The sequence below is a fragment of the Liolophura sinensis genome, chromosome 6, assembly GCF_032854445.1.
Source record: "Liolophura sinensis isolate JHLJ2023 chromosome 6, CUHK_Ljap_v2, whole genome shotgun sequence".
NCBI classification, from domain to species: domain Eukaryota; kingdom Metazoa; phylum Mollusca; class Polyplacophora; order Chitonida; family Chitonidae; genus Liolophura; species Liolophura sinensis.
Window position 1 is genome coordinate 44,873,417 of NC_088300.1, and position 105,568 is coordinate 44,978,984.

Genomic DNA, 105,568 nt, shown 5'->3' on the forward strand with positions numbered 1-105,568 from the left:
GTGTGTCACGTCGTTTGAGACAAAAATTATCTACGAAATACGTTTTCACGACCTTAAGTTTGCAAACACTTATGTTCCTTATCTTTTCATCTGCCGATTTACATTAAGCACAGCGTCGATCAGTTTTTTTCTACGCCGCATGGGTCCGAGATTCCTTGGTAATGCTGTACTGACAGCCTCGATGTATTTGAAAAGGACAGGTAACTGCATCTGGGTTTTAAATGAAGCGTTGGTTTTTAAATCTGACGTTGGTTTGGAGCCATCCTTGATCGAACAAAATTTTGTCAGACCTAACGTCATATAGCAATCTCGGACTGTTTATCATAAGGAAACTCTATATGGTTCACTAAGGTATATTTCACCTCTATATTTACCCTGCAGAAGATTATAGATAATGCACAGGCCAAGTGTTAGCATATAGCCATGTTGTAACAGTTTGGTGTGCCACGTGGCCATTCTTTTAGCATAAAGAAAACAAATGGTTTAAGCATACTTTCTTGTCAGACGCTCAGCAAGTAAGGAAGCAAGCACCGATAAACCTGGCGTCAGTATCACTACATGTTCATGACTGGATTGAAGGTCACGTCTGGTGTCATTGGCATGGCGTTCCCGTGTACTAATAGTATATACTGTATGCTGACATTCAGAACTGACAAGGTCAGTTCATTCACCGACATGGGTTAAACGTCTTATTTGTGAATATTTCACTTATACAACGACAGTTGGTTTCATGGGTGAAGAGAACCAGATTCTCCAAAGCAAACAAACTGTAACTTTGCCAGATGTTGCACATCACAGATTGCCAATATGCAGTATGTACAAAACGAGCTCAATGTTTATAGACCACTTCTGTGACCTAATGGTTAGAGCGTCCGCCTCGAAGTCGGCAAACCCCGAATCAAACTTGGATCGGGTCATACCAAAGACTTTAAGAATGATACTTGTTGTTGCCTCGCTTGGCGCTCAGCACAGAGGGGTAAGAGCAAGAAACATGACCCGGTGGGGCTTCATGTCTGATGTTTTCGACATGATACTTCAGTGACGGCATGGACTCGCCCTGCCACAAGAAGACATAGTATATATATACACACCTAATCATTCCTCGACGTCAGATGAATGAAAAATTGTTAAGTAAGACGTTAAACCCCAAGCATTCATTCTTTCATTCAAAGTTTATGCAATGTTGCCGGCCAGCAAATGACTCCAACGCACTCCATGTAAGATCACTTGGAAGATCCAACGAGTGCTGTAAACTGATTACTGCCACCACTTTGCATAACACTGAAGGAATAGGAATCTCGCCAATTTCCGACAGAAGCCGGTTCCATAGGTTCTGCCAAAACACGTTATCACGCCAGCATTCCTTATGGACACTGTGTCGCCTAGAGAAACATTAACGTTTTATAGAAAAGATCACAACAGTATACAGCTTGAGCCGACCTGTTTTAGATAAGAAATGTTTCCCATTCAACCAACACTTCCGGCTCGTGTTTTAATTTAAGCTCGATAAAAGAACTCATTGTCTTGGTCTAATTTTATATAGTAATTCTGAAAATCATGATAATGCTCAAGCAAATAAACGAACTCTGCTGGTTCTTCTTGCCTTACAATGCGACGTAATCATTTAGAGTAATGGAGTTGTCAATGCCCAGGATCACACCTAATTCATAGGGTGTCTTCAGCATATTACTTTAGTGGCTGAAGCACTTCGGCGGCATAACCCTGCCACAACAAGACACAGTATATGTATAAATCCTAATGAATCCTCATCTCTATACGACTGAAAAAGTATTCAGTACGACGTAAAACTCCAAGCATACACACACACATACTTTATGTTACGTTAAGACTGGCAATAAGACTTAAACCTGGCTTAGGTTTTAAGACACTTTGGAACAACTGTCCCCCGTTCTTTTTAGGATGAGTTGACCTAATTTGTAACAGTAAGAACAGTATATGCTCACGTCTGAGGGCTCCTTCAAAATAACAAGGGTTTTCTTTGGCACCGATGCTGTAGGGCACGTGACTGCAGTGCAGATAGTTCGATCTAATTACGGCATAGTCTTTAGCTGGGTCATCCACTGATATCTCTCTGCACGTATGCAGTCAATTATTCCTAGAAATTCATGCTGTGTTATGTGGTCTCAAGTCTGTGGTACACTTAAAACGAACACACTGATTGGTTACAACACCTCCCCCTTTCGCTTTGACACTTCACTGGTCGAAACGTGATATATACGTACATTCGAAATGAACCAGGATTATCCGCCAAACGTGCCGGTCGTTTCTGAAGAGATGAAGTGTTATAGCCTGAACGGTCTATGCCATGTCGATATGGCAAGCTTCTGAAGAAGCATTAAGTGTTTCAGCTGCGTAGTGTGCGTATTTTCCAAACAATATAGGTAAGCGTATGAGCTATTCATTGAGAATAAGCGCTCAGTGTTTTCTTACTGAAAAATATAGATATGCCAATTAGTAGATATCGATATTTTTGTAATAGTAGAGTTAATGTACGGTGTACATGAGTAAGTGAGTGCTTGGGGTTTAACGTCGTTCTTCACAATATTTCAGCCACATGACGACGAAAGATGTCCATGAGAGAGTGTCATTAGACATGCATGTCCTCAAAATTTACAGTCATTTAATAAAGCCATATTTTTATTTGCTACACATATACAAGCACTCGGTTTGCGTGTATTCAAGGATAGTCTTTATGCGGAAAGCCATAAATACATCTCACCAAATTCGTGTAGCAAACACCTTTACATGTGCAGCCTCATTGCTCTTAATGTGGTGCGAGACCAGGCTTATATCATCGGCAAATAAGATAAATTTCAGCTGGTCGGAAGATGCTGTGATAGCATTTGCAAAAATCCAGAAAAGAGCTGGTTCAAGTACAGAACCTTGTGGTATACCACATGCGAGCGACCTGCTGCGTACAAGACTTAACACCTTCATAGTTTACAACCTGGATGCGGTCCAGATGTTAACTTTTGAACCACTTGATAGTGGTACCACATATTCCATAATGGAATTTTCCATAATGGTCAATTTTCTCCAAATAATACAATGATTACGCATATTGAGGGCTTTTGTACAAAGGTGATAACACAGACTTTTAAAAAAATTTAAAATAATTTTAAAAAGCTGGTTTCTTCTGGATGTTGGATGGCATCAGGCAGTGAACTTTTTTTTTCCAAAGTACTGCTTTCTTTACTCGTGTATCAAATCATTTGATTTATTTGAAGCATATATAATTATGTTGTAACTCTTCAGCCGGTCAGTCACATTATATCTGGACATCCCTCCACTAAAATAAGAGTGTCACTAGATAAAAGAAAAGTAAATCAATTAGTTATATACGAATTGTTCCGAAAATTTCCCCACATAAAGCAATGTTAATATGTACAATCCAATACAAACTAATATTACACAAAGATAAACATGACCAAAATTCAAAGTTATAAAACCAGTCATTGAGGATGCGAAATCCTGTGTCTCAACATGAAATGTGTTCAAACGATAGGAGTGCATGACATGTGGCACGCTCTTGGGCGTGATTTCATCTTATATAAATTGGCCATTTAAAAGAAAAGACAACATTATATCCCAATTCCAGATTAACGGTTGATTTATAGAGTCACGAAGCACGTCAAAACAAACTGGCAGTGGTAGTTTACGTCTGCTTTCTCCCATCTTCAGAAATAGCTCTGGTTGTGTTACTTATTGTCTTTTCTTTTAATCTTCAGTCCTCATGGGGATTGAATCTTGGCCACTCAAAAGCAATACAAACACTTAAATTTGCAGAATTTACGGCTAGAAGAATCAAAACTTGAAGACTTTTTTGATTTTTATATACTTGTACATTTTCTATCAACAAATCTCAACAACATGACCTAAAAGAAAGTGTTGTAAACTGAAGAAGTGAGGTAACATCACACAGCTCCTGTATTGCATATGAACACAGAATACAAAGCTAAGGTGCTGATAATCACCACAGCATCTTCTGAACTTTAAACAACATTCACTTATGAAGACACTGGTCTTTACCCAGTGCATATTTACAAATGCTGTCACATTACAGATGTGTCATATTGTAGCCTATAACATTATTTCCTCTATGGTGACAATGGTCTTTACCCAGTGCATATTTACAAATGCTGTCACATTATAGATGTGTCATATTGTAGCCTATAACATTATTTCTTCTATGGTGACAATGTTCTTTACCCAGTGCATATTTACAAATGCTGTCACATTATAGATGCGTCATATTGTAGCCTATAACATTATTTCCTCTATGGTGACAATGTTCTTTACCCAGTGCATATTTACAAAGGCTGTCACATGATAGACATGTCATGATGTATTACATTACATGTACATGTATTTCCAGTATGGTCAACATGCAACGCTGCGATTCACACATTCTTCAGCTGCCTTGTTTTTTTTTTAGGGTTCAACAGAATGGCTATCTACAAGTATACCTATACAACCTGTTAAACATGGCACACGCATGAGTGACAGTATGCTTGCAGTACGAAGGACATAAATACAGAGCACATACCTGTGCACATACCTCTCCTTGACACAGGTACAAATCTGTGCACAAAGCCCAGTCTGGTTGCTGGGAAACATACTTAAGCTGGTCCCACCAGACACACCAGGCCAGCCTGTGCTTGTAATGCTATATAGGTAAGAGAATCATCAAGGATCAAATACAGAACCTGTACATTGTAGATGTAAGACAGGGACACCTGGACACATGTACTGCCCCTGTACACATACTGCTATAGGTGTGTCATCAAGGATCAAATACAGAACCTTATGCCCTGTGCATTGTACATGTGAGACAGGGACGCCTGGACGCACCTACTGCCCCTGTACACATACTGCTATAGGTGTGTCATCAAGGATCAAATACAGAACCTTATGCCCTGTGCATTGTACATGTGAGACAGGGACGCCTGGACGCACCTACTGCCCCTGTACACATACTGCTATAGGTGTGTCATCAAGGATCAAATACAGAACCTTATGCCCTGTACATTGTACATGTGAGACAGGGACGCCTGAACACATTTACTGTCCCTGTCCACATACTGCTATAGGTGTGTCATCAAGGATCAAATACAGAACCTTATGCCCTGTACATTGTACATGCCAGACAGTGACGCCTGGACACATGTACTGCCCCTGTCCACATACTGCTATAGGTGTGTCATCAAGGATCAAATACAGAACCTTATGCCCTGTACATTGTACATATGAGACAAGGACGCCTGGACGCACGTACTGCCCCTGTACATATACTGCTATAGGTGTGTCATCAAGGATCAAATACAGAACCTTATGCCCTGTACATTATAGATGTAAGACAGGGATTCCTGGACACACATACTGCCCCTGTACACATACTGCTTTAGGTGTGTCATCAAGGATCAAATACAGAACCTTATGCCCTGTACATTATAGATGTAAGACAGGGATTCCTGGACACACATACTGCCCCTATACACATACTGCTATAGGTGTATCATTAAGGATCAAATGCAGACCTGTGCATACAGAGCCAGTTTTAACATGGAACAATTATAGCATGTAAGTGCAGACATAATACAAAAGTTTGCTATTTTTGTACTAAACATATATGCTTAATATACACATAATATTGACTCTTGCACATCATGAATCACAAGTAATGCTAACAATAGGCATAATTACAGAACACAAACATCATGAGCAGCACACATCACATGCACACAATGTATATACATGTGTGTGTGTGTGTTAAAAGCACAAATACACCCATCCATGCATAAAAAGCCTTTGTGATTTTACACAAATGCACACTAGCAGACATGCCATATGAACCTGAAAAGAATGTATGAACATGACAGAGAAATAATGCGTGAACCCCACCAAGTTAAATAATGCATGACAAAAAAATGCATGAACCTGACAAATGATGCAAGAAAGCATGCATAAAGGATGTGTTTTATTATCAACAGAATGATGCTTCTCAGATGTGCCCAAACTATACGTGCATATACCAGTGTTTCCCTTTACACAACAGAATGCAATACTTTGTGGAATGCCCTAGTTTTCACTTCAATACAGCATCTTACCTCAGTTTTTATACTCATGCTTACTTCACTGCCAGTCTGTTGGTTTCAGGCACAATCATCTAAATTAAGAGACACGTGGACTTTTCACAAACTAATCCCCATGTTTTGTGCACTATAGCATAAAAAGGTCACTGGTTATTGCAAAAAATGTAAATCATGTACAATTTTACATGGTTTTTTTCACCAATGCAACAGTGTGATTGTTTAGAAATTATAGGTAACTAACTATACTCAGGAAATTTAAATGATTTCAAAATGTAAACGATGTGTAACTACAAAACAAACTAACAATCTGTATAAAATTGTTGGTCTGCTATTTTGGAATAGGCTACAATATCACAGTGATGATGCATGATCTAAGATGCATTGCCATCGTTATCACCAAGGTTTGGATGAACAGACCAGTACTTGATCAGATTGTGATTTCCAACACTGAACCCTTACTAGAGCCAACACTAATGATGTGCTCAATCATCTCTATTTGATTTATTCCCTGAAAATGGCATAATAAAATGTATTTATATAGTTTAGTCTTATTTCACAGAATATTGCCATACCAACGAGTCTCCAGACCTGATAACCCACATATATCAGATCTGACTAACAGATAAATTCTCCCAGAGACACTTTTTCCTTGGAGTTTTACCTCCCATATCTAGACAGGAACATCAATTAATGTATGGTAGACATTCAAAGTTGTCTTCTCCTCTGGGAAGACTGCCTCTTGCAACTTTTGCACATTTTGATGACCAGACACACATTCTCCTCAGTGGAACTGTCAGCGACATGTGAGATATGTTCTGACAGCCAGAGTGTTTCAATCCTCCTCAGGACATTGTCTATGATATCTGAGAGACAAAAGATTTTTCCATTTAAGTTGCAGATTCTGCTTTATACATTGTCTAACTCCTCATGTCACGTCTCCAGGAAACACTGTCTATGATATCTGAGAGACACCAGACTTGGGTAACAGATGATACAGATTCCGATTTACAGACTGTGTCACTGCTCTGTCGAACATTGTCTGTGGTATCTGAAAGACACAAGACCTAGGCAACTTTGTGATCCAGATTCCGATTTACAGACTATGTTGCTTCTCCGTCGAGCATTGTCTATGGTATCTGAAAGCACCTAAACTAGGCAACTTTAAGGCCCAGATTTTGATTTACGGACTGTGTCACTTCTGCATGGAACACTGTCTATGATATCTGAGAGACACCAAACGTAGGCAGCTTTAAGGCCCAGATTCTGATTTACGGACTGTGTCGCTTTTCCATGGAACATTGTCTATGATATCTGAAAGTCTGCGGAGCTTGTAGCGTTGAGCTAAGTTAGACAGCATCACCACAGAGTCTGTTTCATCCTCACTGTCCGGATCTGTAGCTTCCTCTAATGCGGTAATTAAACACTTAACTCTCTCTCTTGAGCACATTTTGTTCAGATACATCAAAACTGGAGGAACAGTTATCTCCCCTTCGTCTGCTACCTACAAAGATCACAAATGAACACTTTGAATCAAATCATAAGAGAAGCAATCATATTCTCGTAATTGTAAGCTTGAAAAACAAAAAGCAGGTTATTTTTATTCAGGAGTGGGGGCTAGTCTGTCTCTTGACTCTAATGTCTTTTGTATTTTATATCTCCATGAACCAGGATTCTGTTGATAGATTATTATTCTACAAAGCTCGGTCCCTTGCACTGTTTTTATGTAAATGTTTATTAAATGCGATGATGGCTATTATTTTGACTAATTCAACACCAGTGACACCTAACAAATTGCACTTTATTTACCAAGTAATGCTTTCGCTGTGGTGCTAAGGGGCTTGATTCAATTCAGTACGATGAATCTTTTTCAAAAAAAAGTCTGGAAAACTTTTGTGACCGACCAAACAGATGGACTCACATGTGGGGTGCAAACCTATAATTGTTGTACATAGCAGTGCCCAGCATAACTTCTTACCTGCTCTGGCATAATGGAATGGAGGTAGCACACAATATCCTGAAGGAGTCCCTGAATGATCTCAAACAACAACAAGAAATATTTGTTGTCTGTGTCCGTATTGTCTGATGTTGTCTTATCTTCTTTCTCCTGGGGTGAATGTTTTTCCGTCCCTTCCTTGTCATGATCAGCTGGTTCCCCACTCCCTGGGTTACCATTTGTCTCAGAAGTGGTCTCCTTTGGGGCAAGGGTGGGCTCATCGTTTTCTGACGATGAACTCTTCTGCTCTTTGACACAGTTATCATCAGCTGAATGGGGTACTTTTATCTGCTGTATTCTTGATGACAGTGGTTCTAATATTTTTAGGAGGTATCTCATATTTTGTTTATCTAAAAAAAAAAATATATATATATACAGGTACGTGAAAATTTGAACATTAGACATCCCATCAGTTAATTCGTGAAATAATGATGTCCAAAGTATATTTTTGTACTGATTTTAAATAGCCTATCATAAATGGTGACACTATTTATGCCAGAAAATAAATTTTGAGTCTGTTTCAGGCCGAGGGTTGGTGGTAGGGGGTGGGGAGAGTGCCAGAGGGTGGTATTCCCAATTCAGTTTTGAGTCTTTTGATAAGGTGTAATTCACAATCTCCATAGTAAAAATTCCCGTGTTGTATCAGAGCTTTCCAACGAACAAGTTGACTGAACGAATATACGAGCCAAAACTTACGAGTTGTAGGTATTACGCAGGCACACAATGGCCCTGAGTGCCGCATGCACTCTCCCCGTATGCATTAGCTCATAGGTCTGGGACACAGATACTAAAAGTTTGACGATATGCGCGAGCAGGACTCATCGGTGATGTAGCGGATACACAAGAGTTGGCGAGTGTGCAGACTGGTTTGTTTGGTGCATTAACTACTTATTACCATCAACATATCTGTAAAGGAATTCAATGTTTTTACTCGCGACTGAAGAGGCTTTTCGTTATTTCACCTTCTTGTATGTCTAAGGGGGAATTTTTAGTAGATCTTCAGGGGGAATGGGTCTGTTTTGCAAGCGGGAACCCTTGGTAATATGAATATGAATACATACAAAAATATTTTATCATTAACAAACCTTACTCTGCGCATCTCTGAACTAAAACAAAAAAATCTTACCAGTCAATTCCTTTAGCATGTTATTTAAATAAATCATAAACCTTCATGATTATATAAAAGTACTAAGCTATGTGCAAAAAGCCCTTTCGTGAAGCACAGTTCTGATTTACCTTGTATAATACTGTTAGCGATATCTGTTGAGGCAGAGAAGATGACATTGAGCACAGCGAGTGAGGAGCATAAGGAGCGTTCTTGACCCTCCAATCCCACAATCTCATACTCACAAACCCCTGCCAGATACTTCTTCAGGGGTACCTCTGCCTTCTCGTACTCGGACACTACAGAGAAAACATCACATGCCATTACCAGGTACATGTACCGGTAGGCAAAAGGAAAGTCTTGAAACCAGGACACGTGCATGTCATTTCTTACCAACGAGGATAGAGAAAAATTTGAAAAATCTTTCAAGAATACAAAATATTCAGAAAAAATATGGCATGCATGCCAAATAGAAAGTTCAATCAGTTGTTAAGTATGGAGAGTAGAAGAGATAAAGGGATGTGGAAGACTTAACAATACTATGAAAAAGAAGAAAAACTAGTATATACAGATATCAATAGTACATAAAAGCTGAAAGCTGTCAACACTTCAAGTATATAACACTTAGACACTTTTGGCATCATTACGCAACAGTACACTTTAGATGTCTTACATTATCCACTTTGGACACCTTACACTGATGCACTTCGGAAATCTTACACTGATACACTTCTGACATCTTACACTGATACACTTCTGACATCTTATAAAGTCAAAACTTCTGAGATCTTACACTGATACACTTCTGAAGACTAACATGAGGGTTGTTGACACCATATATTTCTGTATCCTGTCAATGAGTAACCATGCATCAAATTTATCATGCAAAGACCCATCACTTCTGCACAAAAGACCAAATCGTTTCAGTGATGTAACCACTGTTTTCACAACAGAAGAAAACAAGATAACCTAGTCAGAAGACACGTATGACCTCCGCTGATACTGGAATATACATCTTGCCCAAGTAACCCGTGGTCCACTGAGAAGCAGGGTATTTTGTCTGATGTGGGATACAACCTATACATGTACCTTTATGTATAAAAGCATGGATTGCATAATACACTGAAGTTGTTGACTTACCCAAGGCCTCTACACCAGTCTCTGTAGTGGATATGAGTTCAAACACATGAAGAAAGACTTCCAGTTCTTCACTCTGACTATACCTGCGATAATGTCAAACACAAATAATTAGAAAACTCCACATGCCATTTATATACGGTAATAAATATAACAAATCAAGGATTAAACATGCCCCACATGCTATTATATTCCACATACATGACATGTGCTAAAACCTGAGCTCAATACATGCAGTAGTTCTTAAGACAACAAATCTTACCCTAAAATGAGCATAAATTTCATCCCTGACTAACTTAAGTTTTTCCTGATTCCCAGAATTTTATTGATTTAGGAAAGGTGTTTAGAGGTTTGCTTTGAACGTGATGATATTCCACTGGAAAATTGGAAGCTTCTTCACCAAAAATAATATTTTGTGACATTTATTTGTCTCTAAAAATACACTTTTGTGGGCGAAATTTTAGGTCATTTAGGGTAAACATTTTGTTTACCATTACTTTGCCTGTTATTCGATGCCAAAGCTCGGGTATGACTGTGCTTTGTACAGGCAAGCTAAAAATGAACATATAAACTCAGCATTTTAGAAACTATCACCAGCCCAACTGTTGCACCCTCAATTTAATGTACTATGTAGTACAACATCAGTTTGTTGCACAGATGAGACTTGCGTACATAGAGATTATCATTACACTGTGCTGATCTGTATCGTCGTATCTGCTCGAGTTCTCTGCGGTTGCGTCGCCGTATCGACCAAGCCCGCAGAGAACGAGGGCAGAGAGTGTAATGATAATCTCTTTATCATATACCTTCTACTGACACTAATTTGGTGTCCAGATATTAAAATCCAGATATTTCTTCAGACTACTTTGCACAGCGTATAGTGTCTGGCAGTGCACAGGCCGTCATCACGCTCATAAACTATTACGCGCACATGGATTTCGTTTTAAATATAGCATATTTCAAAATAGTTGACCACCGCAGAAGACACAAATTGGGTAAAAAAAAAAAAAAAATAGAAAATAAACAAAGAAAATAAAATAAAACAAAGACTCGAAAAACCGTGGAAATATTATTTATACAACATCAAGTAAGTATAGCTGGCTTTTCAAAACACAGATACTATCTGAATGCAAGAACTGTAATGTTTATATAAACATCATCTCAAACCTGACAAGTGGCATTTTGAAAATGAGTACAGCAGCTGTAAAGTGCGCTAAAAAAAATCAGATCAACCACCAATTTTAGAAGTAAAAAAGTGATTTAATTACATGTTCTTTAAATTTGCTGAAGTCTCTGTGAGTTCTTGAAAAAGTTTGTCAACAAAGTTAATGGGCAGCTGATCTGTGGCAGAAATTGAGGTGGAACATGCAATTTGAGAAGGATGCACCCTGGAAAATACCGGCAGTTGTACATGTTCTAGTGGCATGGTTTACATTGTGTGTGAAATTCCGTGAAAAAAAACAGATCATTCTGTACTGTAGAAGATGATGGGACAGCTGCATCAATTTCTGTGGATGTACTGGGTTGGGGAGAAAGAGTTACGCTCGTAGCGGAAGGCTGTGTGACTGGTGCATTTGAAATGATGTGGCTCATCTTTTCCTGCATACCATGAGAAGCAACAACGTAATTATTTATACTTGCAACATTTTTGTGGCCAGTCAGTTGCATAATAGTCGTGGGAGCTACGCCAGCATGAAGGAGACGGTTCCATGTTGTTTTGCAGGCACTGTGGTTTGTAAAATGGCCAGGGAAGTTCGATCGTTTTGCCATGGTTTTCATAATTGATTTTAGGGTGTGCTCTCCCATTGGTTGGCATTTGTACCATACATTACTGCAAGCTTTTCTTCTATAATTGATGCCGAGGTAAAATGGACTGTCGGCTGTTCACATTTTTGGTGGCCTGTGGTCCTTGTAGACTTTGTACGCCTCTATCGCGCAGTCATGTAGTTTGACATCGACAGCTATCAGTGTTGCGGAATGTAATTTGATGCCAAAAATCACGAAGCAGATGACACAAAAAAAAGATGAAAATATTTGATTATAACCTTTTTGCCCATAATGTTGGCATGTAAGACAGTGTAGAAACAATTTTATTATTTTTTTGCATGTTCGTGTAAGTCGGTCAGCACAGCATGGAAATCCCCGTCAAGGACCTCAGGGCTTTCCCACAGAAAGGTCACTCGGTGCGAAAATAGTTCTGCGCATGCAAAATGTTCAGAGGATGGTGATACGAAAAAATATCAGAGGGCTTTGTATCAAGCGGGTAACACGCACAGGTATATGATAAATTCATATCTCAATCCTCTGTCTAAACCTCACCTGTACATACTGTACCTCATCTGTCTGCAGATCATGTCCACATCTGTTAACACCCCACTGTCCATCTGCCCATAAATCTCATCTGTCTATGCTTATTCTCCCCGTACTCCATCTATCCATATCCCACCTGTCCTTATGTACCTCATCGGTCTGTAGATCATGTCCACATCTGTTAACACCCCACTGTCCATCTGCCCATAAACCTCATCTGTCTATGCTTATTCTCCCTGTACTCCATCTATCCATATCCCACCTGTCCTTATGTACCTCATCTGTCTGTAGCCCATGTTCACATCTGTTAACACCCCACTGTCCATCTGCCCATAAACCTCATCTGTCTATGCTTATTCTCCCCATACTCTATCTATCCATATCCCACCTGTCCTTATGTACCTCATCTGTCTGTAGCCCATGTCCACATCTGTTAACACCCCACTGTCCATCTGCCCATAAACCTCATCTGTCCTTGCTTATTCTCCCCGTGCTCCATCTATCCATATCCCACCTGTCCTTATGTACCTCATCTGTCTGTAGCCCATGTCCACATCTGTTAACACCCCACTGTCCATCTGCCCATAAACCTCATCTGTCTATGCTTATTCTCCCCGTACTCCATCTATCCATATCCCACCTGTCCTTATGTACCTCATCTGTCTGTAGCCCATGTCCACATCTGTTAACACCCCACTGTCCATCTGCCCATAAACCCCATCTGTCCTTGCTTATTCTCCACATACTCCATCTATCCATACCCCACCTGTCCTTATGTAACTCATCTGTCTGTAGCCCATGTCCAGCCTTAGCCTGCACCATCCCTTGTGTGGCCCACTCTTGAGACAGGTCATCATCCAGCTCTACCAGTTTGTCCAGATCTGCCTCAGCCCATCCAGCCATACCATATCTGATGTCCCACCGCCCAGAAGAGCCTGTACCATCTCCTGTGTGGCCCAGTCCCGACACAGATCATCATCCAGCGCTAACAGTTTGTCCTGAATGTCAACTATACCATATCCAGCCTTACCCTATCTGATGTACCCCCTCCAGGAGAGCCTGTACCATCTCCTGTGTGGCCCAGTCCCTACTAGATCATCATCCAGCTCTAACAGTTTGTCCTGAATGTCAGCTTTACCTTATCTAGCCTTACCCTATCTGATGTACCCCCTCCAGGAGAGCCTGCACCATCTCCTGTGTGGCCCATTCACAACACAGATCATCATCCAGCTCTAACAGTTTGTCCAGAAAGTAAGCCGTCTTCTTCAGCAAATCCCCTGCAGCAGGCCAATAGAGTACACCTGAATAATGACCACTTACAGTACTTTTTGGCGGTTGTGGAATTATAGCCAAATTAACTATGAACAAGTCACCAGAACATTATGTAGTAACCTTTTCAACCTCTTCCAACTGGTTGGTAACCACGTCATTATTTGTCACATGACGGGCCAATCATCATGTTATGTATGTAACTCTCTTGCTGGTGAAGCAATGACCAATGATCAGATTCTTGTTACAATATCTTAAATCTTTACCATGCTTTCATGGGATTTCACCTCTTCAAGACACCAGACTAAAAGTCATTTCCTTGAGAATAACTGATAGTTTATGTGTTAAAGTAAAGAAAATTTAAAACATTTTACCGTTTGTGGAACTTTGGAGGAGGAACTTGATGTTTGTCTGTGAGTCTAGACGATCTTTGACAGCCTTCAGCCAAATGTCAGACACACTGCTATTACACAAGCATACATAACACAATCTGAAACAGAATTTGTTACACGGCTGACTAACGTCTGAACACAGCTTACAGGCACATAATACAGTCTGTAACAGAATTTGTTACACAGCTGACTAATGTCTGAACACGGCTTACATGTACATAACACAGTTGAAACAGAATTTGTTATACAGCTGACTTATGCCTGAACACGGCTTACACATACATAACACAGTCTGAAAGAGAATTTGTTACACAGCTGATTAATGTCTGAATACAGCTTACATGTACATAGCACAGTCATACATAACAGAAGTAGCATCTGTAATTTGAGAAAGGCTAAGGTTAAAACAATACTGTACATTCTTTGTGCAGTTAGAAAAGATGAAGTTTAATACTGAGCATATAGAACAAGGAGGAGTTGTAAAGACAAGGTTGATGCATTTGATGCAAGAGATTTACTCATGAATGATTTACATGTATGAAATATAAAAAACTGTACAGAAAAAATCAAATATGCTCTGACTAACGTCATTAATCACAATGGATTAAAATGTTAAATTGTAAAGATAAGTATTTTCCCTATCTAAATACTGACTTGTTTATGTAATATGTAAAAGTCTGCAGTAGAGGTGTAAAAAGATTCAAATATTCAGGCTTACTGGATTTATTTACATAGCATTTCATTTCTAATACTTTCTCTATTGTCAGAGTGTTGCTCAAAAAACAGTGCACCACAAAGTCAATGACAATATCATATCCTCAAGACAAGTCTGACTGGTTTTAGACGTTCACCCCTAGCATCACACACACATCATATTCATGCAGGTGACAGCTTGTCTACTTGTGTCCCTACCCCCTACCATCGTATTCCTTTCATAATGCAGAGGCTGGGCTGGGATGCCCTGTCAAACTAGAACTGCTCTCTGTGTGTACACAGTGACAGGTGCTGACAGGTGACATGCCCAAGTCAGGAAGTTTGTCAGGTACCTACCAAAGGCCAGTAGTTTACTCCAAGCACTCCGGATTCTTTGATCCATAAACTTGTCCACAGCGCTAAGCACCAAAAAATAAATATATAGAGGCCCAAGGATGACAATATGCCTCATCAGGAGCTTATGTCTCCGGCTAAGATTTAGCAAGAGGTCGGCCAGAGCATCAGTCCATTGTTTCAACATAATTCTTAACATAGAACACATGTTGAAACAACAGATCTAGATGGAAAACAACAGACTAATCCCCAGGCCCCAGTATCACAAAGCGATCTTAGTCTTATTAATAAGTCAAAATTTCAATCATAAAACTTGGTAAGTTCCTTCCTCTTATTTTAACTGAAATTTGTTTTACAATAACTTACCCAGAATTTACTTTGTCAAACAATATTTTGACATTGTTATGTAAGAAATAACGAGTTTTAAAATGATTTTAAATTTTGACTGAAGTCAAAGGTCACTTCATGACCCTGGGGCCTGGCTAAGACAAAGCAAGAGGTAAACTGACCTACAATGAATCCTAATTCTACTCACAATAAATTTGTATCTAAAAATGAAACTCCTTCAACCGCTGCCATCTTATCAGCCCCTATTTCTACACAGATCTACATAAAATGTATGTATGTATGTACATTTGGGGTTTAATGTTGTACTTAACAACTTTTCAGTCATATGACGACAAGGGATCATTAGGTGTGCGTACATATATTGTTTTCTTTTGGCAAAGTACATGCCGCCACAGTGCTACCACTACTGAAGTATCACGCCGAAGGCATGATGCCTGCCACAGTCACACTATACTGACACCAGGCCAACCAGTCCTGTTCCCTTACTTTACCTTCTCAGAGCTGACGATAAGTGATGCTGCACCAAGTGTCATTATTAAAATCTTTAGTATGACCCAACCTAGGTTTGATCCCGGGGTCCCCTGACTTAGGTGGACACTTGGACCATCATGCCACCAAAGGGATTCAGCACTCTACAGGCTAGAATGGTGTTATACCTGAATGTCTCCACCAGCGTCTGTGGATCCCGGCTGTCCATTAGTGCTAGCAACACCTCTCTGAAATACAAAGCACACAAAGGAATATAAATGATGTTATAAAGCAGATAAACACACATTACAAGTATATTTACACAAGTGTTCCCTGCATAACGTAATTAATGTGCCTGATTAAATGCATACTGTGTCGACTTTAATCTCCGTTCCCAGAAGTCGTGCACCATCCTGATTTTCATATTTTTTCTGTGTTTCAGATTTAATACTGATTTTAAATTTTTTTCTCTCTTTCAGAGTTAATTACGGCTAATACATTAACAGTACAAGAAATATACTTCATTCACTTTGCGTTTGGAAGAGATCGGGCGACACAATGCTCTGTAGCTCAAGCATTCAACCTCAACCTGGTTGGTGAGCGACTTCTGGGACACCCTGTACATTGTCTGCATTTTTTCCCAGGCTGTTTTGGGAGATGCAGAACGTACTGTCAAGTACAATAAATGTACAGTGTAAATCATCAAAATCATTTATTTATTTGATGTTACTTAACACAATTCTCAATAATTTCTCACATGAAAGATGGCTGTCAGTTTTATGTGTGGAGGAAGCTACAGTGTCCGAGTATAAACTAAGTAAACGACACACTTTCCCACATTCACACAGAATACAGATAAGCGGCGGAAGACAAATAGGCTTCAACAAATGCTACACTGTCACCAAGGCTTCATAAGCAGTGAGAGCAGGGGAATGAAAAAATTCTCTGTCAACGCCCAGTTTTGAAATGGCACCTCATGTGTCCTAGCAACTGAAAGAACCTTTAACCACTAGTCCATGGCTCGCATGTTTAAAAGAAAATACGTTTTGAAAGTATACTTAAAGGATACACGAAAAGGCACTTCAATATGAAGAGTATGGTTTGAAGGAGCATGAAGAGTGAGTGAGTGAGTGAGTGATTGGGGTTTAGCGTCATACGTAACAATTTTTCAGTCATATGACGATGAAGAAATCCTTAGAATGTATGTAATGTGCCTCCTTGTTGCAGGACAGAAGCTGCAATTTCCTCTTTTAAAGTCTTAGGTATGACTCGACCCAGGATTGAACCTGGATCTACTGCTCTCGAAGCGGATGCTCTACCAACTGTGCTAGCAGGGCCGGTAGGAACATGAAGAAAGATGCGCCAAAAAAAATTCTTTCAGGAATATTTTACATTCTAAAATAACCCCTCCCTTTTATGCACTATACTCCATTTTACACATTAGGCCACATCATATACTACGCAGTAAGAAACAAAAAACAAGTGTTTCCTGTATCCTTTTATATCCATTGATTAATAGTAGTCTAACTAGGCCATAATTAAACACTCACACAAGAACAGAATTGTTTGATATAGCAATACAGACTTTGTCGCAGCACACCATGTTCCCCAGAATACCAACACAGATTTCCTGAAACAATGAGAAAAGCAGAAAAGAATCTGAAAGACTGTTCTTGGTTTCTTCTATTAAGTTATCACATACATGTACTTGCTCGTCACACTGGCGCCACAGAAAATGCTGATTCACTCATGTTTATTGCCATTACTTCGACAAATGCTGCCCACGACTGCGATGGCAAATACAAAGCCAATCCACCATTTCGCTTTTCCAGAAAGTTTCCTAAGCTCAATTTAATCCATCATTTAATACCACATACTGCACAAACCCTCTAGGTAAAAAAAATTTCAAAAGAATGTCATACAGTCCAAAGGACACTTTTACATGACAAGGGAGAAATAAATAAAATGACTTGCCACAACTCTAGGAGCCTTAGATTTTCTGATTACACCACCCAGTATGTCCATGGCTTTAAACTCATGCAGAAACTCTGCAACATCCTGTACAAAAATAAAGTATTTGTTTTTAGACATGATAAAATACATACTACATGTATATGACAGTTCAACTTCAACTAAACAATACATGTAGATCTACTTCATGGACAGAAACAGCAATCAGAGTGCATGGCTGAAGCAAATAACTATGGTACATTAAATGGTCTACTGTCTTGTTGTTAATGAAGTAAAGTATGGAGACAACATGATAAATGTTTCAGTACTTTATTCACCAAAACGTCACAATAACACACAAAAAGAGGAACAACTTAGACATTCTCCACTGATATGTCCCAACCATAGAGTCGCATGTAATTATTAGCATCCTATAATAGTGGGTAGTAGTGGGATGTTGGGTGTTCCAACACCTTGGGCATGTTCTAGACACAACAAATAAAGACAACCTTACAAACTAAACAATGTTTCTATACCTTGTTCATGGACAGTCCCAGACAGAAAAAACAAAAGCAATCCTACAACTGGACATTTATTGTTTCTATATTTTGTTCATGGACAGGCCCAAAACACAACAAATAAAAGCAACCTTATAAACTGGACAAATCAGAAGTTTCCCTACTTTGTTCATGGACATGTCCCAGAGTTCACAGAGCTCATTCTGCAGATCTTCACTCACATCAATACCCAGTTCACATAGATCTGCTTCTAACTTCTCACTTTCACTGTCCACTTCCTAACCAAGACACAAACAAGACAATACTGTTCAGTGGTGATGTGAGAGGTCAGATAGTACAGTAACATGTGATTTTTATTTAACAATTTATTATATAAAAACATGATGACTGCACAACATACCACAAGAGTTAAAATATCTGATTGTTATTTTCATTGCACTAAAAGCAATATTTATTTATTTATTTATTTATTTGGTGTTTTATGCCGTACTCAAGAATATTTCACTTATACAACCACAGCCAGCATTATGGTGGATGGAAATCAGGCACAGCCCAGGGGAAACCCACAACCATCCGCAGCTTGCTGACAGATACTGGGGACAATGTATTTCATCTAGGTATGATTTCAGTCACCGTAATGATACGAGAACTGGGGAGAGCTCAGAGGAAAGTGATAGCACTGTGCCAGATGTTTGACAAATCTCCTGGGCAGCTATAAATGGATGGAACTGGATTTGAACATGCAACCTCATTGCTTAAGGGCTTGTTTTCTTCTAGAAACACTCATTAGACAGCTTAGACAGGAACATAAACAAAAAAATAAGCAACTTAACCAATTTAGACACCAGAAACACAATGTAAACACAAGCAACTTGCAGGTACCTATAGGTCCATAATTTCAACTGACCATCTCCCTTATTCTAGTTCATTTAAATGCATAGAAAACCTGTACTTCTCAAATAAAACATTTACAGTCAATGAAACTATAACAGACTGCTTCCGTTTTTGATGATGACCCTATGTTGCTGATCCCCTGTTGCCTTCATACTGTTTATGCACAATACTTCACATTTTTCGTTTTCCAGTGACTACTACAGCTTTCAGTGTACTGTATTTTCATAGAGTTTAACCTGCTGTTCTCAAACAGAACATTTAAAGTCAATGAAACTATATGACAGATTGTTTCCCTTTTTGATGAGAATCCTACTTGCACTGCCTTCGCTTTGTTTTTGCACAGAACTCTTTGCCTCAATTCACATTTTCCATTTTTCAGTTCTTACAGCTTCCAGACCACTGTATTTCACCTAGAGTTTACCGGTTTTCAAGTGACAGATTTTACTTATTTCTCATTGATTCATCAACCTAATACGGTCATTTAAGATTTTTTGTGAAACTTGATTACTTTCTTATCAAAAAATGCAGTGTTGACATCAAAAGTGCTATCTTCATTCACTTCTGAAAGTGCACTTTTACATATCAATCACTGAAACAAAATTATTTATTGCAACTGTACAGATACAAAGTACATGCACCTCAGTAACCCAGTACCTGAATCAACTTCATCAGAGTGGAAAAGATCCAGTGTTTGCTGAAAGCAGACTGCCCGACATTGTCGGCCAAGTCTAACTCTTTGTTCTGCCTGAGCTCTGGGGGTGGGGAGGGATTCCGGTCATGCGCAGGGGAATCAGACGAGTTTTCTGCCAAATATATACAGACACTGTACAATATATATGTACAAGGAAATAAACATTTCACATGACAAATGCATCACACCAATACATCATACATTCAAAGCCTATTACCCATTGATTTATTTATTTATCTGACTGGTCTTTTATACCATACTCAAAAATATTTCACTTGTACAACGGTGGCCAGCATTATGGTGAGAGGCTCCTGGGTCATTGCACTCACGCTGGCACGTCAACCACCCCAGCCACAGAGGTCCCACCTATTACTGATGATATACAGTAGATATATTTAAGGGATATAAAATTGAGTGTGACTGGCTGACAGTGGAGATCATGCTTGAATAAATCCCTTTAAATACAGATTTCGTTCATTCATTCATTTACATGTAGTTTCAAGAAAACGTTATAAAATCTGATTTTCAAAACAAATTTATTACACATTTATAAAACTCCCATATCAACTTGTCACTCTTTTTCCAAGAATTTATTCTGTGCCTGCAAAGCCTAATTCTCACATTTCTCTGCAAATGCTTAAAATATCAGTTACCGTTTATCTATATTTATGAAGGGTGCACTCAACAAGCATTTGAAGTCTGATGGCATATTTCACAATGTGCATATTATGCAAGTATGTCCATTATTCTGGGGTTAAGTTATTCAGGTTTGAATCCCTACTGTATCTGTTTAGATTAGTATTATTCCCACTAAAATTGTGGAGCATTTTTATGGTGAACAGCTCATCATACATATATGAAACTGCAGTATGTCTTAGTTAAAGGTCTGAAATTGTGCACCTTAACTTTAAAAGCTTTCGATCATTTGACTTGGTGGCCTTGTTGGATTTTCTGCAAAATGAAAAAAGTCTTCAGTCTCTAGAATGCCTGATGTGACTGAGCTATAACTGAAATTGTAGTTGTACAAAGTCTAGGCATGTTTAATTTGATCACGAAAAACAATTATCTAACGCTCACCTCCCAATCCTGAATATAAAATTTAAATGACTGATGTCCATTAGTTGACTTCCTTATATATAGCGCTTTACACATAGAAATATTGTATAAGTCTAGAAAAGTCTGGAATCTTTTTTTTTTTTTTTTTCATTTAGTACAGGACATGGTGGTAAATCCTCCAGCTATAAACAGTCGGCATTTCAGGAGTTCCCCCGAGTGCAACGTGGTTTAGGCGAGAGAGGGTGGGGGCTCTCGCAAACTAATGCGACCAAAAGGTGCGATTTTATAGTATTTGCTGGACTGAATATACATCTCGCATTGTTGACTTTGTCTGCTCAACCGTGCAAATGACAGGTACAGTAAAACCATGCCCTTTAGCCCAGTTAGTTTGCCAGAGCCCCCACCCAGTCTAACCTAAAACTTTGGGGTCACGCTAAGCTCCTGACATGTCGACTCGGCTTATTCACATGATTAGTCACACAATGTTACTAGTATGTCAGTTTTATCCTTTGCAAAACTGATGGCTTCTGTTAAAATACTATTGGCTGTAGGACACTGTCCTTGGCCTGCAGCTTATTTCCAGGCTTGTTCTATGACTTTAATACCACTTGACTCATTTGACTGACCTAACCGGCCACGGTACTTCTAGTATAACCAGTACAGGAAGTAGGCCTATTTACTAATTTAGCTCAACTGAGTCTGGGGCGGCTGTTTCAACGCCAATGGAAAGTGCATCGTATTAACTGGAAATACAATTGCAAGTTTAAACATCTGTTTACTTTATTTTCACACCCAAGAACCTTAAATAAATGCAAGCACCAAATCGATGTTTCAACAATAAATGACAAACCCATGCTTGTTTCAAACTTCTCCAACTGTCTCAGTCAAAGAGGATAAACAACGTGTTCCATGTTTAACCGAATTTCATAAAGTCACCTCCTTCGCACGAGAGTTCCTTGCAGCGGAGATAACTCCATCACTAAGGTCTTGCGTGTTTTTATCGTTTTCTGTAGAAAAACATACGTATTTTACCCAGACAGACTGGCTCTGTTGAGCAGTTTGATATATATCAGGATTCTACAATTGCTATCACTGGCGATAGTCACTGGCGACTGACTCATCAGTCGCTGTTATACAAGCCGCTCGGTTCACTAAGTTGTGTTTACAGCTGACGTCAGAGGTCGCGGCGAGGGAAGAGGGGAAGTGGGTGAGCTCTTCAGATTTGACCGATGTCAACCCGCGCGTACAGTCGTACCACGACACCCCTCTCCAAAACTGCTACCTCTCCTGTCACTATGTGACGGTTTTCCTTATCAAGCTACCAACCGATTTACCGTACAGACATTGGAGACAGTGTTTTTAAGACAGTAATGCGGAAGCTGGCGAATAACGGCAGTTCTAGAGGCCCGAATCTGCCATGAATCTGTCGTTGTCCGGCTGTGGGTTCTTAGGCATTTATCATATCGGAGTGGCCAGTTGTTTTAAAGAATACGCACCTCATCTGGTGACTGGCAAGATCGGGGGAGCCAGTGCGGGAGCCATCTGTGCCTGTTGTTTTATATCTGGATGCTGTCTGGGTGAGATTGTTAGATCATTAATAATCATTTCAAGTTTAGCTGACATTAAATATTAATATTATTACAGTGCGGCGAAGTATCAAAAAGGCCTATAACGTTATTTTGTACATGGCAGCACCAATTAATTAAGCTAGAATATGTCTGAATTCCAAGTACATTAATTCTCTATCTGTCTTTATGTGTAGTATAGTGTCCAGTATTAATGTGGTATCTTTTCTATTGCTGTCAGTCATGTCAGCCTGTCAGCAGTTGATAGGTGTGCCCAGACTGTTCACTGACTTGTCATGTCTTGAATTTCTCCCTGGGACAGATGATGTCTTAATAATGACAATAAGTCAGACCTCCTATAGCTGGGTTCACAAAGACAAGCTATGCAATGTCTGTAGTCTTCTACTCTGTGGGGGTTCAGTGAGATTGAGAGCATGCAAGTCTGTTGTTTGATTATTACTGTTTGAAGCCATTAACAGTCTATTCAACTCTGCTGTCGATTGTTCACAGCATTTTTAGCTCAGAACCAATGTTAGGTTCTTAAATTTAAATCCTGAAAACAGTGAATGAGTTGAATAAAAAGTATTTTCAAGAGGAGCAAGCTGTTAATGAGAAACAAAAATTGAGTTGGACACATTGGTACATATCACTGAGAGTCACAATGTGTTTGGCTATATGGCCCTATTATGACTTGTCATGCGTTGACCACAGATATTGGTCACGGGTGACTAGTTTTATTCAGGTGGTAAGCCGTGGTCACTGCTCACAGGCACGCCATGGGACGACCGGCTATGTGTGCTGCGGCCTGAACCATCGGTCATTGACTGCAGCCTGGTCACCTGCCCATCACAGTGCAGATACCTGTCCACGGCTTAGCTGTGCAGATGGAGCCGAGCTGTGGCATTGATCTGGTCAATCACCGTGACTATTTTAAGCATGTGTTACTAGGCCGCTAGTAACTCACGTCCCTGCTCATGTACGCTATAATCACTTCAGCAGGGATGACATAACAACCTTCTGTTGTGTTTCTAGAGTACCTGGTTATTAATGGGATTGTCTCATGATGCAATTCATATAACTTACGTAATTGCCTGTGACCTTATGTGTACGTACCAGTATTATTGAAGCTGTTACTGTATCATAAATGTGTTATTTGTAACGCTTTGCACAGCCATTCAAATGAACATCACCATGTTACTAATTGGTTACATAAAGCCCTGTATCATTAATAATGGATTATCACTACAGACTTGCACTAATCTTTCACTAGTCTGTATTTACATGTATATCATTGTTATACAATCAGATGTACTACAATACATACACTTCCGTTCACCATGTGTCATAGGACATGTTGGAAGAGAAATTAGGTATAAATTCCATGTTAATCTTGTGATAAATTTAAAAATATGTATATAAATGGTAGATGTGCATGTGTCAATGATATTTGCAACTTCAAAGGGTCTTACTAATTACCTGCAGGACCAGTGTAAGATTAAATCTGCCTCAGGTTGCCACAAAATGACCACTGATCCAATGCAGATTATCTGTTCATCTGATTAAAGTGAACGTTGAATGGGTCCTGTTTAAATGAGCTTAGTGTCCATTGACTGGCTCACAATACAGACTATCAGATCTCCCTGTCTGTTACAACATGGCACGGAGTTAGCTTGCTGCTGGGCTTGATTTCAGCGTAGGTTTGACACTTCACAAAGGAGAGATCCTAAACTATTAACTATTTTTCTGTACAGACACATTGTGCTCATCTTCATTCAGTTTGTCACAGGCTATAATTGTAGTTACTGAATTCTTTAATGAATGAACTTAATGTAGATGCACTGGATGTGCGGACAGTGCACGTGTACCTCTAGCTCAATGACAGATTGATCACTTTAAATAAATTTGCATTTAATTTGAGATTCTGTTGACTTTTGAAAAGTTCATGTACAGAGTGACCTGATTGTGTTACAGCTTGGACTGATGAAGTCTAATATTATGGTGTTAACCTTTAACCCAGTGTGACCATGATTGTGTTGCTGTAGTAGTGTTAGTGGGGTTCTGGTCAAACTGTAGGCGCATCAGACTGTAAGCCGGTGTTTGTGGTGGACAGATGCATAGAGACTGGTGGTTGTGGTGGACAGATGGATAGAGACTGGTTTTTGTGGTGGTCAGATGGATAGGGACTGGTGTTTGTGGTGGACAGATGGATAGAGACTGGTGGTGAAGACTATACATGTGTAGAGGGGTATTTGTGGTGGACAGATGGAAAGAGACTGGTGGATAGACTATACATGTGTAGAGAGGTATTTGGGGATGGACAGATGGATAGAGACTGTACATGTGTAGAGGGGTATTTGTGGTGATGGTGGTACATGATTGTAGATTACTTTTTCTTTTTGTGGTGGAGACTGTTGACTGGTGTTTGTGGTGGGGAGTGTAGACCGGTCTTGTAGACAGGTGGAGACTACACATGTCCATGTGTAGAGTGGTGTTTGTGGTGATCACTCTAGACTGGTGGTGGTGGTGGCGGAGACGATAGACTGGTGGTGGTGGAAACTGTTGTGGTGGAGACTGTAGACTGGTGGTGGTGGAGACTGTTGTGGTGGAGACTGTAGATTGGTGGTGATGAAGACTGTTGTGGTGATGGAGACTGTTGTGGTGATGGAGACTATAGTCTGGTGGTGGTTGCGGACACTGCAGACTGGTGGTGGTGTAGACAGTAGACTGGAGGTGGTGCTAGAGACAGTAGACTGGAGGTGGTGGAGACAGATTCTTCTACTCTGACAGCCTGTATAACTGTGTGGTCAGCTGACCTCAGAGATCAGGTGTACTCACCCAGTTAACATGGAATTCAGTCAGTAAACCAGGTTGATCACATGGCCTTTATCTCCCTGCTGGCTAAGTACATGTCAGGGTCACTTTAGTCGCTGTCTGACTTTCTTCTGCCCAACTTCTTGACATGTACAGTTACATGACTGTATATAATGATATGATTTGTGGATTACCTTTGAATATGTTCCATCAAGTTGGTGATAGTTTTCTCTACACATACCCTAATCCTTCAGCCTTTTGGCATATACGAAAGAGCAACTTTCGGTTCAGTTTATGCACATTTTTAATTTGCTTTTAGAGACAAAACTACATTGGCTGAATTGGCCAGTTTCAGGGCTTCACAAAAAGTATAATTGTATCACTCAATACAGAATAATGCCTTCTGGATATGATTGAATAAACACCTTGCAAATATGCGAAAAGGTTGAAGAATTACAGCATGTATGTGTTACATCAGCCAACATGTTCCAGGGAATCCTAAGTGATCATGGTGGTGGTCAGAGGATGCTAAATGCAAGCATATACAAGTATGTGGGGCCTTGCAACATAAATGTACAGCTCCTCAGTTTGCCGAATAAAAATCATTTTACTGCTCAAATCTTAAAACTTGTGGCCTTTCCATGATCATAGTTAAGAGCGAAGTTAAATGGTATCTTCAGCTGGCATGTACTTAGTGACCAGAGATTACTTGTGGTACAGTTGGAATCAATTCTGTATATGACCTACTGCATTATGCTTGCAAAGGTGCATTTTAGAGGTAAATGCATATAGCATACAATTCAGTATTACTTCTGGTGCTGAAAAAAACTTAACCTCAAAAACTTTTCTAAGATTCATACATATACAGAACTGTCAGAATCTGACAAAATGAGTAAATCAGTAAAGGAAGAATTACAGTTGATGGCCAATAGACAGCATATGTAAAACAAATGAATATTTCCAGTACTTCAGCAGAACTTTATACTGTACCTGTAAGCCCTCAGAGGGCCAAGTGCAGCTTTCTATTAAATTGGGCACCATTTTTGTAGGCTAATTTAGGCTAAAATATTTTCATTATTTGCAGAATTAAAGTCAAATTTGAGGCATGCAGTCAGAGTCCCATCCCTAACAAAGTTTAGGTGTGCTGCTGGTAGTACGACACACATGGCAAAAGTCTGGGAAAATGAATTTAGACTTGCAAGTCACAATTCTGTTTTTTGTTTGTTTTTTTTTTTTTTGGAAGGGGTGCAATAATCCCACACCTGCTCAAAACCCAAGAGGATAGCCTGTAAAATATTGCGCTGCATAATAACATCCTTTGACTATGGAAGACAACATATGGAGTTTTATAGCAACAATTTTTTTCCTTTACTTTCAGGCCAGTGTACAAGTTTTATTTTGCGGCTGGCCTCCAAGGCGAGGTCCAATTCTCTGGGACCTCTCCACCCCACGTTCTATGTTCTGAAGTTGGTGCGTGAGGGCCTCAGAGAGATCCTTCCTCCTAATGCCCACGAGATCGCCTCCGGGCGCCTCCATGTCTCCCTCACTCGAGTCTCTGACAGGAAAAATGTTGTGGTGTCTCAGTTTGACTCGGTTGAAGAGCTGTTAGATGTAAGTTAATACATACATCTATCCTCCTAGTAGTTATTTAGTTGTCTAAAGTACATGTTAATGTTAAACCAGTGAGTAAATTTGGTACATCAAGGTTATATCCAGAATTATAGGTTTGATGTTTTGGAGAACAAATATATTTAATCAAATTGCAACAGATAAAACATGCCTGAGCTGTATGTGCATGTGTATCTGTTCTTAAAATTTAAATGTACTTGTGTATGGTTTTGTGAATTTGGTATTGCTATTATAAATTTGAAAAAGATGCAACTGTTTCTATAATATTGTTTAAAAAACCTGTTATAATGTTATTGCACAGTTCAGTCAAAATTCAGAAAGTTATTCAATGCAACATGGGGTTTTCAGGTATATGAAATGTAACTCCATCATTCCATTCTCATTTCAGGCATTAATATGTAGTGCTTGGGTTCCATTCTACTGTGGATTAGTTCCACCAACTTTTAAAGGAGTGGTATGTATTCTTTGGTTTCACATATCCATTATTGCAGGGATTCATACACGTCAATTTTAGACAATTTTAGATAAAAACTGAATTGCATTTGAAAACATATGCATAGTGACGAGCAGTCGACTTCAATTGCCAATGGCTGCATCCGTAACAAGCCGAAGTGGTCATGTGCGTGTTGGCTGTAATTAAATTAAAATTAGGATTTAAATATAGTCCTAATAACTACGCTGGTAAGGTTTAGTGGGTATAAAACAAAGTGGGAGTCCACTCGTATTTAGTTTGATTATCCTTCAGTGTGCCAGGAAAGTGAAAGGAAAGTAGATACAACATGTGCTGACTACCAATGAATGCCTGCTTTGATATACGATGTACCATTGGCTGTGTGTCTCAGGTGGACCAATGAGTGAGCTTCTAACAAACTATGAACTGTATCCAACAATGGAATGTCCATTTGATAACTATGCATTGTTAGCATTTTCTGACTGCTAACAATGCAGTTAGATTAAAAAAATACTACCCAAAACCATTGGTGTTGCTTGACTGCGTGAATGACTGGCTCCGATAATGGTGAATTTGTATGGTTTACTTTGAACTGCTCAAAAGGTGAGAGATCACTTTGCCAGTTGATCAAAAGTACTAACTCGCCAGTGAAAGGCCAATGCGAAGACAGGTGACACCTTGTAGGTTCTTTGCTCATAGTAGGTGCAAATGTCATCTTCTTGCATACCACTTGTGATAATCTTTCCCCTGTTGTTTTAATCTCTGATCCAGATTACGAGAATTAACACACCGCAGGGAACAAAGGAGGATTATTGCCACTCTTGACAACACCTGTTTGACGTGCTTAAGTAATTTCGGCCATATCATAACTCAGAAACTTAAACAGTTTTAAGATTTTTTTTCAGTATTTCCTTTAATTATGCTACAATTAATTCCTGCGAACCCATCTTTGAAGTAAATCCGCGAAAATAAATTCCAGCGAAAGATAAATACTTTACAGTATATACCTCTGATCAGAATAAGCCTTGTATATATATATATATATATATATATATATATATATATATATACACTGTATATATGTCTAACCATGACAGTAAGGGAGTTTCGAGTTCAAACTTTTTTACTGCTGAAGGGAAAAGAAATTTTGATTATACATTTGCAGTTACATGGATGTCTGAAAACAGCTTCCCAAAAAAGTTATTTAGAGTAGACTAATGATGGAGAAAATCAAGGAGCTGAATGTTAGTGAACTTAAAAAGTTCAAAGGGGTGTCATTTGCATTTCGGGAACATGGCAAGACGGGCAATTAATAAATTAATGTCAACATTAATAGTTGCCCAACATGTTTGCCAAGTCACATGATATTTTACCTTTAGAGACAAAAGAGTTTGAATTCAAAACTCCCCTGTTCTTATGTTATAGGACTATTTTTACCTTTAATGAAAGAAGAGCTTGAATTCAGAACTCCCTATTCTTGTGTCGTGGGACTATTTTTACCTTTAATGAAAGAAGAATTTGAATTAAAAACTCCCTTATTCTTGTGTCTTTATAACTGGTGGTTGTTGTTGTTTCTTTTCCTCAGCGCTATGTGGATGGAGGACTTAGTGATAACCTCTTGGTTATGGATGAGAACACAGTCACTGTGTCTCCGTTTGCAGGGGAGAGTGACATCTGCCCGACAGACACATCCAGTAACTTCCTGCACATCACATTGGCCAACACTAGCCTGCAGTTCACCACCAGTAACCTCTACCGTCTCTCTCGAGCTTTGTTCCCGCCCCACCCCGAGATCCTCAGTGACATGTGTAAACAAGGCTTTGATGATGCGTTGAAGTTTCTGCAGAGAAACAGTGAGTGCACTATGTATTGTACACATTAGTATTCTCTATATGGGTATATCGCGAAAATATTGGGTCAAGTAAGACGCAGAACTGAGCCAGTTGTGAGTTCGAGTCTCATAAACATACAAATTTGATGTGTTCCCTGGTGAAAATTACGACTTAGCTGTATAAAACTATTCTGATGTTATGTACCAAAATACCAAATTAAGCCAACCTATTGTTCTTCAGTTTTTATGCAGCAGGGGATATATTTCTAAAATTTATACAGTTTTGACTTGGAAGTCAGTATAATGACTGATTTTTCTCCTGTCGTACGTGGGAAGGTCTTCCAATAACCGGCGGATAGTCTTGGGTTTCCCCAGTTTTGCATAGTTTCTTCCTGCCATAATGCTGGCTATTATCATATAAGTGAAATGTTCTTGAGTACGGCATATAATGCTAGCTGCTATCGTGAAGTATTTTGGGGTAAGATGCCAATGAAGTAAATAAATTGAAAGTGTACATAAATAACATAAAATCATAAATGTGATCAGAAAGGCCACCATATCTTTTTTCAGCTTTAAATGCTTTTTTATGGTGCAGCAAAACTTCTAAAAAAAAATGAATGAAAATAGTTTTTGGGACAGTTTTGCCCTGCGTATTGAAATAGCGCTGATTTTGTCGAAACCAGAATGCTTATAATTACCTGTAAAGGGTTAGTGTCCAGATTTAGCTAATGGTCTTAATTATAAATAGTATAACCTTTTTAAACAGTATGTTACTGTGAGTTCTTCTGAGAGTCGTAATAATGACTTCAAATCCACCAAAACAATCAATCTACAGTCCTAGCCTAATTGTAGCTGGCCGCCCAGTATGGCTCAGTGGGCGATGTCAGAGTCGCCCAACCCAAGTTTAGCTGACCTTTATAATCTGGGAATTCGTATCAGAATGATGTTGTTTTCAAGATGGATTCTCGCTACACAGAAGCAAGTATACTGCCCTATTAATCTGAACCCATAGTGGACAGCCTTGAAGTCCGATTTATGGCACTGACATCTCTGGCCATACCTCAGATTCAGAGTTTTCAGATGTTGAATTTGATCTTTGTAAAGGCATTTCAAACTGCACTGGCATTATTATTATATAAGCTATATATAGCTTTACCCTGTCTTACACTGTATGTGTCATGTGTTTACCTAAAGATTTAGTATTTATTTACTATTCTTTCCCTCTGTCCGCTCCACACTAAATACCATTCTGTTCCCGGAGGGCTTCTAACTTCATATCCACATGCGATGACAACTATTGGTTCAGGTTATTGTTGTCATTCCTAACAACCTGTGCATACAGGGGCTTATAGTTGATTACAGTAGAAGTACATGTATGATGTGGACGTAGGCGTTAGTGTACAGAGATTTGCTATCTATCAGTTTTTAGTTCAATCAGTATTTTATAACCACTGTTTGCAGGGGCCGTTGTCTAAATCTTTCGAGTTCAGTTGTATTCCTCTCATAGCTTTCAGGCTGTGAAAGGGAGAGAGCAGATACATCTGTTTTTGGTGGGTGTAAAATCCTCCAGTCTTGTGCTATAAATCCATGCCTTTCTGAGAACCAAATACATGTAGGCAGTGAACTAAACGCCGAAGCTCTAACAGCTTCTAAAGGTTGGACTTGTATGATGTAATTCCGCGGAGACTACCGAGTATTGGTGGAAAAAATGAATAAAACCAGTCTCATTATTTAGTCATTTTAAGTGCAATATTACTCACATTATTGTATCTTTTTCAATATTTTTTGCACTCAGTTTAACAAATTATATAGAGGTAGCTAATTATGAGTAGATGCTAAGTCTGGACTCTAATCCTTTAAGGCTGTGGGCATTAATAGTGTCTTGTCATTGCAATACTATACACCTAGGCCTCCTAAAGATTAAAAGTGTAATTTTACCAACACAGGTATGTGGCTACCATGAGTGACTAAAATAGCCAGTTTGTAATCAGATGGGCAGCTGTTACCAGAAAGATGTAAGCTGCACAGTTTGTACTTTGTACCTTAAGTGTGAAATGTTAAGTACAAAGCTTGCGGGGGGGGGGGGGGAGTGTTAATTGCTACACAGCAGGTGGCTGCATGTAAAAACCCACTCACAGGAGGGATAAGTAAAGACAGTAACATAAAGGAAATGCATGTCCAGGTATGCCTGTTATGAAATTCCCTGTCACATATGTGCTACATGATAAAGTCAGCCTGTAGAAAGAGGGAAAAGGTCACACTTTTCTCAGTTAATGACCATACATGCAGAGAAATCGACATTTAGGAACAAGGAGTTTCACCAAAAGTATGTTTATACTCACAGTGGGAGTAAATTAAATGAAGAGATTGCCTATTAGATAACACACACAAGTATCAGATTATTTTGTTCATCCTGCATGCACTTGAATGTGTACTTGAATTGGCATCTATATCACTGTATTTACACCCACGTACATAGTTGTAGACTGGGGCTTACATATGCGCAGTAAGAATTCATACATATGTTTTCATCCTTCAACTGAGTATAGTTTTAACAGATGAAATTGATCTGGTGAAAGTCAGTACAGTGCACATATGAGATACATGTAACAGGATAGATGTAATTGTAAATTTCTGACAAAACCTGGCTCCTTTCATCTCCTCTTCTTTTGTGACCTATTTTGATCCCCTGACACACAGGTCATTGAACCCAGGCCAGTGAGTCAGTGCCACATGTGTAGACATGTGGGATTCCAACATGTGATGGAGACCTACTGTGTCTCACCTAAAGTTTGGTATTGAAAAATGCACTTTCAAAAGCACATAAAGGGCTTAAAATACCTTTACTTTTCATGCCAACACAGTCTTTCTCATGAGAAATTAATCAAACTTTACAAAAACATTTAAGGTGTCCTCTTAAGATGTGTGGATCCATCATAATCAAACCAGATCTGTCACTTGAAAAATGCTAAACTTTAGATGAATCACAGTACATGTACATAGTACATTCTCTTCCCCTGCAGGGATAACATTTCATACATCCAGTGGTTGACTCAGTCACTAACAGCACTTCTTTATTTGATATTGTTTGTTATCCAATGCAAACAATATTCATTTGTCAGGCTTTGTAGGGGAGTTTCCATATAATGTAGCTAAATGTCTGATTGGGTCGGGTCGATCTATTTATTGCCATTTGTCTGTGTTAGCCTATTGATTGAATTCCAAGGTCCAAAGTCCAGGCTGGGCTCAACATTATGTTGTCTGTATACTTGAGCCTTGGTTACTTTATAGGCCAGTATGCCAGACAGGTGCTAATATAGTTCACATGTAGCTTCAGTTTCTAAGGTCCAATCAAGAAGATGTGCTAAATATAATTACATGAGAATGTAAGCTGACAAAATAAACAGCATGACATCATATGGCAATTCTTTTTCACATGTACATAAATTTATACATGTACATACTGCATGTTATTTTTTTTTTCAGACATGTTTTATTAAATAGATGTTGTTAAATTACTGTGTGTTGACTGATAAAACTATACTTTTTGTGCAGACCTGAAACTGGACAATCCAATCAGTGTTGTTCTGTTTCCCAAAATCATATTAAAAATTGCTTTGAAAGTTAATCTTTCATATGCGTCTCCGGCCGTACGTGGGAAGGTCTGCCAGCAACCTGCGGATGGTCGTGGGTTTCCCCCGGGCTGTGCCCGGTTTCCACCCACCATAATGCTGGCCGCCATGGTATAAGTGAAATATTCTTGAGTACGGCGTAAAACACCAATCAAATAAATAAATAAATCAAATAAATTCATATGCGAAAAGGTTGAGGAATTAGGGCACAGGAACACTAGGCCTGACTTACGCATGTGTATACCTAGCATATTCGAATGTCAAATTGCCAGTGAAATTATTCCATTGAAAATAAAACTGTAGGGGGTTAAAAATCAAATCTCATCAAAACATATGTTAGAGAAACATTATTCTCAAGCAGACACCAACAGGAAGGGGTTTCATTTTCTTTGATGAATGAGATTAGGCTAGGAACTGATGTTCATATTAAGTGTGATAAAGCACATACTACATGTGCTTGTAGCTGTCATTTGAAAAAAAAGTTGCATTAAATTTGAATGAATTTGTAGGTTTCATAGTATTACAAGATATCAGTATGAACACACAATCAGTAGAAAATAATCAATATTGGGTTTGCAAATAATGGTGTGAATATAGTAAAGTGCCTCCACTTTTTAGTGTGACATTAGGGAAAAACTAGGATGGACTGGTGAAATTAAGTTAATGATCTGAAAAAAACAACTGCATTTATTTTGATCATCTGAAGCAAGTTTTTTTATTGGCTGCTTGTGACCCATTCAGTGCAATTAAATATAGCTTTTGTCTTAAATATATAAACAGCCATAATAGCCCTATCATGCTAAAAAACTGCAACTCTTGAACACAAAGGGACATCACCATGTCATTGTAACACTTAAACTCGAAACCCACATGTTAACTTAATATATAAATAATGAAATTTCTGTAAGTGACAATAAATTTATGTCCCTCCGTGGCTAACTTGCTCATTTTGCCTGATTCTGAAAGCTCTGTTGATCTGAGAAAGGTATTTTGAGATTTGGTTGGAAGGTAAAATGATATCCTACCAGAAAAATGGGTTTCAGCACATAAAGTAGTATTTTATGACATTTATTTGCATCTCCTTGCGGCTAAGTTTTTGTTTATTTACCTGTAAAGGTATAATTTTACCTTCTTGTAAACAAAACCTCAAAATATCTGGATATACAAATCAATAGAAAATAGCAAAGTACTTGATTTATGTGAACTGACAGTAGCCATGATTCGACATGTACCACTATCATTCTGTTGTTATGTATTGGCAGACTTGATCAGCTGCACACGGCACCTCAGCATCCGCACTTCCATCACCCCTGTGACTAGCGGCCGTTACGCTGACGATGAGGTGGACGCATGCGGGGATTGTGAGGATATCCACTGCCATGACTGTAATAAGAAGAAGCAGGTGGCTCTCATTGACTCCTTGCCTCCTGCTGTCGTAGCTGGTAAGTTAAATTTCTGTACTATATTATAATCAACTTATGGGGTGCAGGTATCTTTTCCATTGGAATGGTTAGTCCAAGGTGAATTGACCATTGTTGTCTTGCTTTGTAATACTTAGGTACTACATTAATTGGGTGGTGATTAAATATGTTCCTTGGGGATAACCCAACTGACCGTCCAAGTATGTCCATACTCTAAAGTTTTTATTAGGCTTTGATGGAATTTTTTATAATATGGATTTCTCTCACCATGAAATCCCTGTCTTATTTGTAATAGTGAGAGTAATAAAAAAAAAGTTGTTTTTTTTTCTGATAGAATTTGATTTCACCTGATAAAGAGTGTTTTTAAGGATGACCCAACTTGTTCGGTTCTGTCAAATTAAATTTACACAGTTTAGGTCCAAATTCAACATTATATAGTGTACCACTTTGTAAGTAAAGCGGGTACATGTAGCTGAAATATATGGAATGCCACTGATAGTTATGGTAGCTTGGCAGGATCTCAAATTTTTTTGTCAGTGCAAATTTTCAGCATTTTCCTGCTAATTTGTTTAGTGTACCGTGGAGCCCATTCAGTTTGTGAATATCGCAGCAGAGTTTGCTTTGAGTGCTTGTTTTTCTGGAGTCTGTACAACAGCTACATGTATATTTATTATCATTCCATTGGATTTAAGACACATGACATCTAAAGAATGTTGTAGGACTGGGCGGATTTCTCTCTGTTTATCCTATATATTGACTCATTTGTGAAAATGGGTATTGGACACTTAGCTGTACATGTATCAGAGTTGTTTGAAAAGATGTGAATATACCGGTCCGAAGTCCAACTTCAAGTCATTTATTAATATCGTACCATATCATCATCACCATAACCTGAATACCGTGCCTTTGTGGACTATATTTGGGTTCTGAGGTCTCACATAATACTGGTCCAAAGTCCAACCTCAAGTCATTTATTAATATCGTACCATATCATCATCACCATAACCTGAATACCGTGCCTTTGTGGACTATATTTAGGTTTCTGAGATCTCACATAATACCGGTCCAAAGTCCAATCTCTGCTGTCCCAATCTTCTCTCCTGACAGAAAATGTAGCATGTTATCAGACGCTAGAGACTTCTTAAGAAATTCCTGATTTTATTAATACAAGACTGGTTTCATTCAGAAAAAATGTTTGGAACTTAGGCTCAGTTTCAAAATACAGGTTTTGTTTTGCCTGGAAGCCTTAATTGGTCATGATCTGAATTGCCTGAAACAATGACCATGATCTGAATATGATGACTTGAAGCAGTGGTCATAATCTGCATCCATATGATGGCCTGAAGCAATGGTCATGATCTGAATATAATGATGAAGCAATGGTCATGATCTGCATGCATATGATGGCCTGAAGCAATGGTCATGATCTGAATATGATGACTTGAATCAGTGGTCATAATCTGCATGCATATGATGGCCTGAAACAATAGCCACGATCTGAATATGACAGTGAAGCAATGGTCATGATCTGAATATGATGGTGAAGCAATGGTCATGATCTGCATGCATATGATGGCCTGAAGCAATGGCCATGATCTGAATATGATGGTGAAGCAATGGTCATGATCTGCATGCATATGATGGCCTGAAACATTAGCCATGATCTGAATATTATCGTGAAGCAATGGTCATGATCTGCATGCATATGATGGCCTGAAACAATAGCCACGATCTGAATATTGTCATGAAGCAATGGTCATGATCTGCATGCATATGATGGCCTGAAGCAATTGCCATGATATGAATATGATAGCCTGAAGCAATGACCATTGTCTGCATTTGATGGCCTGAAGCTACAGCAATGATCTGTATATGACTGTCTGAAGTTACGGCTGTGATCTGAATATGATGGCCTGAAACAATGGCGGTGATTTGGATCTGATGGCCTGAGGTGCCGCCCAACCTGGATTCAGTTGTCTGGGTCATTGCTTAAGAAACCCATCTATCAGCCAGTGTGTGGAGGCGTTTGTGGTGAACATGTCTCTTACAATACATCCACCATATTTCTCTCTCAGAAGTTGTCACAGACTAACCTATAACTGTGTTGCTTCGGGTTTTTTTTTCACAGCTCTAAAGGCTGCTTGTGAGTCGATGGAGCACGGAATTCTGGGATACTTATGGAGCACACGCCCTGTGCAGATTGCTTCCCTGCTGGCTACTCCCTGGGTCCTGCCACTAGACATCCTCTACAACTTTTCAGTAAGGTCAGTCTTGCCTTTCTGCTTGCACATGTAGGCCATAATGAGCATAAGGGCTTGTGGGTCTCTTTTTTTACAGATTAAATCATCGCTGAATTTATCAGATTAAACATACACTTGGTTCATAATCCAACCTACAAGTTTCTAGCATATTTAGAGTTTGAAATAAGGCCAGAAATGGAGGGCTAGTAACAGCGTGGGATGTTTTTGAAACATGACTGAAAATGATGGTCTGAATTGGGAGGCAAGTAATGTGGCAGTGTTTAACATGTTAGCAGGGGCCAAGATGTTTAATATTTCCAACTCTTCAGAGTGATGACTCAACAAAAATGGATGTCATCTAATAAGATTCAAGGGGGCGAAATGTATTAGATTCCATTTATATCACTGCAAAACAATTATTTTTGTGTCCGAAATTTTGAAATATTTGCATGGTACAAAGTCATCTATTTGATGACTTGGGAGCAGTTTGAGATCCTCATTTTTAAGAGGAGCACAAGTTAATAACCAAATATTTTGCCCCCTGGTAAGTGTTATAAACAATAAATCAAACACATAAGCTCTGTCTGACCACCCCAAAATTCAGTGGCATTGCTCATGATGTGTGTGTCTTTATGATGTTCTCTTCAGATTTCTACAGTGGGTTCCCTACATGCCACAGGATGTGCAGCTGGCCTCCAAACATCTGAAAGAGGCTGTTAAACTCCTGGTGCATCAGATCAACCATCATGGGAAGAAGTACAGTGCAAAGTGAGTGTTTTAGAAAGTCTCCTTACAAGTAGGGCCGTGGAATTACATGTGAACCATGCCATGTTACTGTAATTCTTTAACCTTTTCACATGTTTGCAAGGCATTTGTTGAAGTATATTCTAAAGGCATCATTTTGTGTAGACAGATAAAATTATACTTTTTTTTTTTTTTGGAAAGCCCTGAAATTGACCAATCCAACCAATGTAGTTTTGTCTCCAAAATCAGATTATAATTGGCACTGAAAGGGCTCTTTTATATACCAAAAAGTTTAAGGAATTAGGGTTGTAAAAGGGAAGCAGAATGTGGATGAGTGGTATTATGCACCATTCCAACCTTGAAGCACAAAAGGTGTTGTTCATTGTCACCCTTGAACAGACAATTTGTGGGTTCCCATGCTCTCCATGTTCATGGGGCCTTCATGACATTAAGCTGTCAACAACACTTATGATGTTTGCCTAGTCTAACACCTGTTGAAGACCACTCTTCTTCCACCAGCATGGTGAGCATATCTACGCATCACATGTAGGAAAGTTTGTCGGTGACTTGACAACAGTCAGTGATTTAAGCCAGGCTCTCCGGTTTCATCCACCGATGAAACGGACAGCCGTAGAATAAATGAAATTTTTTTTAGGAGCGACAGTGAAAGAAAGAAAGAAATGAATATTTTCTGAGTCTGTGGCCCTTAATAATGATTCACTTTGATTGATGGCCAATTGCGTCTGGCTTACACCCTTCAGACTCGTGATTAGTTGTTGGGTTAGTTAGCTAACTAAGACTTCAAAATTGTCAATCCAAGTGTTGCCTTATTCAGCTCAGAGGATTAAGCATTGGTTAGCTTATATCTGTTGTTTTTGGCAGGTTACTCAAATAAAGTGGCACTATAGATATGTAAAGTAGCATTTACACTCCTATTATTCTTAAACATCACAGTACATCATGCTGCATCCAGATTTACTTTAAAACAACACTATAAACACTATTAAAACCCCAAGCAAATACACCACCCAAAATGTACATATTCACATTTTTGCTGATGTCCAGTGTAGAGAATATGGAGAATCTGATCAGTGATTTCTTGTCTCCAGGTTTTCCTGTCAGGTGGCTATATCAGAGGTGAACTATAACCAGTGTGAGCCATTGATGGATCTGGACGACCCGGACATCAGCAGCTATCAGCCATACCCCGTCGTACGTAACCTCAACATCGGATTTGCCGTGAACTTTGAGACAGACACCATGAGCTTCCCTCCTTCCACTTCCTCGGCCCTTCGTCAGCTGGAGGGGAAGATCGATCACCTGGATATCGACAAGGTGGACATTAACAGCGAGGGGCCAGGCTGTAGTCTGACACTTCACGCCGAAGGCCAGGACCTGGGCAACAGTCGCGACAATTTCCTCACCTGCCAGCAAATCTTTGACACCTTCGACCACTGCCTTGAGGTTTCCCACCAGATGGAGTCTATTGTGGCCTTCCATTACCACAATGGTAAGAAGAAGGAGGGCAGTGTCAATGTGCGAGAGGTGTTTAATCTGAATGACATGGACATCAATGTTCCTGCACTTAGCGGGCCAGGAGAGAGCGAACCGTCCGATCTCACCTGGGATAACTTTCTGGAGATGGAGAGAGAGCAGGAGCTGGACATCGAAGACTGTTTAGACTCGGGCCCTATCGACTTTGACTCGCCCATTGTGGACGCTGACAAGTAGAGCTGGTCATAATGACATGTACAGATTTTCTATGAAGTATCTACAAGATGCAAGTGGATTTATCAGCCCGTTTTACGTGATTAAACTTGCAGGAAAATGATGCCACTGAGTATACATACACATGCCTGCACATTGCTTAATCTGTAATTTTAGGAGGCAATGCTTCTCAGGGAAATTGGTGTAAATATTTTTATGTTTTTAGAGTTTTACACTGCATTGTTGTTGGCTGGTGGTGTGCTAAAACACTGGAGACAGATGTTTCTTTATTGGTTTTTTTGTTGATTTTGTGAAGTTGGTATTTTAACTTATTTCCAGTTCAGTTTTAACCTTTAAACTCCCAGGCACAGTGCTACCAGTATGTTTATGGTTGTTTAAGGATAGCACCTAAGTACATGCACATGTAAATATGAAGAGCATTATTTACACGTCTTTGACCAGTTTGCATATTTTAAAAGACTTGTACTGATGTTAAAGGTGACATGGTTGATTTGTGTGAATGCTTTGTATACTTTCTTACAAACTGAAGGCACATAACCTTCGAAGAATAATGTAAATTTTTAAAGTATGTACAGTATTCCTTGGACATCATATCCAATCTTAATCTGTTTGAAAGATTTTAGGTCATCTCGCGTATTTATTCATATTTATCCTCCACATGCTATTTATTCTAACAGTGATGCTTTTTGTGTACATAACTTTTTCCTCTCTTCAGCTGCCATGTATATCTGATGTATGATCAAAATTGTACACACGAATTAAGCTATGCACAAATATGTAAATATAGGTCAAGAAATAAATTCAAAAATTGTCAGCAAAACCAAAATAACTCCTGTTACTAAATGAAGGTGAAGTAGCATGTAAAAACAGGCTAGTCAGGCCCGGTCCTCAGCAAAGGGAAGCAAATCTTGTAATCCATGAAGCAGCAGTACTCTCTGCCTACTTCAAATGAACAATGCAACCTACATGTATGGTTCTTCATGATGACTTGTATTATAATTTATTTATGTCTTTGATGGGTGTTGTATGCCGTGCTCAGAATTTTTCACTTCTACTCCAAGGACCAGCATGTTGGTAGGAGGAAACCGAGCAGAGCCCCGGGGAACCCATGACCATGCACAGCTTACTGGCAGACATTACCATGTACAGCCAGAGAGGAAGCCAACAAGGGCTGCACTTGAACTTACAGCGACGGCATCAGTGAGAGGCTTCTGGGTCATTGCACCACACTGGCACGCTAACAACCTCCGGCACCCAGTTTTATTATTTAAATCACAGATTATTGAAGTCAATGGAGGGCAATGCGGAAGTTTGGTATTGGTGCAGTCCATAGACACAGAGTTTGACATTATGGTTGGTTTGACAAATGTAATACACCCTGTAACTGTTGTTTCTTACATTTCAGTGGTTTATTTTTGTGATTGTTTTCAGAACGCCAAGAAATTCACATGAAGACAAAGGAAGGCAGTATATTTATACGAGTAGAGGAAACCAAGCAGAGCAGCAAACTTTTCAGGTCATACTGATTGAATGGTCTCCACTGAACTTCATGTAGGTCTACACCAACTAGCTCCATCCACAGCCTTCCCTAATTATCAACAAATTCCACCACATGGTGGCAGCTGCGGCATTTTAGAAGAATGTTGATTGATTTGGTCAGGTTTTTGTATAATTTCTGTGTTCTGTAAGGTTGTGCCCATATCTAAACAGTACCTTTATTAAATCTTTGTAATCTTATGAATTATGCATTCAAAGGATTATTAGGGTATTGGTAGAATTTCATCTCACAACAGGACTTCCATGTCCTAAGTCTTTCATGGTGCAGTGTCAAACAGGATACAGGTTAGTTTCATTTATACACTGTACTAACTGTAACAGTTAACATTTAGAATTTACTGGTCAAATCGTTGAGAATTCAGGCTGTTGCCAGCAAGACCGCAGTTTATTCAGGAATGGTACTGCATTCTACCCACATTTCGTGTGATTTAGTGATTGAAAGCCAAGCACATTAACGGTAACACTCAGCCCATCAACCTTCAAATCGGGTTTTGGCTGTTTCCCTCATAGCCTATGAAAGACTTTTGACAAGGCTATATACACCTGGCTCAAAGTCAGCAGGCCCACATGACACTGGCAGGCATAGAGTGTAATGTTAAAGAAGGCAAGGTCATCGTGTGAAAACCCTCCTGGAGTAGTTTCTGTTGTTCGTCTCTATCACTCAGACATGCACGGTTTAATCCTATTTCCTTAGGAAAATTCTCCTCTAAAGCCATTTTTAGCCCACAAGCAAAAAGCTTTTTTGTTCTTTTATAGTCATAACAAGCATTTCATGTATCATGTAAAACGAATGTATAAAAAACTTGAACCCCCATGACAACACTTTGTATATTGTCAAGGGTTTTTGTCCAGTGTGGATTCAAGGAATGAATTTACACAGGCTATGTGAAAAATACCATTTAGGCTCAATCAACATCTCTCTGAAAGGTGTCGATTAACTTCAAAGGATTTCATATCCTGCTGGCATTACAACATTCTCATATTTTAGGTATAAAATGCAAAAACGATGAGAATCATTATGTCCATTCTCACTGACCTGGAAAAGTTTGCCTGACAGAAACTTGCCAAAGCAAAGGTCACTGGTTTACTCCGGGCAATCCTTTTCCCTCCGCCAGTAATATACTGGCCATTATGTACGCAATTATATTTAAAAAAAATATGTGAAAACTTCTTCAGTATGACAGTAAACAACAATCAATCCATTCCCATCGTGAGCTACATGTAAGTAATCCTCTTTCATGTGAAATCAGCAACAGACATTTAAAAAAAAAACAGTTAAAAATCAATTCTAAAGATGTATGCATTAAACACACTGAAAACCGGATAAAATGTCATAATCTTTACTTGTAGGGACTAGACATAAACTTGTGAGGAATATGATCTAATTGATTATTATGTACATGTATTTACAAAAATGATTAAGATGATGAAGGGTATGGAAAAAAGTTGCTTGGTTGGAATTGCGCTTTGATGAATGGATTATGGTGGTCCAGATCTAATTGTTCTTCAAACTTGTCCCACTCCAGTATACAAGTAACTGTATACATTCCTTCGTCATTATCATCAGTGTACACACTGCATTGGTGTCTGAATTGCAAACACATCTGTATCACTTTTCCAAAGGGGCATAATTCAATAGTTTCTCAATCAAGTCGACGTGAGACAGAAGCATGCGTCTGCAACAGTATCGCTTTAACCCTAAAGCGTCCAAGGCATCCCTGTGAACACAAAAATGCAAACATTGTAATCTTGGGCTTGTATTTATCAAGTCGCTTAAGACCTAAATCGTACCACGTAAGTGCTTAAAAATACTAAGGATAGGAAAGGACTCAAATTGTGGTTGGTACACTGTTCTGCTGTAAAGAATCAGGTTACAAATTTTAAACTTCCTAAGAAAAAAAAAATTTTAATTGTAGCTGTATTTGAATTTTTGACTCAAGTCTTAGCATGCTTGATAAATATGGGCCCTAAATACAACCTGCTTTGTGCCACTGTAACAAACTATTAGCCAAGGTAGCAACATGTTGATAATATTATCAGTAGTTCATTTCTGGATTGTATTTGTACTATAACAACAGATGTGTAACTAGATATTCTGATAATCTTTCATGAAAGTTAATTTACATATACAGCCACCGCACTGGCTCAAGGTGGCATAAAAAAACAGTTTTGTAGATGTAGTAAAAAGCCTGGGCACCAGAGAGCGAGTTCTCTTGTGCAAGCCTCTCCTGCTTTGTGTTACTGGTGCCTGTATTAAGGGTAAAAACAGTCCTACTGTATCATGTGACTTGTCAAAGACGTTAATCATTGAAATTTGTTTGTACAAATGACAAGTCTTTTCCTTTAGAAACTTCAGTTCACCTCAATTTTCTCCATAGTTCATCTACAAAAAATGACCTTTAGTGAATCTTTTTTCAGATGCCCATATTACAGTAAATGTGATAAAAATAGTTGCATAACATTCTGGAGCTGTCACATGATACAGAATGACTTGTTGGACCCATTAGCGATGTAAGAGATTGAATTCGGAACTCCCCTATTATCAAATTTCCACTGAAGAGTCAATGATGTCATAGCTAGATTTTAACTTACACTCCCAGCTAGGAGCCTGAGAGACTGCATGTCAGGGCTTCTACTGGATAAAACTTTTTTTTTTGTACCACACTGAACCAGTGCCCATCCTGTGTTTGCTGCCTTTCTCACTCACCCTTCTGTATAGTCCACCTGAAGCAAGCCCAGGTAGGCTTCCCATTTGTTTCCAATCACCTTCCCGCAGGTGAAACACCGAATTGGTATAATCATTGCTGCTGTATCTGAACCTAGACAAAAAACATAAGAGTTTATATCGACACCCTACACAGCCTACTAATCCTACCCTATGACAGACCTAAAGATGACAAATCCATCACTTATTTATACCCATTTCACCTTTGCTTTGCCATTTTGAGCGCACATTGCATCACAAATAGGTGGACCCAGCATATCATCCTTATCACAGTAAATATGGTGCAGAAGTGATATCATACAGGTAATTCATCGTCCCATGTCAGCCAGATCTCGTCACATTCACCTGCCGCTGTTCCCAGCCCCCCAAAACAAATCTGTAAGGCGAGTCGGAAGTTGAGGGTCACATGACCACCCTTTCCTGTCTAATACAAATGGCCGCTAAATGTTAAAGCATTGGGGATAAGATCTCTTAACGTCACAAAAGCTCTGCAGAAATACTCAGATTATATGGAAAGCTGAAAATTATTCAAATCCAACAGATACAAGATCACTGACAGCGATTTAAAAATAGGCATTTTCCTATGCAATAACCCTGGGAGAACGTTTTTCTTCACCCACGCCATTTGTTACTAATTAGATCACATGGTCTCTAGCTTCTGATCCAGCTTACAGAATCATCTGATTTAAAAAGCTTATTGTGTGTGAGTATCAATTCACATCGTCCTTCAGTTTTTGTTATTTTTCGTTATAAATTTATCACTGTTGGTAACATGTGGGGCATATTCGATAGGTGTTTTATGCTGTACTCAAGAATATTTCATTTACATGACCTCAGCATTATGGTGGGAGGAAACCGGGCAGAGTCCCGGGGAAACTCATAACCATCCGCAGGTTGCTGTCAGACCTTCCCACTGACAGCCACAGAGGAAGCCAGCACGAGCTGGGCTTGAACTCACAGCACCCACATTGGTGAGAGGCTCCTGGGTTATTACACTACACTAGCGCACTAACCAACTGAGCCATGGAGGCCCCTTTTCAGTTTTTAAACCAGTCTTAAAACAGCATCTTAACGTTCAATCACTGTACTATTGCATCAGATGCATACTGACATGCCAGTTACCAGGCCCTGCTAGGATATGAGTACACTAATTCCTGAACCTTTTCGCATATGAAAGAACAGCTTTCAGTGCAAATTATGCACACTTATACTTTGATTTTGGGGACAAAAAAAATACACTGGTTTGATTGGCCAATTTCAGTGCTTCACAAAAAGTATTACTGTATCTGTCTGTAAAGATAGTATAATGCCTTCAAAATATGCTTGAATAAATACACGGCAAACATGTGAAAAGGTTGAAGAATTATAGTAGCAGCAATGGTCCATTGCTGATACTAAAGTACAAATCCTGAAAATCGGCAGAGGCTGTGATGTCACTTATCAGATGATTACAGCGAGGTTGGAACAGAGTTCTTCACCCTGACTAAAGTACTAGCAGGCTGGCTGGAGTACATGACCAGATTGAAAGACCAGAATCATATAAAGATCAGAATTTATTATTTCATTGGCGCTTTATGACTGGGCTACCAAATTGAGTGTGCAGTTTTAGGGTGGATTTGAAGATCCACTTAACCATAATCTACAACTCTAATGTGAAGACTTCGGTTTAAGGTAGCCCTGCATGACAACCCTTGTAGGGCCTCGTGTAGTCATGGCTGGGTCCCCTTTAGCCTGGTGAGATGATTTGTAAAATTTCGGAAAGCTTTCAGTTACTAACGTACCTTGCCCATCCAGCCACTCCTTTACAATGTTTTGGGTCTGAGGGCACGTGATTGATAAAATCTTCAGATGTTGATCATTCCAAAGGTAAATATCTATCCATATTTATTGAAGTCCCCCTCTCTGATGACTTTTCATTTAAGAAATGGCCGCCATCTGGGTGTGAGTCCCATTCACTTTAGATGGTACAAATAGTACGTCAGGGAACCAAACTAGAGCACATGCCCTTGTTTGGCATGACTGACCTCCACAAATGAAGCCAGTAAGGGTCAGCCGTTTCGTATTCAGCTGCCTGTGTAGAAGTGTAGATGGTGGCCATTTCGTAAATGAAAAGTAAGCCAAGAGGGGGACTTCCATAAAAATGGATGAATATTTATCTTTGGAATGGTCGACATCTCGGGATTTTGGCAGCATTTGAACCTATACAATAAGCTATACACATGCTACCACAAAGAGGTTTAAACCCACTAATTGACTCATGTACATATATGTAAATAGTATACCAACGCACTGCTATTATGTACCGAAAATATTCATGTGTTTAAAAAAAATAAATAAAACACTGATTTGATGGGCCACGATATCCGCCAGGAAAGTGACCCTAAAACCAGTATTTAAACCATACATCTCCGGATTTTTAGTCAGGTGACCTAGGACACTAAGCATTGTAAACGAGTGGCTGGATGGCCGAAGTACGTTAGCAATCGACTGTTTCCGAAATTTTACAATTTATCCTACCGAGCTAAAGAGAACCTGGACATGACTTAACGAGGCCGTACGACAATTGTCATCCAGGGCTAGGTTTAAGGGAGCCTTTCATGTATCCTTAAAATTAAGAAGCCTATTGGATGTCCAGTTTCCGTCAGTCTTAAAAGAAGAGGTATATTTTAGACGTAAAGACATCGGAAAGTGAGTTCATCTTTGTCTCGGCATGAGATAATAAGTAAACCGCACCAGATATTGTTTCGGTTTTTGTTTTCAATCCTCAACAGAAACTGTTTCGAATAAATATCGACACTATTTCTCTTACCGTTCTATCACGCTGAAATCAGGTCGGGCGTACAAACCAACGCCACCTACATCCGGTAAGATGTAAACACAAGCACATGGTCGAAAACTGGTTTGACAACTTTGCGGAGGTTATTTATAGTAAGACAGCAATAGTTGTAGGAGTCGGGTAGGATCAACCTGTCTAGGCGGAACAAAATTTTACAATCAGTTTAACTATGGATAATGTTTATCTCTAAACTAGAAGGCTTCGTCGAAAAACTGGTAAGTCCAATAATACATATATGTAGACAGATGTTTTATATAGCTTACAAATAGCATCATAATAGGGAAAATATGCCGGAGCACAATCATAGGGGTTGTTATTAAAACAACAACAACATAGGTGTAAGATATCATAGAACGAGACGCAGATACATTGTAGCTTCTGATAAACGTTCATAAATATACCCGGTATACAATTCTTTCTATTTCTGTTATACGTATACAGCCTCAGTTGCACATGTATATTACAATTGACAAGACATGGGGTAAAATTGAAGGGCGCTGCATGGTATTTATTTTATTTAAATTTCAGTACAGTAATTTAAAACTCATACAGACAGGTGTAATGAGAATATAACATGTAATTTGTTAATAAAATGCAAACTTTCTAAAGGATGAAACTGAGTAAATTAATTCTGGCATTTCTGTTGGTGATTGATATTTTGAACTTCATAAGTTCATTGTTAGTTTTTCTGCATTTGGTTTTTACAGCTATCCTGAATCCCTGACATAATTCATCAGAAGCCCAACAAAATAACATTGCACCATGGCGTACAAAGGATCCATAGCGAAACTCATTTTCCTGATATTCAACTGCATCTTTTGGGTAAGATCATATCTGTGTCTGTGCAAAGAAGGCAAAGGTTTTTGATTGTAAATACAGAATACATTGTTTATATGGCTTAAAGAATCCATTATTACCTTGGATTTCCCTCGTCAGTAGTTGAAGCCCATTTTCGTCATTTGATGTGTTATTTTCTTTATTTCCAGTTGATGGGAGTAATCATTTTCATTTTGGGTGTGTATGTCAAGCTGCGGAAGGAAGCCTATTTGTACTTATTACCCTCAAATGAAGCCAGCGTGGCTGTGTCTCTGGCCATAGCAGCTGGGATTATTGTGTTCACTACAGGCACGATTGGCTTTCTGGGAATATGGATGAAAAACCAGTGTATGCTCTTACTGGTAAGCAGGCCGAAAGACCACATAAAGCATTATTGTAATATATGAGATGATAAGAAGCCCCATAAAAATACTAATAAGAGTAACTAAATAGTACACAAAGTTCAACTTACTGTCAGAAATGAAAAGCACACGTCAAATGCATATAATAATAAACATCATTTCAACTGATGTAATGCCAGTTGCAATTATGTGTTGTTATTTGTAACCAAACTCATTTAATGATGGTGTTATGTTTTCAGTACTTCAGAAATAAAATGCACAAACTAAATATATATTATTACAAATGTCATTTCCTTGCATTTAGGGTCTCCACACGGAATATTTTTCTTATTACCCAAGATGGATGTACTTAATATTTATGCATATGTGTGTGCATCCTAACTGATTTAATTATGATGTCCTTTTTCCAGTACTTCGTGCTTGTCTTGGTTATCTTCTGCCTGGAAATTGCTGCAGGAATCATTGCAGTTATTTACTGGAACAGGGTAAGAAAACATGTAGAAAGTTTTCTAATTAAGAACAATTTGATACCTGTAAACAGCTGTAGTAAATGTAGTAAATGTATTTTTGGTGCCTTTTTTATACACTCCCATCCATGTAATGTAAATGCTACACGTATATTGACAACACACTGTAAGTACAACAAAAGACCTTGACAATTTAGTTCTGAATCGCTTTTGTGTTTTCTACAGTATATTAATTCACTAGTGCTCTGATTCTGTGCATTGGTTCAGAAATCAAACTGGACAGGCAGCTTAGTAATGAACAATATGAATATGTGTGCTACTTGTGCTGTATTGTGGTGACCAGACGGTTAGAACACCTGTCCCTCAAGCAGAAGATAAGGGTTCAAATCTTGGTCAGGCCTAAACTTCAACATTGATGTACATTGTTAGCACATCCGTGTTCTTTACTCAGCCTAACATATACTGAGTACATGATCTGTCCATTGTCAATCTGCTGTGTTTTGGTAAGGTGTCCTGTTCATTGTCTTATTGGAGGCACAGTAGTATCATTTTGTAATAATATTATTGTCACCTGGAAAGATCAATACTCTTCCTCATCAAGGCTGCAGGTGACTCTCACCTTTGCAATTATATCTGGCCAATTTGATGTTGAAAGCTGCATAATTTTAATTCAATTTATTTATTGAAGGTAGCCGAGTCTATTTATAATGAAACTGTTTCCCCCCCTAGGCCTTCACAGAGTAAACAATATATAAAAAACATGTAGGAGACCAATCAAAAAATACATCAGTATATATAAAACAAGATAAAGTAGATCATGTAGTTTGAAAAGTGAAGCTACATATATTCATACATACAAAAATCATCAACATAACCAGTGGTGCTGTCACCGCAACTGTCCCAACCAGCAGGAGAAGTAGGGCAGTAGGAGAAGGCAATAGCAATTTAACCAAAGCAAACAAGCTGACTTCAAACTTAGTGTAGGCTCTGTACAACTTAAAAGAAAAGGCAACACTAGATCGAGAGTATATATATGCATTGATAAAGTATCTTACAGGAAGTTGAAATTGTATAACGTTTTGTTTGTGGTGTGGCATAACGGACACATCGCTGTTTATAGAAAGCAAAATTTAATGCATTTAGAAAATCAAAGGTGCCTACATGCTGTTAGTTTTGTCCAGTGAGGCATAATGACAGGTCTGTTTCCACCTGTCTCACCCAAACTCTGTTTTACCTATTAGCCGTATTGCTTGAGGTGCAAGTGACACATCTTTTCAGTTATTCTAACATGGCGCATCCCATGTAAGAATTCTTTATTAAGAGTTTCAATACCAAGAATGTCAGAAAATAATGTATGTAACCATTTAGGTCTGTTTTCACACCTTTGTAATGACACGTTATATTTTTTGTTTTCCTTTGTTTTGTTGTCTTTTCTTTAATTCACATTCTTTATATGCCATGTTTGTTGTTGTAGATAAATGGAGATTCTTCAGCTGACAGACTGGAATGGCAGAATGATTTCATGACTACTCTGAGAGATCCATCCAGGAGAGAGTACTGGGACTATGTGCAAAGAGACGTGGGTTACACCAATAATTAAGCATGTGTTTAAACTTAAAACAGTGTATAATTTTTAGGCCTGAGATATACATGGCCGCTATAATTTACCACATAGGCATGTTGTTTAATATTTCCAGTTTGCTGTTTTGCCTCTGTGGCAGAGTGGTTATATAGCATGCTATTACAGAACAATGACTCAAAAGCTTCTCACCATTGTGGTTGCTGTGAGTTCAAGTCCGGCTCCATACGCAAAGGTCTACCATCAATCTGCAGATGGTGGTGGGTTTCACCCGGTGGACTCTGCCTGGTTTCCTCTAACCATCATACCTCCCCCAGCCGTACGTGAGAAGTTCTGCTAGCAGCCTGCAGATGGGTGTGGGATTCACCCAGGATCTGCCCGGTTTCCTCCCATCATAGTGCTGGCTGCCATCATATACGTGAAATATTCTTGAGTACGGTGCAGCAACCTGCGAATGGTCGTGGGTATCCACCGCCTTCTGCCTGGTTTCCTCCTACTATAATGCTGGCCGCCGTCTTGAGTACAGCATAAAACACCAATCAAATAAATAAATAAATCTAACCATCATGATGCTGACCATTGTCATAATAAGTTAAATATCCTTGGGTGCAGCTTAATACAAGTAAATAAGTAAATAAATAAGTCAATTTTCATCATCACAGTCTAACATGACAGAAATTTGGAACAAATTGAAATATATGTATTATTTCATTTCTTTGATTTCAATCAATAAATTCTTGATAAGGTAAAATACAGGTAACTCACAAAGAAGTTAATAATTGCAATTAACGATAAACCAATACATAAATATTACACATTTGAAATTGAAGTTAAGTTGGTATCACTAATGAAGAAATTGATAATTGCATGTGGGCAGACTGCAGCTGTAACTATGTACATGTCTAATGTTAACAGTTAAGCTGCTGTGGGGTGACCGAGTATCGCGATTGGCACAATTACGCCAGCACACAGCTTTACTATGCCGTGCCCGACTCCTGCTGTCAGGTGGAGTACGTTGGGTGTGGTCAGGCAGGGGGCCAGTTATCATGGCAAGAGGTAAGTTTTGATACTACTAACCAAATAGTTTTCATTTCTGGAGTTGTCAGTTACAATTATGAGTTTAAAAATTAAGTATGAAAGGTTGACCAAATTTGAACCAGCCAGATTTGAACCAGAAACATCTACGTTTTGAGTCTATGCATGTTTGTACCACTAGTTCACTGGAGGCCCCCCACCCCCAGCTCCCTTCACAACCATTTAACACTTCTACCGATAGAAAAAAAAAAGGTAATTGCCTCCAGCCTAGAAGTAAATACATGCAGTGATTATATTCCACCATTTTACTAAAGCAAGAGAAAAATTTAAAAAATTAGCTACCTGTTATCTAACTGCTCGTATTTCCTAGGTCAATAACCATCTTCTACTGATAATTAAGAAATTTTAAATATTACTGTATGCTTCATAGACTTCATATTATGAGATTGTCTTCAGCTAAGGATATGAAGTTTAGAATATATAATATTTTATATACATGTATGATGTAATATTATAATTTCATTATTTACCGCAATGAATGACATAAAATTTCTCCCATAATGATGTTGCACTTTTTCCTTGAATCTGTGAGTTCTCTTGATGTTAGAAAGAAATTTTGAGATTTGCTTGAAAGGTATGGTGGTATCCTACAGATAGCACAAAAAGGAAAATATTATGACTTGTGTTTGCTCCTAATCTGGCACTTTTGGGGCAAAATTTCAGTGTAGGACTTCAAGTATTATAAGATTCTGTCATTTTCCAGGGATGTTACACAAAGCTTGAGGAGAAGGTTTTGGCCCAAGACAGCATTATAATGATAGCAGCATCAGGCATAGCACTAGGTGTCTTACAGGTGAATATTTAATCATTTTTGTTCAGTCAAGTTGGTCAGTAACTTGCCCAAGGTAGGTGGGTTATGATTGGCACGCCTCCACACGTAAAACTGACTATCTGTTTGAGAAAAAAAATTCTTGAGTACAGCATGAAGAACATTCAAATAAATAAATAAATAACTGTCAATAAATAAATAACTTAAATAAATACAGTATATTCCTATATATGTTATTACCATCGTACATGTATTTTCACTTTATCCATCTCTGCTTTGTCATTTATATTTTGGTGTATTATCTTGTAAAAGGGTTTTTGTTTTCATATTCTAGTTACATGTACAATACATACCAACTGAACAACAGATATGTAACTTGATTATTTTTTTAATGTTGCAGATTGCTCTCATGATCACGTCATTGTTATACCTCAAACATCTCAGGTCAGACCACAAACTATTGGAGTAACTGCCCATTGTCTAATGCAGGGAGGATCCTCTGACCAAGACGTGTGTGTCCATCATTAGACTGGAAATTCATGTAGTCTTTCTCTGATTACTGAGTTGTATATTGGTGGCGTTTAATTTTATACATTGCAAATACTATGAATAAAAGTATTTTTAAAAAATAATTTAATTTGCAGACTTCTTATAGACAGAGCATGACAACCATGACAACCATGTGTGTGTCTAGATGCAGTGCAAAACAAGCCCCAGCAAGTACAGCACATGTAATATGGCAAAAAAATATTTTACTGCTAAAATTGTGGCATGTTTCAGATCGGATTTTATGCAAATGGGAGAAGTGAAATTTAAAGCAAACCTGATAGCTTTATCTCTTTTTATTTTTTACTTTTAGATTTGTGTAGATCTTTTCTAAACTTGACAAATCTTGACAAAGCCTGAGAAAATTTACCAACAATGCTGAAAATAGCTAACCGGTCGAAAGGGTAACTTGCATTCTAAGTAATTCTGTGGCATGAGCTTGTGAAAACCTACAGCACTTCGTTAAACATGTCTTATGGTTATGTCTGTATAAATTTTCCATTTAATGTGAAATATGCATGGTTTTATACAGGAAGCCGCAGATGTCAACAACAAGGAACAACCTGAACCATAGCAATGTTTTTGTTCATATATATATGTATGCATATAGACTACATACATACAACAAGTGTTCCGTGTAAACCATAAATATGTCAGACATGTGTATGTAATGAATTTTGCCTTACTGATATGATCGCAACAGCGAGCAAAGCTTTTAATATCAGATTATAGTCTGATCACATATATGTAGGATGTACAGGTCATTTTTTATTGCCTCCCATGGTAAATACATGTACACATATGTACGCTTAATGGCTATTTAGATGGCCAAACACCCCTGAATTAAATGTATTTCCTTTATCTACACTAATTTACATCTTGTACAATGATATTCATATGTTAAGACATAGTACGGTTGCTTGTTAAATACTGTTATTGAAGGTTTATGAAAAACCTCAACATTTTTGTACAAATAATAAAGTTTGTGAAAGCTAGCATTTATTTCCATCTCCCTGTTTGAATTGTTATAGATGTGCGTTGGCCTATTGTTGGTTTTAAGTAGTTATATGGATCTTTCACTCCTAGCATATCTGAACACTGAACAAAACATTTGTGATACATGCAGCCACTATTAAAATATTTATTTATTTATTTATTTGATTGGTGTTTTACGCCGTACTCAAGAATATTTCACTTATACGATGGCGGCCAGCATTATGGTGGGAGGAAACCGGGCAGAGCCCGGGGGAAAGCCACGACCATCTGCAGGTTGCTGGCAGACCTTCCCACTTACGGCCGAAGAGGAAACCAGCATGAGCCGGACTTGAACTCACAGCGACCACATGGGTGAGAGACTCCTGGGTCATTACGCTGTGCTGGCGCGCTAACCAACACTATTAAAATATGCTTGTAAATCTGCCGTGGCGGAGAACATAGGTATATGTGTGCACAGTTCAATATACGAGTATATTCTGGCTTTCCTACTATAAAGAAAAGCATTCGTATTCCCAATGTGTTAGTGGGCCTCCATGGCAGTAACGTGACGGTGCAATACAATGACTCGTGCAGTAACCGTGTCACCCATGTCCGGTCGTACGTGGCAAGGTTTGCGAGCGGCATGCAGATGGTCGCAGGTTTCCTATACGGGCTCTATCCGTTTTCCCCCTGCCCGAATGTTGGCTGCTGTCGTATAGACATAGGTGAAATATTCTTGAGTATGGCGTAAAACACCAAACAAATGCATAAATACGTTTAACAATGTAGGCCTAATAAGGCATCTTTGAGGAACACCAGCCGGTATATTTAAATACCGTTTTCTTTTAAATTTACGGATGTTATACGGAGAAGGTTTAATGCAGATTTTTTAAAAATATTGCAGTAACTCTTCTTAGATGGAATATACTTAAGCAAATGTTAGTTTCGTACTTGAAGAACAAAATTACTCGACTCCAATTTCTTTGATATTCAAAGCCTTCGAAACGATGTGCTTCAGAACTGAAATTTCAGAATCTTCGATGATGACTCAGACCGCGATCGAACTTCTCACTGTGCATTATGCTTTCAGTTGGCAATTATTAAGTATGAGCGTATAGATTCTTCAGAGACGATCAAATTGGCCGTAAATATCGAAGTATGAATAAGCAATCATTACAATTGCCGCACGCACCCCAATACTATACAAATTTTCCCAGGGGCATACTATATTAGCGTACATGATAATATAATTACACTATAGCATACGCAGATTGTCACAATCTCGAACAGTTATACACCCTATGGAATGGTTTTTCACAAAGAGTAGAACTACATGTATCAACGCGGTATGCTCACTGATATTTCATTTATATACGACGACGTATGGTCAGGTATAAAGGATGAAGAACAGCCAAAAACGGACAGAGGCGAAATGAAATCCAGCACCCTCCTTAAATACCAGGTAGGTCTTTAGGTCCCTAATTATATTTGAAAACTTTCTGATGTAAAACCGCAACCTTATTCAGAGGGAAGTGCCACCAAACCAGTTGTCGGGTTCCCCAAGGATGTGCCCAGTTTCCTCAAACAAACCCAAATGCCGAGAGATGTCGTATATAAGTGGCTTATGTAAGCCTTATATTACTGATTAGGCCTACACACAGCTTACTGTTGTCTTAGTGATGCTAAGGTATTCTGTTCTTATAAAATACCGGTACATTACTGTACGTGTCATATTCAACATAATTAATATATTGTTAGTCTAATGCAAAATTTATGTTGCATGCGCACGTTATTTAGCGGAATAATCCACTGAAATGACAGAAGACATCCTAACATCACAGCGTCACTCGAGTCAATGAGTTCTTGATATCGAAGCCAAGCCTTTTATGGATAAGAAAAGGTACTCATTGCATTTTCTTTGCTATGGTGTGGATATCCAACATGTAAGTGTTTTGCAATTGAATGCGACTGATTTTACACAGAGATGACCATTATAGAAAGTTAAAAGAAACACATTATAGTGTCGCGATACAAAGGGATTTTTGGCACGAATATTGTAGGACAGTCAAAAATGTAAGAAACTACGAATAACTTGTGCAGTTATGGTTTACCTTGAATTCTTCATTCTAAATGTAAAAAAATCGTACATATATATGAATTTGATATATGGGTTAGAACAATATAATATCAAAGTCAAATGTTAAAACAATGAAAACAATGCACGCATTTTCAAACATCAATGTGCCCATGTATCAATGTACGGGTAAATAATGGAATAAGTTTATAATTCCCATGCAGTGCTTCACCACGTGTGTAATCAACCGACCGGGAGTTGATTTATATATATATATATATATATATATATATATATATATATATATATATATATATATATATATATATATATATATATATATATATATATATATATATATATATATATATATATATATGCCTTTATATGCCTATATGTGCAACAAATTTAGTTTTCAAGCATTTAGAAAATATACTTATAGGCCTAGTTTGAAAATCTGATGAAATTTTGATAGTTGCATATATTAAAACATACATGCAGCAGTTTGCGTCACCTGTATGATAATAAACTCTGAAAAAGTGAACAAAGTATACCCGCTCTTAAATAGCTCTGATGTTTTAAAAATTATATGATGAAGAATGCAACATCATTAAATATTAGGTTCCGTGCAATTAGCATTTAGTAATGTAACGTTATTATTTTGATGTATCGGTATACAAGTAGATATGTAGCCTACATACAACTGCCTATACAAGAAGGCGTAGGCCTACATATCTCAATGGAGATCCTATCATGCCGTAGTCTTACAGTGCACACCAAAATTAGGTTTTATAAATTTATGATGCAACATTTGTAAACTAGGCAATTTCAAGACATTACATGCACGGCAACGCAGCTATTGGGCTATTTACTTGTTTATTTTTGAAACCGCAGTAAATTCAAGAACTTTAGATGTATATTATGTTGTTGGTCACATGAGATCTGATAGAGAGTTAGCACCCCAAAGTGGCGCAATGGCCTAGGAGAAACCCACCAGTGTGGGTTCAAGTCCAGCTCATGCTGGTTTCCTCTCCGGAAGGGAAGATCTTGTACCAATCTGCGGATGGTCGTAGTCTTCCGCTTGGCTCTGCCCGGTTTCCTCCCACCATAATGCTGGCCACCGTATACATGAAATATTACTGAGCACGACGTAAAACACCAATCAAATAAATAAATACAAAAATAAATGAGATTTGATAGAGTCACAAGTACATAGGCACGCGTTGAACCCAAAAGGGGAGAGAACTGCGAGCGGGTTTAACAAGTGGCGAGGAGACCGGAAGCGAAGATGCGAAGTATCTGGCGGTAGAGAGAATTATTTTCCTCGTTGTCGTGGAATCTTTCGGGTATTTATTTGTGTATTTATGTACAGCATCCCATGACTGATGCAGCGTTTCTATTGTATTAGTTTAAAGGAGTGGAGGACGGCAGATTGTACTCTTTGAAAACACATTTTTCAGTAGGCCTATCTGACAACACAACAACAACAATGGTGATTGCTTGTCTCAAGCATCATTGTAAACAGCAAAGCATTCCGACTGCCTTAATTTATTTTAAGGATTTTTTTTTTGTATTACAGGATAGGAATCACGTGTTGTTTCTCTGTTAAATTCAAAGTAACCTCCAATTATCCAAAGAAGGTTTGTTTGTGTTTATTTTGTTTTTTGTTTTTTGGCCACAGTGCCCAGACCGAAGCTCAGAAGCTATGTGGCATGTTTTACCTTTTTTCGTGACCGGACTAAAGACTAGAATGATAGACCAGACAAGTATACACCCTATGAGAGATATGAGTTCTGTGGTGTTCGCTTGAGGGTGCTTGCCCATATGCCGAAAGTTGGGGTTAGAACCCTGGTGGAACACAGCATTAGCTTATGATCATTGGGGGAATGGAGTGTTTTCTAACCTCAGCTTCCAGTATATGCGAAAGCGCCCCCATGTAGAACTTCCAAGAGCTCGTATCTCTCATATGGCGTATGAGAGATGCGAGTTCTGGCCTATGATATATTCGAGTTCTCTGGAGCTCCGCATGGGAGTGATCGCACATATACCAGATATTGGGGTTAGATTACATGATTGACCCTTGTAGCCTGTTTTAGGCCTACGCGCAGTAACCTTATATTGTGACCTGAGCTCAGTTGGTGGAATCTCTAATACTGTCGTCCTAATTTACTATCCTCACCTGTGAAACTAATTGATTCCCAGCTTGGGGGTAACATTGACTGCTAGAACTTCAGCTGTACCGAGAGCTTCAGCAGTACCGAGTGCCGCGCTGTTGACAACTTTTCTGAATTTGAAATGCACCTGAGTTTTGACTGGAAATTTTTGCCTGGAAATCCTCGAGAAAACTTTTATATTTTGAATGCTGTCTGCAAAGGCATAAAAAAGAACTTGTGCTTTTAGTGTAGGTAAATTTGGGTTCTGTCAGGGCAGACTTCATTGAAATCGGTCCCATCGAGTTGGAGTTCACAAAAGTGTGATGATTTGTTTGAGAGGCGGCGATAAACTCGGTTATAGGATGAATGTCAGAATTCTAGATGAACTAATGCTTAGTATTATCTAAATAAACTATTGACATGCATATATGTATATGGATATTGCCACAAGAGGCGAGAAAACAACTAAGTCATCATCAAAGGTAGAGTGTAGAATTTTTTTATAATAGAGAACACGCTCCATTTGCCGAACACTCATGTATACGAAGGCCATGCAACTGCTAGGATTCTAACCCCGACATCCAGTATATGCATAAGCACCCTCACACAGATCTCCAGAGGATGTGAATCCCTCATAAACCCTATAAGGACCGGAATTGAGGGGGTTCAACTACACATAAGTGGCCATAACACATTAACTCCTGCATCAGCCTAGCCTGAAAACCCCGTCTATGTAATGCTTATGTTTACTGAGACTGCTGCCAACCATAGTCCGGGCAGTATTTAGCTACCTGGGAGCCTACCCCATTGTCAAAGCTTACTGCATATGTGAAGTTTAATGTCCAAATCTACTCAAAAATAAGGTCAGTTTTGACTAACTAACTGTTTTGTGACGCCATGTCTACCCGATTGACCTCTTCGAACATCAATCATGTTGAGAAACTGACATTATCTAAAATGTGTCAACCTTATTTCTGTATCCCATGCTGTAGAACAGCTCAACATGCAGGGTATTTTTTTGAAAGCTTATTCTAGAGTAAAGTAGAAGCATGATTTGTCAGATGCTTTTAAAATGCTGGGATACGAATTATCAGACCTGGGTGTGCTTATGTAGCACGTGAAAACAATAGCTTCATGTGTAAAATATCTATATTGTTAGAGTTGTAAGGCAAAAAAGTGAGATACCCATGGAGTGGAAAAAAGATCAGAAGACTTTTGCACATAAGTTTTGGCTTGTATTTTCATTGTCTCAAGGCTCTGTTCAAATACGGGAATTTTACTATGGACATCCTCTCGGCTGTGAACTAGACTTTGCCCAGTATTAAAAGGGCTTCAAGATTCAAGAGGAGCTCATTTCAAGCTATCCATAAATATATTTTATATTTATTATATAGGTTTTTTTCTTAAACTGCACTGAAGATTTCAGGAGCGATTGCTGAAGCCATTTCGTTTTGAGTCTCATGACCAAATATGGCAGAGCAAACAGGGGAGATTACAGACTAAAAATGGCTTCCCATGCCAGCATTCTTTCTTTCAGTCAATGCAAAATTAAACCAAATCGAGACATATTGTATAGCTAGTTTAAGCAGGGTTTGATAAGGCAAGGTGAGGTTCTTACATACTAACGCGGCTAAAAGACAGGATTTATATTTTTTGTGCTTGTCGCTAGATTGAATATGCATCTGGCGTAGCCGTCAATTGGTGGCATTAGCATCTACTGTAAAATCACAGTATTTTTTAGTACAGAGAGAAAATATAAATATATTCACTGTGGAGTTTTGAAACCAACAAAATGGTTGATGTTATACATGCTGTTTAGGTGTACTTTTCAGCCTGGCCGAAACTACAGCGGAAACATGGCCAGTGACAAAGGTTATGGCTACAGCCTTGTGAAGTACTTCTTCTTTGGCTTCAATGTGGTTGTTTGGGTAAGTAGCTGTCGTAAGACAAAGTATAAATCAGACTCCTGAATTTCTGCTCAAGATTTTGTGACATTACTCTGTGAGAAGCTACATTACGGTGTTGGAACGCAGACAAGGCTGTGCAGGCAAGGTGGGCGAATCAACAAATTCCACCTCTTAAGGTTTGAACTCCCACCTCAACTTTATGTGTTCTAGCAAATGCCTGTAACCACTAGTTCTCTGTTTTATTGAGCTTAGCAAAACATGATAGCCAATATACTGCTTTTTGTCAGCTACTATGACTGAGGAACTATTTCTCAGGTGCCTTTTGTCAGGTGTCAAGTCAGGCACTTATGTAAAGAAAAAATCACCAAATTTATTGTATATTTATAGATCTTTGACTGTCTGAAATAATGCTTATATGTTGATTTTCAGCTACTGGGCACTTCTCTGGTATGTCTGGGTGTATGGTTGCTAGTGACTAAAGGTCCTCACCCAGTGATCACCCCATCACATAGTTACCTGAGTGCTGTAGCCATCTGTATAGCAGTGGGAATACTCATCCTGCTGGCTGGTTTCCTAGGCTACTGTGGAGCCCTGCTGGAGAATCAGTGTATGCTGGCCTCAGTGAGTAAACTTCATTTCTTTGCTATCAAATGCTACAGTCATTGCGTCCCAGCATATATGTGAAGTAATTTGTGTCAAGACAAGTTTGATACCCATATACCTGGAAAGTTTTTCTCTGGAAACAATATTTAAAATAATAGGAATTATAAATTGTAATCAATTGCTATGTGTATCTGAGAAATGCAGCAGAGAAATAGTTGGATATTTTATCCCCCCGTATTTGGTAATTAGGGGAGACAACTCTGATTATCCCTGTGGCGGGGAGACCATATTAGCCAGGCCTACATATAAATCTATCAAGCTTATACGTGGAACTTAAGCCAAAAGAGTCCATTTGTTAACCATGGCAACATACATCACCTATGTTACTTTTCTGTTACAGTATTTTGTCCTCGTGATTCTGCTCTTTGTACTGGAGATTACTGCAGCCTCCTTGTCATTAGTCTACAAACATGAGGTAGGAAATAATGAAGTATTGCTGAGAATAATACCCAGATATTGACAGTTTTACCCATGATTCAGTTATTGTAATTTCTATCCCACTAGTCTGACAGCTCTGTGAATAATGTAAACTCTCTGGTTATAGTTATTAGGGCCCCAAACACTGGCATTGTGCACTCTTGTACTTATTCTGTTTGCTTTTCCAACTGTACTGGTTATTTTTAACCTTAGACTTGATATGCTGTTATATTGATATCAAACTTTGTGTTTCCATTAAATAGTCTATACATACATGTAAGCATGGTAAAATTTAACTTTCTGTCATTTCCTCAGAAGCCTTTATATATGTCAGGATGTCGGTCATGTCTCCGAGCTGTGATCATTTGTCTGCATGTTTCTTAGTTTTCTTTGTCTAATTTCAAAGCATGGATTACGAGTTTGTTTATATTGATATACATGTACTATTAATTACTGACATACACTGAATCTGCTTTTTAAAAATTCTTTCGTAAGATTAAGGACACAGCTAGAGTGGAGTTATTGTACAGTCTACATCTTACACACAGTCAGGTGAATGACAATCCTTCAACTGTGGTCCTGAGCCAGGCCTGGAATGAGATGCAGACAGAGGTATGCTTACAGTCACCATGACATTCACTGGCTTGATTCTGGGGGTCTCTGTGGCTGCCGCTGTATAAGTGAAATATTTTTGAGCGCGCGTAACACACCAGTCAAATAAAAAAATAAATCCTAGCAAAATGCTGGCTGTTGCCAAGTGAAATATTGTTGTGTACAATGAAAAACACCAATCAAATAATAAATCACTGCATGCTGCCTTGGTGCAGTCTACTAACCTGTGACCTGTGAGGTCTGGGGTTCCAAAATATCTCACACTGGCTAGGCTGCAGTGTCATGTCAGGAAGTTTTGTCTGGTGATGTTGAGTGGTTGTTCCTTGGAGATATGCCTGGTTTCCACCACCAGAACAGCCCTAACAGTGGCTTTAAGTACTAATCCGATACTTAAGTAAGTATTGACCAGCTGTAGTGGTGTAGTGTCTTCCCTGTAAATGGTACATCCAGGCTCAATCCCAAAAGAAGTCACATCTAAGACAAAATCCCGTAGGTAATCTCAGCACTTACTGGCTTTGTTCTCTGCATAAGGTGAATGGACCAGGCACTGGTTGGCCCAGAGTCTGTATAATGTGACTGGGTGAGGTGTCGTGTCTGGTGCCTTAGGCACTATCAACATTGGGGCATTGGGTCTGGCCTGCTACTACATGTAGGACATGCCATCGTGATATGACGTTAAAACCCCAAGCAAGCAAACAAAGAAGACCTGATACATTTAAACTTCAGAATGTACATTGTAGGATGGTAGGCTAAACAAAGTAGTCTTGATCATAGGTTTCTGTACGTTTTAAATCCAAGTACTGCTATATGAATGCAGGGGTCAAAATTTACCGCAGGGAGGAAAAATTAGGCTTTAAATATGTATACAAACTCTTTTGAATTAGGACGTGGTGGGTAAACAAAGTGGGAATTCATTCGTCTTTAGCACAATCAGTTTTCGGCATGCCAGTGAAAGTGAAGCAAAGTAGGGACAAATGCTGGCTTCCAGTGAAAGTCGCTATGTTACACGCTATCCCATTGGTTGTGTCTCTCCTGTGGACCAGTGAGTGAGCTTTATCAAATTGTCAGAAATGCAATGGCTGTTTGACAGCTACAGCAGCAGTGGCGGTTGTGACCAGCTACAGAGGACAGGTAAAACCGAAACATACCAAAACTAATGGGAGGATTGCAACATAGAGATTTGAAAAGTATTTCGTGTAGACATTTTTGTAAAAATGTGTTTGGGGCTATTAAGCGGCGATGAAACACAGGAAGCAGCAGGAGTCAATATGACTTTAAAAATTTACTTGTAAATTTGATCGCATCTACCCTGGAATTTTGGAACTAAAGGAAAGATTTTATTGTCAAACGTCACAGTGATGTAGCAAATCCATTATAAATTTTATCATCTCGATCAGTTACAGTGTACTTTGTCTTCTGTAGCTGAAAGGTTTGATCTAAGGATGGCTAATATTTTATTAATTGTAATATGGCCTATGTGAGGTTCACTGTCCCCCCAAAATCTTACCCAATATTAAACCTTCACAATGGATTTTATTGGTTAAAAACCTCTAGTACCTGAAAAACATTTTATGTCATCAGTAACCAGTCACATGTAATTCTTTGAAAAAAAGATAATAATACTCTATATATATCATGACAACCCACAGTGGTAAAACTTATCGGCCTTGTGCTGTTTTTCTATTATGAAGGGCCTTTAAAATTCAGGAATGGCCAGTTGATGTCCAAGTCAACTGGCCTTTTGATTTTCAAGGCTTATTTCTACCTCTGTGCATGTTGTAGCTACAATGCTGTGGGGTACAGAACTACAGTGACTGGCATGTGGTGATGCCAGAGTCCCAAAAAGTGCCAGTCTCCTGCTGCAGACTGCCCAACTGTGAGCCCAAGATAAGACCACTGTATTACGAGCGGGTAAGTAGGTCATGTCGGCAACACTTAAGGCTCTAATTTAGTGGAAGTAAATGTTGAAGTCTAGTTTCAACAATTTCTGGAGCTGCTGTGTAAGGTGCCATGTCATCTCAAATAATTTCAGTGCCAAGATCTGTTTGTTATATATTAAACAGTTGAAATTGATATTCCCTATTCCTTCAACCTTTTTCACATGGCTGACTTCCTCTACGAGGGAAGGTCTGTCAGCAACCTGCAGATGGTCATGTATTTCTCCCAGGCTCTGCCCGGTTTCCTCCCACAGTAGTGCTGGCTGCTGTCATTAAGTGAAATATTCTTGAGTATGGTGTAAAACACAATTCAAATAAATAAATAAACGAAATTTTCACTTGCTGTTGTTTTAAGCGTATTTTCGAGGCATTTCTCTGCCAAGATTGAAAATAGTTTTAAAAACTTTAAAAAAATAGGCAAAAGTTTTCTGTGAAGAGCTGATGTTGGTCTTAAACTATGGCCAGCCAAAACATTAAAGTGGATAAATTACATTCCACATTTATCATGCAACCTTTGCAAGGGTGAAAGAAATAGAGTACCAGAGATTGTCAGACATTTGTTTATTGTGCTTTTCATGCAGGGCTGTCTGGAAGAGATTGAGTACTGGTTTGTGTCACATATGTACGTGCTGGGTGTGGTGGCAGTTACTCTGGGTGTGGTGCAGGTAAGTTAGATATAGATAGATATATGTTGTCACCCTACTTTTCAAGCCCATCTCAAACATTTTTCTAAGATCAGTAGAACTCTCAGAGTTAGGTAAAGTTAGTAGTGCTGAAATTTTAGGTCATTTATGATTATACAGCTATTCCAAACTTTTCTTTGCCATTAATGTCAGCAAGCATTTTCTACTATGAACACCTTTCGCTCAGTCTTCTAACCATATTCTTTGACAAGCGTGACACAGTTGATCAGTTTAACTGGAAAATAAATCAAAATAAACAGTCAAAATCTAAACTGAATTTCAAATGAAGCATTTGGCATTATAACACATTCCAAGATTTGATGTCCTATAGTAAGGCATGGGGGCTGGGGGACTGAACCCGATGGCTCAGGTGGTAGAGTGTCTACTTCGTGGGCGGGTTATCTAGGGTCAATCCTGGGTCGGGTTACACTTAAGACTTTAAAAGAGGAAGTTGTAGCTTCCTCACTTGACCTTCAGCAGTAACGGGAGGTACAACAACTGGTTGACCCGTATCAGTATAATGGCTCGGGTAAGGCGCTTACTTGCCTTCGGTAAGTCGTCTCGGTGAAGAACGATAAAAAAGAGTGGTGGAAATCCGTCCTACAACAAGGAGGCACATTACATGTACATGCACTGCAAGGACGTCTTTGTTGTCACATGTCTGAAAAATTGTGAAGTATGACATTAAACCCAACTCGCTCAATTAATTTTTGTATGAAATCTGATGCAGAAGTGAAGTCAGTTTTGGGAGGAAAGGACAGTTGTAGGGGGAATGAAAGTAGTTCGCGTAACTCTTTCTAACTGTTAAGGAAGTTGACTTTAAATCTCACACAAGATAAATAATCATTGGATTATCATGTCTCACCTCATGGTAGAATTGAACATGCTCATTTCTTTCTTTCCAGATATTAGCCGTGGCTGCAGCTATACTCTTATTTTGTAGTATAAAAAACAATAAGTTTGATGTTTGAGGTAAACATCATGTGGACTTAACACTATTTAAAGGCAATGCTCTTACAATGATAGTGAGGACTTCCGTAATTTTCCAACAAAGAAGATTCAGTGATGGATGTGGACCAAGAATTTGTGTTTAATAGCATATGTATTATGTAAGCTGTTACACGGGCTATTTATTCTCTGCCATATTGCAATTCCAAGATGAAAGAGGAATGAAATTGAAACCAGCAGATGTGTACCCTAACATGCCGAAGATAAAGCTATAGGCTGTTTGGATATGGGATATAGCTGAATGTTTACTGCCAAAACAAAATCAGAACAAACCCAGAACTGTGCAATCACATACCTTGAATAGTGGAGAGGATTTATTACCACAGTGCCAATTTACCTGGGATCATGTCATGAGAAGGAGCTATTACAATAGTTCTTGATATTAGTATTTTTGTTCTGCTACAAGTATTGGTTTCATTCCAGCAGTACCAACTTAAGGATGGTGACATGGATTTCAGAACTACATTAATATTGCAAACAGTGACAGTGAAGTGTTACATGCTATTAACCAGGTGTAAAGTTATGCTAATAATCTAGTCCTAGGCTTATAATGGAGCTGACTCTGGTTAAAAACCAGTTTATTTACACCAGCTTGTAGGTGATAAATGGTGTATAGTGAGTAAGAAAATTGGAGAAGATCCATAGTATGAAAGAGATTTGATTTCATTGCTGCTGTTTCCTGTCAAGAAAACAAATAAATCAATGAATAAATAAATAAATAAATAAAGCTAATGCCACCACCCAATGAAAATAGTTCTCTTGCAAACACCTGTTCATCACAAAGTCATACACGTGTTTATTGCAAGTAACATTTTAGTAAACTGCTAGTTTTGAACAAAGGCCTTCAAGTATCGCCATATATCTGAAAAGTTTAAATAACAGGAACAAGTCTTTATCAAGGATAAAGGAACATTGAATCTCAATTAATGAAGGACACTGGAGTATGTCCTTGTATTCTGCACGGAGAATGAACACAAGTCCTGACATTCCATTTTACACGTATGTGTAGTAACATACAATTCATTGATATTTTTTGACGTAAATGTCTTCCCAATAGAACATGCTTTCTTCTTTTGTAAGATTCATTTATACAATGTCTGCATTTTTGTATTGCATTTTAAGTCTGTGTCTGTGGCATGTTTATTTTTGTGGTTGTTATGGTGGACACTGGTTATGCTCTGCATGATGTCATGTTTATTAATTCTACATAAATAGTGCACCTTCCTCCACTTCCTCCCTCCCCCCCCCCCCCCCCAAAAAAACAAACCCTCCCACCGACCACACCTCATTATATCATAGCCAGATTCTAAGGGAGGTGAATACCATATTTATGCATTTTTGTCACTGTGACGATTAAATGACAGACATTATTGTATGTGTTTAACCTTAAAGACAACTTGTTAATGGTATTCAGACTTCATTGTGGACTAGTCTTTTGTTTTGTTTTTTTTTAAATAATACACAGTAGTGTACGGGCCAATGACAAGTGTCCCCAAAAATTTCACGAGAAAGATGTAGGAACACCAGATCAAATATAAACATTTATCTGCATTTTACCCACATATAAAGTAAGAAAATTTCTTCTTTTGAAGGTCTTGGAATGTTATATATGTGCATGTTTAAGATGTAATACTGCTTCAGCGCAGACTGTTTAATTCAATTTTATGCCATGTATTTAATGTGTCAAATATTTTATTGGTTTAATAAAAGCTTTGTGTAAAATTACTCTGAAAGAAAATTTATTCCTATTATTATTTTTGCTGTTATTATTGCTAAGTGTTATTATGAAGTTTTAGCATCTTAATTCAAAGAAATTCTTTATTTTGACATTAAACATTAGCAGTGTTAAAATGATAAATCTTACTTTAGGTGATACATTATTTGATGTTTATCCAGATCTGTAATCTCTTGTGTATCTGAGAGAAACTTTTTCAGAATAGGGCCTACACTTCATACAGTTCATGTCTGAAATGCTGGCTCCAGGCCAGCCTGGAATCTTGTGGTTCACTGTACAACATGCTTACTCATTTTTGTCAGGATTTCCTTTTCTTTTCGCTTACAATATGACAGGGTCTCATACAAGTAAAGTTGCTGGCTTACTGCCACTGTCAGGTAAAGGTGGGTGATTTTCGCTGAACATGCCTGTGTCCTATACCCATAAACCTGACCTTTGTCCTATATATGTGAAAAAAATCTTGCTCGTGGCGTTACACAAAAAGTCAATCAATCAATCAATCGGATTAGGATCTGGCTGCTTTGCTGGGATATAGTCCTGTGGACATTTAGATTTAGAATTCTGCCATTCATCAGAATACTCAGTGTTACAACAAATTTTCTACACGTACTATGTACTGCGACAAAACCATGGTTTGAGATCTTCATAATGGTTCTGCCACCAAACGTCAGTCAACGCAAAAAAAAAAAAAAAAAAAAAAGACAAGCAAGACGACAACCACGCTGGCTTCTTCCATTATCAACCTGACCTCATCATAGAAGTACAAACATTAATGATCAGGGCATAAAACACCAATCCAAAATACAGCTGCTAATGATGCTGGGGTACAAAAACGGGAATAAAAACAAATTAATTAGAAAGACTTCTTCTCAGGCGTCAATACAGTATAGTTTCCAGTGTTTGAAGGAATGAAATAAAGGGAAACTTCTTTCTCCACGTGAGCGCGGTTATTGTGCAGGTGAGCGAGAGTCTGGTTTTCCCATCCCAGAAGGCTTTTGTAAGCAGTGTGCTAGGGCTCACAAGCCAGTCTCGTCAGTAGTACAGGCCAGTCACACATATTTTTTTTGTTTTGTTGTTATTGTTGTTTTCCCTTTGTGTTTTGGGAGGTCGAGGTAAAAGAGGGCATGGTCTAACTGATATCTATGGTATGTAAATAGTGATCAAAAAGTAATATGGATTAGAGTCCCATGAAGGGGAGGACCCCCAACAAGTGAATCAAGTAACAAGTGAATAAAATGGGTTAGAGTCGCATAAAGGGTTGGACCCTTAACAACAAATGAACGATCGAGTCTGAGTTCCATGAAGGGGTTGACCCTCAGGGCATTGTAGAGTGCCGGTATATCATGTATATCAATTCTCAGCATTGCTTCACAAATAAATTGGTCAGCCTTTGCTGTACGACACTGTTGATGTGTAGTAGTGAACGACTGAGCAGTCTTGCAGGTAGGGGCAGAGAATTGTATGTGCACTATATAGTATGTAGGTGTAAATGTGTCAAATGCAGTAAATCAGCTTAAATCGGACAATTATTGATGGCCAACAAGTCCTGTGTTTTTAAACTCATCTCAACAATTTCAGCATACATACATGTATATAGCCATTTTGACACCCGATTTTCAATTTGTAACAAAAGTATGCAACATCTATAAAATGGCTTAGGTGTTGGTTACAATCATCTTGTGCATCTACTTCAGGTGAAGAGAATGGATATGGGGACCAATATTGTATTTGAATCAAAAGTTGAGATAGTTTTTGTATTTTCTGATATCACTTCCTGCCTCATCACCATGACCTTGGTGTTGTTCAAGATTTCTGAACAAAATTTGCTAGTGGCAGCAGTGATGTAAAGCAAACTCATACTCCTATAATATTTTATGTCCTGTAACACCTATAGAGAAATAAAGCAAAATATTGTGTGTGCATATATACAGATATTTTATTCAAATAAGAAGAAAAAAAAGTTCCTGAAAAGAAAAAAAGCATAGAAAACTGAAGATTTAAGTAATAAACATCTCATAGACAAATGAAAACAATATTAGGAAGAAATAGCATTGTTTCCCATACAACAATTTTTTTTTTTTTTTTTTTATTGAAATAAGTTTCCAATAAAAGGAAAACATTGAATGATTTGGAACTGCTTACTTCGGCATGTACATTTCAATTCATTTCAAGATGTTTAAACATCCAAAAAGAGCAAACTGGAATGAGAACATTTAGGGCATGAAATCATGTCTGACAGGGATGAATTCAAATTCAAAATATTAAAACTATAGCACTCACTTTATAAATATGGCATCCTTCTTAAAACAATTCATGTTACAGTATAGTCTAAACTAAATACTTGGCAAGGCACTAAAAACAAACTAAAACGGTAATTGGGAAATCAATTTGTCAATACAAAGCACTAGCAATACATTAAAACTAAAATCTAGTGGAGCACTCCGGTTCTAAGGGGGTGCATACTCTTTACGCTCAACTGGCTTAACCTCACTGCCACCACTACAAAAAGGTTTGGCGCCTGAGCGACACGTGGGCTTGTTTGGCTTTACATCCTCGCCTCTCGTGTCCTTGCGCAGGACTATTTAATAAACATTCATCATAAAATCAATTAAAAAACAGGTGTTGGTTAGAATCCTGTTGTGAGTACTTCATATAAGGTGAATGCATGCAAATAAAAGTGTTATTAGAAGTAACTGCTGAGACAGTGACCTCGGTATTGCTGAAGGTTTCTGGGGGAAAAAAAAAACTGATAGTGGAGACAGTGATGCGACGCAATCGTAGAGGGCAGTTTATGCGCTGTAATGAGAATGGCAGAACTGACCTTTGAGTAATGCTAATATCGCCTCCTTAACTATGGCACTCACATCTGACTGATGAGTATGTCTACTTCACCAAGCAGGATGGAATATTAATCATTTGAAGTCCGTAGCAGAACATTATCTGAGATCTGACTGGTGTGTACCCCTTACTTAACCAAACATGACGGAATATGAATCATCTGAAGTCTGTGGCAGAACATCCTCGGAGATCTGGCTGATGACATGGAGATCTGACTGGTGTGTACCCCTTACTTAACGAAACATGACGGAATATGAATCATCTGAAGTCTGTGGGAGAACATCCTCGGAGATCTGGCTGATGACATGGAGATCTGACTGGTGTGTACCCCTTACTTAACCAAACATGACGGAATATGAATCATCTGAAGTTCGTGGCAAGTTGTCCTCAGAGGTGTTACGTCTTCACTTTTTCCACACTGTGGATTTTTATGTGCATAAAATATTCTAAATCCAAGGTTTCGTAATCGTTTTAATATTTGAAGACTGGACCTGGTGTCTTGTGTGTTGTGCAGCTCGATGAGAAATTGTCTGACGTTATTCAGGGACCCGTCGGCGATGGCTGTTGTCAGTGTAGACCATTCGCTGCTCTCTATATCCATCTTCAGAACATCAATGGGGCGCTAGAATTAATGAGTCAATATATTAGCTATTTATTTTATTATGATAATAAAACAATAATCATCATCATCATCATTATTATTCACGATTATAAACTGAAAAATCAAAATCATTACAAACAAAGCTGAGAATAAATAGGCCATATGACATAAAGTTGGGCTAACCAAAGCCTATAAGCACAAACACTGGATGCGTTCTGGAGACAAGAACTAATGATAGCCATAAGAACATAAAGTAGGGCAAAGGTCATTTGAACTGTTTCCAATCTGGTGAGTAAGGACGGGAAAAGGTTGGGGTTGGGGTGGGTGGAGGGGGCAGCTACTTCACTGATGGGCGAATTCATGTATGTGGCTTCATTGAATATGGCTCACTACATTTGGGGCTGTTGTCGTATAAGTCAAATATTCTTGAGTACGGCATTAAACTCCAGTGAAATAAATAAATAAACAAATCACTTTTTGCAGCTACAGCTTTGCGAGTGAAATATGAACTCAAATTACAGGGAAAAACAAAAACCACAATGGGCTAGGAGACACCACCATTACAAACCATACAGCTATTCCATTTTATGCTGAAATTTACATTTATGAATGGTGTTTTTGTAGATATTTTGTAAAAAATTCAATTTATTAAGTAAAGGATTGTACATACACTCTATTCCTTGATTTTTGGTCCAAAAATCCATATTCACCAATGAAATCAAAAATTCTGTATTTACCAAGAAAAACTCAAAGACTGCCTTTCAGTAACTGTCAGACACTAACTACCGATTCTAAACAGTAACACATGCCCACACCAAACTAATATTTTTTATAGCTAATTATTTGGGCTATTCTACAATAACAGCAAAAATTATATTGGATTTGCGCAGATCCATTTTTGCTGAAAAAAGTCTTCTTTACAGTATCTTTCAGCATCCTTTATTGATCAAATATATCCTTCTAGATAAAGCCAGGACCTACTTCTGTATGCTGCAAATCCTGTCGTATCTGCTTCAGTGTTTTAAGCGACCAGCCAGGATGGATGACTTTCATTTGATTTACGTTTGCCCCATACACCCCCAGATCGTAAAACGTCACATTCTCACTTCGCTTTGTTGTTGATACGCCCATACTACAGAAAGTAGGTAAAACAGACACTGGTATTATCAAATATATAATTTAGGCGTTTTGTCGAAGCAAATAAGTACACTTAAGTTAGTATGTTTGTACTGCATATTGATACCAAGAATAGCTCAAATCAAACCAATCCATTCTAATACTTAAAGACGCACTAAAAACTAGATGGATGGCCCCTTTATGGAATGCTATTTACCAGATCACATTATTTCAGGTTTTCTAATCGCACGTCTTGTACACTCCTCAGAGAACATGACAGAAAACCACAAACCAGTCTAATAGAATACATGTGTGTACATGTACATATACTGTGTCTTCCTGTAGCTTGGCGAGTCCATGCAACCAGACATGCCGCCACTGAAGTACCATGCCGAAGGCACCAGACATGGCACTCCATCCAGTCACATTACACTGACACCAGGCCAACCAGCCCTGTTTCTTTACTATTTACTCAAGTGATTTTATATGTCTTTAGTATGAACCAACCCGAGTTTGATCCTGGTCTGAAAGAAGGTGTGAGAATGAAGTAATTTATGTAAGAAGAGCGTATGTAAGCCCACCTTGGATCAAAGGCATGTACTTCACACCCATAATGTCTTGCAATCATGTCATCAAAGGAAAAATCAAAGGCTATGCTGAAAACAAATTCAAACACTGGAGTTAGGTGCAAAACGGAAACACAGAAATGCATACCAACAATTCTCAAACAAAAATAAGACTAACAGTGCTAGTCATGAATCATGTTACACGTAATATCAATGAATAATCTTATTCATTAAAACCAGCCTGCTATCCATTTGCTTAATGTACACGTCACATCCTGTCCTACCAAGGCAAATCTTTGTAAGCAACTTTCAGGTTTACTCCAAATCCCAGCTCATATCTCTATGAACTGTATGCCCCACTCCCATCTCTATCCACTGTATACTCCACTCCCATCTCTGTCCACTTTATACCTCACTCCCATTCCTATTCAATGTAAACCACACTCCCATCCCTATCCACTGTACACCCCACTCCCATCCCTATGCACTGTACACCACACTCTTATCCCTATCCAATATACACTCCAATGTACACTCCACTCTCATCCCTATCCACTGTACACCCCACTATAATGTACACTCCACTCCCATCCCTATCCACTGTACACCCCACAACCTTCTCTATCCACTGCACACTCCACTCCCATTTTTACCCACTGTAGTGTACACCCCACTCCCACCTCCATCCACTGTACAACTCGCTCCCACTTTTACCCACTGTAGTGTACACCTCACTCCCATTTCTATCCAATGTACACCCCACTCCCACCTCTATTCACTGTACACTCCACTCCCACTTGTACCCACTGTAGTGTACACCCCATTCCCATCTCTATCCACTGTACACCCCACTCCCATTTTTACCCACTGTAGTGTACACCCCACTCCCATCTCTTTACACTGTACACCCCATTCCCACCTCTATCCACTGTACACCCTACTCCCATCTCTATCCACTGTACAACTCACTCCCATTTTTACCCAATGTAGTGTACACCCCACTCCCATCTCTATCCACTGTACACCCCAATCCCATCGCTATCTACAGTACAACTCACTCCCATTTTTACCCACTGTAGTGTACACCCCACTCCCATTTCTATCCACTGTACACCCCACTCCCACCTCTATCCACTGTACTCCCCACTCCTATTTTTACCCAATGAGTGTACACCCTACCTCCACCTCTATCCAATGTACACCCCACTCCCACTTCTATCCACTGTACAACTCGCTCTCATTTTACCCACTGTAGTGTATACCCCACTTCCATCTATATTCCCGAAGGAGTAGATCGGAAAGTTCTGCTTCCCTTTGGCCTATAGTAAATAGTTACCCGAAGGAGTATACCAAACAGTTGTGTTTGGGCCTGACATGCTCATCGTCACACACCTCCCAGCCTCCGTCCCCTAAAGCGCCCATACGTACCATGTGATGGCAGAGGATCTCGATATTAGTGCCATACCTACATAACAAGGAAGCAATTCTGTTTAGTCAATTGAGTTGACGCACCACTACGATATAATGCACCCAAGAGAAATGAAATGCAAACATCTCCACAAGCTGGTGCCGAATATACTCCGGCGTATTTCACTGTGATGATTTTAACACCTTTTGCTGGCAGTATATACTCTGGTGTCATTTACCGTGATGATTTTAATACCTTTTGCTGGCCTCTGCATTTACAGTTTTTTGGTTCAATAAGTAGGTAGACAAAGTTAAATATAACATAACACAAGAAACAACAAGAGTAGCAGGATTTAAGGCAGTAGGATTTTAAGAAATAAATTCAATGTAGAGAAGTTTCATACATTCATGTTTTAATGAATTTTCATGGAAGTTTTGTTAAGATCATTATCTGAGGCCATACTAGTTAATTTACAAAGTCAATATTTGCCAATATAGCATTTATTTATTCTCGTAGGAAGTTTTAAACTTACATTTATCTGTTTCATGGACAAGTGATGTTGTTGTTGTATCGGTGTTCCTACATATTTGGGATAATTATAAGTATTTTTCAGCAATGTAGTGATGATGTAGACATTACGAATTTCTATGTCATTGTCTTATCTGGAAAACTTTTACCTTCTATTTTTGTTCTTGTTTTACACAGAAAATATGACATTTATTGTCCTCAGTTCAACTTCAAAAGCAAAAGTTGGTGTTGCCACCATTTTTGTACATTTATGGTAATTAGGGAGTCTATAGAACCCGCACTTACAAGCTTTTAGAAATCGGACCAGGATTTTCCCACCACAGGTGAATAGGAATTTATCATTTAATACCCTTGTGTGGAAATTGGTTATACTTTTTGAGTAATATGGATAAAAATATAGACTTTTCAGACGCTGACATTTACATTTTGGCTTCAAAGCAAAGCCATGATTTTGGAGTTCTTGGTTGCGATCGTGATGATGTCATCGTGTCATCTGTGTTTACAAACTGTCAAAAACTGCTCGTGACCAATCAGAGCCTCCTAATTTGGTTCATTGCTCCTACCACACCGTGTGGAAATCTAAAAATAGGATGATTTTTCAGATGCAGATCTGCCGAGAGTTGACACCAAATTGCTGGAAAGCATTCTCAGTAAGTAGCTATTTTATTCAGAGTGGGAAAATTCTTGTACCATGAATTGGGAAATAGTTCCAGAATCGGGGAAAAGTGATTTATGATCCAGTTTGAGAGTTCCGAGACAGCTGACACTTGGTGGGAATCAGTCCCAGGAAGCCAGGAATACAGTGTCAAAAATCTGGGAATTTTTCCAGTCCTAAAATTCTGAGACTCTCCAGTGTCACGATACCTGAGAATCCAGCTCCAGTCTCAAACAAGTGGAACATCTGAGATATCAAAAGTGGACCACAGTGGATTATATATCAGAATATATCAACTGAACTTTGGTACCATAATTTTGGCACCATAGAGTCTCGTGAGACTTTGTCATATGATACTCAACTGGGACTCTGTCCCATATGACATTTAACTGGGACTGTTCTATATGACACTCAACTGTTTGGTACATGTGTCAACTGCTGTTTCCTCCCTCGTCAAAATAAATATTCATCATCTGATTCACTGAAAATCTGTTGTTGGAGAACTTTCATTTCAGATAAAAATTCTCATGTGCAAGTCATACTGGATAATAGCCCAAGTTCAGGAAATATGAAATCGGATCCAAATAGTAGCGGCGTCTCCGAGTTCAGGGGAAAGAATCCTGATTGATTTATTCATTTAACAAGCTTTGCTCGGCACGTTAAATATCAAACAGGATGAATGTGATTGAATGGTGTCGCACTCATAGGTACCTGTATACTTGAGAAGACACCATAAGAAACGAAAGCACATAAGACAAATACAACATCTGAACCGCTGAAAACAGTTCAATATATCAAAAAAAACAACAAACTTTTACATTCAGCTTTTCTTGCTCTTCAAATATAAACTGCAAAGTGGTTTGCCATAAATCAAACCCAGCTGTGATTTAATTATATAAATAATATGATTGGTGTTTTATGCCATACTCAAGGCTACTTCAGTTATAAGAGTGCTAAGAGTAACACACTGCTCCTCGCCAGGTGCATAACAAACCTCCTGACTTAAAGCCACAGCCATAGTCGCAACAACGGTGATCAGTGTGCGGCGTCACTGATCAAGGGGCAGAGTGGTTCCACCCCCAATGAGGGGTTCCATTCATCGATATGACCAGCATTGGTGGCAGATCCAGTGGCCACCGAAGGAAATATTGTGACATCTCAATTTTTCGGAAGTCGCATCTACTCTACTCGCGTGAGCAACGGCGCTACCACACAAGCCACAGACTCCGCCAACGTCAGTGGCGCCACTAGTCTCCTCCAGTGGCCAATGGAATGACACGCCAGTGGCCTCCTTCAGTGGCCACCAGAGAGCAACTGGAACGGACACAAGGATGGATCCTAACACATTTGATGACCCACAACCCATTCTCGTGACAACATTACTCATTATTCCATTCCCGATGAAAGCATTTGTGATGTCATGACATAACAGAAAGATTGAACATTTGTAACCATGTGTGGGACATCCAATTGACCTATTTGCAACAATACTGCTTATGACTGGTCAACTGCGCGTTCAGAAAGGTCTGTTGTGATTCAGATTGAATAATGTGTCAATCTAGGTGTAGATTTTCTTCCCACTTTTACTTTAATACCGAACAGAATAATGCTGGAATAAGCTTATTCTTCGCATAATTATACACTGATTTCTTGCATTTTGCTATATACATAGTAATTGCCTTTATACCAGGAAGAGGAATAACAATTCTCAGAATATAACCTAAGAGACAGTACAGTAATGTCTCTTTTAATGTATTCCGCGGCCATCTCTGAAGTTTACTGAGAAAACTGATAATTCATTAAATATTTAATTATATTTTTTGTTACCAATCAAACCAATCACCTGGAGATTCTCAGAATAAAACATTCCCCAGTTTCTGGCATATTTATTTAAAAACGCTTGAGGAACACATAGTGGTGCAAACTGACCTATATACTTCAGGTTTCAACTAGGTTGGAATCTAGCAGACCAGATGCATTCTGTATTAAAGACTGTGATGAGTTACATGCACAGGTGTGTGAGAACATGATTGCGGCTTTAACCTCACCTTATTTCAGGAAATATCGAAGAACCCAGGAAAATCATGTCAGAACTAAGGAATTACATAGACTGCAAAAATTATACCTGAAAATTTCAAAATCGAGGCTTGGCTTGAAAGCAAGTATTTGAAGAAGAATTAGGTTGACGGAAAACCTAATTTCTCTGCAGCAGAAAGAAATTGTACCCACTGTGATATGCACGGCAATAATGTGATATCATCAAAATTCAAGTATTCAACCTCCTGACGGATTGTTTTCAAAAATGTCACTCAAGAACAGACAAATGACAATAAGTTGTCATGAATATTGTTGTAAATACATGTAAGTTAACTGAATGTCACGCAGATTGGTTACATATGTGTTCAACCTTTGTACGGTGAAAACTGCCTTCACTGATTAAAATGAACACTAGCCCATTTTGCACAAGCTTTTCCGAGCAGACCTTTATATGACAATGTTTTTCGTGCATATATGTATATTAACTTTCTTAATTCAGGTCAAATTAGAACTGTGCTGCAAAAAAATATATTATTGTGTATCCCAAGGGTGGTACTTTGTGACACTGCACAAAGTCGGGTATTACAGGAAAAACAAAAAAAATTATGATCATTCTCCGATGTAGACTCTTTAACTAACATACAGATGTCATTAACATACAAAGTTTTCTTCAACGTCAGCGTTACCATATAGCACAGGAGACTTGGGTGACACAACTCTACAACGATGACACTAAATAGATAAAATGAACTTACTGGTGATAGAGGTGATTCACCATCTCATCGGAGAGATGACTAGTGGTATTTTCATCCGGTAGGAAGCCTTTACCTGTCGGACAATTTTTAGGCTCGGGTGGCATGGACTGGGAAGAAAACAGCACAGTATACAGTGGGGAAGTTAAGTGGGGCGAGAGAATATGGAAGACAGCTGAAATGTGACAAGTTAAAAAGGTGCGAGGGATGTGACAGTAATAAAGGGTGGATTGTAGGTGAACCTTTAGCTTAAGGAGGTCAAGGTGAAAAAGAAAGTGTGAAAGGTACTGAGGCTTTGTGAGTATTGGGGTTGGGTAACAAAAGTGTGGAGAGTATGGGAGGTAGGTGGGAAGTATAAACTGTGTAAGGTAGGATGGCTGTGAGCGCAAGTGAGGTAATTGAAAAGTGTGTAAAGTAGGATGGCTGTGAGCGTAAGTGAGGTAATTGAGAAGTATGGAAGGTAGGATGGCTGTGAGCGTAAGTGAGGTAATTGAGAAGTGTCTAAGGTAAGATGGCTGTGAGCGTAAGTGGGGTAATTGAGAAGTGTCTAATGTAGGATGGCTGTGAGCATAAGTGGGGTAATTGAGAAGTGTGGAAGGTAGGATGGATGTGAGCGTAAGTGGGGTAATTGAGAAGTGTCTAAGGTAGGATGGCTGTGAGCGTAAGTGGGGTAATTGAGAAGTGTGGAAGGTAGGATGGCTGTGAGCGTAAGAGAGGTAAGGAGTGTGGAAAGTACGATGGCTGTGAGCATAAGTGAAGTAACTGTGCAGTGTGGGAGCTAGAGAGACTGTGGATGTAAGTGTAAGTGAGGTAAGTGAAAAGTGTGGGAGCTAGGAACGCTGTGAGTGTAAGTGAGGTGAGAAGTGTGGGAGCTAGGGAGGCTGTGCATGTAAGTGAGGTAAGTGGATTGCAGGAGGGCTGTGGGGGTAAGTGAGGTAAGTCATAAGTGTACAAGTTAGGAGGGTAAGTGAGAAGTGTTGAAGCCAGGAAGGCTGTGAGTGTAAATGAGGTAAGTGCAAAATGTACAAGGTGTGTGCAAGTAAGGTACCATAAGAGAGAAGTGTGGAAAATAGGAAGGTTGTTAATGTAAGTGAGGTACATGTAAGTGAGAAGTATGGCAGCTTGGAAGTCTCTGAATGTGAGTGAAATACTGGTAAGTAAGAAGTGTGGAAGCCCAGAAGGCTGTGAATGTAAGTGAGGGGCATGTAAGTGAGAAGTGTGGTAGCTTGGAAGTCTGTGAATGTATTTATTTATTTATTTGATTGGTGTTTTACGCCGTACTCAAGAATATTTCACTTATACGACGGCGACCTACATTATGGTGGGAGGAAACGGGGGTCTGTGAATGTAAGTGACGTACCTGTACGTGAGAAATGTGGAAGCTAGGAAGGCTGTGAATGTAAGATACCCATAAGTCAAAAGTGTGGAAGCTATGCAAGTGAGAAGTGTGGCAGCTTGCAAATCTCTGTATGTCAGTGAGATACTGGTAAGTAAGAAGTGTGGAAGCCCGGAAGGCTTTGAATGTAAGTGAGGTGCATGTAAGTGAGAAGTGTGGAAGCTAGGAATACTGTGAATGTAAGAGAGATACCCATAAGTCAAAAGTGTGGAAGCTAGAGAAGCTATGTAAGTGAGAAGTGTGGCAGCTTGGAAACAAGCAACATTTCAGCAGTCTAAGAACCTCGCCTCAATCACAGCAAGCAACATTTCAGCAGTAAGAACCTTGCCTTGATCATAGCAAAAAACATTTCATCAGTCTAAGAACCTCGCCTTGATCACAGCAAGCAACATTTCAGCAGTCTAGGAACCTCGCCTTGATCTCGGCAAGCAACATTTCAGCAGTGTAAGAACCTTGCCTTGATCATAGCAAAAAACATTTCTTCAGTCTAAGAACCTCGCCTTGATCACAGCAAGCAACATTTCAGCAGTCTAGGAACCTCGCCTTGATCTCGGCAAGCAACATTTGAACAGTCCAAAAACCTTACCTTGATCACAGCATTCAACATTTCAGCAGGCGACCAGCATTATGGTGGGAGGAAACGGGGTCTGTGAATGTAAGTGACGTTCCAGTAAGTGAGAAGTGTGGAAGCTAGGAAGGCTGTGAATGTAAGATACCCATAAGTCAAAAGTGTGGAAGACAGGGAAGCTATGCAAGTGAGAAGTGTGGCAGCTTGGAAATCTCTGTATGTCAGTGAGATACTGGTAAGTAAGAAGTGTGGAAGCCCGAAGGCTTTGAATGTAAGTGAGGTGCATGTAAGTGAGAAGTGTGGTAGCATGGAAGTCTGTGAGTGTAAGTGAGATACCGGTAAGTGAGAAGTGTGGAAGCTATGAAGTCTGTGAATGTATTTATTTATTTATTTGATTGGTGTTTTATGCCGTACTCAAGAACATTTCACTTCTACGACGGCGACCAGCATTATGGTGGTGGTGGTGGTGGTGGGGGGGGGGGGGGGTGAGGGGGGGGACGGGGTCTGTGAACGTAAGTGAATTACCAGTGAGAAGTGTCGAAGCTAAGGAAGCTATGCAAGTGAGAAGTGTGGCAGCTTGGAAATCTCTGAATGTCAGTGAGATACTGGTAAGTAAGAAGTGTGGAAGCCCGGAAGGCTTTGAATGTAAGTGAGGTGCATGTAAGTGAGAAGTGTGGTGGCATGGAAGTCTGTGAGTGTAAGTGAGATACTGGTAAGTGAGAAGAGTGGAGCATAAGAAGGCTGTGAATGTAAGTGAGGTACTGGTAAGTGAGAAGTGTGGAAGCTATGAAGTCTGTGAATGTATTTATTTATTTATTTGATTGGTGTTTCACGCCGTACTCAAGAACATTTCACTTCTACGACGGCGACCAGCATTATGTGGTGGGGGGGGGGGGGGGGGGGGGGAAACAGGGGTCTATGAACGTAAGTGACGTACCAGTAAATGAGAAGTGTGGAAGCTAGGAAGGCTGTGAATGTAAGTGAGATACCCATATGTCAAAAGTTTGGAAGCTAGGAAGGCTGTGAACGTAAGTGAGGTACATGTAAGTCAGCAGCGTGGAAGCTAGGAAGGCTTTGAATGTAAGTGAGGTACCAGTAACTGAGAAGCATGGAAGCTAAGTGGGCTATGAATGTAAGTGAGGTACATGTAAGTGAGAAGTGTGGAAGCTAGGAAGGTTGTGAATGTAAGTGAGGTACCAGTAAGCAAGAAGCATGGAAGCTTCGAAGGCTGTGAATGCAACTGAGATGCATGGTACCTAGGAAGGGCTAGGAAGGCTGTGAATGTAAGTGAGATACTGTTAAGTGAGAAGTGTGGTAGCTAGGAAGGCTGTGAATGTAAGTCAGGTTAGTACGAAGTGTGGAAGGTAGGAGGGCTGTGAATGTGTAAATGGGGTGGCAAAATATAATATTCCATCCACCCTGCTTTCTTCAGGTAACAATGCACCAGTCTAATTTTCATACTGCATCACAGCATCCGTACTGTTTTTTAAAAGAAACACTGCACCACTCTCGCGTTTTCATGTCATGTAACACTGCGTCCATCCATGTTTTTATATCAATCAACCCTTATATAGTTTTTTCTTTCAAGCAGCCTCCTTGTCCCATCTTGTCAAGATTCATTGCAATACTACTCTTTCCTTTCTTCATGCAACACGTCATCAATGGTAAATCTTATGACACGCAACATTTCAGCAGTCTAAGAACCTCCCCTTAATCACAGCAAGCAACATTTCAGCTGTATATGAACCCTGCCTAAATCACAGCAAGCAACATTTCAGCAGTCTAAGAACCTTGCCTTAATCACAGCAAGCAACATTTCAGCCGTATATGAACCTTGCCTTAAGCACAGCAAGCAACACTTCAGCAGTCTAAGAACCTCGCCTTAATCACAGCAAGCAACATTTCAGCTGTATATGAACCTTGTCTTAATCACAGCAAGCAACATTTCAGCAGTCTAAGAACCTCGCCTTAATCACAGCAAGCAACATTTCAGCCGTATATGAACCTTGTCTTAATCACAGCAAGCAACATTTCAGCAGTATAAGAACCTTGCCTTGATCATAGCAAAAAAACATTTCATCAGTCTAAGAACCTCGCCTTGATCACAGCAAACAACATTTCAGCAGTCTAGGAACCTCGCCTTGATCTCGGCAAGCAATATTTGAACAGTCCAAAAACCTCACCTTGATCACAGTATTCAACATTTCAGCAGTCTGAAAATCTCACTTTGATCACTGCAAGTAAACAATTTAGCAGTCCAAGAACCCTCACCTTGATCACCTTTTCAGCTTCAGCTCGGATCCTAGCATTACCAATTCGATGGTGTTCCATTTCATTTTTATCCATGAAATCTGGAAAAGAGATAATTAGTGAACATTGGTATACAATATGCTGAAAGATATACGGGCAGTCATGTTTAGCATAATCTTGTTAAAACTGACCAATTATTCCAAAAAAAAATGAAATGGTGTGATTTTCAATAGAGGAAATAAGATCACCGGAGTTACAACCATTTAGGAGGAGCAGGGAAAGCTGTCATTTGTTTGAAATCAGATCCGCAACAGAAGAGCTCAACAGCACACATATTGTTTGACCATAGACCTGCATACAGGAGAGCTCGGCACCAGTCGTTTATTTGACAACAGACCCGCATATAGGAGAGTTCGGCAGCAGTCGTTTATTTGACAACAGACCCGCATGTAGGAGAGCTCGGCAGCAGTCATTTATTTGACAACAGACCCGCATGTACATGTAGGAAAGCTCGGCAACAGCCGTTTATTTGACAACAGATCCGCACATAGGAGAGCTTGGCAACCACCGTTTATTTGACAACAGACCCGCATGTACATGTAGGAAAGCTCGGCAACAGCCGTTTATTTAACAACAGACCTGCATGTAGGAGAACTTGGCAACAGTCATTTATTTGACCATAGATCTGCATGCAAGGGAGCTCGGCAACAGCCGTTTATTTGACAACAGATCCGCACGTGGGAGAGCTCATCAACCGCCATTTATTTGACAGCACACTCGCATGTAGGAGAGCTTGACAGCAACCGTTTATTTGACAACAGATCCACATGTAGGAGAGCTTGGCAGCAGCCGTTTATTTGACAGCACACCCGCATGGAGGGGAGCTTGGCAACAACCGTTTATTTGACAACAGATCTGCATGTAGCAGAGCTTGGCAACAACCGTTTATTTGACAACAGATCCGCATGTAGGAGAGCTTGGCAACAACTGTTTATTTGACAACAGATCCACATGTAGGAAAGCTCGGCAGCAGCCGTTTATTTGACAACAGATCCACACGTAGGAGAGATTGGCAGAAGCCATTTATTTGACAACAGATCCGCATGTAGGAGAGCCTGGCAGAAGCCATTTATTTGACAACAGATCTGCATGTAGGAGAGCCTGGCAGAAGCCATTTATTTGACAACACATCTGCATGTAGGAGAGATTGGCAACAGCCCTTTATTTGACAACACATCTGCATGTAGGAGAGATTGGCAACAGCCATTTGTTTGACAACAGATCCACATGTAGGCAACAGCCATTTATTTGACCATAGATCTGCATGTACGGGAGCTCAGCAACAGCCGTTTATTTGACAACAGATCCGCACGTGGGAGAGCTCGTCAACCGCCATTTATTTGACAGCATACCCGCATGTAGGAGAGCTTGACAGCAACCGTTTATTTGACAACAGATCCACATGTAGCAGAGCTTGGCAGCAGCCGTTTATTTAACAGCACACCCGCATGGAGGGGAGCTTGGCAGCAGCCGTTTATTTAACAGCACACCCGCATGGAGGGGAGCTTGGCAACAACCGTTTATTTGACAACAGATCCGCATGCAGGAGAGCTCGGCAACAGCCGTTTATTCGACAACAGATCCACTTGTAGGAGAGATTGGCAACAGCCCTTTATTTGACAACACATCTGCATGTAGGAGAGATTGGCAACAGCCATTTGTTTGACAACAGATCCACATGTAGGCAACAGCCATTTATTTGACCATAGATCTGCATGTACGGGAGCTCAGCAACAGCCGTTTATTTGACAACAGATCCGCACGTGGGAGAGCTCGTCAACCGCCATTTATTTGACAGCACACCCGCATGTAGGAGAGCTTGACAGCAACCGTTTATTTGACAACAGATCCACATGTAGGAGAGCTCGTCAACCGCCATTTATTTGACAGCACACCCGCATGTAGGAGAGCTTGACAGCAACCGTTTATTTGACAACAGATCCACATGTAGGAGAGCTTGGCAGCAGCCGTTTACTTAACAGCACACCTGCATGGAGGGGATCTTGGCAACAACCGTTTATTTGACAACAGATCCGCATGCAGGAGAGCTTGGCAACAACCGTTTATTTGACAACAGATCTGCACGTGGGAGAGCTCGTCAACCGCCATTTATTTGACAGCACACCCGCATGTAGGAGAGCTTGACAGCAACCGTTTATTTGACAACAGATCCGCATGTAGGAGAGCTTAGCAACAACCGTTTATTTGACAACAGATCTGCATTTAGGAGAGATTGGCAGAAGCCATTTATTTGACAACAGATCCGCATGTAGGAGAGATTGGCAGAAGCCATTTATTTGACAACAGATCCGCATGTAGGAGAGCCTGGCAGAAGCCATTTATTTGACAACAGATCCGCATGTAGGAGAGCCTGGCAGAAGCCATTTATTTGACAACAGATCCGCATGTAGGAGAGATTGGCAGAAGCCATTTATTTGACAACAGATCCGCATGTAGGAGAGCCTGGCAGAAGCCATTTATTTGACAACAGATCCGCATGTAGGAGAGATTGGCAGAAGCCATTTATTTGACAACAGATCCGCATGTAGGAGAGCTTGGCAACAGCCCTTTATTTGACAACACATCTGCATGTAGGAGAGATTGGCAACAGCCATTTGTTTGACAACAGATCCACATGTAGGAGGGCTTGGCAGCAGCCGTTTATTTGACAACAGATCCGCACGTAGGAGAGCTCAACAACAGCCGTTTATTTGACAACAGACCCACATAGTTTGGGAAAGACCGAGTGAGTGAGTGAGTGTTTGGGGTTTAACGTCGTACTCAACAATTTTTCAGTCATATGACGACGAGGGAAAGACCGAACGTCCTACGTCGCCGTCCTACATTCATTCGTCCATCCCACATGTGCACGAGTATGCATTCATGTAATTAACTCCTCCTATACAATAAGAAAGAGAAGATTCTGAAGCATACAGATTTTGTAGCAGTCACTGTCAAGATGTGCTCGTTACCTTTAATTTATCTCCAAAATTATTTTGTTTAAGTTTTACTGATGATAATCAATCTGTAAAGAAACTGGGACAACCAACAAAAGGGTTGGCAGTCATATTGTTGTAAGGCCAAAATCGGATTCAGATCAAATTCATTGTAAGCGTTATAGTGATTTTCCTATACCATACTCTCTCAATAACCTAAACCAGAGTATACTGTAAATTGTGATGTCGTTTTTATGTATCCAGTACCAGACTTCTCACCATGATCTTCTTCTCACTTTTATGCTGGATCTTGACATTTTTTGCTTGACTGGGTTTCATTTGACTTTCATCCAATGAAATCTGTTAAGAGATAATCAAAAGTTTGTACACAAACGTACTGCCAGCTTCACTGTTGTGTACCAGAACATAAAACAGCAGTTCAGTAAAGTCTGCTGGTCAGAAGTGTATGCTTCATCTTAAAATAATAGGGTCGACTGAATGACTGATTCACTGATTGATTGAATGGTGTTTAATGCTGTACTTGAGCATTTTTCACAGTATATGGCAGCAGTCTGGTTCATGGGCACACTCCTTACAACACATGTGCCGCTCTCTAGGCTCACTTGACATCAATGCCTCCACTACACAAGCTTGACCTTTGGAGGCTGTGCAACGCGCTTAGGCTTCAGCGCTTAGCCTCACCACATGTGTCCTCGCACCAAACTATTTAATCAGCATTCATCAATAAAACTGTTTCATTTGTAGGTTAGACTTGTGTTGTGCTTACTTTAGACAAAGAAAATCTAAGTGCATCAATAATTAATAGAGACAAAGGTTGAGACAGAGCTTTTCTGACATTTCCTTTCTGATCACAGTGACCCCAGTGACCTCGGGGTTGTTCAAGATTGCGGTACAAAATTTACCAATGTTGGCAGTGATGTAAAGTGAAGGTAGAGATCATGGAGCAAGCTATTGTTTAAGGGTGGAGGAAATCGGAGTGCCCTGTGTAAACCACCACCACGAGAGAGTGAGAGCTGTGAGGATTCAAACACACGATTTTCACTGGTCAAGGCTCTGATGGCCGCTGCGAATTAGCACCTAAACCATCTACAAAAAGAGGAAAAGAGGAAAACTTTTCACAGAATAACCTAATCAGGGCTCAAAATGGGGGCCTGCGAATGGCAAAAATCAGGCTGAAAGGCCAACATAAAACTGACCTGCCAAAAAAAAACATCAACAAATAAAATCGCAGGCCAAGCATGAGATGTCAATGTATGGACAAATATAATTTCTGCTTTCTAATTAATGTCGGCGTGATAGTGATACAACGGATTTATTATTCACCGAAAAGGCAGGAAACACCCTTCGCAGCTGTTGCAAACCACAGAGAGATATTACAAGAGATAACTCTGCGCTTACCGTACATTCTCAATAATTTCAGATGTATTTTTAGAAAACGCATACCATGATGTCTTGTAGGGGTGTTGTTTCAAGTCGTACACTCTGTGTGAAGAGTAGGGGATTACCAGTAGTTGATTAGTAATGGTAGTTCACATCTACATGTAAGTCATACCTCAGCTTGGCAAAACGGGTAGAGACACTCAGCTGGGTTTTGAAAATATTTAACTTGTGTGACTGGACGGCTGTTTTTCAATCACGCCAATGCCGTATAAAACTCTGCACACACTGGTAGATCTATATACACTGCAAAATTGCAGAAAAACAGACGTTTCCGGAATTTTCGCTTGAAACACGTGGGTACATCGCAGTTGTGACATGTATTGATTAGCTGTGTTCAACTGAACATTGACCAATAAACTCTCTTGTTGGATAACATGATAAGTTGTCAAAACATGCGGTTCTCGAAATTTGAAAGCTAATTATCAGTCATTAACAACAACTAGTGGCACTTACAACTTACAGGAAGACTATCTGAAAAAAATTAAGTTTATTTTAAACATCGTTGAGTAAACTGGCAAGCAGTAAAAGACTAATTGAGCTCAAGCATGTAAATACATGTACATGTAACTGTGGAGAAACAACAACAGCGACAAGACTTAATACAAACCTTTCTTAAAAGAAAATTAAAGTTTGACATACATACACAGCTACTTATTTCATGATAACCCCCAAGCCCATACTTATATCGGCCTTGATATGTGGTGTGGTATAATTTTATGTACATAAACCTACATCAGAAAGGGATGCACGTTTCCAGGCATACCAGGCTTGGCCTACTGGCCGGTGTCCAGTTCCAATTGGTGTTAAACTCTGTACTGTATGATGCATATTTGTCCAAATCTGAGGAAATCTTGGTATGGAAGCTAATTAAACATTATTAGTTCACGTCCAATCTTCGGATTATTGATGTGGCCAGAGGCATCTGGTGTTGGCTACTGCTGATCAAGCCCTGTTTAAAAGCTTTTATAGCCACATTAAAAACAAAACTTTATTCAAAAGTTTTTGCACAATAGGTATAGGTTCATTCATTAGCCATTTTATGTACCTGTATGCCCGCTGATGATTTGAGAAAGCCCCTTAGAAATATATTTTCAGCGGGGTACATACAAGCTATGAATTTCTGTAATATTTTAATCATGCTTTTTGTTGTGAGTTTGTTATCTGGTAGTAATTTGTAAAACCAGTACCTGTAGCGGGTGTTGTGCAAGGAGCCTTGATTTTGTAATGCACACACACGTTTATATTTCGTCTCACTAATGTTTAACTGAAGAGCTTGTCAAGATACTTGAGTTTAATTGAAGTCCGAATATATATTTTCTGTGAAATTACCTATGCCATCCATACCAATACATACTTCTCAGAGCTCAATATTCTCTAAAGGTCATCTGGTACATGTATCTGTGGGCTTTGAAGGCATTTGTATAGTGCCTAAATTCCAGTTCTGTTAATTTAGTGACACATATGCATCAATGTACACTACTACTAACTTTTTCTTGACATGCCCGTGGTAATATGTTACAAGCTATCTTTTTAACATTAACCTCAAAAAAAATTGCCCCCACCAACCCCAAACCTCACCCACCCACCTCATTGAGACTCAGCTCTCAAACTTATGTTATGTTCTTGCCAAAGTAGACATGTCGTCTGCAGTACATGGAGAGTCAAATTGGACAGGCGTGATTTATCGTCATGGGTGTTTTATCCACATATGCAAGGCAGTATTATTAGTTCAGTGATCAAACGGCAATCATCTATGTTCCATTCTTGTATGGAATTCAAGCCAATCCTGCGATAATAATGCCTAATGCGGTGAAGTGTTGAATGCTTCCCGGTAAATAATACCTCACAACTATGGATTTTAAATACTGGAAAGCATAGTTTGTAGAACACAACCTGAAAAACGACATGTTAAGTGTTTTGGGAAAAGAAACAGCAAAGATATAAATTTTCACTAGATTGATATGCCGATATCAATACTTTTATTTTTCTTTTTAATCAACCGCGGACAGCTGGCATAGTGATGTCACCAGTGGTCAATGCTTCCCGGGAGACTTCTCCGATCTACCGGCTTACTATCAATGTGTCTCAATTAGTGAGTGTCTGTAATTATTGAGAAGGTACGGTACGAACAAAATTAACTTCTTTTGCTTGTGTGCGCTCAAATTGCGGCATGTACTTCCGTTTTGTCATTTAGGATTACTTGGTCCTGTTCGGTTAATTTCCATGTTTCACGTGGTTCCGAAATGCTAGTAGAAATGCTATTTCGATCAGCGAGAAGGAAATATTTCTGTGGATTGCAACAACATTTCAACTCGGGATTGGATTTATACTGGATGAAGTGAAATAGGAATAGGTCCTATTCTCTCCTGCTTTAGAGTGAATTTAAAAGCCCACTTCGTTATGGGGAGACTGGATTTTGGAATTCAATGATTAAACCTTGAGGCAGGCAATTAATTTAATTAAACTACTAAATTGGCAGGCAATGTTTAAAAATTGCAGGTCAACTGCTATTGTGCATGCAAAAACTTTATGACTGGAAAAAAGTTGCAGGCCAAAGGAGATTGTCTCTATTCAAGCCCTGTTAATACTACACAGTAAATGTTGCTTTCATTCATTATATCCCAGAAATCTCACCCTGATCTTCTTTTCACTGTTAGGTTCGACCTTGACATTTTTAGAATGACTGTGTTCAGCTTGGCTTTCATCCAATGGAATCTGTAAAGTGATAATTAATGGCATTTACCCAATCCAATGCAAGTCCAGCTGAGTACATTGTTAAGAACTAAAATATAGAACGGTCAGTTGAACAGTGTAGTGTTTATGATCTCGTTTAAACTGACCAGTACATGCCAGCAAATTACAACAACCATCACACCCTCTATATTATATACTCCGGGGGTCAAAATTCATAATAATTCACAATCTCAACCAGTAGTGACTTCACCCAACATGTTTTAAAGATTGAAAATGTTTTAGATTTCATTTGGAGACATTGTAAAACAACATGTAACTGGATAAAGTACAACAAACTATCATTTATGTCTCTGAAATTCTGAATTTTTGCACAATTCAAATCATCTTATTGGTGACCTGGGGCCAATTCCACAAAGCCATTTCTGACGTAAGTCAAAATTGGAAATACAACAGTAAAGCTTATTTTTTTGGCTTTAGGTGTTAAATTTTTTTTTAAAATCTGCACACCAGCGCTACAAATTATACTTTAACATACACTAAAACAATAATATGATACTTTTAACACAAAGTGTAGATGCTGCGTGAGTGATGCCAGAATATATTCTTTTATTATAACATAATACTGTGTCATATTCAACATACTATCCTGTCTAGTCTAATACAAACTTTAAATTGATTCAACGAATTGAGTATGTGTGTTGAACAGATTAATGCAGAATGCATTCTTTAACATCACTCAGACAACAGACTTTTCTGTTAAATTTAACAAACTGTGTATAAGTAATTTTTTCATTATCAACAGTCATGTTGCAACCGTGATACTATGGCCTTTCTGAAAAAGTTTAAAATGACTTGGCTATATTATACGTCATAGACTAAATGTGTAAATGTGTGTTAGCATGGATGTTATTCAGATTGCTAACCTTGTAATAGGCGCTTTTCTTATTGCTGTACTAATAAATCATGTTCAAGGGTTAAAAGGCAAAACCAACGAATTTCGAGTTTCAGTTTTAAGATACTATTTTTGGTACAAAAAATTGATCAGTGTGAATCAAATTTTTGCCATTATTTATTTAAAGAATATGCAAAATACTTATCTTTTTTCAAAATATCAGCCTTGTCTGTGCAATTATTACCACTCAAAACAAAAAATTTCCTAAAAGTTTTAAAGAGAGCACGTCGCATTACAACATTTTCAAACTCAAGAACCATCTAACTTTATCACCATAAATATTGCATGTACAAGTCTGATATTTACTGAGAGGCAATAGTCTGAGCTATTCTGGGTAAATACAGGAAACTTTGATTTGATAAGAGACTATGGATTTTTTAAGAAAAAATATTCAGTATGGCCTGTTTCATATATGTCTTCTTGTGGCGGGGTGGATCCATGCCCTCAAAGTACTGCCGCCACTGAAGTATCATACCGTGGACATGAGGCATAAGACCCCACCCAGTCAAATTACCCTGACATATGGCCAACCCCTTCTGTTTTCTGGCTCCAACCTCTCAGTGCTGAGCGCTAAGCGAGCCAGCAACAAGTACCATTTCTAAAGTCTTGACTAAAGTATGATCCAACTCGATCGAGTTTGATCCCAGGTCTCCATATCTTGTGGCAGAAGCTCTACCCATAATAATTATAGGCCACTGAAGTGTTAGTGCCCGGACCAATGTGCTAGCTGGTAAAGAGCTAAGGAGTACACGTGGATGTAGGCAGTGTAGGTGAAGTTGGTTATGAAATGACTGTGTAAATCGAATATTGTTTACTGTTGAAAACAGCTCCTTTGCAATAGAAAACATAACAATTTTCGTATATTTTATGTTAACTGATTCAAGTTACACAGAACTTATCACTGAATATGTGATTACAATTAAAAAAAAAAATAGTCCACATGTATGGCAAAAAACATTTAGGATAAATTAGACTAAGGTAAGCCCCAGCATTTTTGTAAACAAATAAGCTTTGGCCATGATCATATCGTTAAAAGAGGCGAGTCGGTGTGAAAAAGTCAATGGCAGTCTGGACCTTGCATCTAGGCTCCAACACAGGAGAATGAGTATACGTATGCTTGATGTTTAATGTCGTACTCAAGAGAATAAAGAACAGACAATAAATGCTGTAACATTGCACAATACTTCACATACTCCCAGATAATAGGCTTCCACATTAACATATTTTGTCTGCCAGAGGCCAACAGATAGTTGTGGGTTTCCCCTGGGCTCTGCCTGGTTTCCTCCCACCATAATGCTGGCCACCAATGTATAAGTGAAATATTCTAGAGTACAGCGTAAAAAACCCATCAAACAAATAAATAAATAAATAAACTTTAATGTATTTCTGAAAGCTAAGCTGGGAAAAATGAAACAAATCTCAGATTTAGATTTACGGCCGTTCAGTTACTCTAATCTACATGTACCCTGTAACCAAATGGGTACACTACAGCCTACAAGCTAACATAATCCTATAACCTACAAATATGCTACAGGTGTGAGGTCATTTCAAGCCCTGCTTGATAATCACACAGCATAGCAGCATCCATTAGCTATGGTTACATATACAGTCAAAGTCCTGTTTTGTTCCATAAGCTTACCCTGAACACCTATGTACTTTATTATGCTACTGCTGGGCACTAAATAATTTCTCTGTCCGTAGTCATAGTCGTCTCAGCTATCAATTCCAGTTTGGTGTTCCCATGTGTGATTACTACTAAATCGACACAAGCATGAATCTGGTGGAAATTCGATAAACTCCAACCGCCATGTTTGTACGTTGAAATCAGTATTATGTTGTTGTTGTACAGCAAACGTACAACAGGCGGCACAAAAATTAATTGTTAGTTAGTCGATTATATTACATTTAAATATAATATCTATAGGTGCAATCCTTATATTTATGACAAAATATTTAAAACCAACTAACACCCAGTCAGTATTCGTTGGTCGTGGGAGTCAAATGGTGTAATGGCTGTGGTCCAGAAGTCAGAGTAGATTACTTCTACGTTGTGGTCGGTGGCGGGACACTTTGAAAAGATAACGACTGATTTCTTAGGGAATAAAACTGAAGTTGAGAAGCTTTTTTTTCTGATTTAATAGCTTTGTTTAAGAATCGGTCAAAATGTAGTTTCCAGCCTTTATTTTTATCACCCTTGTAAAAAAAATACATGGTGGATCCCCTTTTAACAATTTCGACTTTGGCCTGTTTGGGAGATGTTTGCCTGTGTGAAGCCTAGTTACGACTCGATTAAGTAAGAGGTATCTTTTGAACCAATCATTCATTTATAACTTCTGCCAAGTTTTTGTTTTAATACCAGATGATATAAATTAATCAAACACTACATCTCAGAAGTTTTGTGTGAAAAGTATTAACCATGTACTAGGAGCACACCATGATGCATGTGTTTGATATATAGGTCGGTCAGGGAACATTTTCCCGCGCGATGCTGGCTTGAAATTGAATGAATCATAAATGAGTGCTAGACGAAGGAACATATCATTGAACAGAATATATACTGAGAGATTTCAAACAGTCTTACCTTTATATTCTTCTTTGGAAGGAAAACATATCGGTACGTAAAAGAGAGCAGCGTTCCTAGCACTAGGACTGTGATAATTCCACATGCCTTCGGACTCAAGAATTTCATGGCGCTGTACTTGAATGCCGCGAAAGAGTGAACATGTGATAGTAAATAAGATGGATGCGGTTATTATTTTCTGTCGTAGACTAAGGAGGACAAATTGTTTTAACCACGTACGATATATTGAGTCTTATCTACACTTTCACGCCCGTGCGAAACAGGGCCCAGATTCACAAAGCCGCGTACGACATTTTTTATCGTACATTTGTCGAACGATATTTTGTACGCAAAAAAAATTGATATTCACGAAGCTTTTTGTCGTAGAAATTCTCGTACCTCCACGACAGCCTTGGAGGTACGAGGTTTACGAGAAAAATGGAGTTACTTGTGGCCGCCCAGCTGGTGGACAGAAGTCTCAGAAATCAGAGTTTTTCGAGATAGAACTTCTCCCGTTGACACTTTGAGTGACGCCGAACATGTAAGGAGATACCGAATCGATCGGGAAAAGCTTACGAAGCTAATGGAAGTGTTGATACCCGCTCTGAAAAGGGAAACGAAACGCTCGAACGCCCTTACCCCAGAAACTCTTGTCTTCACAACATTAAGATTTTTAGCTTCGGGTTCATCCCAGTCTTTAACTGGCGACTTCCATGCTATTGGCATTTCCTCCACCTCCAGGGCAATAAAAAAAGTCACAGAAGCTGCATATATTTCGATGTCAGCTGATCCGTTGTTGTTGTTGTTGAAGTTTCCTAGTACTCGAGCAGAATTAACAAAACGTGCCGAGGACTTCGATTTAATCCGCCAATTTCCAGAGACCATTGGATGTCTCGACAGCACACAGATTGCAATCAAGTCACCTTCCTTCAATTAGCATGTGTTTGTCTGTAGGAAGGGCTTCCATTCTCTCAATGTTCAAGCCATATGCGATGCTAAACCACGGTAAGTTAAACAAACTTTGTGGAGTGAACACAAATGGAGTCAACTTTACATATGCAATAGTAATGCTAGGCCAAATTAAAAAGTTGTTTGTTTAAATGCACTCCTGTTTTGGAACTGAATTTGGCTCATTTTAAATTTAGTTTTCTTCATATCTTATGGGGTATTACATATGACACATATCAGTAATTCCTGAACTAATGACATGGTTTTCTATTAATTTTTAAGTAAGCTATAATACATGTATGTATGTAGGTTGTATATATATTATTGAATAATATCCCAACTGCAGAAGGCTTCTTAAAAACGGAGAGAAAATATTTGGGGGGTAAAAGTCCATATTAATTTGAATAATTTTAATTTCAAAATGTTTTCTCTACAAATCATCCTAAAGTCGTAATTCAGTAAGCATTGATCATGTGTAAACTTTACCAACATAAACAATTTGAAATAAAATTGAAGTGCAAGTGCAAGTGCATGCTTGAAGTTGCCTCTTCCTGTGGGAAAAGGTTTTGGAAATAGAGTGATGAATGAACTGTTATATGATACTGCCACAGGGATATTAAGCCATTATCATTCATTTATGTATAATTATGTTTATTATTTACTTATCAGTTTGGTGTGAAATTTCTCAAAAGACGCAGGTTAGTGCAAAGTCTCATTTGTCACTTTTTGATAGAAAATTCTACATGTTATTAATCTGTTATTTCAGTTTCACTGATGTGGTGGCAAGGTTTCCGGGATCCTCCCATGACAGCTTTGTACGGAGGACGTGCAGAATATATGCAGCATTTGAAAATGGACTGTTTGATGACTTTGTCCTGCTGGGAGACTCAGGATACCCTCTTAAGAGATGGCTGATGGTTACGTTTTTAAACCCCATCACCAACGCTGAAAAGCATTACAACCCTTAAAAACCACCAGATGTACCATGGAAAGGGCTTTTGGGGTCCTCTAGTCAAGATTTAGGTAAATCTGTTCTTCTTTCCACAAATTTTGCCTAAACAGGTCAGGCGATGAATTGCTGGCAAAGGAAAAACAGGCAATTGTTTATTAAATGTTGCTAAATTATTATTATTACAGGTACTTTTGTCTATTTCTTCTGAAAATGGCATTGGAAGTATATTCACAATTTAGCATTAGGTATTCGGCTGCCATGCTATCTCTAAAACTTTACAATTCCTATTTCTGACCTCAACTTAGCATTCCAACGTGATACATTTCAGCGGAAGCTTAAATATCATTTATGAAAATAATCTCAATAGACAAAAGAAATGTAGACAGGAATAGGTATATCATGGAACAAAGTGAAATATTGGGTTGACGAACAATGCACTAAAAGCACCTAAAATGATTGTGAATATAGTTCATTCTGAAACCTATTTGTTTTGCATTCATAGCAAGTTGGCTTTATTCCTGATAAAAAAAAATGTTTAGCCTTGATGAAACCAGTCTAAAAACACTGACTACCAAATTTCTTATACATTTTATTTTCAGATGCCTTCATCATAAGTCTGGTGGGTGTCTAATGTATACTCCGCAAAAGTGCATCAGTATTATTATGGCTTGCTTCAAGCTCCGTAACTTGTGCATAAACCGAGGTCTGCCACAGCCAGAGATAGAACCAGACGATGATGTGGACACGCTTGTCTACAATGGCCCAGTCACAGATGGCACCACCAGAACCCCTTGATTGTGACCAACAAATTTGGAAATTGGTAACGATTGTCAACAGCTCCCTTAATTTATGCCATTTTTATTCATCCCCGACATTAGGTGGAGCATATTATGTTATAGTGATTTTGTCTGTCTGTCCATCTGTATTTATGCCGCGACTCCAACAGCAGAGAGGGTTTTTTTTGGTAGATACATTGATACAAAGATGACAATGTGTCTCAACTTACATTTGTTCACTTCTGCAGTCGTTATGATAACTACATAGCCATTTGCCTTACATATACTATATAAATATATATGATTTTGTGCCCGGCCATAACTCAACTGTTTTCTGGGTAGAGTTTTCATTTTTGGTGGACAGGCATACGTAAACAGATGATGTGTCGCTACTCACATTTGTCCATTTTCTTTATAATTATATACTACATAAATACAAATGATTTCGAGGTAAGCCGTTTTCCGCATAAAGTTTTCATTTTTGGTGGACACATTTGTCCTTATGATAACCACATACCTATCATCAACACCCAATTTTTGTTATGTGAAACATTTTTATAAATAAAACTGCCATTTTTAACAGTGAATTCTTTCATATGTCCTGGGTCGTTTACTGTCCAAGCTGTCTTCTAGTCCATAACCACCCAGTTCACATGTTCAGTCTAGTGTCATCCTGTTTGGCTCCGACTTTAATCCAGGGAGTTAATACCCTATCTGGCTAAGCAGTGGTTTCCTCTAAGGCACTTCACATGTGCCTACCATCATTCAACCTAACCACCATCATAAAATGAAAATATCCTTGAGAACATAAATTTGAACAATACATGCTTCAGTTCAGAGAATTCTTTTTTGTTGAATGATGTATTCTAAATGCTATGAAATGTTTGTCAAATTTTATACTTTGGGGATTAAATTGGAAAATTGGCATCAATCATTTTGGGATAGATCGTGGAGCCTAACAGGTTTCTGTTGAGACCACACACCTTGGTTTACTCTGGCTGGAACAATGCTGAATAAGGTGTCAAACCTACAATCAAACTATATATATCGAGTAGTTATTAGAAAATAGCTCAGGTAGTAAAGTTGAAGAAATCAGACAGAACTACCAATTAGACACTCATCAAAGCAACATTTATACAATATATTTAACAGCAAATTGAATTAGTTTACAGACAATGATAGAAAAAAGAATTATACATGCAATAAAAAGATATGAGCACAATCATCTCTAAATACAATTTTAAAACATATTAAAGCTACTTGCATCGCAAATCCTTCCGGACAGGGCAAATGTTTGAAATGGAACAAATTAATTGCATTACAAAAAAAAAAATAACTACTGTAAAACAGATAACCCTGCCATATCCCATGTTGTCCTTTCTCCTTCCAATGTTAGCCTTTCTTTCTTCACATTTAACCTTTCAGTCTCCATACACAACCAGTCACTCCACATTTGCCGGTCATACAAATACCTTTCTTGCTCAACAGCTTATCTCTCACACTCAACACTCAGTCTCTCTGTCTCCACACAAAGTCTGTCTTCTACTTTCATCAACTCTCCTCTCCATCTTCCTTTTGTTGTTTCCTTTGCATCTGCTGAAAAAAAATTATTCATTTATTTGATTGGTGTTTTATACTGTATTCAAGAATATTTCACCAATAAGACAGTGGCCAGCATTATGGTCAGAGAAAACCAGGTAGAGCCCAGGGGAACTGATAAACAGAACAAACATTCATGTACAATAGTGGTTTCAACGGGATACCATCTACATGTATTTATCAACATGAGATTAGTCTTGTTGTCAACTCTTGTTGGTTACTATTTATAATCATAGCTATTTATACCCACCAGCCAATTCTGGGTCAGCCCTGGAGCATAACAGACCCAAGCCTCAACCAAACCTAATTCTTATCTTTCCATCATTAAAAACTTGGATTCACTTTCTCAAAGCTGTTGTGCAGAGGTCCATGTACTTTGTCTGTTGAACAGATAGCAGGTCTTACTGCAATTAGACTGTTGAAATTGAGTGACCGAAAGATCCAAGGAAGCTGAAGGCTCTGCAGCATTGTGGCTTTCTGTCTCTCCAGAAGAGCCTGCAAAAAGTATTTAATAGTCTGTTAAAATGGAAAAGATTTTCTGATCAGTTGACACATATACTTCAACTTACAAACTGTAAGCTTACGCATCTGATAATAAATGATTTAAGACTTGTAAGAATAAAGGAGATACAAAATTGTGAAAGCTGTTGCCAGAAAATGATTCTATCATACTTCCCGTAACATTTGACTGCAAAGTTAACATGATACAATTCCGTGGTGTCCTACTTCATGGTGTCCATTTTCATCATCTTAAAATGAGTTGTCCCTCACTGGCTGACAGTGGATATAGGGTTTCCTGTGGTAATCCCTTCGGTTTGGTCACGCTTGAATACATCTGCTAGGCCTAAACTTCAGCTTTGCCTAGGTATAGCCTGGACTTTCTCTCACACCAGCCTGTCTGAATCGAATACGTATCTCTTTTAAGGTTCAGTTTAAAATCAACACTTATCAGGTACATATAATATACACTTTGCCAACTTCCTTTCAAGGTTTTACTCAGTGATAAAAACTTACATTCCACAACAGCTTCTTCAGGAAGTGTTTCCTCAAGCACGTCAGTAGCACCTGTGAATGACCCTGGGAGATCTGAATAAGAAGAAATATCTACATTAAATGGGTCTGCATACAAAAGCTAATTTTTTTCACTATGCAATGTATTAACTGCCAGTTTAATCCAATTATAATTTAATTATTATGTCAGAAATTTGGATGCTATAAAATATAGCATTGCCATATCACAGCAGAGTAAGAAACGAAAACCATCACAGTCAGATTTTTAAAAAATATGCCACGTGCCAACACTAACTGATTAATTTACTTGCCATTAAAACTACATATACAATTAATAAACATATACCACATGTATCAACTCCGCCTTGTACGCCATCAATGGAATCTTTTGGAACCGAAGTCAAAGCCTATGACCAAACAGAAAAATGAAGTGTGCACTGAAAATGTTTTAATTTACAGCGTATGTGATGACTTACTACAAGTACTTGAGTATGACATGTTAATTGTAGCTGTGTGTGTGTACATGTATGCGTGAGGGGGAGGGGATGGTGGGTGGAGAAACACCATTATGTGGATGCACCATCAGTTATCCCAATGAACACAGTTCTACTCCCCTTGAGCTCCAAAACAGCAACATCAAAAGTGAATTTAAAATATCCCCCATAAAAACCTTTTCCATTTTCATAAAGTAAGTCTAAGGTGGATTCATGGTTCCAAGGCCATCTTAATGTCACAAAATGTCCATTAACTAATACATATTTCTAATTTGTGTACGAATGCCTTATTTACCATTTCCACGGTGACATCAATGTCAGGCTTGGAGGCAGGCCCTCCTCCAGTCCGCCTCATCTCTGCTCTCCTCATCGTTTCCTTCTTCTTGTTAGATGATAAAAGATATGTATATTTGTTTTTGACTTCTGTGTTTGTTCTTTCCACGTTTTAGTCAGTATTCACTCTAAAAAAAAAAATAACCACAAAGTAAAACAACTTGAGTATGTAGCAACATCTTTAACTTTAACATTAAAATGATTACATGCGTTAAAAGGTCTTCTGTATAATACAAAATACCCTGGAACTATGGACAACTGATGTTGCATGACACAAAAGATACTGAATATATTGATTTGAAAAAAGTTATTTTAATAGCTCTTTAGGGCATTATCCTATTACCATATACAAGTAATTTACATGTAGGCTTACATGTGTCAAAGGAACAAAAGCAATCTTAGTTTTACAGTCCACTCATTTTTTTTCACCAAAGAGTAATGGATATTTAATGAATATAATAATGAAGCCGAGCAATAAAATACTGTATAGGCCTACTTGCATTGTATTGAAATCAAGCATGTGACCCAAGGATAGTAAAGTTATAAACTTCGCAGTTTATTAATTATGATATGAGTGAAGAACAATGAGTAAGTTTATAGCCTTTTACAAATTTCACAGCCTACGGATTGACAACTATTCCCCATGCTCTGTTTTTGTCAATCTTGCAGAGGTTGGAGTTGAATCTTCCTTTAATGTCGCCGAAAAATTCCTGAACCTCACGTAGCATGGCTTCTTTCTCAGATGTTGTCCAGTTTGGTTATTTCTTTTTGCCCTCTTCCATGATTTTAACTTGATTTTTACTGCTGAATTTAAACCTACGTGCCACTTACAAAGTTAATATATTGAAGTGAGGAGCGTTTGTTTTATTTTGTGACCACAGCGTTTCAAAACAAAAGCTGTGACGCCAGAAGCATTCGTGCACGAGAATAATGCTATACGTCTCGTGTAAATGTTTAGTATGTAACTTTGGTCACCTGCTACTTACGGAGAAAATTTTGCACATGAGAAAAACTAAAAGTAAATGTATACTTATCTGAGAAGACGATGTGGCTTGCTCAAGTTGAGGTTGTAGTTGAATCGATCATTCATCTGTTCATTGTCAGCAGAAATAAATTCAGTTGGTCTTATAAGACTGTCATTTTCCACTCCATCTCGTTCCCAAAACACAGGCGCACAAATAACCATCGACCACAATGCCAAAAATAGGCAATATGCCGAAAGGGAAAGCAATTTTTACGGTCAAGCATTCGTTTTAAAATGCAAGGGTGACGAAACCGAGCACCTGCTTGCCATTCGCCCGCTTTTGACTGTCGCGAACATCTTATTTTACGACATCACATTTGAAAATGATTGTCGTACGACAAAATCAGTACGATATTAAGTACGATATGTTTCGAGAAAGTGGCGCACAATTATCGTAAGACATGTCGTACCATTATCGTATATGTGCGATTATCGTACATGTACGACATCTTTGAGTCACCAAAGGCGAAAGAGAGAAACTGGCCTCACGATGAGACAGTTTCGTTGATACAGGAAAACGAAAAACATTCTCTTTAAAGATTACATAGACACGGACGAAAGAAAATCATTGTGTCTCATACACTGGACAGAAAGATGGAAATTTCCCTCCAATTTATCGAAAAACACAGCTCCACAAACGACAACAGTGTTGAATAGTGTTGATCTATCTGATGTATAATGTTGACGGGACACTCATCTTACCTCAACAGCATTCAACTTGCTGTTGAGTCAACCAAAGTTGAACGATGTTGGATAGTCTGGACGGAGCTAAAACAATTAGTTTGCTATAAGGCCGTAAGGGGAGAATAACTATACACAAACTAACTCATTGGCGAGTGCTGTAAAGCATTACCATATCGACATTACCTCTGCCTGCAGAGCCAAGAGATCAAACATATGCAAGGCAACTTAAGACAGGTCAGTTTATAGCCTAGGTGTTTATCAGTTCAACTCATCCCACATCTACTTACCTTTATGCTCGCCTCTCTGGCAGATTGTTTTAAACTCTTAGTGATGTAGAAGGCAAGAGGTAGTGTTCCTACCAGCACGGATACGACGATTGTTAACTGCTTGACTTTCATTGTACAGCTTATTTTCTTTTTGTTCACCAAATTGCTGTGTACAGCCGATAAGATACAAACGAAGACACGTCTATTACCATTTGCTATGTACTTGTAGCTGACAGTGCCAGCCGAAATATTTGCATATATCCTTGTCATCTCCTGTATAGACCTGATCTGTTCTGTTCAGTAAAGGTGATAAGCAATACTGACCAGTAAATAGCTACCCAGAAAGTCAGATATGGCACAAAATGGGTCACCGATGAATTCATGCGGAGAACGATACAATGTAATCGACCCATATCCACACGGCATTTGCATGGCATTTTAGAGGAACGGAAACAGCTTTTGACATGCTGGGTTTGCGGTAGTTGGGTTTAAGGTAGTAAAAATCTCACTACAGATTATATATATATATATATAGATAGATAGATAGATAGATAGATAGATAGATAGATAGATAGATATTTATTTGTTTGATTGGTGTTTTACGCCGTACTCAAGAATATTTCACTTATACGACGGCGGCCAGCATTATGGTGGGTGGAAATCGGTGAGAGGTGAGAGGCTTCTGGGTCATTACGCTGCGCTAGCGCGCTAACCGACTGAGCCACGGAGGCCCCATATAGATAGATTGATAGATAGGCCAATGTAAGACACGCGTTGAGTAAGCTGCAAGCTTTACAAGTTGTTCATTCACGAAACAGCCTATTTCCACACCAGCTCTAGCCCTTTCGTGCTGGTCTTAAATTTACACCCCACAGAGATGTAGTTGACAAGAATTTATTTCAGTGCATCATTTCACATTACATAAAAATAGTTCTAGAAAGTCAATCATTTCAGAATTAGAGGCCTACACTTACCCTGCCTACACAGTGTCACAAGTGTCAAGTGTAAGCAGCTCCCAATGTATCTGGGACAGACTTTCATCTATCTTTCATGATAACCATTCCGAAAGTCTTTTTACTGCCTTCGCCTTGTTGTCTTGCCGAAGTGCAATGGAGACGAGCTTCTTGAAAAACTGCGGCAAGTGCAGATTCTAACTTTTACAAATGTTGTGATCATGAATTCTGTCATCAGCGGTCCTAACCTCGATCCAACTTAATTTGCATCGCCAAATACCCTTGGGCGATGTCTGAAACGCCAGGCAAAAACAGTTCCACCATTAGCTGCTGGAGGCTGAATTCTGCGAGTAATTCCAGATACTTGTGTTGAATCAACGTAATTGACTAAGACGCCTATCATAGCGGATGTGTGTAATACTGCTATAGAAACATTTACATGAACAGTTAAAAAATGAAAAATAAAATCCTAACTGATGTAAACTGCATGGCAGCTAGGTGATCGTACTTCACCGGCTTGGTGTGACCATTTACCAACTAGCACACTGCTCTAGTTTTACTCTCTATATACGCTGTAATCTTATACTGTCCTTCTTTAGGTGCTGCATGTCTTCCTCAGTGTAAATTAACAGGAGGCCGCAGATATCATCGACCATTTGTCAACTATCATAATGTATTTGACACTCTATAATTTAATTCTCCATAATGTAGTATTTTAAATTATACACCTGCATTAACCAAGATTAACTCTCCATAATGTAATATTTTAAATTATGCACCTGCATTAACCAAGAGTCTGCTGGAGACTGAGTCCCCAAGGCTTTGTCCCTTTGCATTGTTTTCATGCCGTGAAGTTTGCTACTTTTTAAGTATTTACTGGAAGAACTGGAAGGAGAACTGGAAGGAACCGTAACTGTGGTGAACTGGCCATGCAGAGACTGGATTTCACTGGTTATGTGTGGCCACTTGTCAGCATGGTTTTACTCTCCATGCTTTGATCCCTTGTGTTGTAAAGATTCTCTGCATATGTTGGCCCAAGCTAATTTTTAAAAATTGCCTAAAAGAAAAATCCAAGTTGTTTACGTATTAGAAACAGACAAATTCATTTTGTTAATACTGCCTGATCATTAGAAGGCAATTTAGTTTACTGTTCCTGTATCCTAAGATAATTTTGATGGTTTGGAAGTGCACCGTGTCTGTTCCTCCTGATATCTGTCTCCATACCACCCATCCTTCCAAATGAGATGTCGTCTTTGTGGTTCGCGATATTTCTCGATTGCAGTTGGCAGAATAAGATTTCGCTGGTAACATGCAGGTGTGACCCTGCTTTTACCAAATATCGCAACTACTCCAGTTTTACTCCCTATGTTATAATCTGAACAAACAGACTTTAAAAATGGTACTTGTTTCTGCATCGCTTGACCCTCAGCATTGAGAGGTTATTGCAAGGAAACAGGACTGGTTGGCCCGGTTTCAGTATAATGTGAAATGGTGGGATGTCATGTCTTGTGTCTTCGGCATGATACTTCAGTGACGGCAGCACTTTGGTGGCATGAGCACACCCTGCCACAAATAGACACAGTACATGTACACACATTTAATGACACTGCGTCGTCATATCACTAAAAATTTGATAAGTACAAGGTAAAACCCCAAGCGTGCATACCTCCATATACATACATACTCGCACAGTGACCTACACTCTCTGCAGGGTACAATATAAACATGGCTAGTCAGTTCAGGTCACAATCAGACAAAGAAATATTTTTTCACTGTATACAATGGGTTTTTTATACTGGGGGATTCCGGTACAGTGAGCACATACCAATCCTTTATGCCGAGACCTTTTCAGGTTTCCAACATAGTGACATTGAAGGGACATAACCAACTGAGATAGGCCTTGAAAGGCCATGATACAACAGTGGACGAGCCTGTGAGTCTGCGTGCGTGCGTGTGTGTGAAGTTTTAAAAACCAGATTGGGATATAGCAGATGAGCTGCGGCGATATTACATTAGATCAGCTGCAACGTGATATTAGAATGTTATACGGCTATAAAACTTCACATTCGAATGTATATACTTCTTTGAAACTTTATATTAGAAGGTATATACATGCACCTCTTATAAACTTCACATTAGAATTTATACAACTCTTTCAAACTTCATACTAGAATCCATATACTCCTTTAAAACTTCATATTAGAATGTATATACTTCTTTGAAACTTTATATTAGAAAGTATATACATGCACCTCTTATAAACTTCACATTAGAATTTATACAACTCTTTCAAACTTCATACTAGAATCAATATACTTCTTTAAAACTTCATATTAGAATGTTTGTAGACTATACCTTTTGACAACTTCACTTGTAAATGCTAGTTTAACTTCTAGCACAGGCGCTTGACACTAGCCCATAAACCCTATATATGCCATATACCAGCTACCTACATATATAAGAAGTACTTTTTACTTCTGGTGGCTGGTATATGGCATATATAGGGTTTACCTGCTGGATTCGAAAGCCTGTGCTTCTAGTTTAACTATACACTCAACAGGTGATGGCAGGCAGCTGATTTTTCATCTACACACTCGATTAAAATGTCTGAGCATCAGTTAGATACTGACAATATGTATACTTGCAGACAGGCAATCCCTTTGATTTACAGAATAAGACTCAACGTGCATTTGGCATGCCGTTTTCATATTTATAACCTTCAATTATATAAACGTGTGCGGAAACGCGTTGGCAGCCTGGATAGAGTTTGTTGGAATACCTGTCTTCCATTAGAGTATAAAATGTATCTTTAGGCTGCATGTGAGAAAGTTTGTCATTTACTTTCCAAAGTTCTTTCGGTTTACGCAAGTTTCGTCCCATCCACCTTTTCTTGTGAGATATATAATCAAGCCTGAAAACTGCCAGACGACACCACAGGACAAGACATATCGTCTTAACACACTCGATATAATAGTGACTATATAGCATATAATATCTATTAGTTGTTTGGTTTGGCACAAGTTACCACTCATCATAGATGAACTTATCCCATCGGTGGGGTACCATATGTCACGTTCGCGCCTTTTTAACGCTTCACTAAATAACTAATAATGGTCCCGCATAGCTGATTCGCCTCGCAAATCTACCTGTACTCTATACTCCTTACAGCACATCTACCGCTCCCTACACTCCCTTTACATCACTCCCATCAGTAGACAAACTTGACCTTTGGAGCCTGTGAGATGCACGTATATAGGCTGATTCAGGCTTGACCTCGCCTCTTGTATCCTCTCGTTTAGCTGTTTAGTCAGCATTCGGCAATAAAGTTGTTTCAGATGTCTGTTAGAATCATGTTGTGCCTACTTTAGATAAAGCAAATATACATGTATGTGTATAAAATTACTAGAAACAAACTTTGAGTCAGAGTCTTTGTGTTTTTTGACATCACTTCCTGTCTCATCACCGTTACCCCAGTGACTTCGGCGATGTTCAAGATTTCTGATCAAAATTTGCTAGTGGTGTCAGTGATGTAAAGCGAGAGAGCGGCGCATGCGCTGTAAGGAGTAAACATGTACCCCAGTGATTGTTTCGTTAAACTGCATAACACTTATATTGGTTAGTCTTTTACTTTTGAATATACATGTAGATCACCATTACTGAACAGTGGCTTAACCCCACTTACCCCGATCTATAAACAACAAATTTTCCTTCAAATAAATCTACGAGACGGACATGTGTTATATTAATGTATACCAAAATGTCTTCCTAAACACCCACTATACCTTTAAAGGGCACAACCTCAGGCCCCATTGTAGTGGGCCCTTACACCGTGCTATACACTGAGAAAAACGTCACACATGTATAACAATTGCAAGCACCTGTGATGCATCCTATAACTCGATATTCCGTGCTAGTAAATATATTCACATTATGTATCCAGTGAATGTAGGCACGAGAAGCGGATAGTCTGCGAGATGTTCTTACTGCACTTTTGTCACACTTAACCGATCGTGTATCTTGCCGTATCCCATCCGGAGTAATCAGCCGATCAGGCTCAGTTGTTCAAAATTGTATTCAGCTAATAAAGGCAATAAGTTAAATTTTATATTTAAAATTTTAGCCTAACTCAGCAGCCAAAGGAGTTCTCCAAAGTCAAAGTATAATAGGAGCTATTTTAATTCATATCTAATACACTGGTATTCAGTTTTGTTTTAGGCTAAGTACAAAACTGAATACAGGACTTTAGGATAAATCTCGTATTAAGTCCTCAACCAGTTTTGAACAACCGGGCCCTGGTGTAACTCGCTGCAAGTTATCTAGCCCCAAGATCGCGACATGATCTTAGACCTAAGTCAAGATTTCAAATCACTTAAAATTGTTATTTTCTTATGCAGCAAAGTCAAAATATTTCTTGACAGCCTAAATCTTGGTTAAGCTATTGCAAAAACAAATTTCAGCTAAAATAAGGCAAGGAAAAACACCAAGTTTAATGATTGAAAAGTCCATCCGGTTGTATTCTCGCCGCAGCCCATTCCTATCGGTGTAATCTCGCTGCAACCCACCCGGTGTAATTTAACAGCAGCCCATCCTTGGAATCTTGCCGCAGTCTGCCCGGTGTATTCTCGCCGCAGCCCATCCCTATTCGGTGTAATCTCACTGTAACCCACCGGTGTAATTTAAACAGCAGCCCCTCCCTTTGGAATCTCGCCACAGTCTGCCCGGTGCAGGTGTAATTTCGCAAGGGCTCTGAAACAGTGGAGACCACAGGATATGGCTAAAATTTTCAGTCTGAAGCAGGAATTGAAGCGAAATGTACCAATGTGTGTCCCCAGATACTGACTGATGCGTGATGCAGTTTTCATGGTGAAAGGTCGATTTCTTACTCAACGAA

The 105,568-nt window shown here is 39.0% G+C and overlaps 6 protein-coding genes and 1 pseudogene across 9 annotated transcripts; 4 read left to right on the plus strand and 3 right to left on the minus strand.

Annotated features, from left to right (window-relative positions):
• Window positions 1-5,360: 5,360 nt before the first annotated feature.
• LOC135467790 (protein saal1-like) lies at window positions 5,361-22,203 on the minus strand. Its single transcript, XM_064745638.1, has 12 exons — window positions 22,142-22,203; window positions 20,199-20,347; window positions 18,815-18,928; window positions 18,157-18,240; window positions 17,733-17,812; window positions 16,371-16,430; window positions 14,302-14,417; window positions 13,812-13,935; window positions 10,352-10,434; window positions 9,343-9,510; window positions 8,089-8,456; window positions 5,361-7,614 (listed from the first exon to the last, which is right to left on the minus strand). Exons 1-12 carry the CDS (start codon window positions 22,143-22,145, stop codon window positions 7,363-7,365), a joined length of 1,602 nt encoding a protein of 533 aa, XP_064601708.1. The 5' UTR covers window positions 22,146-22,203; the 3' UTR covers window positions 5,361-7,362.
• A 103-nt stretch (window positions 22,204-22,306) lies between these two features.
• On the plus strand, window positions 22,307-40,240 carry LOC135466494 (patatin-like phospholipase domain-containing protein 2). The gene is made up of 8 exons (XM_064744007.1): window positions 22,307-22,868; window positions 27,046-27,278; window positions 27,685-27,750; window positions 29,333-29,600; window positions 34,473-34,652; window positions 36,760-36,895; window positions 37,520-37,639; window positions 38,725-40,240. Exons 1-8 carry the CDS (start codon window positions 22,709-22,711, stop codon window positions 39,344-39,346), a joined length of 1,785 nt encoding a protein of 594 aa, XP_064600077.1. The 5' UTR covers window positions 22,307-22,708; the 3' UTR covers window positions 39,347-40,240.
• A 6,327-nt stretch (window positions 40,241-46,567) lies between these two features.
• Window positions 46,568-53,097, plus strand: LOC135468759 (tetraspanin-9-like). Its single transcript, XM_064747170.1, has 8 exons — window positions 46,568-46,676; window positions 47,169-47,283; window positions 47,448-47,639; window positions 48,050-48,124; window positions 49,581-49,685; window positions 50,601-50,741; window positions 51,484-51,573; window positions 51,950-53,097. The coding sequence occupies exons 2-8, from the start codon at window positions 47,224-47,226 to the stop codon at window positions 52,016-52,018; spliced, it is 732 nt and encodes a 243-aa protein (XP_064603240.1). The 5' UTR covers window positions 46,568-46,676; window positions 47,169-47,223; the 3' UTR covers window positions 52,019-53,097.
• Window positions 53,098-56,420: 3,323 nt separating this feature from the next.
• On the plus strand, window positions 56,421-65,949 carry LOC135468378 (tetraspanin-9-like). Of its 3 annotated transcripts, none has more exons than XM_064746596.1 (8): window positions 56,421-56,490; window positions 59,130-59,225; window positions 59,634-59,825; window positions 60,208-60,282; window positions 60,780-60,896; window positions 62,679-62,807; window positions 63,415-63,498; window positions 64,422-65,949. In XM_064746596.1, the coding sequence occupies exons 2-8, from the start codon at window positions 59,154-59,156 to the stop codon at window positions 64,485-64,487; spliced, it is 735 nt and encodes a 244-aa protein (XP_064602666.1). In that variant the 5' UTR covers window positions 56,421-56,490; window positions 59,130-59,153; the 3' UTR covers window positions 64,488-65,949. The 3 variants fall into 3 exon arrangements, with proteins under 3 accessions (XP_064602666.1, XP_064602667.1, XP_064602668.1); XM_064746597.1 differs by having other exon boundaries at window positions 56,422-56,490; window positions 59,117-59,225; XM_064746598.1 differs by lacking the exon at window positions 56,421-56,490 and adding an exon at window positions 56,767-56,784.
• Window positions 65,950-69,411: 3,462 nt separating this feature from the next.
• Window positions 69,412-81,069, minus strand: LOC135468292 (probable methyltransferase-like protein 24). Of its 2 annotated transcripts, XM_064746463.1 has the most exons (7): window positions 80,996-81,069; window positions 78,743-78,803; window positions 76,764-76,870; window positions 72,717-72,845; window positions 71,396-71,470; window positions 70,680-70,830; window positions 69,412-69,719 (listed from the first exon to the last, which is right to left on the minus strand). In XM_064746463.1, exons 2-7 carry the CDS (start codon window positions 78,761-78,763, stop codon window positions 69,429-69,431), a joined length of 774 nt encoding a protein of 257 aa, XP_064602533.1. In that variant the 5' UTR covers window positions 78,764-78,803; window positions 80,996-81,069; the 3' UTR covers window positions 69,412-69,428. The 2 variants fall into 2 exon arrangements, with proteins under 2 accessions (XP_064602533.1, XP_064602532.1); XM_064746462.1 differs by lacking the exon at window positions 78,743-78,803 and having other exon boundaries at window positions 80,996-81,063.
• Window positions 81,070-91,887: 10,818 nt separating this feature from the next.
• On the plus strand, window positions 91,888-94,332 carry LOC135467251 (putative nuclease HARBI1; annotated as a pseudogene).
• A 1,848-nt stretch (window positions 94,333-96,180) lies between these two features.
• LOC135466188 (uncharacterized) lies at window positions 96,181-97,944 on the minus strand. The gene is made up of 4 exons (XM_064743571.1): window positions 97,713-97,944; window positions 97,270-97,330; window positions 96,927-96,998; window positions 96,181-96,407 (listed from the first exon to the last, which is right to left on the minus strand). Exons 1-4 carry the CDS (start codon window positions 97,785-97,787, stop codon window positions 96,259-96,261), a joined length of 357 nt encoding a protein of 118 aa, XP_064599641.1. The 5' UTR covers window positions 97,788-97,944; the 3' UTR covers window positions 96,181-96,258.
• Between the last annotated feature and the right edge of the window lie 7,624 nt (window positions 97,945-105,568).

Bases quoted from the DNA above. Each gene is read 5' to 3' on its own strand.
- LOC135468759 (XM_064747170.1), top strand. From the start codon at position 47,224: ATGGCGTACAAAGGATCCATAGCGAAACTCATTTTCCTGATATTCAAC. The intron at 47,640-48,049 runs GTAAGCAGGCCG...TCCTTTTTCCAG, and splicing joins ACCAGTGTATGCTCTTACTG to TACTTCGTGCTTGTCTTGGT. The intron at 50,742-51,483 runs GTAAGTTTTGAT...GTCATTTTCCAG, and splicing joins GCCAGTTATCATGGCAAGAG to GGATGTTACACAAAGCTTGA.
- LOC135466188 (XM_064743571.1), bottom strand. From the start codon at position 97,787: ATGAGGAGAGCAGAGATGAGGCGGACTGGAGGAGGGCCTGCCTCCAAG. The intron at 96,999-97,269 runs GTATATGTTTAT...CTTCTTATTCAG, and splicing joins AGGCGGAGTTGATACATGTG to ATCTCCCAGGGTCATTCACA. The intron at 96,408-96,926 runs GTAAGTTTTTAT...TACTTTTTGCAG, and splicing joins TGAAGAAGCTGTTGTGGAAT to GCTCTTCTGGAGAGACAGAA.
- LOC135468378 (XM_064746596.1), top strand. From the start codon at position 59,154: ATGGCCAGTGACAAAGGTTATGGCTACAGCCTTGTGAAGTACTTCTTC. The intron at 62,808-63,414 runs GTAAGTAGGTCA...CTTTTCATGCAG, and splicing joins GACCACTGTATTACGAGCGG to GGCTGTCTGGAAGAGATTGA. The intron at 63,499-64,421 runs GTAAGTTAGATA...CTTTCTTTCCAG, and splicing joins TTACTCTGGGTGTGGTGCAG to ATATTAGCCGTGGCTGCAGC.
- LOC135467790 (XM_064745638.1), bottom strand. The intron at 17,813-18,156 runs GCAAGTCATTTT...TCATTGTTTCAG, and splicing joins CTAAGGCTCCTAGAGTTGTG to GAAATCTGTGTTGGTATTCT. The intron at 9,511-10,351 runs GTAAGTCAACAA...TTTTCTCTGTAG, and splicing joins GACTGGTGTAGAGGCCTTGG to TGTCCGAGTACGAGAAGGCA.
- LOC135466494 (XM_064744007.1), top strand. From the start codon at position 22,709: ATGAATCTGTCGTTGTCCGGCTGTGGGTTCTTAGGCATTTATCATATC. The intron at 27,279-27,684 runs GTAAGTTAATAC...TTCTCATTTCAG, and splicing joins CGGTTGAAGAGCTGTTAGAT to GCATTAATATGTAGTGCTTG. The intron at 37,640-38,724 runs GTGAGTGTTTTA...TCTTGTCTCCAG, and splicing joins GGGAAGAAGTACAGTGCAAA to GTTTTCCTGTCAGGTGGCTA.
- LOC135468292 (XM_064746462.1), bottom strand. From the start codon at position 81,055: ATGGAACACCATCGAATTGGTAATGCTAGGATCCGAGCTGAAGCTGAA. The intron at 76,871-80,995 runs GTGAGGGTTCTT...TTTTCTTCCCAG, and splicing joins AAGCTGAAAAGGTGATCAAG to TCCATGCCACCCGAGCCTAA. The intron at 70,831-71,395 runs GTGGGCTTACAT...TACTTTCTGTAG, and splicing joins GTACATGCCTTTGATCCAAG to TATGGGCGTATCAACAACAA.